Genomic DNA, 142602 nt, shown 5'->3' with positions numbered 1-142602 from the left:
TTTGATGGTGAACACTCTGCTGTAAGTGGGACTTTCCTTTTCTTATGATGCTGTGAGTCACGCTGGTGTCTTTTGCACTTAAAGGGATAGTTAATTAAAAAATTTAATTTCTCTTATTTTCTCACCCTCGTACTGTCCCAGATCATTATGACTTTCTTCAGCAGAACACAAACAAAGATTTTTAGAAAAATATAGGTCCATATAATGCAAGTGAATGGTGATCAGACCTTTTGTAGCTCCAAAAACCACATAAAGGAAACATACAAGTAAATCACATGACTCCTGTGTTTAAATCTATATCTTTAGAAGCAGTATAATAGGTGTGGGGGAGAAACAGAACAATATTTAAGTCCTTTTTATTCTAAATCTCCACTTTAACTTTCAGATGTAAAAGTGAAAGTGGAGATTTAGAGTAAAAAAAAAAAAGAGTTTCTCAACAACACCTATTATATTACTTGAAGATATGGATTTAACTGCTGGAGTCTTATGGATTACTTCTGTTTCCATTATATGATTTTCTGGAGCTACAAAGTTCTGATCACCATTCACTTGCATTTTATGGACCTACAGAGCTGAGATATTCTTATAAAATCTTTGTTTGTGTTCTGCTGAAGTAAGAAAGTCTTACACATCTGGGATGGCATAAGTAAATGATGAGTGAATTTTCATTTTTGGGTGAACTATCCCTTTAAAGCATCTTGGACTTATTTTAGTGGTCTGTAGAGTGATTTTCAAGTCTAGTGATGTCTGTAATGCATCATGTTGGAAAGTTTGGTAGATAATGTTGATGCATGACTATTGCTTCCCTCACACCTAGTGCTGGAATATGCCTCAGAGTGGATTTCCCATTCCACAACAAAGAGTGATTGCTCATATTTTATAGGGCTTTTCATACAAACTGTCTGAGCTTAGTCAGTAAAAAAGTTGGCAATATCAAATCTAGACATCAGATTATGTGGGTGGATACGGGCTTAATCTGATTAAAAGCACAAGGGAAATAATCCAGAATTATTTAAATTACTTCAAGATGTTTCAGTTTTAGTATACTGTTGGCTCTGATGGAAAGTGGGATGGATATTACCTCATTTGTTTTTCAACATAAACATCTGTTGTGAACGGATTATTTCAATGTTAGAGCAGTGCACCCGAATTAGTAGTATTGGAGTTTGATATCTCTGCAGGAGTTGAACTTTGCTTCAAAAGGAACACCTTCCGTTTTGAGTAAAACAGTGCAATAATGTGTGCAAGTCCTTCTTTCGTGTTGTTTGTTCACATGTTATCACAAATAAGCTATCCCGTGCTATGCGCACGAGTTTGTGAATTAATTTCGGGATCGCAACTTCAGTCGATGATGAATGGTCATGTAGGTCTCTGATCGGACCGAAAACAAAAGGCTGTGTGTCCTGTAGTGTCCACTTTGCTTTATTCTTTCCGAGAATTGTGCACTTAGAGGAAAGTGCTCAATCACAGTTTGTATTGTTTGTATTTGTTTTGTGGTTTATTTGAGATTGAGACTACAATAATCAACTGAAATAATGAAATAATGGCATGGCAGTCTCTGGGTATTGTTCATAAAACACAGAAAATAGCAGAAAATGTGTAGAGACTTGTACATAAGTGCAGTGCAGTATAGAAAAGAAGGGCAAACTATTTCACAGGCATTACTAAGAAACAAAAAGCAGAATGTACTGTTCTGCTTTTGTGCCTCAAACAAAACTCTTGAGTATCTTTTAAAAGATTCAGTGTCACTAACCTGAATAACTTAAATCCAGTGATCCTTTTACTCTCTGAAGTACTTGTTGTGTCAGTGCTATGCCTTAGGAGTCAATGAAGGGCATCTGATAACACGATTTTCAGACCTCAGCTTCCGTTTGATGGTGAAGAGAAGCCAACAATAATGCCGAGAGGAAGGCTTGCATGTACAGATTAGCACACACTGAAACCAAATCATGACTGCGCTTTACTGGGTGCAGATCACCCTTTGGTTTAGACACACACACACATTCAGCTTTTGTCTCTCTTTGTCTACAGCACATCATTTTGCCATGTTGTGGGCCTCAGTGGGAAACACCATCCCAGCAGCTTTCTGGTGTCTTTACCACCTCCTTTCCTGTCCAGAAGCCCTTGCTGCAGTGCAGGCAGAGATTGTGAATGTGGTTGGAGAGGAGAAAATGCAGTCAATCTGCAAAGAGGACATTATGATAACACGGAAACAGCTAGACCAAATGATTTATCTGGGTATTGCATGCATATCATGATTCACATCACAAATGTAATAATATTGAGGGGAACCCCTGGCTCAGGGGTCAATAAGGGGTTGTCAGGGGGTCTTTGCAGAAAAGTTTGGGGAATTAAATTATTTTTTTGATATATATAAAGTTAATAAAAAAGGTTCACTGCCAAATTCACTGAAATTGACATAAAAAACACTATACAAACAAATATTAATTATTTTGAAATAGTTTCTTGGATTTGTTCCAGTTTAGACTGTACATCTAACATTAGTCTTATGCTATAAACTTAATGCAAAGTAAATATTTGTCTTTACAATATTACTCTGTATAAATGGGTTTCACACAATATATTAAATATAATAATTTAAATATATATAGCTGCCTTTATTTGACCTTTTATATTGCAGCCGCTTGTAGCAGACAATACATACATTAACATACAAATGTCTAACATGCCTCTCTCTACAGAGAGTTCAGTGAATGAGAGTTTGCGTCTCTCCTCTGTATCGATGAACATCCGGGTGGTTCAGGAAAATTTTTGTTTGCGTCTGGATGCCCAGCATTCCATCGCCCTGCGAAAAGATGACATCATTGCTCTTTACCCCCAAAGCACACACCTTGATCCTGAAATATACACACAGCCTCAGGTAACACATGCCTAAAGCTCCCTGGAGATATATAGCAGACCTTTTTCTGAAGCATGCATTTTTATTATTTAATTATTGATATATTGTGTGTGTGTTTGTTCGTTTGTTTCTTTAGCAGTTCCAGTTTGACCGATTCGTGGAGGACGGGAAGGAGAAAACAGAGTTTTATAAATGTGGCCAGAAAGTCCGGTACTACCGTATGCCATTCGGCTCAGGGACCACGCAATGTCCGGGGCGCTTTTTTGCGTTGAATGAGCTGAAACAGTTTATTTGTGTTATGCTGCTCATGTGTGAAATGCAGTTGCCACAAATCCAGCAGGAGGCGATGTTGGACACCAGCCGTGCTGGTCTTGGCATCATGCCACCCGCCAATCATATTCTTTTCAAATACAGACCTAGAAAAGCACAGGACTACATTGAGAGTGAGGAATGACCAAAATGACAGGAGAGAGAGAGAGAGATAAAGTTGTCTGTTCATTACATTATCATTTCACTTTTGTTTTCCACAGTAGAGTAAGGATCTGCACTTATTCTGGGTTAATTAAAAACTTTTGAATAATGCTGGCTGGCTACAAGATGAGACTGTATTCACACGTAGCACTGGAAGGAAATATCTGTTAAATCTACATATGGAATTTTGGGCTGTCTATCAACTGTTGTGGTTGAACGCAAAAATTCCAAGTTGCTGAGGAATGTTGTTGTTTTTGTTTTTTACATAAGTTGTACTTCGGCACTGCTCTTCTGCGTGGGTGAATCTGATGGTTTGAGCTATATCCATGGTTGCCTGTGATCAATAATATATCAGATGGATCTGACTAGCTTCACCAAGAGTCGGAGTCAGAAAAAACAAATACATTATATATGAAAAATATGCCGTCTGAGTAAATAAGTAGCATATATGCTGCCGGACCTTCTTTATATAAACATGCAAGGACAAATGACAGAAGCCTTAAAGTTCCTGCCAAATCGGACCCATACAGCTCTGAATATAAATTATTATTATTATTATTATTATTATTATAGGTGTATCATAGTGAATAGAGGAAAGGAAAGATTGTGGTTTTGAACAAGGAACATTTTTATTTTGTTCATTTCTGACAATTTTATTTTACAAGAAATCATCCGTACTGTACCTTTAAGAAAACATTTTGAATTGCAGACAACAAAATGTCTATCAGTGTTTTATACAGATTCAAAGAGCTGTCTACATTACAAACTGTCTGCCATAAGTATGATCTTGTTCCTCGTTGTAAATAACATTGTAAACTCATATAGACACACGGGCAGAAGCTTATTAATCCAAACTAACTGCTGTTTTAACTGTGATTTTAGCACTAAACATTAAAAGGCAAACGTTTCTGACTTTAAACATTGATTTTCAAAGCATCAATTTCATCAGGATTAATGGACAGTTCTAAAATGCATATGGAATAAACGATGGCGATATATTTTGAATGGTGGCCAGAACTTTGATGTTAAAAAAAGCACATAAAGGCAGCATAAAAGCAGTGTTGGGGAGTAGCTAACTACATTTTTCAGTATCTTGACAGTAGCTCAGCTGCTTTTAAAGCAGAGTAGCTTTCCCAGTAACAAACTACTTTTTCCAGAAAGTAGCATGACCAAACGCTACATCATGTTGGTCAGATTGTCAACGGCAACAAAGTCAGAAAATACAATGAGCATGATCCCAGGTGAGGGGAGAAACAAGCCCGGAGTCTTTATTTATACATAATATACACACAAAATATTATGTGACAAGAACAAAAAATGCCAGGCCAAGTATAGGTTATCATACAAATTTGATCTTTAGGGAATTATGCTACACCTGGCCACAGCAGGACTGAAAAGTGTAAAGTATAAAAAATATTTTTTCATGTTATCTGAACTTTTCAGTTTTTATTCTGTTCTATTTATTTTATGGCCATTATTAACTGTATGTTACTATTCATTAAATGTATTAAATACATTTAAACACATAAAATGTATTTAATTAAAACATTAATTAATATTCTTGATTTGATTGTAACATAAAAAAATACTGCCTCATTAAATGTAGCGAACTACTTTTTCAAAAGAGTAGCTTGACTGTAGCTTAACTACTTAAAATTATGAGTAGCTTGCAGCTTGTCAACTACAGTTTCAAAGTAGCTTCCCCAACACTGTATAACAGTAATCCATACAACTCCAGTGGTTAAATCCAAGTGTTCAGAAAGCAATACGAAAGATTGGGGTGAGAAACAGATCAATATTTATTTTTTACTATTAATCTCCACATTCACATTCTTCGTGCACATCACCACCTACTGGGCATGAAGGAGAATTTATAGTAAAAAAAGGACTTAAATAATGATCTTTTTTTTTTTTTTAAGTGTGTGTTTCTTACACTTATCATATTGCTTCAGAAGACATGGATTTTACCACTGGAATCATATGGATTACTTTTATGCTGCCTTAATGTGCTGTCAAAGTTCTGTCCACCATTCACTTGCATGGACCTACAGAGCAGAGATATTCTTCTAAAAACCAATTTTGTGTTCAGCAGAAGAATGAAAGTCATACAAGTCTGGAGGATTTGATTTTTTGGGTGAACAATTTCTTAAGTGAAAACGTGACTTGCGCGTCATCCGCACTTACCTTGTACAAATTTTGCCATCATAAGTTTACGTAGGATGCCCTTTTTTACTGCACAATTCCATGTGGTGACACAAATTTGGAATAGTCCTCATATTTATTAACCTAAACAAATAAGATCAAAATCAACATGTGCAGTTTCAAAGGGAGACTGGTATCTTGAGGCAAATTGCCATTGTTGCTCATTTCAGATTTAAAAAGGCTTCCAAGATCTGTACGGTGAGTACATTCTCATTTCACCCTCATTATGCTGATGAGGGAAAATTTTATTTGGGCCCTATTCCCAACCCAATAACATGCAAGCTAATACTCTAATCGACAGGATCAAGCAGATATTAACCAAATGTGCAAAGACCAGATATCAGACAAGTGTATTGTGGGACACGTTTACTGGAATGTTACTGGGACAGCATGTGCAGAATGAACAAACACATTGCTCACTTAAGCAACTACTGTACAACACTGCATAACAATAAACAAACACTGTGTAAACAAATCAATAAAAACCCTATATTATGGCGCAAGTTTCTCTTTTATATTGAAATTGTAACAGGCAATTGTTTTAAATAAATGCTCCTCCCACTCTTAAGCCACAAATAAGAAGACAATTACTTATAAATACTGAGCTGCTGCCATCTGTTCACAGACTATGCAATATCCCGGGCATGTCAACAGATGGACACTGGATGAGTGAGGTTTAGGGTTACATATAACAGGGCAGAATTTATATGGAGACTTGAGGATATTATTGAAGGTATGACTGTACAATCATCAAGTCAGAATCCAATGTCGAGTTGTATCCTGTGTTCAAAAACAGCGATGACGAGCATGATGCCGAAGCCCAGGAGTATGCCCGCATTCTGCAGGAGGAAGAAGCCATAATGACTAAAACCTGCTTCACTTGCATCATTGTGCAACATTTCCGGTACCTACAAAAACACAAGAGTAATTTAAGATCATGGTTTCAGTGGAATAAACACTATGGGAATAATATGCATACTTGCAATATGTAAAAACACCACTATCCACACAATTTCTATTGTGCACTTGGAGAAATGTGTTGGCATCACATTATTTTTTAAGTTTTTCCATAGAAACCATTGCAGTAATTCAATAAACGGGATGTGTACTTACCATGTCTACAAGCGCGACATACATAAATAATCCAGCAGTGAGAGCAAAGACCCACATGGCAACATTCTCAGCGTAATGACCAATCAAAATACCCGTGATCATGCCCAGATATCCCATCAGGGCCGACAGCAGATTGTACAGAATGGCCTGTCGTACTGACATACCAGCCTTCAGCAAGACAGCAAAATCACCTACAGGAATGAGAAGCAAAGGGCAAGTGAATAAGAAAAAAATTATCGAAGACTTTTTGTGGTGTGCAGATGAGGCGCTGGGTTAAACAGATTTGAAAATACAAAACAGTGAAAATACACTAGGTTTACACAGAGGTACATTTCAAATGTCAAAAAGAGTTGTCATCATGATGCCAAGAGATATTACCCAGCTCATGAGGAAGCTCATGGCAGAATACAGCAACTGAGGTACTAAGGCCACTGGACAATCCTTCTGTGAATGCTGCACCTAAAAAATAAACACACACATCCCTTTTGTTTCCTCCTGAAATGCAAACACACACTCTGTAAATACTGACCCTCAGGAACAAAACTAAAGGAATGGTTTACCCAAAAATTCTGTCATAATTTGCACACCCTGAGGTCATTCTAAACATTACATACAGGGCTCTACGCTAACATTTTAGTTTAGGAATGCTCATGCACCGGTCAGGTCAGTTTTTTTAAAGAATGTTGCGTGAACAACAGAAGTTTTTCATAGGTGTCTTTTCAAGTGTTTTCTTAACCATACAGGCAAGCACCAAACAACATCAGTCCTAACTGATCACCTTTATGAGCATCTAATAAACTAAAAATATATTGATGACACTTTATCCTTCATTTGCCAGTAACAAACATTATATTGGCAATTCTTTTTTTTTCTCCCCAATTTGGAATGCCCATTGCGCTCCAAGTCCTTGTGCTGGCATAGTGACTCGCCTCAATCCGGGTGGCGGAGGCCAAATCTCAGTTGCCTCTGCATCTTATGTGGCTGGCTGTGCACGTTACCGCGGAGACATAGCACGTGTGGAGGCTTCACGCTATCCTTCATGGCATCTACGCACAACTCCCCACTGAGAGCGAGAACCACATTATAGCGACCACGAGGAGGTTACCCCATGTGACTCTACTCTCCCTAGCAACCGAGCCAATTTGGTTGCTTGGGAGACCTGGCTGGAGTCACTCAGCACACCCTGGATTCAAACTCGCAACTCCAGGGTTGGTAGTCAGAGTCAATACTTGCTGAGCTACCCAGGCCCCCTATATTGGTAATTCTTAACAAATTATTAGTTCAACACTCAAATATATAAACCAAATTTTCAAGACATTCATAACTATTTGAATGTATTTTCAGTCGTAACCATCTCTGGTAAGGGTTGTATAATGCAATAATATCGAAAGATGACAATATGTTTTCGAAGATGTGTACAAACTACCTCACAATTTTTTGAAGATGCGTTTCTGCATCCATTTATGCTGTTTTTAAATAGTTTTCCTAAGGAAACCCACGCTAGATGGAGGTCGTTGACCACTGTGCCTTATCTCGCCAGTTTTCTCAGAATCTTGAGCACGAGCACCATGTTTTTAAGATATCTGTCAATTTAAAATGCTATCAGTCTTTTTGACAAAAAACAAAAGCAAGAAACTCTGCTTAAACCATCTTGAAATGGTATATACGCCTATGCGGATTCACTCTCGCTCTGCGTGCATGCGAGAGACAGAGAAGAGCGTGCCCTGCCATCTGAGCGTGAGAAAACAGTGCTCTTAATGTGAAAATAACGTGCCACTTTTAATGGTACTTTGCATTCAAGGTTTGATGCATAAGGGAGTTTTTATTCAGATGGAAGGCTAAAGTATACGTTTATAAGTTCTGATGTTAGTTCCGCTATCACTTGCACTAATAAGTCAAATCATTTTCCATATTCACACGCAGTAATTTACACTGCAAATACGATGTGAATTTCTTGTGCGAAACACAAAAAGAGAAGTTATAATGAATAATACATTCTGTCTTTTCAATACAATGGGAGTAAATATAAATGTATTTTAAAGTGTAATAAAAGTATTCTGTGTGTCATATTCCAAGTCTTCTGAAGACACACGAACAACCCGGAAGTTAAGTCATTTTAAGGGAAAATCTTCACGTCCATTGCACGCTCATGAGTGCACGAGAGAAGCTCAATCACAGAGGCATGCGTGTTCATGTGAGAAATTGCATGGTTTTTAATTGCTTAACATCACTAGTTCTGGCATGAACATACCAGCCACTATGAACAAGCTTCTCTCATAGCGCTCCTGGACTACTTTCATGATACGTTTGTATCCTTTTTTGAAACATTAAAGTGAGCCCCTCTTAACTACCATTGTATTGACAAGACGGACCAGAATATTCATTAATAAATTCCCTATTTTATTCCACATAAGAAAGTCATACAAATTTTCATAACTCTTATATTATGAGTTAATTATGATAAAATGTGTGTCTGTTAAACTTACCAATGGCAAGTCCGTCACTGAAGTTGTGAAGTCCATCTCCCATGATGACCATCCAGGCTAGTGTGGCCACGCCAGCCTGCTGGAAGTGTTGTTGCGAGTAGGAGTGTGTGTGTCTATGAGTGTGTGTGTGAGGGTGATGGTTCTGTGAGTGATGGTGATGTAGTATGTGATGGTAGTCATGGTGATGATGATGTTGCTCATCTGACTGGCCAACGGTATCATGGAAGTGGGAGTGGCATTTGTTCTCACAGTCCAGGTCGGTGTAGAGCTCTGCCCCCAACATCACTTGCTCTTCCTCTGCCATGCCCCGCACACATGCGCTGCCTCCGTTTGTTTCAGAAGCTGATGTAATTGACAGGGGCAGTTAAACTTTGACAGAATGTACATAAGCATGCACAAACTTTGTACATTAAGTCAGACATGTTCACCTTCAAGTGTTTTGACATCATTTTCTTCCAGTGATGGCAGTTTCTCGGATTCCAAAACCTCTGCTTCTAGATCCACCATCTTTAGCACCTACACACACACAATAATACATTAATAATATTTAATTGTCGAGAACCCTTTGTCATGCAAAACCCCTTAAGGTGAACTAATTGATTTATTATTTTAAAAATTGCAGAACTTTTAAACAGAAAGAATTAGTAACAGTAGAACAGCATTTTTTTTTTTTTTTTAATGTTTTACAACATGTAGTTATATCAGTTTTAGAGCAAAAGCTACACATAGTGCTGGGCGGACATTAATAAGCATCAGCGAGTTAAAATGACCAGTCGCTTACACTTGCAGATTAAATTAATCATTGCTAACTGCAAATACTGCATTTTGACAATGACATCACTCACAGATTGCTATTTTTGAATAATGCTGCAGCTACCCCACTAGGTGTCAACGCAACACACAATTTTACTGAGCGCATCTTTAAAGATACTGTTCACCCAAAAATTTCAATTCTCTCATTATTTACCCACTTTCATGCCATCTAAGATGTGTATGACTTTCTTGCTTTCTTCAGCAGACTTTCTTTTTAGAAGAATTTCTCAGATCTGTAGGTCCATACAATGCAAGTGAATGGTGACCAAACATTTGTCGCTCCAAAAATCACAAAGGAAACAGGAGTAATCCATAAGACTCTAGTGTTTAAATCCAAATGTTCAGAAACAATATAATAGGTGTGGGTGAGAAAATCTAAATTTAAGTCCATTTTTACTCTAAATCTCCACTTTCACTTTAACACCTGAAAGTCATGTGGTGCATGTTTAGTTTCAATTTCACATCTGAAATTGAACATTAAAATGGAGATTTAAAGAACTATTGTATTGCTTCTGAAGATATGGATTTAAACACTGGAGTCTTATGGATAACTTTAATGTTTCCTTTGTGATTTTTGGAGCTACAAAAGGTCTAGTCACCATTCACTTTGAATGTATGGACCTACAGAGCTGAAATATTCTTCTAAGAACCTTTGTTTGTGTTCTACTGAAGAAAGAAAGTCATACACATCTGGGATGGTATGAGGGTGAGTAAATGAGAGAATTAAAAGTTTTAGGTGAACTATCCCTTTAAAAAATAACGCATGTAGTGTCTGCACCACTAGTGTACCAAACTGAATTGCAAAAATAATTAAAGGTTTCTCAAACACTCTGGGCGTCTTCCATTGGTCAAGCAACACAGGGAGTGCCGCTCCAAACATGCCAATGTTGCCATGTCAGGCCCCTCAAACAAAGCAATGTTGACAGAGCCACAGTGTTTACAAAACCTATGAATGGCTTATTTGCTGTATAATTTGACTCCAAATATTATGCAATGAAAACGGCCAAAAATAACAATGTGAATATGACTATATTCATGCAAGATATTAGATCTGAGCCCTGCAGCATCACTGAACAGCTTGTAGCATGTGTGTGTGTGTGTGTGTGCACGGGTGTATGCTGACCTTTTGTTTTTTGTCTTTATACATTTTGGCGAGGGTCAGGAAGTGCTCTATAAGGAACATGATGTAGACTCCGCTCAGCACAGTCAGCCCTGTCCACACAGGCCGAAGGGAGTCCTCTTCAAGGTTATGATGCTCTGAGTGGCTGTGCGGTTGATGACCCAGTGACTGAGAGCAGCCAATGAGAATAGCCGATGAGAAATGTCCAATTACATAACCTTGATTTTTGTTTTACAAAACGTACAGAAAAATCATGGCGTGTACATGTTCATTCTGCTTAATATCTACTTTTGTGTGAAGTCATACAGGATTGGAGCAACATGGGTGAATTATCCCTATAAAAACATCAGTAAAAAATTCCCAGCATTCTGTTGCATATATGTCATGTAACGTGAATGTGCCTTACATGTGGTATGAGGTGGAGGAGAGCGTCTCCGCTAAGAGTGCCCACAGCGAGGGCCACCAAGAAGCTTAGCAGGAAATTGAAGCAAACTCTGTTCATGAGGGGAATCAAAACCACGCCAACCAATGCCAGCAAACTGATTAAAGTGATGGAGAGAAAGCCTCCGATCCATGCTGTAAAACATACTTGTTGTTAGAAACCAAAGTACAAACATGACCCAAAACCAAAGGACACATTATTTTCACAATTGGAGCACGCACACATTAGTAACTTTATACTGAAGAAAAAAAAAAAGTTTTAAAGAGGTCATATATACACATTATATAGCCACATTGTTACATTAAATACGAAGTGCCAAATGTAAAAACTCATATGTAATAGAACATATGCAGAATATCATTACTTCTAAGTTCTCACATTTATTTACTAAACCCTCATGCCATCACAGATGTGTATGACTCTATTTCTCCAGCAGAACACAAATGAAGATTTTTAGAAGAATATTTTAGCTCTGTAGGTCCATAGAAAGCAAGTTAATGGTGATCAAACTTTGAAGCTCCAAAGTACATACAGGCACCATAAAAGTAATCCAGTGTTTTAATCCATGTTTTATGCAGCGATCCAATCAGTTTTGGGTGAGAACAAACTAAAATTTTACCGTTTTCAGTGAAATCTTGCCAAGCTTGATTACACTTCCAAGTGCTTGACACATGCACAAAGGGCAAGGAAGTGTAATCGAGCTTGAAATTAGGGATGCACCAATCATGATTTTTCATGGCCGTTTCCGATTTTATACAAGCAAATGGGCCGTTTTCGATTGCTGATTATTTTCTTTGTTTAAGCAACAGACAAGAATGAATGAAAGAGTTCATCAAAAGGATGTTTATTTGCTCTTTTACAGGCCAAACTGACCTTAAATGAAAAAAAAAATCTCTGTAGCTATTTGAAATTAGAGGCAACAACTGCATATTAAGCACTAGTGGTGCACAGATCAGGAAATTTGAGGCCGATAAAATTTACTATTTTTTTTTATCACCAAGACTGATACCACTTTTTCGCCCTTTGCCACACTTCTGCAAGTTATATGCTGCAGTTATGTTTTGGCCCCAAACAGTAAAGTTATGGTAACACTTTACAAAAAGGTTCAATTTGTTAATATTATTTAACATTACTGTAGTTAACATGAACAAATATTTAAATTGCGATCCTCACAGAATTGTTCTGAGAGGAGTGACTGATGGGATATTGAGAGCACTTGTATGATTGACACCGAGAATGCGTACATGATCGCTCAGTCTCTATAGCTCAACACAGTGTCTGATTGTCATGACTCGCGTCATGTATTTGCATGTTTATTTATTGTTTAAGTCGCTTTTATACCCGTTAGCAGCGTCTTTATCCTCTTCCTGCTCACTGTGCAATGAGTCCGAATTTCTACCGTAACGACACTAGATAACGGGCAGCTTAATATACATACACATGTAATTTACACATTTTTAAAAACAAAGCGGCATATTCACTTGATTTACAGTGTCTGAATGTTTACATTCGTGAATGCTTGGAATTTCCAACAACTCACCCTCCAGAGGCCATTCTGTCATGCATCAAGGGCTGAGCGAGTGCTTATTCTTTAGAGAAGCAGTATATATGTGATTCCCTGCCTGCTGCAGACAAAAGGCATGATCGACCGATTCTAGGCATGATCGACCGATCACAGATTTAAGACAAATATAGACCAATTCCCATCGATGGCAGATCGATCAGTTACTTGAAATCCCTACTTGAAATCATGATCGCCAAGGAGATTGCGGATGTCAATATTTACAGTGAAAAAGGAGTTACATTTTGGTCTGTTCTCACCCAAAACCGATTGGATTGCTAGAAACTAATGGAGCACATTATTGTTTACTGTGCTTTTTGGAGCTTCAAAGTTTTGGTCACCATTCACTTGCATTGTATGGACCTACTGAGCAGAAATATTCTTCTAAAAATCTGTGTTTGTGTTCTGGAGATTAAAGAAGGTCGTAAGCATCTGGGATGGCATGAGGGTGAGTAAATGGTGAGAGAATTTTAATATTTGGGTGAACTATCTCTTTAAATAGGAGACTAAAGCTAAATTCTTTGTGAGACCCAAACACCAGTGAGACACTGGTTTGTGAAATCAGTTTTTCTGTAAACAAGCTTTACAACACATAAAGAGCAATATCTAGCCAATTGAATATCTTTAAGCAGAGCAAAGCTAGAAAACTTTACAGTTTATTTAACATGAACATTTTTATTACAAGGAAAACACATTAAAAAATGTCCTGATATTTCCAGATTTCCCATGGGAATCCTTTATTTGCCTTATGCATAATGATATTACATTTGCACAAATGAACACCACTTATAACACATTTTAATGTTTCTTATAGCATAGTTATAATAACTATCCAACTGAGCCTTTTCATATGGAAAACTCAAGATATGTTTAAAGTTAATTTGACTGACTCACACTTACCAATGCTAAGGGAGGAAATCCTTGGACTTTTGCCATTGGTGTGATTGTGTGGATGGTGATGATGATGATGATGATGGTGGTGGTTGTGATGATGGTGATGATCTGGGAAAAATATAAAGAAGAAAATTGTTACAGAGATTCTGCTGATCAGACATTACAACTAGAGCTCAAACCACAACTGTATATGAATTATAGCCTCAAGACCTAACCTGATTGGTCATCATCGTGCAGGAGACAAGACTTGGAATCAATTTGCATGAGAAGGGCAGGGCACAGGTAACTGAAATCCTTGACAGAGAGACCCGTTTCCTTTGTCATGCCATGTGACTGCAGGACTGTGGAGCCATTTTGACACTGAAAGAAAAAAAGCAGAACTTAAGTGAGTATGTGATAGGTTGGATGTAACTGTGTGCACATTAGTGTGGTTGTGCATTAATGTACCTCTAGATTCGCATGGCCGTGTTCATGCTCATCATGGTCATCGTGAACATGGGTGGGTGTGTCCTCAGGCTGGTGGGTGTGGTTAGTGTGTGTTACATTGGGCTGGGCAGGATTAAATGGGGCGTGGTCCTGCGTTAAATCATAGTCAGCGCTACGATTAGTCCGCCGTGACTTTGTGACGTATGATGGTGTGGTCAAAGGTGTAGTCAGTTCCTGATTCATCTTCATGTAAAGATTGAGGTGTGCATCTGATTGGCTCTTCTTCCCAAGGGAGGGATCAGGGTGCACGTTCGGGACAGGGTCACTCTTTTCCACATGATGGTAAACATCAACCTTCTTGCTTGTAACAGGATGCACGTTTGTGGTGAGTTTGTCCACATGTGCATGTGTGTGAGCATGTGGGTGTGTATGTATGTGGTCATTTCCATGGTGATGCACCATCACTTTCCGGATGCGGTCCAGCCCCACCCCCTTTAGTAGGTTGTACAAGCCTTCTAATGAGATACTGCCATTCTGACCGTACTTATCAAACAGTGCCTGCAGGTGCCGCTGTTGCGCCTGTTCTGCTATGCGACTATCCGTCTCTATGGTGACAGACCTGCAGTCTGAACTGGCCTCCACTGAACCCACCCACAGCAGTGCCAGTGACATCACTGGCCAGAGGCATGACCACCTGCCAATCATGCTGGCATCCTATAATACAGAAAACCCTATTGTTGTAAGATGATGTAAAAACAAAACATCAACATTACAATTCAGAAATATATGTGCCATTCCTACAATTCAGTGACTTTTAGGCTTCAAACTTCAAATCAAATCCCTTTATTGTCACACCAACCATATACACAAGTGTTTCATTATTGTCAGTGATCAGACCTACCATTGTTGTATCATCAGCAAACTTAATGATGACATTTGTGTTGCCACACAGTCATGTGTGTACAGAGTTTATTCATTTTTGGGTGAACTCACCTTTTAACATATTTGTAAACTTGATGATTTGATTTCTGCTAACATAAATATATTGAAATTTACATACATTTTCCCTATATATATTTCCATCACGTTATGCTTGACCACATTTGACTACCATCCCAAAATAAAGGAGAACACACTTCCAATAACAGCTGATGTTACTTCCAAAGTGTGACATCATTTCATACCATAGATTTTCAATTAAAGGTCACAGTATCATTACATAATGGGGTGGACAATCAAATCAAGGGATAGGGTTAGGATAGTGGAATACTAAAAAATTAATTGTATGAGGAATTTTTTTTTACATTTGACAGCAGGGTGTAACTTATAGTATTTATTCTTCTTAACAAGACTATTCAAATTATAATATAAATATATAAGCCAAAAAAATTTAATTCTGTAATAATGACCCATATAATGAATTACTATCAGAATACAAATATATTTAAAATTATATTAAAAATTGAAGAATGAAAAGGTTTCGCTATAATGCCATATGGCTTCATAGTTTCTTCGAATTTAACCTCAAAACACACCGTGTTCGGCGTAAAACTGTTTTATATGTAGGACCAGTGGCTAAATTTCAAGAGGACATCATGTTTTATGGGCTTTTTACGGTCTTCATAATAAATAACGAGTCCATATGCTACTGGAACATCTGTCCAGGAATTCCACTATCATTTTAGATGACAAAATTTTAGACTTATCCTGTACAATAACAGTAAATGTACATCGGATGTTTTAAATGTCTTTTCAAGATTAGGTGTTTTTTCCCCCCAAATGCATTTACATAGGTGTTTCTTACTCTGCACATCAATGACACTTGTTCACACACACTGCGGCAACAGCTGCTTATGAACAGGCACGTCGTTTAGACAATGAAATCTATGAATTAATCAAAACTATCTGGTTTATCTTTTTGTTTTGGGACACTTAGTACACATTAACTGGACAGATGCACTACATGAGAATGGACAACAGGATTCACGCGGCCTATGATCGGTACATTCCACTGCACCATGTCCTAACCCAAAATGCATGCATGCTTACGGGCTTGATCAACATAACTACCAACTGCTTACCGGTCCGGGACTCCACACGCGCACCACGCTCAAAAGTAAGCGCGTTCCAGACGGCGATTCTGCACACAACACCACGCGCTCCTCAACCACACCGTGTGCAAAAAGGCGTCATCATAACACACCGGAAACCGAGAGAGATAGTCTTTTGTTTCAGAGGGGAGCACGCTTGAACTCGCGGTCTTATCTCATTCCCGACATTCCCGAATCAACGACGACATCGAGCAAAAAGAAACACAGACTTACCGATTCGGCGTGACTATAGACCTCTTGAAAACGAATGTAGACGCACTGCTGTCAATCCAAGCTGATTTTAGAGAAGTGTTGGACGCTGTTTCCTATATCTATGAAGCTGCTGCTATTGGTTTAGATGTAGTCACATGACCATGTGTTCATTCGGTAGCGTTGGCGAGGCGAGAAGTCTGATTTATTTGAGCGAATTGGTTCGTTTGGACAATTTGTTTAATGAAACCGGTTCAAACACGATTCACAACAACTGAGTAATGACCAATGATCTACATATATAACTGGATTGCTCATACAATTCTAAACTGCCAGCAGTAGGTGAAGCCACCGGAAGTGCTCTGGCAGGCAAATCTTACTATTTCCTACCGCCAGTTTGCAGTGACCTCGAACAGACGAAAGTCTCAAGATCACACCTGTGCTGCGTTTAAATGTGAAACAACGTTCACTAAAGAATATGGCAAAAGAGCCCACATGTTGTAATTTATGTACATATTAAGTACAAATGAGTCGTTATAATGAGTGGGCATAATGATCATAATCTTTAATTATCAATTGTAGCAATACAACATCAAAGTGTATATACATTACCCCTTTGCCCCTTAAAGCAAAAGTAACAATAGCGACATCTGCAGATTGTTACAGGATGCAACTTTTCTCTGCCTTAAGTGTTAAAAAAAAGAGGAATAAATCACTGAGATCAGTGATAGTTAATAAAAACGACTAGCGTTGTGTTGATGTTGTAACTAGACAGTACCTCTTTAAAATAAATCGAGAATCGACCAGAAGAGCTGTTGGTACTGCTCCGGGCTGCGGCCAACCCGCTGCAAGATAGTCTTCCTCAGATTGTCGTAGACCAGGAGACCTGCTGCCGGCAGTTGTGCCATGAGTTGGGCTTCCCCGGACAACAAGGGAATGAATCTGGCTGCCCACTGAGCATGCGGCCAGCCCCAGATCTCGGCTGTCCGCTTGAATAGATCCAGGCAGGCCTCTGGATCATCTTCTGCCCCCATCTTCATGAGAGCGGCTGGGGGCATGGGGGCTGCTGTGTCCGGGTCGTGGGACCGAGGCTTTCTTCTGGCTAAGTTGGCTCCGGATCGCTTGCCGGTCCTCTGCTAATAATAATCTATTTGTTTATTATTTTTATTTATTATTAGTTTATCTAATAGTAATCTAATTACATTGTATAATTCCTTTTTTTAGAGTAACTTACACAACACTGTAAATATATTAACTGAACAACATTCACAGTCTATCTATGTGGAATCTAAACAGTAAAAATGGGTTATTTAGCCACAATCTTAAAACAGAATTATGACCAGTGTCTCGTGGTAGGGTGTGTGGGTGGGGGATGTCCTGAAGCTTAAAAGCTTAATATGGGATGTGCTTCAAACAGTATAAGAAGACTTCAGAATATCTGTGTCTTTTTATGATGGCTCCTATTACAAAGTTACCCTGTACATCCAGAAATGTTTACCGTGTGACAAGTGCCATGGTACATTGTTGTAGGAGAGGACTTCATTTCTTACTGATGGGGATAAAGTTAATCATGGGTTGTTTTCACTCAGCCATTGTCTTCCCTAACAGGTCTGTCTGCCATGAAGTGACATACATGTATCCCTCTCATACACTCAGGATTTAAAAAGATTTATTGGCATGATAAAAAAAGGTTTTTGTAGTTAAAGGATTAGTTCACCCAAAAATTATTCTCCAGAACACAAATTAAGATTTTTAGAAGAATATTTAATCTCTGTAGGTCCATACAATGCAAGTGAATGGGTGCCAAAATCTTGAAAAAGCATATATTGCCATTTTAAAAGTAATCCATACAACTCCAGTGTTTTCTGAGGTGAAATGCTAGTTATGTGTAAGAATATAAAATTTTGCTTCCACCCTGCTCGGTCACAAGGTTTGAAAACCTGCTGCCTTTCACGTGACTTAATAGTTTTAGAAAGTTAATGCGAGAACTGACATGTGAAATACGAAAAATACGAATGCGCTTTATTGTTTACAACAGAGGAGGAATGTTACAGAAGCTGAATTGGTTTAGTTATAGATTTGTGCTTGTATCTGTATCTTTTTCAAGATGGTGCTTGCATGTGCTTATCCTGGATGCCTCAACCCACTGAAAAACATTGATTATGTCTGGGGGTATCATCGCAAGAGGAAAGAATAACTTTCCACTGATTTCCTATCAATGATCCTGAGTGACTGAAGCTATTGCTGCTCGCTGTTTACTGGGATATCAAAATACCTATTGAGTCACTCAAAATATTGAGGGTGTGCGGTGAACATTTTTGCCCTGCCGATTTCAGACCAGCTTCAGAAGACATTATTGAATCCACTGGAGTCGTATGGATTACCTTTATGTTGGCAAAATGTGCTTTTTGGAGCTTCAAGATTTTGGTACCCATTCACTTGCATTGTGAGGACCTACAGAGTTGAAATATTCTTCTAAAGATATTAATTTGTGTTCTGCAGAAGAAAGAAAGTCATACACATCTGGAATGGCATGAGGTTGAGTAAATGATCAGAGAACTTTAATTTTGTGAAGTTGAATCCTTCTTATCACTTTAATGATAAGAACAAGAGTTTACATCAGCCTAAAAACTGATATAAGGCTCTTATGACCATGTTGCCAGCTGAGTTAAGATGTTCTAACAGACAACTGCTTAATTACTTCTTGGCCTCCACGATCTGTCAAATACACAGCAGATGGCCGGTTGCTTGGACACCATGGCGTGACATCATCAAAAACCTGTGCAAGATGGATTCATAACACAAAATCCACAACATCATATTAGGTTCATTAATTTTGTAACTAAAAAGACAAAGTAAAAATGAGTGAATAAATGTGTTAATGTGTATATTATGTTGGTTTTAGCAGTATTCATCTATTGTTTGAACAGATTGTGTACAACTGAGATTAAAAAAGAATTACCGCAATGCTGTAATTATTGCACATAATGCTTTAATATACTTACACCCAGCAGCAAATCTCAAATGTACACACTCACACCAGAAGTAGAAAAGGTAAAGTTTGAGTTATTGATTCCAGGGTGCTCAGCTTACACGTAATTTAATCATATATTAATGTAATTTTGTTTTATTTATTTATTTCTTCCCTTTTTCTCCCCAATTTGGCATGCCCAATTCCCAATGCACTCTTAAGTCCTCATGGTGGCGTAGTGACTCGCCTCAATCCAGGTAGCGGAGGACGAATCTCGGTTGCCTCTGCATCTGAGACAGTCAAACCGCACATTTTATCATGTGGTTTGTTGATCACTTTACCATTTAGACCTAGTGTGTGTGGAGGCTCATGGTATTCTTCACGGCATCCACGCACAACTTACCACGTGCCCCACCGAGAACGAAAGCCACATTATAGTGACCACAAGGAGGTTATCCCAACGTGACTCTACCCAATAATATTGTAAATGGACCTAAGGGAAAACACTAAAAATATAATACAGGGCATGCTGTGTAACTCCAGTCAGGCTTCCATAGCAACCAACTAGCCCGAATGCTATGGAACCCTGACTGGAGTCACTCAGCACGCCCTGGATTATATTTTTAGAGTTTTCCCTTAGGTCCACTTACAATATAATTATTATTATTTCAGCACAAAACACAGCTGCAATTTAATTTGACTCAACCATTTTACTCCTACTCTCTGTCCTTAAGTAAACATGCTGTTTTTGCTAACATATTTTTAAGACACCACCGGTTTTATCTTCCATAATTTTATTCTTTGCCTTTTTTCATCTCTCTTATCTCATACAACCTTACTACTTATATTATTTTTGTAGGCAAGTATTCAGTATTCGGAGTGCAAAAAGTTACATTTGTCACAAAATTGAATTGAAATAGAAAAATATTGTATCTATTTCCAAGGTGATAACACAACTTGCTGAATTCAAAATGCCATATGGAATGCCAAAATTATCTTTATCTAAAGTTCCATGTGTTACTCATCACAATTAAATTTTTACTAGTAAGAATTCCAGTTAGAGAGCTGTACAACTGCAATTTTACTAGTAAGAATTCCAAGTGTTTCTCATCACAATTAAATTTTGTATTAGTAAGAATTCCAGTTAGAGAGCTGTACAACTGCAATTTTGCTAGTAAGAATTCCAAGTGTTTCTCATCACAATTAAATTTTGTATTAGTAAGAATTCCAGTTAGAGAGCTGTACAACTGCAATTTTACTAGTAAGAATTCCAAGTGTTTCTCATCACAATTAAATTTTGTATTAGTAAGAATTCCAGTTAGAGAGCTGTACAACTGCAATTTTGCTAGTAAGAATTCCAAGTGTTTCTCATCACAATTAAATTTTGTATTAGTAAGAATTCCAGTTAGAGAGCTGTACAACTGCAATTTTACTAGTAAGAATTCCAAGTGTTTCTCATCACAATTAAATTTTGTATTAGTAAGAATTCCAGTTAGAGAGCTGTACAACTGCAATTTTGCTAGTAAGAATTCCAGTTAGAGAGCTGTACAACTGCAATTTTACTAGTAAGAATTCCAAGTGTTTCTCATCACAATTAAATTTTGTATTAGTAAGAATTCCAGTTAGAGAGCTGTACAACTGCAATTTTGCTAGTAAGAATTCCAAGTGTTATTCATCACAATTAAATTTTGTATTAGTAAGAATTCCAATTAGACAGTTGTACAACTGCATTTTTACTAGTAAGAATTCCAAGTGTTATTCATCACAATTAAATGTTGTATTAGTAAGAATTCCAATTAGAGAGTTGTACAACTGCATTTTTACTAGTAAGAATTCCAAGTGTTTCTCATCACAATTAAATATTTACTAGTAAGAATTCCAATTAGAGACCTGTACAAGAGCAATTTTACTAGTGAGAATTCCATTTAGAGAGTTGTACAACTGCAATTTTACTAGTAAGAATTCCAGTTACAGAGCTCTACAATTGAGTTTGTATTAGTGAGAATTCCAATTAGAGAGTTCTGTAATTACATTTTAAGAATTCCAATAATTCTTTTAACATTTCCTTATATACTAATAATAATAAATAAAAATTCCTATAAAGGTTGATTGCATAGCAGTGATTTGGTCACGGTGATGGTCGGGGTGTTGACAGTAAGGTTTGATCTGTGTAAAATTAACTATGGTTTTAATATAGTAATATGGTAGTAACCATGCATTTTGGCAGAAGTCATAGTTTTAATGCAATTAACAATGGTGTTAATATAGTAACCAATGTTCCTTCTAAGCTGCACAAAAACTTACTAGATAGGGTAGGCGAGCGTCCAGTGAGCAGCAATAGCAAAATGAAAAGAAGAAAGTTTACCTCTACAACCTCTTAAGAAAAAGGTTAGTTTGATTTTCTAACAAGAATGCTAAATGAAATAGTTCAAACAGATACAAGTGATGGTCCTGGTAAGACTAGTGGGAACTAGTGGGGTCATGTGCAAATTTTACTCTGAAGCAAAAATCAAAGGAGAGTTTTCCATCTGGAAATCGTGGACCGAGTGGAAACTTGACTACCTAAAATGCCACTTAATGCAAAAAGGTCATATTGATGTTGTGAAAACATATAATTGAAAACATGAAATTTTACTAGTAAGAATTCCAGTTAGAGAGCTGTACAACTGCAATTTTACTAGTGAGAATTCCAGTTAGAGAGCTGTACAACTGCAATTTTACTAGTAAGAATTCCAAGTGTTTCTCATCACAATTAAATTTTGTATTAGTAAGAATTCCAGTTAGAGAGCTGTACAACTGCAATTTTACTAGTAAGAATTCCAAGTGTTATTCATCACAATTAAATGTTGTATTAGTAAGAATTCCACTTAGAGAGTTGTACAACTGCATTTTTACTAGTAAGAATTCCAAGTGTTTCTCATCACAATTAAATTTTTACTAGAAAGAATTCCAATTAGAGAGCTGTACAACTGCAATTTTACTAGTGAGAATTCCAGTTAGAGAGCTGTACAACTGCAATTTTACTAGTGAGAATTCCACTTAGAGAGTTGTACAACTGCAATTTTACTAGTGAGAATTCCAGTTAGAGAGTTGTACAACTGCAATTTTACTAGTGAGAATTCCAGTTAGAGAGCTGTACAACTGCAATTTTACTAGTGAGAATTCCAGTTAGAGAGTTGTACAACTGCAATTTTACTAGTGAGAATTCCAGTTAGAGAGCTGTACAACTGCAATTTTACTAGTGAGAATTCCAGTTAGAGAGTTGTACAACTGCAATTTTACTAGTGAGAATTCCAGTTAGAGAGTTGTACGACTGCAATTTTACTAGTGAGAATTCCAGTTAGAGAGTTGTACAACTGCAATTTTACTAGTGAGAATTCCAGTTAGAGAGTTGTACGACTGCAATTTTACTAGTGAGAATTCCAGTTAGAGAGTTGTACGACTGCAATTTTACTAGTGAGAATTCCAGTTAGAGAGCTGTACGACTGCAATTTTACTAGTGAGAATTCCAGTTAGAGAGCTGTACAACTGCAATTTTACTAGTGAGAATTCCATTTAGAGAGTTGTACAACTGCAATTTTACTAGTGAGAATTCCAGTTAGAGAGCTGTACAACTGCAATTTTACTAGTAAGAATTCCAAGTGTTATTCATCACAATTAAATTTTGTATTAGTAAGAATTCCAATTAGAGAGTTGTACAACTGCATTTTTACTAGTAAGAATTCCAAGTGTTTCTCATCACAATTAAATATTTACTAGTAAGAATTCCAATTAGAGACCTGTACAAGAGCAATTTTACTAGTGAGAATTCCATTTAGAGAGTTGTACAACTGCAATTTTACTAGTAAGAATTCCAGTTACAGAGCTCTACAATTGAGTTTGTATTAGTGAGAATTCCAATTAGAGAGTTCTGTAATTACATTTTAAGAATTCCAATAATTCTTTTAACATTTCCTTATATACTAATAATAAAAAATAAAAATTCATATAAAGGTTGATTGCATAGCAGTGATTTGGTCACGGTGATGGTCGGGGTGTTGACAGTAAGGTTTGATCTGTGTAAAATTAACTATGGTTTTAATATAGTAATATGGTAGTAACCATGCATTTTGGCAGAAGTCATAGTTTTAATGCAATTAACAATGGTGTTAATATAGTAACCAATGTTCCTTCTAAGCTGCACAAAAACTTACTAGATAGGGTAGGCGAGCTTCCCATCTGGAAGGAGAGTTTTCCATCTGGAAATTTTTTTTTCATTGGTTTATGTCCACCATGTCTAGTATTTAAGCCCTCGTGTTTTCCTTTGTCCCTTGTTAGGTATTATATGTATGTGTTTGGTAACGTGTTATGCTAGTCTAAGTCAAGTCAAGTTTATGTCAAGGTTATTGCAAGTCGTTCATGTTTATGTTTTGTTCGCGTATGGATTAAAACATTTTTTTTATATCACTTTGTAAATAAACTGCACCTGGGTTCCTACATCATCGTCTTTGTCATTGCCAGTGCCAGCAGCAACATTACAGTTAACGTGCTTCTTGCCATCAAAATGAACACTTCAATGCTGTCCGTTTAAGAAATTCATAATCTAAGTATGTTAGCCTTCCCGACAGCTGGAGAAGTAAAAACTATGCATTTGAATTTGTGGAGTCAATTAATGCAGTTGTACAAGCTGAGACTATGGAAAGTGTGAGAAATGCCCATGTTCACGATAGTCGATGAAAGCACAGACATTACAGTGCATGAAATGTTGGTTCATTACATTAAGTTTAGGAAGCAAAATTACGTCACTTACAAAACTGTGGATTTGCCAGGATCATTCAGCAGGACGGATTCAGCGCTCAGCATATTGCGGATGCAATAATAAAGTTCTACACGGATCACCGACTTGATTTACAGACAATTGTAATGCTAACCTACGACAGCACCTCTGTCATGTTAGGTAAACATAATGGAGTCACTGCAATACTGAGACGACAGATACCGCACCTTACGGAGCAACATTGTGTTGCTCATAGAGAGGATTTGGGAATTGATGATGCTTGGACAGGTGTGTCTTTGATGAAGGAAGTGGAAACACTACTTAGAACAGAATATTCACTATTTAGTTGATCTTCTGTGAAGAAAAGCTAATTCGAAGATTTAGCAAATGTTTTAGAGGTGGATTCACTGTCTTTCAGACCTTTGAATGAGGTACATTGGCTCTCGTGTTTCCAAGCTGTAAATGCGTTTTTGCACATTTACAATGTATTAACAGAGTACAGTACGGAAGAAACTGACAACGATGACCCGAATGCAAAATAGTGTCACAAAAAACTGACCAATCCATATTAAAGAGTTGGTCTCACTTTGCTTGGAGGTGTTTTGGAAGAACTAGCTCAGCTCTGTGTCTCCTTGCAGCGAAGCAATCTTACCATTATTGATGCCCATTGCCTTGCCAGAGCTAAAATGGAAAAACTTCGGTCTCAGTATCTCAGACAGCATGTTTACAGGAGCAACAGAGTGAACGAGCTGTTGGAAATAAGTGACAGTGTGGTAAATACAGCATATATTTTTCTGTTTGACCATCTTGATGCTTGATTTCCTGAAGGTGAGCTTAAAGAATGGTCTGCTTTTAACCTAGAAACACTGGATTCAACACTTGATTTTGATCATGGTACAGATGATGTAACAGACTGACCAGAAGATCCAAGCTGTTCTAAAACAAATGGACGAGACTGTCACAGAGCATATCTGTCAAAAGTACAAGGATTTCAAGTTCACTTTTAAAGAAAAACAAAAGATGGGAGTGCTGCGGATATTTGTGGAGATGTTAACCTTGACACTAAAAAGTGAGGAGTTCACTGAGTTTGACATTTTTGGAACATTCCAAGCATCTAGTGCAGACTGTGAACGCAGTTTCAGTCTGATGAATCGTATCAAAACAAAATCACGGAACCAGCTTGAGACTTGGATCAGCTAATGAGAATCCAATCTACACAAGAAGAGGGCCCTATAAATCTGGACAAGCTCTGCAACCACTGGAAAGGGGACAACGACAGACAAGAGACGTTTTAATGTAGCTACAATACTAAATTAATATATTTAGTATTAATGTGTTTGACTTGGACAATATTTTTACTGTTTACTGTTATAACAATTTGAATAATTCCTTAAGCATATCATTATAATGTATAAAGTAATAATGAATTAGTTGACTGATGCTTTACATTTCGTTTAAAGGTTAGGTTACTATTTTGGTGTATGTGTACAGACCAGCAGAAATAGCAGAAACAGGGCAGTGTATATACACCTAAACAAGGTCTATAATCACTGAAATGAAACAGACAGAGATATAAGGTACTTTTATTTGTATAGTGCCTACTAATACTTTGATCTTAATTGTTACTGTAATATGTGGTGGTGTATGTGTTGTTTTTACTATTGTGGTGCATCTGTGTTTTAGATGCTGCTCTGAGAGAGGTCTTCCACAGACCTGCATGGCTAGTCAAGGGACTGATGGAGGGACCATATACAGTATATATATATATATATATATATATATATATATATATATATATATATATATGGGTTTAATAAAATGTGGCTGTTTAAAAATATTGTACTTTCACATTAATATTAGTTGCTGTACTTGTTGTAAAACAGTTAAAAGAAGGGAGTAAGTTATCCAAAACTATATTTTGACATTTATAGACATTTTTGCACAAGTTGCTCACAGTTTTGAAGTTTTCGCTCAGAGGGATCATTGATTTTACTGCAAAATACCATGGTGAGACTATGGTGTATTCCATTTTTTTGGTAATTTTTGGAAGGGAAGGTTAGGATTAGGTTTAGGGGTTGGTGTAGGGTGTCTGTGGGACTCTAAATAAACACAATAAACATGCTGCAGTGATGCCCTTAAACTTTATGTTAGTATTTAATTGGGTGTGCAAATAGTCTTTGCTCTCCTATTTAATACTAGCATAAAGTTTAGGTGCTTCACTGCAGCATGTTAATTGTGCATATTTAGAGTCCCACAGAGGTTGTGCATCTAACAGTAGTTGCACTTAGGGTAAACAGAATCAATCGCTATTGCTGCCTTAAAGATGTGTTTAATTAATTGAAATACAGAGCTCTGCAATTACATGCTTACTACTCTAGTAAAAATCAAATTGCAGAGCCCTGTAATTGAATTTTGTACTAGAAAGAATGTAATTGTAGAGTTATTTATTTGCTATACTTACTGGTAAAAATGCAAATAGAGAACTCTGTAACTGAAATTCTTACTAGTAGACAATCTATTGTCAAGCTCTCTAATTATAATATTACTAGTAAAAATGCAATTGCAATGAGTAACATTGGGAGCATTAAAAGCTAAATCAGCTTGCCATAATAATGTATATATATATTGCTGCATGACCAATCTGATTAAAGTCAGCAAACATTTTAAAGTGATTTTAAAGCTGAAGTGTGTAATTTCTGCACCACTAGCGCCACCGAACAGATCTGCAAAAAATAAACATTGTTTTCAAACATCTTTCTATATACGCCCTGTCTGCTGTTGAAGGAACAAACAGATACACCCCTCAAAAATGGAAGTCAATGTTGTTGTGTTAGGCTGGATGGGTTGCTCAAAACAAAATCAAGAGCAATTTTCATATAGCCACAGAGACACAGTGTTTAAAGCTTTAGAGAAAATTAACCTATACATTTCTTAAAGTTGTTTCTTCATATTAAGCGGCGATAAGAGAAAGTATTATAACATCAATAAAGTTACACAATTCAGCTTTAAGGGAACTGTGTTATCTTGTGTGAAATCTTTTCGCTTTGTGGGTTTTTCTTAATCTTGTGGGATATATTTTTATGGCAAATACTCTTTAGTTCTTTAGTGACCCTTAATTTTACTTCATACAGTAAGTCAAAGTGCATCCTGGGAATCCAAGGATGTGAGATCAAAGGTCAGAACAGGTATGCAAAAGCACCTCTAGTGTCAGTTTAGAGTGTGCGTGTGTGTATTTGTGTGTCCTGCAGCTGTTGGCTTCAGTTGAATAGACATAGTGTCACAGGGGCGTAGATTTATAAAAGTAAATTCACCACACACGCACACATTTTTACTCTAGATCAATTGAGAAGCAATGCCACTTTCATTTGAGATATTTTAGAGATGAGAAAGCAACAAATGTTTCGAGCCACCCTAACACATTCAGTCCGGGAATGTATGAATTAATGGGTCTTTCCATTGCTTATGTGATGCAGCTTCCAAAAATGTCTTCATATCCCCTTACAGTTGTATTTATATCTATGCATATGTGTGTGTGTGTGTGTGTGTGTACGCAGGGGTGGAGTTTGTCAGATTCCAGTGGGGTCTCTCTCTGGAGTGTAGATTTCTCGCTGTACTTTTTCTGTGTATGATTCTGTCTGGCCCCTCAACAATCTCTGGCCCTGTAGTAGTACTTTTGAGGACAAAAGAGAGAGTCAGAGATGGAAAAGAGAGGAGATGTCATGCTTGGGGTGGAGGATGAGTCCGGGCAGCCCGTCTCGGCCCTGTCAATTCTGTCTCTGCTGGAACGTGTGTCCACGATTATCGATGGGGTCCAGGCGAGCCAGCAGCGCATGGAGGAACGACAGCAACAGCTTGAGAGCTCAGTCAGCACCGTCCAAACCGAGCTTCTCAAACTGGCTCGTGACCATGGCTCCACAGCAACCACTGTTGACAAACTGCTGCAGAAAGCCCGTCGTGTGAGTGCACATGTTAAAGAAGTGCGTTCACGGGTAGAAAAACAGAATGTTCGTGTGAAGAAGGTGGAAACTACGCAGGATGAGCTGCTCACACGCAACAAGTTCAGAGTTGTTATCTACCAGGTATATGCCCTCTCGTATATACACCTTCCCCAAGTGACTTACTTCATGTGTGTGATGAATGATGGTATATTCGTGTGGCCTTATGGTTTTTGATGTAACAGTAAATTGGCTCTGTAATCTCACACTGACACCTGCTGCACTAGCAATAGGGGGCACACTTGAGAGTTTTTATTTCTTGAGCTGATTGACTGCCTATTCCTGTTTGTCTTACAGATATGCAGGGTTGGGGAGTAACGGAATACATGTAACGGGATTACGTATTTAAAATACTAAATATTAGTTACTGTATCCCACTACAGTTACAATTTAAATCATTGGCAATTAGAATACAGTTACATTCAAAATGTATTTTGATTACTGAAGAGATTACATTGCATTTTATTGTTATTTGATTCATTTAATATTTAGTCCTTTCAGATGGAAAACATTTATACATATAAATGATGCAATCCAAAGTGCATTTTTGAACAGCGGTGAAACACTTTCTTATGATGTGTTACATTCATACGAGCAGACAGAGAAGTTTGAAGTTTGAAGCAGAAGAAGTTTTAGAAACAACACTGCATAAGCTATTTAGGTTTTTCAGAGAATGTAATTTTAACATGTGTATTTTGTCTCACTGTACTGGCAGATTATTTATAGTCAAAGCAAGTGTAATCCAAAGTCTTGAGAATACGTTACTGACCTTGAGTAATCTAACGGAATATGTTACAAATGACACTTTAGAGCATATATTCTGTAATCTGTTGTGGAATACATTTCAAAAGTAGCCCTCCCAACCCTGCAGATATGTGACAACGATATTTTTATTTTGTCTATTCAAGAGATTTCTAGAAAGAGACTGAAGTTGAGTGTGAAACAGTCAAAATGAGTCTGAGAATGTGTGTGTGTGTGTGTGTGTGTGTGTGTGTGTGTGTGTGTGTGTGAGTATGATAGTATGTATTTGGGTATGTATTCTGATCTTTCCAAATATAGAGCTGCTCACACAGCTGTAAGAGTCTTTAAGTGTGTATTTCCTGAATAGTGAGCTGTATATATATATATATGTATATATATATATATATATATATATATATATATATATATATATATATATATATGATAGTATGTATGTGTGTATGTATTCTGATCTATCTATCTATATAGCTATATATATATATATATATATATATATATATATATATATATATATATATATATATATATGATAGATAGATAGTATAGTATATGTACATACACACACACATATATATATATATATATATATATATATATATATATATATATATATATATATATATATATATATACAATTTACATACATGTGTATACATCTACGTAAAGCCATTCTTTCTTACAGACCTAATGATCTCTGCAGTCAAGGGAAGGGTATAGTCACACGTAGCCGGTAATGTCTGGTCCACTTTGCAGCGTACCTCCCACTTAAAAAAAGAAATTGTTTGACGAACTTGTAAAGTGACTTCTAAAATAATATTGTGAATGTGGAATACATTTTAAACATGAATTATGTTCATATGTATGTCTGTTTGCAATTCTGTGACAGCTGTAGGGCGTGTGCTCCCTAGCGAGTCATCGTAAGGGACAAACGAGTGGTGCTGATTGTGTGACTCTCATGAGACAACAAACAAAGAGGAAATATAGATATAATTTTAAACTGGTTGCACTGAAAAACAAAACCTTTTCTGTGAAAAGTGTTTTAGAAAGTAACTTTAAAAAGTAGTGTGATTACTTTTTGATAGTTAGTAAAGCAGTCTGATTACAAATGTTTTTTTTAAATTAGAAGTCATTAGTAATTTATTGTGGATTACTTTTTTCAAGTAACTTACCCAACACTGCTTATCTAATGGGCAATGTCAATTCAACCAGCACAAAATTTTGTTTTTGACATTTTTTCTTTTCTGCTTATGAAAGATAAACATAAATGATGATGAAAGCCAAAATATGAAATGCCATGGATCAATATTTGCTTGGTAATCCATTATTTTGTAGAGGGGGCAGAGTGAGCCCAACATTTTTTTTGAATAAAACACTTTGTGTTGTTTTACCAAAGTTGGAGTGCCAATAACTCCAGAAGTATTAAGGGGTTATCTTATAGGGGTGTAAATCGAACATTTCATCACAATGCAATCTTGAATCGATTCTCTTGACCTGCGATCCGATATTTGCAGATACTTCAAAGTCTGCCACGATACAATTCGAAAAATTCCAAAATATTATTTGATTATATTATTGAGCTCTCTGTATACACATTGGGACATCCACAACAAAATAAGATACTTCAGATTCAGTTTAGTCCAATGCAAAATACTTGCATACCCATGTTTTGTTTCCAACTATCCGCGATATCCGTGGTTTTCTTGGTTACAACTTCCACAGTTAACTGGGATAAATGTTAGTAAGGGTATTGATGTGTAGATGTGTAAAGTCTTATAACAGATGCTGGAACTGAGCAGGTGTTTCCCTTTCCCTCGTTAGTGCCAAGATGTTTCACATGGTTGAATTTCTCCATGGTACTTTAAAATAGCAAATTCTCAAGTAAAATTCAAATGGATCACATTCGCAACGATACTGATGGAAGCCTGAATTAATCGCGCATGTGAGTAGTTCTGCATTTGTCATGAAAATCACATTTGAAGGCATGCCCGGTTGACGTGTTCGCACCGATCCTGTCAATGGAGCTTGTGTTTCGTAGAATCCTGGTTGATGTGTGCACATGCCATACGGATAGCAGAGCACAATTTGGCTTTAAAGACACCACGCACATCCTTGTCCCACATCAAAAGCATACTTAATGCTCATCAAGTCAAATTTATGTAATAATGTTGCTTCATTGCCTGATGGAAATGCGTACGGATGTGGCTGACGTGAGAGTATTATAATAAAGGTACATCTAATAAATGTGCCTATATCAATATTTACGCGTTGTGTCGATGACATTGGATCATTGGTCATTGGATCAGTGCATCGTTACACCCCTATTATCTTAATCTCCTTTTAGATTCTGGTTCTGAACAAACTTTTCTGTAATTGCTGATAAGTGCCACAATTAATACTTTGAATATAAAAGAGTTGATGCAACAAACTTCCGGCAGACGACCCAGGCAGCAGTGCACCCTAACTCCTGGAAGTTTTGTAAAGCTAATCAGATTGGAACTGCCATTTTAAGTCAGTTCTTGCCATTTTTGTGTGCAGTATGCACCAGACAGTCAGTGAAAAGACTGGGGTGTGCCATCTGAGGCTTTACCTGAGCTTGAAGGCTTGTGTGACACCTGTAACATATGAAAACCTGAAATGTGCGTAATGCTCTGTCTGTGTTTTCCCATCTTTTCTGTCTGCCGTGGCAGGGTGAAACTGAAGTTCCCTCTGTTGCTGTCACCAAGACTCCCAAAGGAGCAGGTCTCGCTAACCTGGAGGTGGAGCCAGATGAGTATGACATCCCTGCTGACCTATCATCTGATGAAGAATACATGGTGGTAGAGGAGGCGGAGTCATCCCGAGGCGCACGTCTGAAACAGTCAGGGTTAAAGGGCATCGAGAACATCAAAGCTGCGTTCTCCAAAGAGAACATGAGCAAGACTCGTGAGAAGACAAGGGAGAACCTCAGCAAGACCAAGGAGAGCCTGAGTAAGACAAGCCAAACGCTTGGAACCAAAATCAACACCTTCGGTGAAAAGATCGTGCCCCCTGAGCAGCGAGAGAAGATACGTCAGAGTGGGGAACGGCTGAGGGACAACATTGCTAAGAAAGCACCCAATAAAGAATCACTCCGCATCAAATTGAAGAAGGAACGCACTGTTGCTGAGGGCCAGGAGGGCGCAGAGGCGGAACCTGCTGTCACTCCACCCAAAGGGAGGAAGTCCAGCCCAGATGTGACGTACACAGAGGTGGTTACTGAGATCAAGAGGGAGGGGCCAGTATCAGAAGAGGGAGCAACACGTATCCAAGAGGACTGAGAAAGTAAATTCACCACAGAAACTGTGGAGATGTGAATTGAAAAAGCAAGAGAAAAGTGATTAAACAGAAAGCAAGAAAGTAGTTATTAAGGAGTAAGAAGAATTTTGTAACATGTGCTCCAAAATGTGAGTGTGTCAGTATGTGTGTAATGGGTAGTCAAATGAATTAACTTTGCAAGCACTAAATGTGTTTGTATCTTTTATGCAACCATAAGCCACATGTGAAATGTATAAAAAAAAAACGGAAAATGTCTCAATACAAAAATTGCTCTGCATTGTGTCTTTATTTCCAAACTTTAAATTTTTAAATTAAAGACACACATGAGTTCAGCATCCAGCTGTCTGCATCTACAGAAAGAGCTGGCATCTCTGAACCCTTAGAGGACATAAAAGAATGAAAGAGAGATTGACCCATCAGCCAAAAAAAGATCTCTTGGAATTAATCTCAACAGCTGAGCAGCTCTGCCTTCCACATACATAGTCTGCGCACTCCATGGCAACCTAACATATTGCATACATTTTGGCACACAATTGCAGAACACAATAGTATCTATTCACAGTTTAAATTAATGATAATTTATATGGACACAAGTAGTTGAATTCAGTCTTAAAAGATAAGTTTAAATAATTTTTAAGAATTAAAATTCTCATCATTTACTCACCCTCATGCCATCTCAGATATGTATAACTTTCTTTCTTCTGCAGACCACAAATTAAGATTTATAGAAGAATATCTCCGCTCTTTAGATCCATACAATGAAAGTGAATGGTGGCCAGGCATTTGAAGCTCAAAAATGCAGATAAAGGGAGCATTAAAGTAATCCATAATACTCTAGTGGTTAAATAAATGTCATCTAAAGCAATCCAATTGGTTTTGGGTGAGAACAAACTAAAGTATAACTCCTTTTTCACTATAAATATGGTTTCCTTGGGAATTATGATTTCAGCTTAATACAGCTTCATACTGTGCGTGCCTTTGAAGAGACTGTATGTCTATCCCACAGCCTCGTTTTCATTGCCATTCAGAATTAAAGATGGTGCTTCTGTGAATACAGTCTATTAGAAGGGTTCTGGCTCTGTGCATGTGTCAAGCTCTAGGAAGTGTAAGTGATCTTGAAATCATGATTTGACAGAGGAATATTCATCTAAAAATCTTTATTTTTTCTACAGGAAAAAGAAAGTCATACACATCTGGGATGGCATGAGGGTCAGTAAATGATAAGACAATTTTCATTTTTGGTTGAACTATCCTTTTTAATGTTTACAGACATATGCTGAGTACCAGACAAAAGCCAAATATGGCAACTAAATAAGGAGAAATCTTATCTTAAAGCAAAGGAGTAATTATTAGCCTTGTGTATCAAGCAGAGATGTGGACAAATAAGAACACAGACAGATGGCAGGATAATATCTGGACAGGAATGGCAGGAGTTTGAGGCTGACACAAGAAAGTCATGGACGTTTTTTCTGGAACCAGCAGGTGGCAGCACACTAAGATTCTCATTGATCAAAGTGCAAAACCAGCCCAAGTTTCGACTCGCCAATGCCGCTGATCCATCATCATCACACTAACATTTCACATTCAGCACTGTTGTATTTCATTAAAAAAAAAAAAAATTCCATTATTGCTCTGTAACAAGGAGCTGTTTAAATTCAATAAACATCAGCTTTATATATAAATATATATATATATATATATATATATATATATATATATATATATACATATATATATACATATGCATATTGTATAATTACAAATATTAAACTTAAAACAGCAAGATATGTATAAAACACACACACACACACACACACACACACACACACACACACACACACACACACACACACACAGATAAATCAATACAAAGAAAATAATAATAATAAACAGAATAAAACTGAAAAGTGCTAGGGGAGGTGATAATATATAACTCTAAATAACTACACGAAAAAAAGAATCATTCAAATATACTTTATAAAGCTCGCAAATATGAATAAGTAATATTCTGCAAGTCTGAATCACATTCTTATTCAGATTCTCTACTATCAATACTCAATAAAAGCATAAAGTTGTTTTGTTTTTGTTTTATTAGTAAATTTGCATTTATGAATATGCAATGCGGTCAGAATTATAATACGATAATTAAATAATCTTAAAAAAAATGTAATTTTCATCTTCTTTTGGATGATTGGTGAAGTAAGTCTTGAAGGTGAATAAATTAATTAATACATTTCTGTATATTGCACCAGAGGGTTTCAAACTGGGGTCCGGGCGCAAAGAGGTTCTAGGGGATTCGCAAAAAAAAAAAAAAAAAAAAAAAAAAAAAATTGTAAAAAAAAAATATATATATATCGATATATATATAATTTGACATTATTACTGGTTCATTAAGAAATTATGACATTAATAGCGATTATTTTATTCTACTGACAGCCATAGTCTAACTATATAATTTCATAGATTATATAAAATAAAAATTATTATTGCTAAGAAATAAGGGTTATAATTCACTATTCACTTTAAAGCTGCTTTAAAAAAATATGTATTGTAAAAAATAGGTTCTTACATATTTCTATTATTATTGAAAATGTTTCTCTTCGGGTTAAAACATTACTATAACAGAAAAAGGGCACAACGGCACCTGTAATTATTATATGTGATTATATACACTTAATTTAGCAAATAACATGTATTCTCACACAGAGGGTCCCTCGCAAGTGGGTCATCATTTTTGGGTTTCCTTGGCATAAACATTTTGAAGACCACTACATTACACCACAATGTAACCGAATAAAAGCAATGCTCAAATAAATGCAGTGGTTCAATGAAACAGCATTTACCAACGAGCCGTTCAAAACTGTTATTTTGTTTCAGTTCACGTTAACCACCGGGTGTGACGTCATTCCCGGCGACAGTAACCACAACATCACGAAGCCTTTTGTCCTGCCTGCAGAAAACGAGCGATAAACACACACACACACACACACATACACACATATATATTTATAATTTATTAATACTTTCGCAGTATAACCCATTTTAATTTTTTAATAAATCTCATTGAATGTAAATCTGATGAAGATAGAGGGATGGCGGAGGAGGAAGAGCGCGGTCCCGGTTCGGTCTATCAGATGTTCGTGTTGATGGAGGATTTGCTGGATAAACTGAAAGTTCTGGATTATGAGCAGCAGGTTCTGGAAAAACACAACATTAAACCTCTGTCCAGGTGAGAGCAACACACAAACGCTTCATTTGTGTATTTTGGGGAATTTGCATTAATGCTCAAAGTGATTTCTCTAACATTAATATTTATGATAACTATATATATATATATATATATATATATATATATATATATATATATATATGTATGTATGTATAGGGCTGAACGTGGGAGGGCTACTTTTGAAATGTATTCCACTACAGATTACAGAATAGGCCTACACACTGTAAAATATTCCGTTAGATTACTCAAAGTCAGTAACGTATTGTAAATACTTTGGATTACTTCTTCAGCACTGGTAGATTTCTTTCACTTGTTTTGACTTTAAATAATCTGCCAGTACAAGAAGACAAAATACACATGTTAAAAATACATTCTCTGAAAAACCTAAATATCTTATGCAGTGTTGTTTCTAAAATAAGATCAATCAAATTGATCTTGTTTTAAGGATTTTTAAAATATTTTTTTCTGGAAAACAATGCAAAATGATCAAGAATACGATTTTACACTAATTTTACCCTAATATCAAATGTCTTATTATAAAAAAAGAAATTATGATTTAATGTGAATTTTCTTGATAAGAAAATATGATCTTGCCTGGTAACATGTGCATGTAAAATGGCTAGAAATAGCATTTTAGCTTAGCATAAAGCTGACACAAGGTTTATTTCTAGTTCATTTGCTTCAAACTTACTTCAAACTTACTTTTTTGTCTGCTCGTATGAATGTAACACATCATAAGAAAGTGTTTCACCGCTGTTCAAATGCACTTTGGATCGCATCATTTATATGTATCAATGTTTTCCATCTGAAAGGACTAAATATTAAATGAATCAAACGACAATAAAATGCAATGTAATCTCTTCAGTTATCAAAATACTTTTTGAATGTAACTGTATTATAATTACCAGTGATTTAAATTGTAACTGTTGTGAAATACAGTAACTAATATTTTTTATTTTAAAATACTAATATTTTGTATTTTAAATACGTAATCCAGTTACATGTATTCTGTTACTCCCCAACCCTGTGTGTGTATATATATATATATATATATATAACCTATAATGAAGTGTACACATAACATGAGATGAGATGCTAGACTCTACTAAACATGCCATGCTTGCAGGATGCTAGGGAGCTGATAGATTTGGACCAATGAAGAACAAGAATTGAGATGTTTATTGGTAGATAGGGTTAGTTTTAGAGTTAAAATTTTTATGTTTATTATTTTATGTTTATTATTAATTCATATAACATCTTGAAAGGAATCCATTGTATTCTGGAGCAATGTTTACTCAAACAATAGAGGTATTCTTTTTCAGGCATTATTTTGTTTCAAGCCCTCATGTGCTGTCAAATCCCGGAGAGCAGTTCTTTATGTTCAGTGTAATTGCTGCTTGGTTGATTTCTCTATGTGGACGGCCATTTGACACACCGCAAGAGTACGACGACCCTAACGCCACCGTCTCCAACATCCTGTCAGAACTGCGTGCACTGGTGAGACATAACCACAGTAATGATGACACATCACAGATGTGTGTAGATGTATTTGGTTTTATAATGATAATCACTCTGTGTATGTATGTGTGATTGTTTATGTAGGGTGGGCAGGTGGATTTCTCTCCATCTAAGCTAAAATCTGGATCTGGTGAGCATGTCTGTTATGTTCTGGACCAGCTGGTTGAAAAGGCACTAAAGAGCAAAGGATTTACCTGGAAAAGGTACAAATACACTCAATGAAATGCATCTCATGAGAGAAAACTACAATATTTCCATCACATTACATACAGTATGTTAAGTTTGTGCCTGCAGTCCTTTAGAAATCTACACTCAATGACACTGCAGTATTCTCCCTCACAGGCCACTATACCCATCTGTGGAGGTGGAAGATGAGTGTGTGCAGGAAGATGATGCTGAACTCACACTCAGTAAAGTGGAAGAAGAGATGACGGTAAGTCACACACACTCAAACACTCATACACATGCATTTACACTCAGAAGGACGATATGACAGTGAATCAGAATTGCACAGAATTGCACAAAGGTGAATGACAGTGTCACACTTACATGTCCAATAAGGGAATAGAAAATAAAAGTTTGTTCAGTAAATACTCACCCTCGTGTCATTCAAAACCCATATGTTTTGAGACTAGTGATACACCGATATATTGGCCAATATTTGGCCATTATGCAATAATGTGTTCAGTTAGCCGATTTACAGAAGTGTTATCTTTCCCTTGTCAGTTCCAAAATCTACCAGTAGATTGTCAACACTTCCTGTTTTCAAGGTTTTCAAGTTTTCAAATAGTCAGGGCAGGAATGTTTTTCTGAAGTAAAACGTATTTCTCGCAATAGTTTGTGTTCCCCCGTGATTGTAGTAACCATGTTTTTTGTTTTTGTGGCTGAAACAAATAACAATGGTTTTACTATATTAATATTGTAGTAACTTTGAAAAGAAACCATGATTTTAATGTGCTGTACTGTATTCATAAAATAACCATGATTTATATATTAACCATGGTTAATTTTGAGGTTACTATGTTTTTACTCCAAATGCAATGGTTCAACTATGGTAGTTGTAGTAAAACCATAGTAACCACAAAATTATGATTTTTATTACCATTGTTTATGTTTTCCTGTATTATTACAATGGTTTATCACTGTTAAAATTCAGTAGTAATTTTTAGTTTAAAAAAAAACATAGTAAATGTATTGTGAGGTAACACAAACTACTGTATTTCAGAAAACAAAATACCTCCTTGTCCTCTAAGGGGCTCTGTAGTTTCACTTCAATATTGTGTTCATTTGATTTGCTTTTGTTAAATTGTATAACATTTCTGCCATCCTGCTCTCTAGATATCGGTATCGGCATCAGCCATTGAAAAACCCACATTGACCTCGAATTAAGCCTCACTTTTACATTTAATAAAGCACCCAAACATTTCATAAAACTAGTTAGTATGACTCGTGCATTATAAACCAAGTCTTCTGAAGACATACAATCACTTTTTATGATGAATGCACCATCATTTAAGTAGTTATTTAAGTTGGTATAGAAATGGCAGAAATAGTATATGAGTTGTAGTGTGGTTCTTCAGCAGGAGGATGAGGAGTATGAGGAAGAGGATGGACTTGATTTAGACATGCTGAAGACCAGAACCACTCAAAGTGTGAGTTTGGGTAAATTTGAAATATCAGCAAGTGCATCTTTTAGTGTAATGTACTGTATCATAATGTAACAGATTACAATAACACTCTCCCCATGTCTCTCTACAGGTGGTGAGTTGTTCCATCTGTGATGTGTATTCTGTGCATGTTTATGTACTTCAGAACATGAGTACTCCACGGTCTCTTTTGTACTGAGTTTGGAGGGATGTAAAAAGCAAATTTAATGTGTAATAATATTTTTTTATTTCAATGGATTCTGATCTGTATGTGAAATAAAAGAAAACTGGTAGACATGTCTGTATGTGTGTTTAGGAGCTCAGGGGTTTGAGACCCACTGTGGTTCTAGAGTCAGATGTTGATGCTGCAGAGTGGAATCTAGAGGTGGAGCGTGTTCTTCCACAACTGAAAGTCACCATCCGCACTGACAACAAGGTCTGACCTTTAATATTTCAAATCAGATTGAATTTGTCAATAGACTTGTTTGTAGCTTAAAGCCACCCTCCTCAAATGTTCGACTCAAAGTGCTAAGTATCTAAGATGTCTTTTTTAGATAATATGTATTTCGTAGTACAGTGATATATACATTTACCTTCAAAATATCTACTCTTAACTTTGAGCCATTGAGTGAAGTAATCATAAGCTTAAAGGAATAGTTCACCTAAAAATGAAAATTCTCTCATCTTTTACTCACCCTCATGCCATCCCAGATGTGTATGTCTTTGATTATTCTGCTGAACATAAACAAAGATTTTTAGAAGAATATCTCATCTCTGTAGGTCTATATAATTCAAGTGAACAGGGTTTAATACTTTAAAAAGTAATCCATATGACTCCAGTGGTTAAATCCATGATTCAGAAGTGATATGATAGATGTGGGTGAGAAACAGATTCATATTTAAGTCTCCAAATAAATCTCCACATTCAATCAGCTATCCTAAGCACTCTGCTCTCTTGAGTTTTCTCCTTTTTTTGTTTTTGGTGATTCACATACTAAGTGCATATTGCTATCTACTAAGGGAAGGAGAATTTATAGTAAAAAAAAAATAAAACAAATATTAACAGTGAAAAAGAGCATAAATATTGATCTGTTTCTCACCCACACCTATCATATCGCTTGTGAAGGCATGAGCTTAACCACTGGAGTCTTCAAACCCTGTTCACATGCATTATATGGACCTACAGAGCTGAGATGTTCTTCTAAAAATATTTGTTTGTGTTCAGCAGAAGAAAGTCATTCAAGTGTGGGTATGGCATGAGGGTGAGTAAATGATGAAAATATTGTAATTTTGCATGAACAATTCCGTTAATAATGGTGTCTCACCTGTATTGTAGTTATGGAGCCTCCGATTGGCTGAGATACTGACAAGTTACTGTATTTCAGGATTGGAGGATTCATCTTGATCAAATGCATCAACATCAGGATGGCATCAACACATCGCTGCAGGACGCCAAGGTCATCCATCAAGAATAATAAAATATATTTATTTTAAATATAATTTGATATATTAAATGTAACTGTCTGTGGTGTGTTCAGGGTTGTCTGTTTAAGCTGAGAGAGGACATCACTAAAACTCTGGAGAAAGTGAGCAGTCGTGAGAAATATCTCAACACTCAGCTTGAGCATCTGATTTCAGAATACCGTCAAGCACAAACACAACTCAACAAGGTGAACATCTCAACCATTTCAAAACCCAATATGTTATTACTTAGAGAGGCAAACCCCTCAACCTGAAAAGTACATTTTTGTGTTTCTTGGTTCAGGTCAAAGAGCTGTATCAGCAGGCCAGTGGAGGTGTGACCGAGAGAACCAGAATTCTGGCTGAGGTGAGTCTTCAACAACAATAATATGAGAGTCACAGAATATTAATATTGTTTCATTAAGTGTAATTTAATAGGTTTCATAGTGGCATCAGTGTTGGGTATTCCAGAAATTAATGTGTCTAATATTTCAATGCAACATTCAGACAGCACTCCTGCAATTTTATGTTTGTATTCCAGATCAGTGAGGAGCTGGAGAAGGTCAAACAGGAAATGGAAGAGAAAGGCAGCAGCATGTCTGACGGAGGTAGTACGCACTCAATTTGTTTAACTGACCTACTGTCTGTGGTGTAGGATATTTGTTTGTGTTTTTCAAATGATGTTTGTTTATGTTCGTTAATGCATGCTGTAGTTTATTTATGGTGAAGTTTATGTGTGTAGTAGTTTGTGTATTATTTGCATTGATTATGTATGCTACAGCTTTTTTTATTGTTTGTAGACAGTGCTGTTTGTTTATGTGCTTATGAATATGCTAACATAGTGTTATAGAATGAACGTTAATATAGCTACATTTTTGCAAGTTGTGTTTTACGTTCTACGTTTCACCGCAGTTTCCTGGTGAACTTAAAAGAATTGTTCAGCCAAAAATAAGACAGAAGTGTCATAAGTGACATGAAATGATGTGTTAGGAAGTGATGTGTACTGTTCAGTTCCCATTTGCTTTTAGGACACTATCAGTTTTAGGTGTTAATTAAGGGTATGAATGTCTGTTTTGTGTAACTCCCATTTTATATTATGGCCCTATTGGTTAGGTTTAGGTTCAAGTTTTAGTTTAGCGGAGGTACTTTTTACTAATTAAAACCTCTAACTAACACCTTAATAATCTCGTCTGATTACAACACCATTTCACTCGCTTTTGCCTTTGTTTTATAAATGCTTGTTCTTGAATTTGTGTTGCAGCTCCAGTGGTGAAGATCCGTCAGAGTTTGACTAAGCTGAAGCAGGAGATTGAGCAGATGGATGTTCGTATGGGAGTGGTGGAACACACATTACTACAAGCCAAACTCAAAGAGAAAAACAACATGACCAGAGACATGCATGCTACACACCTCTTAGAGTCCAACACATAGACTTACTGACACATACTAAATATATAACTAGTAATGTTGTATGTGGTGGTGGTTATATTTATATACATATTTTATAAGCGTTTATATGTGTTTTTAAGTGTAAATGACAAAATATCTGGTTTTGAACAATTCAATAAATATTCTCTTTATAACCCACACTCTCCTGAATATTTGTAATTTTAATTTTTGTTTGAATTATTCCTTTAAGACTTTTGAAGTTCAACTTGCATAACATTTCCCAGATGAAGAAAGAAGGGTGTAGGTAGTTGTTACCCAACAGTCCTAAAGCGGAACACAGAGGCCCCAGAATTCCACATTACATACACATGTAAACTGTTCCATGATGTCATCCTCAGATTGCAGAGAAACACTTGAGATAATTCAGGTCTGCTTTACTCAAGTTATCAGTCCACACCACAGCCCTGAGCAAACACTCATGTAAGGTCTGTTTAAGAACATTTCAGTTGAAGAACAATGCACTTTTCGTCTTATGCATTTGATGATTTTATCCAAAGCAATTTACAGTGCATTCAATCAGTGCATTTCGTCAGTAGGCCTACACACATTCCCTGGGAGCTGAACCTGTGGTTGTTCCCATGCCCTGCCGCTACAGGAACAATTTAGTTCTCTACTAAAATGGAAATATACACAAAACCAGTCTAAAATGAAGTAAAACGAGTGTTGGTGAAGCTTTCAGAACTACTTCTAAAATTAAAACCTGCAGCACCAGTAAATGCTGTACTGCTTAATTTGAGTAAATCTAAATTAGGAATAATTCAAGCCCAACAACTGTTCACAAATCTCTGTAACTTGACCAAAGTCACACAAAGCCAGGATCGATTTGCTGGTGTACACTGCCAGGTTTGTATCAGTATCGGTCATTTAGAGGTACTGCCCGAGTCCGAGTATCAGATTCACTTTGGTGGTACAAAGTGGCTCTGGACCAGTTCAAAACAACAGTTTACATCAGGCATGTAACAGACCAGATAGTGTGCCTTGTGAAAGTAGCTATAGTTTTCATTAATCAAAAATAGTAATATATTTATATGCTATATTATACAGTATCTGTATGACTGGTAAGTTACGATTTGAACAGAGCTCTCTCTCTCTCTCTCTCTCTCTCTCTCTCTCTCTCTCTCTCTCTCTCTCTCTCTCTCTCTCAGTAGGCGCGGCTCTTCTTCATGCCTGTCAGTGTTTGTAACTGTACCAGCGGACAGCCTTGATCCGCTGGGGAATCGCATTCTCATAAATTTAGGTGAGTCTTATAAGTCTTAATTCTCTCTCGTTTCTAAATCTCGGCTGTTTTGTTTGTTTTGCACAATAGATGCGGGACAGATAAAGCGGTAAGGAATAATGAAAGTGTCAGAAGGAACCGGATGTTTGTTTTACATTACGCTTCGGAAAGTCTTTTCAATTACATGCTTTTTAGGTTTGGTATTAAAAAGAGATAATAAACTTGCATCTTTCGCGCATCGCGTTTTTATCGCAGGCCGCGAGCCAAAGACCGGAGAAGCGTCCAGACTGCTCATCTGCAGAACATAAAAACAATCGTAATGCTGAATTTTGCGGAAATATCACACAAACCTGACTTATTTTTTATTGCAAAAACATGGTATTTATTCTTATATTATGATTTAAATAGTCAATAATTAGATATTAGTATTAGCTGATTATTGTTCTTATACACAACAATAACAAACATCATCATAATAAAGCTGAAAACAATTTTAGCACTCTACACACACACACACATAACCACAGACAGAGAGAGAGAGAGAGAGAGAGAGAGACAATTGAAGTCAGACGTTTACACCTTAGCCAAATACATTTAAACTCAGTTTTTCAGAATTCCTCACATTTAATCACAGAAAACTTTCCCTGTCTTAGGTCAGTTAAGATTACTACTTTATTTTAAGAATGTGAAATATCAGAACAATAGAGAGACTGATTTATTTATTAGCTTTTATTTATTTCATCATATTCCCAGTGGGTCAGATGTTTACACTTTCTTAGTATTTGTTAGAATTACCTATACATTGTTTAACGTGGATCAAATGTTTTGGGTAGTCCTCCACAAGCTTCTCACAATAAATTTCTGGAATTTTGGCCCATTCCTCCAGACAGAACTGGTGTAACTGAGTCAGGTTTGTAGGCCTCCTTGCTTTCACATGCTATTTCAGTTCTGTCCACAAATATTCTATTGGATTTAGGTCAGGGCTTTGTGATGGCCACTCTAATTCTTTCCATGACTTTGTTTTGCCACAACTTTGGAGGTATGCTCGGGGTTATTGTCCATTTGGAAGACCCATTTGCGACCAAGCTTTAACTTCCAGATGTTGCTTCAATATATCCACATAATTTTCCTTCAATATATCCACATAATTTTCCTTCCTCATGATGCCATCTATATTGTGAAGTGCACCAGTCCCTCCTGCAGCAAAGCACCCCGACAACATGATGCTGCCATCCACATGCTTCTTGGTTGGGATGGTGTTATTTGGCTTGCAATCCTCACCCTTTTTCCTCCAAACATAACAATTGTCATTATGGCCAAACAGTAAAATTTTTGTTTCATCAGACCAGAGGACATATCTCAAAAAAGTAAGATATTTATCCTCATGCACTTGCAAATTGCAGTCTTGCTTTATTTTTATGGTGGTTTTGGAGCAGTGGCTTCTTCCTTGCTGAGCAGTCTTTCAGGTTATGTTGATATAGGACTAGTTTTACTGTGGATATAGATACTTGTCTACCCGTTTCATCCAGCATCTTCACAAGGTCCTTTGCTGTTGTTCTGGGATTGATTTGCAGTTTTGGCTCCAATCTACATTCATCACAAGGAGACAGAATGCATCTCCTTCCTGAGCGGTATGATGGCTGCATGGTCCCATGGTGTTTATACTTGCATACTATTGTTTGTACAGATGAACATGGTACCTTCAGGCATTTGGAAATTGCTCCCAAGGAAAAACTAGATTTGTTTGAAGGTTGGCCTTAAAATACATCCACAGGTACACCTCCAATTGACTCCAAATAGCCTATCAGAAGCTAATTGCCTAAAGGCTTGACAATCTGTCTGTAAACAATTGTTGGAGAAATTACTCATGTCATGCACAAAGTAGATGTCCTAGAATACTTGCCAAAACTATAGTTTGCTAATATGAAATCTGTGGAGTGGTTAAAAATTTGTTTGAATGACTTCAAGTGTATGTAAACTTCTGACTTCAAATATATATATATATATTTAAGGCTGTTTTCGTGGTTATTGCATATTTGTTTGACTATGTGTGTGGTTTTGTGGTAAAATTAGTGACATTTTTCATTGCAGATGCTTACAGATCATTTCACTATCACTGTTGAAATCTCAACATTATTTTGGACTGTATTTACATCGATAAATGATGTAATGTTGATGACGTTGTGTAATTTTTCCACAGTTATTTCTCTTGTGGTCATTTCTTGTTTCTAACCTTCTTTAGAGACTACATGAAATATGTGTGTCTGTGAGAGAGATACACAGAGTTGTGGGGACTATCTGTTCAAACAAAAACAGAAGTTGTGTCATGTGATTAATCTGGGAACAGACTTCTGAGCAAAAATAAATGGGCTGCTGTGTGTGAGCATTTGCTTTTGTACTCCCACATTCTCTGCCATTGGAATCCTCAGCTTCTCTTTCTAGGCTGTCTGATAGCAGCTGCACAGCGCACTCATACACACAAATGACACTAACTGATATCCACCCACTTTGCCAGCATCATCCCTATCTAGATCATGATGGCTTCCTGATCCTCCATCACCATCACCATCCCAATCCCACTTCCCATTTATCCTCTACTTTTTTCTCCCCAATTTGGAATGCCCAATTCCTAATGTGCTCTAGGTCCTCATGGTGGCATAGTTACTCACCCTTACATTGGCCCCATTCACTTCCAATTGCTTCACTGTAACCTTGATTTATTATTTTTTTAAGAAAATTAGGGAAGAGTCAACATTACTTTTTGTGGTAACTATAGTATGCCACAAATGCTGACAGCATTGTGCTTGTGAGGGGATTTTTAAGAAATGTTTCATTTTCAACGCCAGTCACTGCTTGTATTTTTGATTAGCTGTTCTTGTTTTAAGCTGTTTCTGGAAAGTAAATTATATCAAGGATTATTTAATAAATGGTTTATTAAACCGCCCTTGTGTGTCTAAGCTGAAGGTTGATTGTGGATCTGGGTCATGCCAAGAAAGCAGAGACACTGAGAGCAAATGTACAGTTGTGTTTATTTTTCATGTATTGTTGTCTTTCTTGATCATGCCTTCATGACATCATTATTATGTAACAATTTACATTTATGTTGTCTTTATTGATTTCCTGTTTGTTTTGCTGTGAGGGAGCATTTCTCTCTGCCTGCTTTAAGTCTTTATATAATATTTAAAAGTTAGCTGATTAGGAGTTTATTTGATATTTTTGTGGACTATAAAGTGAGTGTGCTTTGGAAAATCTCTGACAGACCTTCAATTGACTGTTAGATTTCATCTTTAGGAACTCTCAACATAATTAAAGCTTTGCATCATTACTCTCGGTTTTGGAAATTTGACTTAAATAAAGGGGGAATGTTAGCTGGACGTTTAGTTGAATGTTATATGGGATTCACTAGCTATTAAACCAAAATGTTATTGTGTTACAGGTTTGGCAACGGTGCAAGCCATGGCTTTGTTCTTCAGAGGAGCTGTTACGAGTAAGTATGCCCTTATATCACACATCTCTCTTATTCTCTTTTTTCTTGCACACACATTCCTTGAAAGGAATTTGTAATGAGGACTTGATGTTTTTCATAGGTTCTCCAATTAAGACCAGGAGCTTGGCATCTGAACACATTTGTCACAGGTATGCAGTCATGCAGCTGCAACATAAATTCATAACATCTTCCATTATTTTCATTGCTCATTATTTTCATTAAATATATGAGCACTGCATGATTGTGCATCTGAAACAATGTTTGTTCCTGTACATGTGCATGCAAGTTATTGTTGTTTGTTTCTTTCAGTCTTGACACCTCCCACATCTCTGACTCTTCCTTTGAGTGTTTCTCTACCAATCCGCTGACCGGCTCGGTGTGTGCTTGTCGGCGAAGTCCGCGCCTACTAGCCAATGGTTATTATGTACTGACAGAGGACAGTTTTAGTACAGACGAGGAGGGTAATGTCACCCTGACTCCCTCACAAACTAGCATCTCATACAAAGAGAATCACGTCCGGTGAGTTTTAGGGCTATGTTTGTGTGAATATGTGTTTTAATTTATTTAGGAAACTCCTGAAGTGTGATTCAATACATAATATGTTTTATGTTCATTTTGTATTCAGTGGCCTTTTAAAATTGTAAATGTTAATGCCACTTTTTTCTTCATGTTTGGTTGCAGTTATTCTGCAAGATCTAAAAGAAATGTTTCACCCCAAAATGAAATCTCTCATCATTTACTCACCTTCATGCCATCCCAGATGTGTGTGAGGTTCTTTCTTCTGCAGAACACAAACAATGACTTTTAGAAAGATATCTCAGCTTTGTAGGTCCATACATTTTGGTCTGTTCTCATCCAAAATTGATTAGATTGCTTCAGAAGTCAGAGTTGCATGGATTACTTTTATGCTGCCTTTATGTGCTTTCTGGAGCTTCAAAGATCTGGCCACCATTCACTTGCATTGTATGGACCTACAAAGCTGAAATTTTCTTCTTACGATCTGTGTTTGTGTTCTGTAAATCAAAGAAAGTCATACACATCTGGGATGGCATGAGGGTGAGTAAATGATGAGAGAATTAAATTTTTTAGGTAAACTATCCCTTTAAATGTTACAACGTCCATGTTATATAATAAATTACAATTGTAATAACAATACAAAGTGTTATTAAAGGCAGTGCTACAAAAGAACTACACATAAAGTACATGTTGGTCATCAGTGGCGTGTTATTCAGTACTTACCTACCCACTGTACACAACTACACAAAAACATTAACTCAAATTGCAAGTATGTTTGTGTGTGTGTGTGTGTGTGTGCATGCAGAATATTCAGGCGACGACGCAGGGCAAAAAGGTCATTGGCCAGTCTTCTGAGTGATATGAGCCAATCATGCCAGTCCTGGCTGGAAGGAAGTGTTTTTAGAAGGTCTGACCCCATCACTCCCCTCCAGTCATCATCATCATGGGAGGTGGAAGAGCTGGATCACAACTATGAGAAAGCTACACCTATGAGCTTTACTTACGGTTAGGCGGCTTCTAGTTTTAGAGTGCAGCTAAATCTTTGAAACTGCCAGTTTGTTAGTGTGTGCAAATGTGTTTTTATGAACATGCATATATATATGCAGATCCCACAGATTCTGTTTCCTCACCTGAGAAACTGGCTCCTCAAACTCAGCTAGAAGAGGAGGAGCCTCAGTCTGATGCATGCCCCGCCCACGAACATTTCAGCCAATCAGTTAGCGGTCTTCTAGATGTTCCTCCTCCATCCATCTGTCACCTCAACAGTTATAGTCCATCCAGCAAGACATCGTCAGGTGAGAGATATAGTATGAAGGCTTCACTGTCCCAGCCAATGGCAGCTCAGATCCTCAATTAATGACACTTCTCGATGAATGTGAAATGTGCTGAAAGTGATTTCAGAAACTTTTCTATTTTTAATCACATGCCCTCTCTCCAAAACCCTGCCCTCTAAAAATATGTCCACCAACCTGATGTTAGCAATTGTGCAAAATGACAAACATGCAATATTCTAAATGAAACTGGCAGAGAGTGTTTTTTGATTGGTCACAAAAACAGGACACATATTTTTTTTAGTAAAGACATTTATGCATGATATTTCCCCTAAAAAAAAAAACAGAACACTTACGGCATCTTTAAACACAGCTGTTAAATGCATTGGTCAGTTGAAGATTTTAATTATTTTTGCTTATTTCAGACACTGTGCTGCTGAGAGTACTCCTGCTGACCCTCACTCTGTGCCTCTGCATTGCCTTATCCTCCAGGTAATAAAAGTTTGTTTGTGTGTGTGTGTGTGTGTGTGTGTGTGTGTGTGTGTGTAAGAGAGAGAAAGAGAGAGAGAGAGAGAGAGATTTCTATCTCCTCTGGCTCATTTTTTATTAAAATGGGCGGAGCTCTTCTCCCAGACTTATGATGTCTAATCTTTACAGGTGGCTGCTGGGAGGAGTTTCTGTAGCAGTGGCATTCTTTGTTCTGCTTTATTCCCTATGTGAGTAAACAAAACAAACGTAAACAAAAAACAAAATAAACAGTTAGTTGTACTGCAAGTTTAAAATCCACATGAAACCAATGCAACCCATTTTATTTCTGTAATCTGACACATTTTCAAATGAAACAGAATATTCAATGAGTAAAAAATGTACGATGGAAACAATTGGATAATCTGTAAAACAGGTGGAATTTTAGGGCTTTTTGATGAAAGATTACTGTATAATGACAAACATTCTTATAAATAACATGCATTGATGAATGATGCACAATAAGACCAGTAGCATGTATTAAAGGGATAGTTCACCCAAAAATGAAAATTCTCACCCTCAACCTCATGCCATCCCCAATGTGTATGACTTTCTTTCTTCTGCAGAACACAAACAAAGATTTTTAGAAGAATGTTTAAGCTCTGTTAGCCCTCACAATGCAAGTTAAACACTCATCATATCGCTTCTGAAGATATCGATTTAAAGGTATAGTTCACCCAAAAATGAAAATTTGGTGTATGACTCCAGTCGACAAATACATTTCTTCTGAACTCAAATGATTGATTATTTTTAGAAACAAAACAATACTTATATACTTTTAAACTACACATGTTCACTTCCATTCATCTCTGTGACGTGCGCTCATGAGAGCGGGATGGCGTAAGCTCGTTGGTAAGGTCACTCTGGGAGGAGGAGGCAGGAAACGTGTCATTGTTTACAAGAGGAGCAATGTACAAAAGTTTTATTGTCTTTGCTGTAGGTATATATGTAATTGTTCAAAATGGTCATTTGGTGTTTGTATCCTGGATGCTTCAACCTTCAGAAACTCCAAAGAAAATGCACACCGGGAAAAATATTAACTTTTCATCGACTGCTTATACATGATTATGAGTGATTGAAGCTTTGGCTTATCGTGCTGAACCTGGATATCAGTACATCCATACACAGGGATGGGAGGGCTACTTTTTAAATGTATTCCACTACAGATTACAGAATACATGGTGTAATTTGTAACGTATTCTATTAGATTACTCAAGGTCAGTAACGTATTCTCAATACTTTGGATTACTTCTTCAGCACTAGTAGATTTTTTCACTTGTTTTGACTTTAAATAATCTGCCAGTACAAGAGAGACAAAATACATATGTTAAAAATACATTCTCTGAAAAACCTAAATATCTTATGCAGTGTTGTAAAGATAAATCAAATTGATATTTTTACAGGAAAACAATACAAAAATTACTATCAAGAATACGATTTTTACCGTAATATCAAAGGTCTTACTAGAAAAAAAGAAATTATGATCTAACTTGAATTTTCTTGCCTGGTAACATGTACATGTAAAATGGCTTGAAATAGCATTTTAACTTAGCGTAAAGCTGACAATTTACACAAGGTTTATTTCTATTTCTTCTGCTCCAAACTTACTTCAAACTTACTTCTCTTTCTGCTCGTATGAATGTAACACATCATGAGAAAGTGTTTCACCGCTGTTCAAATGCACTTTGGATTGCAAGGACTAAATATTTAATTATTGACAACTAGAAACAAATGACAATAAAATGCAAAGTAATCTCATCAATAATCTCTTCAGTAACAATACTTTTGAAATGTAACTGTATTCTAAATACCAATTATTAAAATTGTAACTATAGTGGAATACAGTTATTTATGTTTTGTATTTTAAATTCGTATTCCCGTTACATGTATTTCGTTATTCCCTGTGTAAACCCTGTAAATCCTGTGAATCTCAGTAAATGCTCTCACACTTGGTTTCACTAACTACAACTGGTGTGGCTTGAATTCCTGACAGTCATATAATCTATATATTTCTGCTAAAGAAAAAGCACAGTTGATAACGCAACGGCATTGCTCTGAAATAAAGTATGGTTATATACTGCAGTAATGTTTTTTTATTATCATTTAGAAATAATTTTTGATTTTATAAAAAGCGCTTGGTCTGTGCAAGTTTCTCTTGTAAACAATGATGTGCTTCCTGCCTTCCTTCTATTTTTCCCAGCGTGCATTTACTTTGGGGTTTCTGAAGGTTAAAGCATCCAGGATACAAAAACCAAATTACCATTTTGAACTATACACTTATACAAATCTACAGCAAAGACAATTGAACTTTTGTACATCGCTCCTCTTGTAAACAATGATGAGCTTCCTGCCTCTTCCTCCCCATGTGACCTTACCAATGAGCTTACATCATCCCTCTCATGAGCGCGCATCACAGAGATGTGCAGAAGTGAACATTTGTAGTATATAAGTTTTGTTTCTAAAAATAATCAATCGTTTGGGTTTTGAGTCATGTCGATTATTTTGATGCACCCTAAATATACATTTTGGACCATCAAAATAATGTACATTCACTTGCATTGTTTAAAGGAGGAGGCCTGAAATGAAATCCTAAAAATCTTAAATTCTGTTTTGATGAAGAAAGTAACTGAGATACATCTTGGATGGCCTGAGGGTGAGTAAATTATAAGCACATTTTCATTCTCCTTTAACAATAAGAGTCTTATAGATTAATTTTATATTGCCTTTTGGGCCTTCAAAGTTCTGGTCACTATTCACTTGCACTGTGAGGACCAACAGATCTTAAATTTTAATCTAAAAATCTTCATTTGTATTCTGCAGAAGAAAGTCATACACATCTGGGATGGCATGAGGGTGAGTAAATGATGAGATAATTTTCCTTTTTGGGTGTACTATCACTTTAAGAAAGTAAATATGGTCTGTTTTGATCTCATGGTGACTTTAGTATGATTTAACAATTTCAGTTGGTTTTCCCATGTTCCTGGATGAACATGCTTGTTGAACAACATTCCTATAAAGCAATCAGAGGGATAGGTTTAGGGATAGGTTTAGGCTCATAGGCATTACTAGACCCTTTTTAGGAGGGCATCAGCCCCCCCTAAAATTCAGCACGTAAGTGTTTTAAACAACAGCAGCCTTAACACTGCACTTGTTTGCACCCCTAGGCACTTTGGTGGTTTTTCCCACTTGTAAAGACTGACTGTAGGGTGAGCCAATAGCATTGGAGTGTGGGCTGTGAAGGAGCATATAATTTCTTTGACCCACTGAACAATTCAACATTTTCCTCATTCACTTCATGAACGATCGATGTCAGCGCCTTCTTCTGACCAATTGAAGGAGAGGTGGCATGTCACTCATTTAGGTCAGTAATCATGTTTAACAAGGAGAGAAAGGGGCTGGAGTAATCAAGAATAAAATTGACTAATGACATCAGGATGCATATAAACTAGGGCTTCAACTAACAATAATTTTGATAATTGATTAATCTTCTATTATTTCTTTTTATCCGATTAATCGGATAAAAACCTAAATTTAATTTCCTTTATTTTATTAAAACATGATAAAAAAAAAAAGGAATGATAAAAGGGCGTACGGATTTGGTTCAATTTACAGTTCTGAATTCATGATTCTATACTCTCACACAACTTTGAACAAAGCCTGAATCATAAAAAGTTAAGTTTGAATTTATTATTGTTATTATTATTACTTTCAGGACATATGCAAAACAGTTCCTTTCCTTTACTTCTAATACTTAAAAAGTACTGTTCATTGTTCATATGACGAACCATTCAGGATGGAGTGGGATAAAAAAAAATCAGCCCAGCAGAGGGCAATGGTGACACCAGAATAAAAAATATCAATAATTCTGCCCAGCTGAAAAATACATAATTATGCTAGATACATATGCTTGAACACAGTCACTGATTACATACATTTTAAGTATTTTAAATTAATTTTGTACGTATTTAAATAGTATTGTCACTGATTACGTGTTTCTGAACTATTCTAACTTTTAACTTTTCAACATCTTAACATCTAACATCAAAAGATCAAAATTACAAACATTGTAAATGATAAATGTCTAAAAAACATCTGCTCAATGTCTTATTGACATCCTAGAAAAAATGTCTAATAGATGTCTTGCAGATGAGACATACATCTTCCAGATGCAAACACACACATCAAATAGAAGTCTGGATGATTTATGTGTGCTATCAAGGATGTTTGTCATGGTATAAATATACTGGTGAAATCAGACATTACATATGGCATTATCAGGAAGACTATCAAATATCAGGACCGTTAGCATATTATAAATAATATTCAGACAGGGTCAGGGACAGGATCATCGACAGGAAGCACGGCAAGGCCTCGAGGTTGAGCAGGATGAATTTGAGGTGGACCTCGTACTGGCACACGCCTCCTTCAATCTGTCATCAACAAAGTCCGAGTGGACAATGAAACATTCCTGTTAATTGTGCTGAAATAGCCCTGGTTTCTAGAGATGATAGAAATACTAGACGGTCCTCCATGTGAAACCGCTGAAGAACGAACTTCTCTTTCAAACACAAGGCACAGTTTGGCATCCCCAGTCAGGGCTGCGAAGACTACACATGTGGCCTTTGAACGGAGCACAGTGGACAAGCCAGAATTTTTGGCTTTTAAAAAGTCTATTATGAACACGGTCTATTCTGAACACCATATTACAGGCTAGAGCGACATCAATGAGACGCCTTTACGCACTGAAATGGAATGTGTTCACCAATTGGTGCTTTTCACACAGCAAAGACCCAGTGAACTTCCCCATACCTGAAATTCGTACATTTCTTAAGAGCGTCCTGGTTTCTAGAGATGATAGAAATACTAGACGGTCCTCCATGGGAAACCGGGAAATCTGTAATTTAATTAAATTTAGACTCTTGGTGCCTCTGTCTGGCCCTCCCAACAAAGGAGGAAAATACTTTTAATATTGGGTAACAATTTTAAAAACTATTGGCAGAATAATTGCCTTTCTTTCAACACATTGTCGTATCAGCAAAATCAATATCGGTTGACCTCTAATTTTAATGTGATATACTGTACCAAGACTCAGATTTCTTTGAGGTGCGAGCGATGCGCTCTTTGTCCCTCAAAAACATATTACAAAAATAATATAAAGTTATTTGGAATAAAAAAATATTACATCTGTGTATATAGGAGCATAATCATCACTTGTTAAGTCTGGTGGTAGTTTCTGATGCTATTTAGTGCTTTGGGATAAAATAAAATAAAATGAGGCAACACCGCTTATCTGCATCCTGGGTGCAGAATATTGTGCTTCAATGTAACTGGAGGGCTTGGAGTCGTTGGAATTAAGTACATTTTAGGTGAACAGAGGTGCACAAAATGTAGACCTACTTTATGGCATCACACTGGTTTTTCTTCTGCATTAAAGAAAGAAATTATTAAAGAATTATTAAAGAAATTTGATTTATTTTGTTGTCTGTATTACATCCGATCATCTTCAGTCAGTTTTTCAAATGCTCCCAAACATGATTTAAGTCCCTTTTTTATGATTATGCAACTTGTAGATCAAATTCCTTGCTTATATTTTGGACTTTGTGTGTTTAAGTCGCAGTTTAACGTGATTTGAAAGTTCACGTTCTGTCCGCGACATGCAGCCTCCGTCCATAACCATAACAACAGCCAGTAACCAGCCTGGCACAAGCACAAGAGATCTTTTTGCAGGGGTGTAGATTCCAGGGGGGATGAAGGGAGGTAGCCAATAACCCTCCAATAATCAAAACAAGCATGTACAACCCCCAGTGCAAATTCACTCTCGTCCCAGTGTCATTATATTACATGCGCTTGCATGAGGATAAGAAATCATCTAAAAGACTTACCACCACACCTTGACATTGAAGACATCAGTGTAATACCTATGAGCTACCCAAATGATTACATTAAAGCTGAAATCATGGTATGAAGTTGCATGACTTAAATCAAGATGATTGCACTCCACCGGTCACATTTTCCATTGTGATCTGTTTAACTGGTGCGGATGTGGATGCTCGCTTGCTCAGTGAAGTTTAATGGAGACTCGCATGGGGTGAAAACAAACAGTTTTGCTAAATGCATTGAAATACCCACCTGATTTGAATTCATAACATGTATACAAGTGTAAACATAAAAAATAGCAGTAAAATGTAAATTATGCGCTGGAGAGAAACAACTCTTAAGCGCATCAAACAGCACAATCAATCTTGTTCATCAATGGTTTAATGACACAAAACACATAAAAGCTGTTCATTTGTTGCCATCTAGTGTGATTTACAAAAATGGATATCTGAACTAATCTTTTATATACATTGGCGGCCAAAAGTTTAGAATAATGTACAGATTTTGCTGTTTCGGAAGGAAATTTGGTACTTTAATTCACCAAAGTGGCATTCAACTGATCACAAAGTAGAGTCAGGACATTACTGATGTAAAAAAAAAAAAACATTTGAAAAAAGTAATTTTGATCAAATCTAGACCGGCCCCATTTCCAGCAGCCATCACTCCAAAACCTTACCCTTGAGTAATCATGCTAAATTGCTAATTTGGTACTAGAAAATTACTTGCCATTATATCAAACACAGTTGAAAGATATTTGGTTCATTAAATGAAGCTTAACATTGTCTTTGTGTTTGTTTTTGAGTTGCCACAGTATGCAATAGACTGGCATGTCTTAAGGTCAATATTAGGTCCAAAAATGCAAAAAAGAAACAGCTTTCTCTAGAAACTCATCAGTCAATCATTTTTTTTTGAGGAATGAAGGCTATACAGTGCTTGAAATGACCAAAAACTGAAGATGTCATACAAAGATTTACACTACTGTCTTTGAAGACAAAGGACAACTGGCTCTACCAAGGACAGAAAGAGATGTGGAAGGTCAGATGTACAACTAAACAAGAGGATAAGTACATCAGAGTGTCTAGTTTGAGAAATAGACGCCTCACATGTCCTCCGCTGACAGCTTCATTGAATTCTACTCGCTCAACACCAGTTTCATGTACAATAGTAAAGAGAAGACTCAGGGGTGCCGGCTTTATGGGAAGAATTGCAAAGAGAAAAACACTTTTGAAACAGAAAAACAAAAATAAAATTTAGAGTTTAGTGTTATGGATCTTAACTCCATTGAGCTTTTGTGGGATCAGCTAGACTTTAAGGTGTGTGTGAGAAGTGCTACAGGAAGTGTGGAGTGAAATGTCACATGAGTATCTTGACAAACTGACAGCTGGAATGCCAAGGATCTGCAAAACTGTCATTGCTGCACATGGAGGATTTTTTTCATGAGAACACTTTGAAGTAGTTTAAGAAGTTCTGAAATTCTGTTTAAAATTGTAATAGTAATTTTTCCACTTTATTAATGTCCTGATTATACATTGTGATCAGTTGAATGCCACTTTGGTGAATAAAAGTACCAATTCCTTTCCAGAGCAAAATATTTACATTATTCCAAACTTTTGGCCGCCAGTGTTTGTGTGTGTGTATGTGTATATATGTATATATATATATATATATATATATATATATATATATATATATAATACACACACACACACACACACACACACACACACACACCTTTTTTACTAGGGTTATTCTATTGAAATAAAATAAAAACATTCAGAGTGATTTTCTCTTTTGAACAAACTCAAAAGACTTGAATCACAAGTTAATGACATACAGAGAAACGTCATCTGGTGTTTATACACTCCACTAAATATTGACCAAGCTGAATGAATGGTCCTTTAAAAAGTTTCCGTTTTTTAAAATAATTTATAAATGTGTTCATTACAGAAAATGACAATATTCTGAATGAATATTAGCCGTCTATCTTGAATAAATAAAAAACACAATCTATGCTAAAGAGTGGAATACATTAATTGTGCACATTTAATAGTGTCATTGAGCGCTGAGCCCCCCAAAGATTGCAATTGTAGAATCGCCCCGGTTAGGCTTAGAGCTATTATTTTAAGGTGTAGGTTATGATTAGGCTACAACAACATCATCAATCTAATTTCCTGTTCTCTATATTAGGTATGTCTAAATCTGGGAGAGTCTGCTGGAGGAGAGCAAAGACTGAGGTGAGAATCTTGGTACACATTAAAAATTGGCTTCATAGTGTATTGTGTTTCTGCACTTAGAGACAAATGTAGCACTAACACATGACAATTTATACTTTAAAGAATCTTAAATCAGCCATGTGTCTCTATAACAGGATATCACATCTAGAAACGAGTGAAGAAGAGACATACAGACACATATACACCTGTGTGAAGTCTAAGAACAGCGGAAGTGAGAGAGTATGTGAATGCACATCCTGCATAGGCATTATAATTTAATTGTAGACCAGTATATTGTGTTGGTGTTTTCACTGATCAGCAGCAGAATTCTAAATATTAATCATTAAATAAAGTTCAAACAGGTATACATGCTAAGAAAAGCATGCATTTTATTCAAATGCATTTTGAACGCATCAATGCAGGATTTTCATTTAGGAATGAATTTGTTATTTGACTAAGTTTCCTTAATGAAAGACTGGATTGCAGTATTATAAATTCTCTAAGAGTCAGTGAAGGTGCACTGCATGGTAGAACATAAAATGAAATGTGCAAGTTGTGTTTGTGAACAAATTAGCTTGGCTTGGTTGGGCTCTTTAACCTCTTATGGTTACTGGGGCATCATGTGCATATTACCTTGTTTGGTCAGAAGATTAAATGCCTGTATAATAGAAATGTTTTGCTGCCATACCCAGGGTGTTTTAATAGTGTTGCTGAAATGTTGTTAAACTTGTTGATAGTTAATCATTAATAGCAAATTATGTATCTTAAAAAGTGCCAGTTTTGCTTTGCAGAGATGCCTCATATTTGTCAAGTGCCTTCATGTACTGAAGTGTTTTGTTGTTGCCACATGCCAGGGTTATACACACACATGTTGTGTGAGCGCAATAATTAGTATTGTACTGTTGTATTGCACAGTAAAGTGTTATTGACACTTACATAGACAATTGTTTGCAGGGGATTAGTGCTGCCAAAGGAACCATGTTCTAGATTTACTGTATATAATGTGTATCATTCTGTCAAATTCATACAAGGCAGCTTCTCTAACAGAAAGATCCTTATGAGAAGTTAAGAAGTTTCAGCGTTGTCTGTAAAATATTAAATATTTAACCAACAATAATTAAGATAAAGAGAAGGGACCAAGTCCTCCGAGTTCTATTTCATAGACCTACTGGTCCAATAGAACTTGAGTCGTCTGGAGGAACTGACAAGGATGATTAGAAAGATAATAATTTTCTTATAAAGCCCAGAGAAATTATAGGAGAAGGTTTTTAAAGGCAGCTCATGAGGGAAAAAGAGCAAAACAAAAGTGTTTAAAGTGGATGTGAAATTTTAAGAAGTCAATCATCCAAATGTATTTAGCTTGTAGCCAATATATATCTATTGTGTTTATATTCACTGTATCATGCCTTTAATGTTTAGTGTAAATCTTTTTGTAGTGCACATGAGCAATGAAACATTCTGGTGCATTGAATATTACTTGATAAAATAGTCAATATTCAATGTAATGTGTGTTCTATAGAAAATGTATAATCACTATTATGACATTTATTATTAAAACAATCAGTAAGATGAGGGCGAAAAGCAATTAATTAATTAAAAAAAAATGTAAGACATAAAATGTTGGAAAAATGCCAAAAGTAAAGGTTTGTGCATTTTTGTGTTAGTTTGTTTATTTATTTCAAATAGTAATTTGTAGCATTAAGAAGGAAGATTGACCAAATATGATTATTTCATACCAAAGTATGTACGGTAGTAAAATTAAAGTGAAAGCGCAAGAAATATAATTTGTGTGGAACATAAGGGTTATAGTAAACAGTGCTCATAATAATTTGTCCATTCAGCTCCAGTGACTGCAGTGAAACTGTAACTCCACCTAGACAACAATCTGTGTCACAAGATTACTGTAAATACTAAAACGTTTTAGTTAGTCCATATTCCATTGCATGTGATAGTGAAAATATATACACTGTAAAGTGTAATCTTAAAATGAAATGTATTTAGCTAAGTAATTTGCACAGCCACAATTTGCAGTTAGCCATCTTAAAAAGTAAAGGATTAAAATGCCTTAAAAAGATAAGAAGTGTTATTTTTTAAAGATTTATATTTTTATGGTGTATTTTGGAAAGAACACTTTTTATTAATAATACAGTTTTGAATTTCAACAATAAAGCTTTTTTTATATGTAAATTTGTGTTGTTTTTGTAATTAAACATTGATATATTGCTTACAAATAGGGGAGACTGGGGTAAGATGTGCCTTACAATAAGATTTCTTTATTTAGTTTATCATAAGTTTGTAAACATGCAATATTATTTCTGAATAATTTGAATATTTTTTTACACAACAAAATTCACAACACAAAGAAATCAAGCTATAACATAAAGAAATTAAGCTACAAAACAATTAAGCTACAACATAAAATGTCTTGCCAAAAAGTATGAATTAAATGAAAATCATAACATAATCAAAACATATATCTACTTTACTCACATTGGGAATGTCTTATCATGTCCTGTCTTTCCCATGTAAGCATGTAATTCTACCAATAAAGTTCTAAAAATTTTAAACTTTATTCACCAGGTTGACGTTGCACCCTGGTGGCTGGAAGTATTTAATTTATTTGCATTGTGGCTTAATTTCTTTGTGTTGTGACTATTTATTTGTGTTGTGACTTAATTTCTTTGTGTTGTGAACTTGTGTTTGCTTTGTAAATTTCATTGAGTTTTGCACCTCTGGGCCACCATAGTAATTTATGGAAGAAGAAAAAACCACAACAGAATAAATTTGGTACACAACATAGCAGAGTATGGTCAAATATTTGTGAGGTTTGCTGCAACAGATGATTTGAAACATTTCCTGACATGTTTCCGTTCCACTTTACTGCAAGCCATAGGGCACAGAATGGTTTGTCTCTCTAATTATGTGCACATACAGTAAAGTGGCAGAAGCCAATGTTTTTCTGTCTCAAGACCAGTTCAACATTTCAATCTGTTTGGATCTTCTGAAGGATCCAGTGACCATTCCTTGTGTACACCGTTACTGTATGAGCTGTATTACAGGCTGCTGGGATCAGGATGATCATAAGGGAGTCTACAATTGCCCTCAGTGCAGATAGACCTTCACTCCGAGACCTGTTATTGTAAGTTGCTTTGGATAAAAGTGTCTGCCAAATGAATAAATGTAAATGTAAAAACAACATGCTGCCTGAAGTGGTAGAGAAACAGAAGATGAAACTCCATGCCGCTAGTCCTTATAATTATGCTGGACCTGAATGTGTGGAGTTTGATGTCTTGTTTGTCTGAACTCTTACTGTGAAAATCTCCTTGAATAACATAAAACGTCCTCAAAGGAAATAGACACAACTTGATGGATGCCACAACACGAATGCAGGAGATGATCTGCCCTCAACATGACAAATTGAATTGAGTTTATTGTCAGACTAATGAAAAGTGTATTTGTATGCTGTGTATGGTGGATGAGCACAAAAACCATTATACTGAATCAGCTGCAGCAGAGAGGACCAAGAAACAGGTATGAAATTATAGCAGAGACTGATGATCTAATGCTAACAGTTGCGCTAAACAGTTGTGTATTATTATAAACACTCTGTACTTTTGGGTGTTTTGCACAACTGTGGTAATTGTTTGGAACCAAACTGTAGGTTAACATGTTACATAATCATTAATTTATCATCATGATAGTTGCAGTCACTATTAATCCATAATCATAATTATTAATACCAATAATCAAAGTTTTGGTTTTCACCTGTATTTTATTGAAATATTGATTCTGTTTGTTAAAAGCAGTCTCACCTGGGATAATATATAAATTCCAAACATGTAATTAAGACAGTCATTGCATCCAAAAGCAGAACTAGAAACAGTGAATTATTATGTACTTGACTGTTCTATTTTAGATCTGGACTTTGAAGATCTCTGCAGCTGCTGGTGACCTATGGGAGTGAGAAATTTTATCATAACCATGCAATGTCACATGTCAGTGGCAACAGACTTTAGAACTTTAGTTTCAACCTACCTCTGTATTTAGATCAGGATCAACAGTGTCCTCATTTACAATAACCTAAAAAAAAAAAAAATTATAGATTAACTTTTCATAAACCTGGTCTGACTTTGCTAGTTCATTTTAATGAAATATTGCAAGTTGACACAAAGTTTGGCCAACCATTTTTCTTGGGAGACTTGACCAAATCTTCCATAAGAACACACTCCATTTTTGATTTAAATTCCTGCAGTACTTCATCTGGTGTGGTTTCTTTACGATCTGCAATGGAAGACCAGCATAACTCTTGGCAAAATGTTGCAAAAACATATTAAATACATTCTTTTAAAAATATTAAATGCAAATCAAAATTGTATAAAATACCTCATGCTTTGTAGGAAACCTAATGTTATCAACAAAATGTATGTGGACACTTTTAGACATTGAAGTCACATGTAAAATGAATATCATTGCATTAGATGAGCAAATATCAAAAACATTTTGCATAAAAAGTGCTTGTGCCATCTTCCTTTAAAATAAATGCCACTTGGCAGGGATGGATTATGCCAATTATCTTTGGGGGTCACCAGATAAGATCACGCAGCCTTAAAGCCCAGGGCACCCCCTGGTAGTCTAGGGCCCCTGGGCACTGGCCCCATTGGCCCGGACGGTAATCCGTACCTGCCACTTGGTAAATATTTTGTTTCATATTTTATATGTCCAAATATTTGAAGGGGCTACTGTAAATACACAAGTATAATTCGGTGATGGGATACAATGTTAATTAAAGGTGCACTCAGTAATTTTTTTGGATGTAATTTTTGTCTTACAGTGACACCTAGTGACATGGATGCAGCGTCATTTCAAATCAATAGTATTCAGTTACAGATGCCATTGTGGAAATTCACGATTCTCAGTCAATCATGATTAATTGAATCTAAGAGTCAAAGTGTCCAATTACAGGGTGGTTACTGAGATTAAGCAAGTAGTATTCAGCTGGTCATGTGGTCTCAACATGGTAGCCCCCATAAGGGGACCCTCTCCATGTAGAATAAAACAGCTAATGCTAATGATATGACTAGGGTCCTCATCTCATGTGAGTGGTCATGATTTCATGACTATGATTCCAATAAGGAAAAAAAGTATTGAGTGCGTTTGTGTATGGGGGTTTTTCCACTGCTGTTAGCGTGTGCTCTCAAAACAGATGGAAAGATATGACGATCAAGGATGATACTGACTGTATAGCAAAGTGTACATTTCATCATTTTCATCCATCATCAATATTAAGATGCATGAGGGGCAGTTTATCCACTTGCCATCCCAAATCACTGCAGCGGCCTCGAAATCTGCTCAGACAACAGTGACAAAGTGTTAAAGTATGTTAAAGGCATAATTCACCCTAAACTGAAAATTGCAGTCATTTACCCACCCTCATGTTGTTTTAAAGCCACATTATTTTCTTCCAAGGAGCACAAAAAGAGAATGTTATTCTCAGTCACCATTCACTTTCGTTGTATGAAAAATGTGCAATAAAAGTGAAAGGGGACTGACTCTGCCTAACATTTCCTTTTGTGTGCCATGGAACAAAGAAAGTCATATGGGTTTGAAACAACATGAGGATGTGATTAAATGATGCCAGAATTGTAATTTTTTTTGCTGAAATATCCCTTTAAAAACATGAATGAAGAATAGTATCAGAACAGAACAGCAGAAAATCAGAACTATGGTAGTTCTCATTCAATTATTGGTTTTGTGTTTTGGGGGTGGGGGTGGGGGGGGTTCAGTTGAACATCACCTACCTTTTCTAAACAGGAATGGGTCTGTCATAGAGTGAACAAAGTAGTCCCAAGATTTTGTTTGACACTCCTCCCCACTGTGATGTCATTAACAAAAATTGTTCACATGAACTTGAATCACACAGAAAATGATAGAACAGCTTCTACGCCATGTCAACATACATGTGTGCATGTCTCTTTCCACTCACCGTGTTTTTTCAGTCACTTTCAGGGTGGAGTTGGCGCCTTTCTGGATGTGAAGGTAAGAACTGTCAGTGCTCCTAAAAGGCTTAATATCATCTTCATCCCATGCAGCTGCTGCCACAAAATACCAATTGCCCATATACTGCAAAAGAGTGAATACAAAGATTTAAATAAATACTGGAATATTAACTAATTTTGGAATATCTAAAAAGCTGAAAATGTGGCAATTACGCCACTTTAAACCATAAAAAATGAATACCACAAATGTCTCTTTAATATTTTTATTGTTTAACATAGGCATCAGTGGGATTAAAATGAGAGCAAATGCTTCCAAGAAACTTCTCAAACTTCACTGTGCTCTCAGCAATTTCAATATGTACTCATATTGAATATAATCATTCATTTTATAGCTCATGTTAACAATTGTCTCAATTGTTTCTCTAAGGAATTTTAGGAGAAACATCTATAAAAACAAGTTGATACTTAAAGGAAATATGAAAATCTTCATTAAGTCTCCTGAGCTATGAAAGGGCAACCTCTGAGAAATCTGCATAGAGCAGTATATTTATCAGATTTCTTCAGCTCTATTCAATACATATTTTGTATATGCTCAGTTTTAACGCAGACATTTAGATATCACTTAAGAAATATGGGATTTAAAGTGCCTGAAGTCTGTTCTTGTACCTGGATTACCTGAAATCAAAAAGTAGGAGAAGCATTATGTGTAGGGCTAAAAGCTTTTACTTTAAAAGGCTCTTACCTGATCAGTATTTATAACAGAAGTGGGTAGAGGAGCTGGAGGAAGACATGGTACCATGCCCTGCATCCCTGCATATATCAAACTCACTACTGAGCCGAAAATACCCCATAATGTGGTAAGCATATCTGCATTAATAAGGTCACCTGTGTTACACGACGAATGCTGATTTCTTTTAATTGACTGATGCTATGACAAAGATGTTTTAATACAGTGCTCAAAGAGGACTGTCACCCACCTGCAGGTTGTTACCCCTAATTCTGTTTGTTGAACATCTAGCAATGATTGATGGTGTGTTTGTCAGAGCAATGTGCATGTCAGTAATCCTTCAATATGCCCAATTTTGCCCGGAACAGCCCCCGTATGCTCCAGAAAAAAACAAAAATCTATTAACAAGCAAATACATTCAGATGGAGGATGATGTGAACAAGAGCTTCTTTCTTAAATGGTTTTGCTGATGTTCTCAGATTTCCCAAAAAAGACTGAGGTTCCTCACATTAATCTTCTTGGATGGATTGATCACTGTTTTCCTTTTTTCTTTCTTCTTTTTTCCCAGTTACACCCAAAAGGGTCTCTATATAATTATTTATTACAATCATATATTATTTACATAATTTTTTGACTCCAGGGGCATCATGCACCATTTTTTTAGGGGGCACCAGTGTCAAGTCCCTTGCTTATTCCGATCCATTTTAATCATACACTATACAGTGCATCCGGAAAATATTCACAGCTTTTTCCACATTTTGGCATGTTACAGCCTTATTCCAAAATGGATTAAATTCATTTTTTTCTTCAAAATTCTACAAACAATACCCCATAATGACAACGTGAAAGAAGTTAGTTTGAAATCTTTCCACATTTATTAAAAATAAAAAACAAAACAAAAATCACATGTTCATAAGTATTCACAGCCTTTGCCATGACACTCAAAATTGAGCTCAGGTGCTTCCTGTTTCCACTGATCATCCTTGAGATGTTTCTATAACTTGATTGGAGTCCACCTGTGATCAAATCCGTTGCTTGGACATGATTTGGAAAGGCGCACACACCTGTCTATATAAGGTCCCACAGTTAACAGTGCATCTCAGAGCACAAACCAAGCCATGAAGTCCAAGGAATTGTCTGTAGACCTCCGAGACAGGATTGTATTGAGGCACAGATCTGGGGAAGGGTACAGAAAAATGTCTGCAGCATTGAATGTTCCAATGAGCACAGTGGCCTCCATCGTCCGTAAATGGAAGAAGTTTGGAACCACCAGGATACTTCCTAGAGCTGGCCGCCCGGCCAAACTGAGCCATTGGGGGAGAAGGGCCTTAGCCAGGGAGGTGACCAAGATCCCGATGGTCACTCTGACAGAGCTCCAGCATTTCTCTTTGGAGAGAGGAGAACCTTCCAGAAAACCAACCATCTCTGCTGCACTCCACCAATCAGGTCTGTATGGTAGAGTGGCCAGACGGAAGCCACTCCTCAGTAAAAGGCACACGACAGCCTACCTGGAGTTTGCCAAAAGGCACTTGAAGGACTCTCAGACCATGAGAACTAAAAGATTGAACTCTTTGGCCTGAATGGCAAGCGTCATGTCTGGAGGAAACCAGGCACCACTCATCACCTGGCCAATACCATCCCTACAGTGAAGCATGGTGGTGGCAGCATCATGCTGTGGGGATGTTTTTCAGCCGCAGGAACTGGGAGACTAGTCCGGATTGAGGGAAAGATGAATGCAGCAATATACAGAGACATCCTTGATGAAAACCTTCTTCAGAGCACTCTGGATCTCAGACTGGGGTGAAGGTTCATCTTCCAACAGGACAATGACCCTAAGCAGACAGCCAAGATAACAAAGGAGTGGCTACGGAACAACTCTGTGAATGTCCTTGAGTGTCCCAGCCAGAGCCCAGACTTGAACCCGATTGAACATTTCTGGAAAGATCTGAAAATGGCTGTGCACCGACTCTCCCCATCCAACCTGATGGAGCTTGAGAGGTCCTGCAAAGAAGAATGGGAGAAACTGCCCAAAAATAGGTGTGCCAAGCTTGTAGCATCATACACAAAAAGACTTGAGGCTGTAATTGCTGCCAAAGGTGCTTCAACAAAGTATTGAGCAAAGGCTGTGAATACTTATGTACATGTGATTTTTTTATTTTTTATTTTTTATACATTTGCAAAGATTTCAAACGAATTTCTTTCACGTTGACATTATGGGGTATTTTTTTGAGGAAAATGAATTTAATAATGAATTTAATCCATTTTGGAATAAGGCTGTAACATAACAAAATGTGGAAAAATTGAAGCGCTGTGAATACTTTCCGGATGCACAGTATGCCACAACAAACTGAAATTAGTTAAATATACATAACTTTCAGTCTCTGTATGTTTATTGTAACCTTTGGAGCAACCGTCATCCTCAGTGTGTAATCTTGGCAAATGCATTCACTCTCTCTTTTGTAATCAAACGTGGGGTGCTGCATCTACTTTTAGCAATGTCAGACATTGTGGTTTTACACCAGACTTTAAGGAATAGTTCACCCAATGAAGTTTTTTTATCTGCTGAACACCAACAAAGATTTTTAAAGGGGCATTTCTCTGTTGGTCCATACAATGCAATTGAACAGGGTACATCATTTGCAGATCATAAAAGCACTTAAAGCCAGCATAAAAGTAATCCACAAGGTTAAATCCATGTCTTCAGAAGCATTGTGATAGGTGTGGGTGAGAAACATAAACATTTGGCTTTTTACAAGTACTTTTTCCATTATAAATCTACTTTGCATTCTTCGTGCATATCACCACATACTGGACTGCTGTGTAAATATGATTTATTTATTATTTTATTTTTATTTTATCCCTCTTCCCTGTCCAGTAGGTGGCGATATGTACGAAGAATGCAAAGTGCCAATAAAAGAGAATTCTCATGAACACATATAGGAGGGCTGTTTTAAAATACTGTAGAGTTACAGTAAAAAAAAAAAAAAGGACTTAAATATTATTCTGTTTCTCACCCACACCTATTATCTTGCATCTAAAGATATAGATTTAAACACTGGAGCCATATGGATTACTTTTATGTTTCCTTTATGCAATTTTTAGCAGCTACAAATATCTGATCACCATTCACTTGCATTTTATGGACAAAACAGAGCTGAGATATCCTTCTTACAATCTTTGTTTGTTTTCTGCTGAAGAATGAATTCATACACATCTGGGATGGCATGAGGGTGAGTAAATGATAAGATCATTTTTATTTATGGGTGAACTATTCCTTTAAGACACACCCGTGTTGCGCACCCATGTTATCTCGTACCTCAAACAAAGAATGATGAAATTTGAACCTTCCAAATCAGGGAAATGAAACCAACTTGCGATTAATCTCTATTTGTGTGTGCATGCAGAAAAATGACAGAGGCCAGTATTGCAATGGCCCAGGACCAGTTCAGCTGTCCAGTTTGTCTGGATACACTAAAAAAAATCCACTGACCATTCCCTGGACACAGTTACTGTATGAGCTGTATTACAGGCTGATGGGATCAGGAGGATCAGAAGAGAGTCTACAGCTGCCCTCAGTGCAGACAGACCTTCACTCCAAGACCTGTTTTAGGTAAAAAAAAAAAAAAAAAAACACCATGCTGGCTGAAGTGGTGGAGAAACTGAAGAGAAAACTTCAAGCTTCTCGTCATAATCACTGTTATGGTGGATCTAGGGAGGAGTATGATGTCTGTACTGAGGAGGGAAAAAATAGCCATAAAGTCCTGTCTGGTGTGTCTAGAATAGGGTGACCATATTCTAGTTTTCCAAAAAAGAGGACACTATATTAGCATAACATAAGTAGGCCTATAAATAAATAAATACAAATGTCCAACATTCTTTTGAATGTCCATAAGTGCCAGCTATACATGTCACACATTCTGCTTCCCACGGATCTCGACCTGGACGAATGCATGGACATTTTTTTGTTGAAATCTTCTGTAAATTTGCACTTTAGTTTGGGCATTGTTTCCACAAAGCTGTCATTTGGTGCTACTGTCAAGCAACTGTTTGATGCCGATCAAACAGTGCTTCGTGCGTTGGCGGAAAGATTGACAGGCAGGAAATTGGCCAATGGTTGCAAGCCTCTTATATTCGACCAATTGGTGTGCGAGAAGGCGGGACTTACAAAGAGGGGTTAAAGCAATCCAAATATGCGCGTGCACACAATTAAGTATTATCATAATGCAACTAAAGCCGAATCACGGACACTATATTGAAATCCCGGCCGGACGCTTTTTTAAGGTCCGAAAAAGAGGACGTATGGTCACCCTAGTCTGGACTTTTACTGTCTAACTCATTTTGAACGTCATGAAGAATTTCACTTAAGAAAGCGTCACAAAATGACTGATATCTGGGCAACTCCAGGAAATGATCTGCCTTAAACATGATAGACTGCTGGAAATGTACTGTCGTACTAATAAGCAGTGTATTTGTATGCTGTGTGTGGCGGATGAGCCCAAAACCCACAAATCTGTTTCAGCTGCAGCAGAAAGGACTGAGAATCAGGTATGTGAGACCAGAGACTGGGATGCTGATGCTTCAAATTTATTGTTCAACAAAAAGGATATAAATAATAACATAAAAGAATATATATATATATATATATATATATATATATATATATATATATATATACATTTGCATTTACACTTTGAAGATTTAATTTGCAATTGTCATGACACTCTGTCTTGTTTTCTGTCAGCAGTGCATAAGAATCAACACATCAAATCAAATCAAATCAAATCAAATCACTTTATTGTCACACTACCATGTACACAAGTGCAACAGTAGGTGAAATTCTTGTGTGCAGTTCCGAGCAACATAGCAGTCATGACAGTGACGAGACATATACAGATTACAATAAACAACAAACTTACACAACACAATTTACAAATCAAATGTACACATACTTACACAACACAATAATTATATACAATGTACAGTAAACAATAAACACAATATACAATACACAATATACAATACAATAAGGAGTAAATGTAATATATATATATATATATATATATGAAGTAGTATATTGAGGAGAATATGTTGACAGTCCAGTGTGAGATTATAGATGAATAAAGTGCAGTGCTAATTATTGATCGTGATAGATCAAGTGTTCAACAGTCTGACTGCTTGGGGGAAGAAGCGGTCATGTAGTCGGCTGGTGCGGGTCCTGATGCTGCGATACCGCCTGCCTGATGGTAGCAGTGAGAGCAGCCCATGACTCGGGTGGCTGGAGTCTCTGATGATCCTCCGAGCTTTTTTCACACACCGCCTAGTGTATATGTCCTGGAGGGAGGGAAGCTCACCTCCGATGATGTTTCTGGCAGTTCGCACCACCCTTTGCAGGGCTTTGCAGTTGTTAGCGGTGCTATTGCCGTACCAGGCGGTGATGCAGCCAGTCAGGATGCTCTCTACAGTACTGGTGTAGAACCGTGTGAGGATGTGGTGGTTCATTCCAAACTTCCTCAGCCGTCTCAGGAAGAAGAGGCGCTGGTGAGCCTTCTTCACAACGGCCTCAGTGTGGACGGACCATGTGAGTTCCTCAGTAATGTGGACACCGAGGAACTTGAAACTGCTGACTCTCTCCACTGGTGCTCCATTAATGGTGAAGGGGCTGTGTTTTCTGTCTTTTCTCCTGAAGTCCACTACAAGCTCCTTGGTTTTACTGACGTTGAGGGAGAGGTTGTGCTCCTGACACCAGCGTGTCAGAGTGTGCACCTCCTCTCTGTAGGCTCTTTCATCATTGTCAGTGATCAGACCTACCACCGTCGTATCGTCAGCAAACTTAATGATGGCATTGGAGCTATGTGTTGCCACACAGTCATGCGTGTATAGGGAATACAGGAGAGGGCTAAGAACACAGCCCTGCGGGGCTACAGTGTTGAGGGTCAGCGATGAGGAGATGTTGCTGCCCATTCTAACCACCTGACGTCTGCCTGACAGGAAATCCAGGATCCAGCTGCACAGCGAGCCGTTTAAGCCCAGAGCCCGGAGTTTCATATCAAGCTTGGAGGGCACTATGGTGTTGAATGCTGAGCTGTAGCATATAACACAGCTTCTGTGCCACTTTGCAGTGCAAATCTATATATTGATTAATAGATGCAAGAAAGACAAGGACAGTGGTACATACAATTAGATGTGGGCTGGGTCATCAAAATGAGGAGGAACGCCCCAGCCCAGAGGTTCACAACAATGATAAAAGGAATGAGAGACACAATGGTAGAGTGAGAAATGCAGATCTATATTCGTAGTCAATTTAAAAAAAAAAAAAAACATATTCACCACCCTGTCGTGTTTCTGATAACTGAATTCATAATATCTTTGATCAAAGGAATGACACTCTTTGAGAGGATGCAACGATATCTATATTCATATAATCATGGCCATAATTATTTTGTGGCATTCCATTTCATACAATACTACTGTTATTGGTTTGTCCCTTGGAGACACTTGGGGGAAACCAAGTCAAAGTTTGATCAGATAATCCAGGAGAGAGAGGAGGATCTCCATGAACTGAGAGAGACTGTGGAGTCTCACAAGGTGAGTTTTGAGCAGAAGAACAACTGCTGGCTGCTGGAAGAGCTGTTTCACACTCAGTTAGGACTCTCCTCCAATCAGTCAGTTAGGAGCCCAGTGCTGGAGCACTTCCCAGTCCCACTGAACCTGTGGGTAACAGGCTGTGTGAGGTACCAGTAAGAACTGATGGTCCTCTCTCTGTGTGTCCTAACAGCGATCTGCACAGGCAGCAGTGGAGGACAGTGAGAGGATCTTTACTAAACTGATCCTCTCCATTGAGGTGACACAGCTGATCAGAGATCAGGAAAAGGCTGCAGTGAGTCGAGCTGAAGGACTCTTGGAGTATCACATCCATTTCCTCCAGGTGACCGAGATCAGGGGAAATAACTGGAATAATGCCAGTAAACAGATAGACACCAATACTCAAGACTGTCACCTCTGTGATATTTGTTTTCAAGTAAAATTTTTGTGTCTTTAGTATTACTCTTTCCTTTTTCTGTATGTGTAGAATGTCCAGTCTTACTGTGTCCCTCCTGGATCTTCAGACTCACCCAGCGTTACTGTCATTTCTCACATCTCTTTTGATTATGTAATAAATTATGTCTCTCAATTGCGAGATAAAATGGAGCATGTCTGTAAAGAAGAGCAGAAAAAATATTTTGTAGAGGTAAAGTTTTGAACATTCATTTAATCTCAGAAATGAGTCATGCATCTAACAAAATGATGTCACAACACAGTGTATTGAAGGGTTAGTTACCCCCCCCCCCCCAATTTTCTTTTTAAATAATTTACTCACCCTTATGACATCCCAGATGTGTATGACTTTCTTTCTTCCTTTTTTCTTCACTTTCACTTTTCCTTCTATTTTTGGTAATTCACATTCATCATGCATATCGCCCTCTTCTGGGCAGGGAGGAGAATTGTCACAGTAGGTGTACAACAATCTCATCTTTAGTCCATCAAATGTAAAATATGTGTGGTTATTTGAAGTTGAAAGACCTATTCAATATGTAAAATATGTTTTGGTCTCAACTGCAGTGTGTGTAATAGACCTGCAAATACATTTAGAAAAATACAACAAAATAAAACTCCAGAAATATATGAAAACTAGTAAACCTTTAGTGTACCTCCGTAACACTGCATGTTTACAGATGATAAAAGTGTAGAATATTGACATTTTCTTATTATATTTGCATCTTGTGGTATTCTTTTCTTGTATTGATTTAAAACATCCATCACAATCTATTGATCCAGCTTATTTGCTTTATGAATGATTGACATTTCCTGAGTGAGAGAGATTAATATGCTATGCGTTACATCTTCAGATTTCCATCAGTTCACTCTGGATTCTGAAACAGCACATCAATGCCTTTGTCTGTCTGAGGGGAACAGTGTTTATGAGGTATCATGATCATCCAAACATATTTGATCAGTGATATAAGGTGATGTGTAAAGCGAGTGTGTGTGGACGCTGTTACTGGGAGATTGAGTACAGTGGATTTCTGGATATATCAGTTGCATACAAGAGCATTGGCAGGAAGTGACGGCATGATAAGTTTGGATGTAATAATCAGTCCTGGAGTTTGTCCTGCTCTTCCTACTCTTACTCATTCAGGCACAGTAAGAAAGAGCGTACTCTCTCCAAGGTCTCCAGCTCCTCTAGAATAGGAGTGTATGTGGATCACAGTGCAGGAACACCGTCCTTCTACAGCATCTCTGACACAATGACCCTCATCCACGGAGTCCACACCACACTCACTCAGCCTTGGGTTTATTATGATTCAAAAGGGAAACTATGTAACACAGAATCATAGATCACACAGATATTCTACACCTCTTTTAATTTAGATTTTTCATAGCTCCACAATATGTCAGTAACCGTGAGATGTTCTATAAAGTCTTTTATTTTTAAATCATACTTGCTACAGCTGAACTTCTGTAACTTAACTAACATGCATCAGTTATGTAAAATCTTCTCACCAGGTAAATCTATTAATGGTCATGGTGTAGGGAGAACAATGCATATGGAAGTCGCCATTGACCAATATGTAAAACAATTTGTTTCAGACATAGCATCTTGCCATCTGTGTTCTCACGATTGTTGTATGCTGAAGATATGTCTTCGTTATTTGACACTCATATTATGAGGATCATTATTGAAGCTTACCATTTCTTGTATGTAAATATTTGAATATAATTCAGCTTCAGCATTGCGACACCAGTTTTTACATTTTGAATGGCCTTTGCTTTCTCTAAATGGTTATTCTAAACCATTATATACATCAAAAATTTCTATATTTGAGATTCATTTGTGTAATTTCAAATTAATGTATTAAACATAAAATGGTATTGATATGCAAATGAATGTTTAGATAAAACATGTTAATCAGTGATGTTGAAACAGTGTAACAGGCTTTACCCACACTGTAACCTTGCAGTGTTTTGATTATGATTTTTGTATAATATTGCATGGATTTAACTGTATTAGGGTAGCTGAAAAATAACTTTTTTCTTTTCTCCAACCTCAAGATTTTAGGTTAAAATGTATATGAATGTGCATATATATGGGAAACGTCTGTAGTTTTTACAGTTAAATAATCTTATAAATAAATTTTAAAACATTACAAATATTACATCAATATGAGGCCATAAACCTGCATATAGGATAATTATACACAAATTGGTAAAATGTTTGTAGATATAGCAAATCACACTGCAGGACACTGCTTGACATGTCATTATTTATTTATTTTTGCTATTCAGGGCTGGCAGTGGCAAAGGCGATGTAGGTGGTTGCCTAGGGCCCAAAGTGACAAGGTGGGCACCGCACGAGAGGATGTCAGAAGTTCGCCATCTCATGATGCCCCTCTATCACCTCAGTGCCACTAACATCCAGCTAAAAATGCCCGGGATTTCATATTAATCTGCTCTCTCTACAGTTAGGAATATCATACCTTCAGTATATTTCATCAGTTTTAAGTGTCCTTATGTGATTATTCTGGCTGAGAGGGGCTGCGGCGGCAAAGTGCGCACTCTTTCAAAGTAGCCTTCGTTTTTTTAAACATTCTCCATCTCACACTAGCCTGCCCGCTTTGCGTGCGCGCTGTACGTCTGTGCACGAAAAAGACAGACAAAAAGAAAAATCAATAAAGTACACTTTCCCCAACTCTGCAAATTATGGACTAGAACATGTTTCATTACACTCACGCTTGCCACACATTGTCAATTTTATCTGAAAATTAAAATATACTATGTATCAGTGAAATTTAAACTAATATGACTATAAAATTGACCATAAGGGAAATTTACTACTGGGTCAGTCAGATAATTGTAGTGAAACCTCTGTATTGGACCTGTAAAGCAGGCACTTTTGTGTTAACATAAAATAAAATAATCAGAAATTACTCCTACTAAATGTAACAAGCACAAAATGCCAAAAAAGCATTTGTTATTCACAGTTGATCTTCAGGGAAGTTCCTGGGCACTGCAGGAGGATTGAAAAGTGTAAGGTGTAGTATAAAAATGATTAACAACATCTGATCCTTTTATTTTATGGCCATTATTAAACATCTTAAAGTTACTATTCCTTAAATGTATTAAATAAATGTCATTGATGACTTTGCCATGAAGAAGTCCTGGAATGTACAGCTTTTAAAGCACAGGTCATTGGCGACAACAGAGTCTGAGTGCGCCCTGCTTCAATTAACTCCCTGTTAGCGCTAAGAACTAGATGCATGGAGACACACTCTTCCTTGAATTTGTTTATTCACATTAAATAAACAGATAAATACAGTTAGCATTTCTCCTGTGACTAGCAGCAAATATAAATGTAGAATCTATAATTCTAATAAAAAAAAAAAAACTGAAACAACCACACATTATCCTGTACATCTACTCTATGTGCAATTGTGTATTCATGTTGAACATGTTAGTAGGCATTTCACTATATGTGTACAAGCTCGTAAGAGACTTGATGTTCCTTCTCACACTGATGTTCTAGTGCATTTGTTTGCTTCCATATGGTCTCCTTGCAGGGTGTATAATTTACCATTTTAGTTTTTGTATGACATGTTTTAGAATACAGGTCTGACTGCTGCAAAATTACTCTCAGGATTGGCATATTGATTCTGCCATAGAGCACATTTTTAATTAATTAGCGACAGTGATTTCTATCTGCTTGCATGTCTGTCAGTAAAACGTTTCTGTATGATGGAAGTTGCAGGACACCTCCACTCGACAACTTTACAGCTGGATAAATAAGAGAAAAAAATCTTGAACAACAAAACTGGCATCCTGCTTTCTCTGTATTGTCAGCACTCTAGGGTTGTGTATTATTTCACTCAGGGTGGTGTTTCCTGTGGTGTGTGTGTCGCTATACGCGAGAGCGTGTGTAAGTCAGGGTGGTGTTTCTTGGTGTGTATGCGTAGGTACTGTTTCCCTGCAAATCGTTTTCCACAGCGAGTGCACTCGTATGGTCTCTCTCCAGTGTGGACAGTCTGGTGAGCCGTAAGGTGGCCAGACTGCGTGAAACGTTTCCCGCACTGCTCACAGCGATACGGCCGTTCACCAGTGTGTATGCGCATGTGTGTGTCCAAACTCTGCGACGTGGTGAAACTCTTCCCACAGATTGAGCAGATGAAGTGTCTTTTGCCAGCTCCGACTCCCCGTAGAGCGCCCAACTGCCCATAGAGACTCAACCCTGAGACGTTACCCAGTGCAACCAGACGCTGTGCAGAAAACAAAGGGGAATTATGGGATACAAGGGGATCTGAGCCACCAACTGTCTGTGGAGAGGTTTGTGAATGCGTGAGTGTGTTACGGACAGAATGTGTGGCCCAGTCAGGGACTGTGTCCAGATCACCTGTCACACAAAAGTCTTCCTGAAACACTCGATGGAGATGGGAGGGACGAGTCTCTGCCGCAGTGTGCACAAGAGAAAAGGAAGCATCATCGGAAACAGTCAAATCGATACTGGAGTGTTGGGACTCATCAGCACCAGAGTGTGAGTCTGCAAAAGCAAGTGTGTGAGAGTGTGTGTCATGGTCAGGGGAGTGTGGGTGTGTATAAGAGTGTGTGTCATGCACAGGGGAATGTGCAAGTGTGTGAGAGTCCTGCCCCGAGAGCTCAACAACATCTGGTTTGGGGGAGTCATGAGTTACCACAGAGACACTTTCGCAGTCATCATCATCGTCATCATCTGTTGAGAAACACACCAACATAGTATGTTTTACATCACACTTATCTGGATATTCAAGGTCAGGTAGGATATTCCTACTATGCAGTATATATTCATGTCCTTATCATACATAAGGAAGAGGTTTTCAAACTTTTTGATGGACCCCCAAACATGATTATTGAAACCTTACTTTTCTTCTCAACATTTTTAACCCAAAATCTTTAACCCATTATGACCACAGTTGTGTTAATTATGGGGAAAACAAAAAACGTTATCTCACAATTTAAAAAAAATTGAAATCATCAGTAATCAATCAACAGTTTGTTTTCAGAGATGTAACAAAACGAAGGCATGTAAACACAAAATACAGTTTTCAAATATATATACATTATATATAAACTCGGCAAAAAAAGAAACAACATCTCACTTTCAACCGTTTTTATTTTCAGCAAACTTAACATGTGTAAATATTTGTAAGAATATAAAAAGATTCAACAACTGAATACGTTTCACAGACATGTGACTAACAGAAATGGAATAATGTGTCCCTGATCAAAAGGGGGTCAAAATCAAAAGTAACAGTCAGTATCTGGTGTGGCCACCAGCTGCATTAAGTACTGCAGTGCACCTCCTCCTCATGGACTGCACCAGATTCGCTGTGAGATGTTACCCCACTCATATATATATATATATATATATATATATATATATATATATATATATATATATTATTGAAGCAAAAAAGTTATTCAACACCTATATTACCCATGAGAAACTTAAACTTAATAGCTGGTTGTGCCACATTTAGCAGCAACAACTGCAACCAAACACTTCCGATAACTGGAGATCAATCTTTTACAATGCTGTGGTGGAATTTTGGCCCACTCGTCTTTGCAGAACCGTTTTAGTTCAGCCACACTGGAGGATTTTCTAGCATGAACTTCCAGTTTAAGGTCCTGCCACAGCATCTCAATTGGGTTCAAGTCAGTACTTTGACTAGGCCACTCCAAATCTTTAATTTAGCTTATTTTGAGCCATTCAGAGGTGAACTTACTCCTATGCTTTGGATGGAGTAAGTTTCACAGACATCTTCCATATTCCACTCTGAGAGCGCTTGGAGTGCTCAAACGAACTAGGTGTGAAAATTACATTAGTTACCAAGGGGGCAAATACTTTTTCAAACATGCCCAGTTTGTATTGAAAACTTTTTTGCTTCAAAAAACATTATCATTTAATAACTGTATTTTGTGTTTACTCAGATTGCCTTTGTTTTATGTTGTTTGTGTTTTATGATTTTGTTAGAATTGTTAAACATTTTAGTATGATACACACACAAACAGAAGAAATCAGAATGGGGCAAATATTTTATCACAAAACAGTACACATCTGGGATAGCAAATTGGTGAGTAAATGATGAGAGAATTAAAATTTTTGGTTGAAGTTGAATGACTGATTTCCATCCCCCTATTTGTCTTTCCATTGCGTAAATAAAATAATGTTACAATGACATTTTCAGTGCCTGACCAGACAATGCTTCTGAAAGTCTGGTATACCATTTTAAAGAAATGCTTCCTTAAATTACAAAACATGGATATTACAATTATTAAATATATATATATATATATATATATATTATATAGTAATAACAGCATATAACAGGAATAACAGTAAGTTGTTATCTTTACCAAGTAAATATTTGAATTATATATAATTTTTTACCTCCCCTGGGACTATTCTTTTTATTTATTCTTTTTATTAAGTTTCATACATACAGTTGAAGTCAGAAGTTTACATACACTTAGGTTGAAGTCATTAAAACTAGGGATGCACCGAAATTAAAATTCTGGGCCGAAACCGAAAATCCAGGATGCACTTGGCCGAAAACCGAAACCGAAACGTACTTTTTTTTTTTTTTACCTATTTAAGAAAAAAAAAAGATTTTTTTTTGTGTATTGTATTAATATTATACTTTTTCATTAATTTCATGAATTTAATGAATCTGAATTGAAAAACTACAAACCAATAAAATAAATCACACTTTTATTGAAAGTAACACCAATATTGGACAAAAAATATATTAAAACATTATTAAATATTATTCTTCATTCAGTTGTGTAAAAATCTAATTTTACAGATTTTATTAACAATTATCCAAATAATGTAAAGTTTTAGAAAACTATTATATGCAAAACAACAGTCAAGTAATGAACTTAGCTAGCATCTTTGAAAAACTTTAAATATGCAAATGTAATTTTAATTGAAACAAAAAGGCAGAACACAGAACGGCAGAGGGCCTCTATTCCACTGATCTATATATAAATATAATATATAATTATATATATAGATCAGTGCTCTATTCTGTTTATGTAAACGTATGTACACTTTAAGTGAACATTATTGTGCAAAACAGCAGTAATTGAACTAAATCCAACCTCAACTGTAAACGACAGATGTATCCTCAAGTGAAGAACAAGTGTAATGTAATTGCTATACACATCAAATTGGACCGCTTTCTATTTACCTACAAGTGACCGGTTTCTCTTCAAGAACAAAAGTTGTTAAACTTTCTGACAGTCTCTCCTCTCAGAAAGCTCATCAAGAACATGAGATGCTGCACTGAACAGTCTCTCGCTCTCTGTGCTGGTGCTTGGGCAGATAAATACCTGTGCGCAATCCGCGCAAGCAGAGGAAAGCGGTCTTTGTTTATGCGACCGTAGTCAAGGGGACTGTCGCTTCTGGCAATGGGTAGATCAGCTAGATACGTCTCAAGTTGTGGTGTAGCTGCGCTAGTTGTTGCACTGCTGTGGATCGGGGCGCTTTCCTGTAGAATCTCTTGCTGTACTCTGTATATATATATCTTGAAAGTTCTGCTGAACAAACACTGCAGATCGCAAATTTGATGTCCTTATCAGACACTTTGAAGAATTTCCACACCGCTGACATGATCGGCCTTTGTTTGGTAGCGCCGTGATAAGGGCTAGATCGACCCAGAGTGAAATCAGAGCACTGAGGGGCGGGGCGAGGAGGTATATATTTTCTGCTCATATTTTCGGCCTTTTTTCTCTTTCAGCCGAAAACCGAAAGTGCCATTTTCGGCCGAAAATTTTCGGCGGCCGAAATTTCGGTGCATCCCTAATTAAAACTCATTTTTTAAACACTCCACAGATTTTATATGAGCAAACTTTAGTTTTGGCAAGTCGTTTAGGACATCTACTTTGTGCATGACAAGTCATTTTTCAAATTTTTACTTATAATTTACTATATCACAATTCCAGTGGGTCAATAGTTTACATACTGTCGGCACAGTTAAGCAGCTTGGTGAATTCCAGAAAATGATGTCAAGCCTTTAGGCAATTAGCTTCTGATAGGTGTAATGAATTGGAGGTGTACCTGTGGATGCATTTTAAGACCTATCTTCAAACTCAGTGCCTCTATGCTTGACATCATGGGAAAATCAATAGAAATTAGCCAAGACCTCAGAAAAAGAATTGTGTACCGCCACACATCTGGTTCATCCTTGGGAGCAATTTCAAAATGCCTGAAGGTACCACGTTCATCTGTACAAACAATAGCATGCAACACCATGGGACCACGCAGCCATCATACCACTCAGGAAGGAGACAGAATAGAGATGAAGGTAGCTTGGTGCGAAAAGTGTACATCAATCCCAGAACAACAGCAAAGGACCTTGTTTTACTGTGGATATAGATACTTGTCTACTGGTTTCCTCCAGCGTCTACACAAGTCCTATATCGACATAACATGAAAGGCTGGTTAGCAAGGAAGAAGCCACTGCTCCAAAACCACCATAAAAAAAGCAAGACTTCAATTTGCAAGTGCACATTGGGACAAATATCTTACTTTTTAGAGAAATGTCCTCTGGTCTAATGAAACAAATTTAACTGTTTGGCCAAAATGCCATCATTATGTTTGGAGGAAAAACTGTGGGACTTGCAAGCCAAAGAACACCATCACAACCCGTGAAGCATGGGGGTGGCATCGTCATGTTGTGTGGGGGGCGCTTTGCTGCAGGCGGTACTGGTGCAGTTCACAAAATAGATGGCATCATGAGGAAGGAAAATAATGTGGATATATTGAAGCATCTCAAGACATCAGTTAGGAAGTTAAAGCTTGGTCACAAATGGGTCCCCGAGCATACCTCCAAAGTTGTGGCAGAATGGCTTAAGGACAACAAAGTCAAAGTATTGGAGTGGCCATCACAAAATCTCAATCCGCTAGAAAATTTGTGGGCAGAACTGAAAAAGCGTGTGCGAGCAAGGAGGCCTACAAATCTGTATCAGAAAGACCAGTTCTGTCTGGAGGAATGGGCCAAAATTCCTGCAACTTATTGTGAAAAGCTTGTGGAGGCTACCAAAATGTTTGACCCAAGTTAAACAATTTAAAGGCGATGCTACCAAATACTAAGAAAGTGTATATAAACTTCTGACCCACTGGGAATGTGATGAAAGAAATCAAATCTGAAATAATTATTTCTACTATTATTCTGACATTTCACATTCTTAAAAAAAAGTAGTGATCCTAACTGACCTAATACAGGGAATGTTTTCTACTTTTAGATGTCAGGAATTGTGAAAAACAGAGTTTAAATGTTTTTCAACCGTATGTTACGTATGTTTATAAAAAAAACAACTATGTATCATTGGTTATTGAATTTAATAAAAACACAAAACAAATCAGGAATGACAGGCGACTCACCAGCCAGAGGCGGCTGCTCGAGACCTTCCTCTTTGATCTGCATATGGATCAGATCTACATCCTCACGGGACTGTAAACCAACCAAAAGAAACGTGAGCTCCAAAGATTTTTGACACGCATAATTTTACCCCCATCAAAACAAAGCAACTGATCCCACCTCGGCACTCCGGCTCGTGGATTCTCCGCCTCCGGACGTTTTTCTGCTCGCGGGCGCATCGCGACCATTTCCGTCACAACGACCATCTCGCGGTGCCGTTTTATCGTCCCCGTAGCCCCGCGCCGCAATTATGGACTCTATGAGCTGAAGTTTCCGTCTTAGCTCCTCGTTCTCCTTCTGATGGCGCGAGATCTCGATGTGTAAAACGGCGTAACCGTCGTCCACGAGCTCGCAGATCTCCGCCACCGCCGCGCGCGTCAGCGTCTCCATTATGGTCGCGAGCTGGGTGTGAAACGTCCGGTAATTCGCCATCCTTTCTTCTGCGTTTGGGCCGCCGGCAGGTCCCTTGGGCAAGTGTGTTTCAGTGCCAATTAAGATTACTGAACCCGTTTTAGTCGTTGCTCGTGACGTGATAGTTTCTTGTTTAGATTTTCGGTTCGAAACGGTCCAACGTTTTAAGAATGTTGCTAGTAGATGATGCTGATGTCGGTTCCGGGGGGCTTTGCTCAGAAAGTCAAAATAAAAGTCCTCGTGGGCATTAAAGTCCCAGACAGATTCTGAGAAAATGCCTCTGAAATGACTGGCTTTCTTTCAGATGACCGACTAAATTTACACTTAACTATGCCAGACAGACATTCCCAAATATTACACTAAACATTAATATATTTAAATTAAAATAAAACCTTTTTTTTTTTTTACTGCTAAAACAGTTTTTCACCCAAATAAAAACAAGTCCTTTAACTCTTATAAAATTATGCTGATTGTAAAATTACTGTCAACATTCTTGAATGGGCCAGTTACCGGAACTGGATGCTTGCGATCAGTACACTAATCAGTCTTTTATTATGGTCACCTGCAGCATAGGTTTCACCAGAATTGAGCTTTAAGTGTCTGAAATGTCAGTAACTCGGCATCAACTTCTTAATAGAACAGTTGTATATAGGCATTCATATGCACAATTGTGTCATTGTACAATATAAAAGCACTTTTGCTCAAGCGATAATGCTTAAATGAATTAAGAGATGTTCAAAAATAAAATCTAGCCAAATTCTGGACAAACATTCCAAGAGATTGAATTGAAATTAAGGAGACTCTGGTTCAAATCTTTGGGTGGTGGTTTATTGGACTTCCACTGCACATATCAGCCTCATTTGCAAAACAACTCTACTTCCCCATAAATCTTTCTGCTCTCAGATCAGTTTTAAAAAACAATGTAGCGTCAACATCATGATCCTGCACATGGATCTATATGGCACATTCTGCATGATATCAGACACTTATAAGGTATAATTAGATGACAAACATTTAATATCTGTAAGAATGAGTACAGAATATAGCATTTATTAATCATAGCATAAAGACAGGCATGAGTAAATTAGACAGAACAAGTCTTCATTTATCTGCGGCTGTTGGTACCAGATTTCCTCTTTCCAGAAAAGAGATGTTTAGGTTTGAGATCAAACACATGGCGATCAGATTCACCCTTACAGCCCTGTCTGTTCATATCCTTCTGTGAGCTCTTCATCATGGTCTTCACCTTCTTCAACATCTGATGGAAAAATAAGGAGAAGGACGGTCTGATTAACATGTTTCTTTGGAGACCATGTGAAAGATCTCTCTCTATAACCTGCTATATGACTAAACATCTTAATTTAATATATGTCTTCAACGTTAATGTGGGTGATTTCAGAACTGCCATGAGTGTTTTTGATTAGTTAAAGCAGACAATGCCAAAGGTGACATGGGCGGTACCTTAGCATCTCTAACTCCTGATTGGTCCCGTGCTGGCCTCGAGGCACTTTGACTGCGAGTGCGTGATGTCGGTGGTGCTGACACTTCCCTCTTTCTCTTTCGCACCAGAGAGCGAGATCTCTGTGCATAATGACTCTACAGGGACAAAATGTGAACACAAACATGCTTAGAGAAGACAAGTCCTCAGTATGAACAAATAGCTTACAAAACCAACCAACCAGAGAATGGGAAAGAATGAAGTTTGTGAAATGATCTTACGTCATCTTTATCGGTCATGTCCAAACCTAGAACACCCATCTCCTTCTCAAGATTTGCTCGCTCCATCTGCATACACACATGAGACGCAGTTTGCACTCAGTACTTTAAACAACTTTATAATGGCATACTTACTATTCTTCAAAGCTATTTTTGACCATGTAATTTGTTCTATATGGAGCTGGTGCACCATTAAGTATGTGATTAATAATAAAACGGCTGTTAGTTGAACAAAAAATCTTCCTTATTTGAATACATATTATTACACATCATATCTAAGATATGTGAGTGATGGCAGGATTAACAATAAATATAAACCTATTCGCTGTAATTTCATTTAATCGTAATAAAATAACATTGTGGAAAAAGAGGCAGACCTTCTTGGCTGTGCGGGGCATCCTGGGTCCCTGAGTGTCTTTCTCTTTGGACTCGAGAATCTTTAGTTTTCTTTTTTCTCGAATCTGACTTGCCAGCTGGCGGATTTCCTTCATCTCCTCATCCTCACTTTCTTCCTCTGAGTCATACTCTCCGGCCTTCTCACGCAGATCCTCTTCATGTTCCAAATCCACCAGCCTCTGATAGTGAGAAAAAGACAGAGAAATTCAGAACACATCCTCTGAACTAAATTAGAGGTATATAAGGCCAAAGTCTGACATCATGATGTCTGATTGGGTTTCAAACCTTCATGATATCTGGGTCGATATAGTCAGCAATATTGTGTCCCTCCCAAACCTCAGGAATCTTATCCTGCTTTTCATCTGGATTCATCAAATCCCAGTATTCTAAGCACACACATAGAAAGACATTCTTTTAGCCATGCCTGCAGCATGCATATGTACGTATGTACATATATGTGTAAGAGCATTTCATACTCTGCAGGTCCAGTATGTAATCATCTCCCAGCTCCATCTCCAGGTCTCTCTCCAGTTTGCGTTTGGGAGCATCTGTCTCCATTGCCTTCTTACGGAGCACTGCACCCTCAGGAATAAAGGGAGGCCTTTCCTACACAAAAGATAACCAGCGTGTTTATTATGAAACATGCCAAGACTTGTCTTTCTAAGTCATAGTGGGTAGGGATGGGACGATATATATCACAAACCAAAATGACAAATCATGAGACACAGCTTGATGTTTTGAAATTGGTAACACTATTTTCGGTCCATGTGATCATAACTGAAATGACCCGCCAAACATCGCAATCTCTCTAAATCACTTGATTTTACCCCTACAGCACTTTTTTAAATATATTGTTTAGAGTTCACACAAGGTCCCTGAAGTGCTTAAAGTGCTTGAATTTAGCATTTAGAAATGTACGTACTGGAATGTGGAAAATTGCTTGTTTTGTTGAAAAGTGCTTATAATTAAAACAGAACATTTCGCCCGTGTAATGTGTGTCCATCAAAGATAAGATCCTACACTCCACTTTCATTGAATGTGTAAATTTTCTTTGTTTTTTACTAAGAGGTGAAAAAGTATACAAAAAATATAGCACATAAAGCACGAATGCGCTAAAAACAGAAACTTACCAATAAACCAGTGCAAGTCTGTGAGATGCACGTTGAACTCTTAAAGCAACAGTACCATTTTAGCGATTGTTATACACATGAATATGAACTCAATGTTATAACTTGTAATTTGTACACATTATTTTATACATTGACAGCTTATATCATTATTATATATAACATTATGATAATAATAATATTAACTGATATAATGTAGAATTTCTATATTTTAAGGTGAGGTGTGTAATTTCTGCACTACTAGTGGTACCAAACGGAATTACAAAAATAAAGTATCTTTTCAAACAACCTTTGCCAACATCCCTCAGACTCATCACACCCTTTCGCACTCCGATTCCCTATGAACAAATAGGCCATACTAAACAAAATGTGATAAATGTTTAACATTATATTGAACAAGAACACTATAACAAATACACCGGTCAGAAAGCGCGACAGAGGAATCGGGTCGCCCGATAACCGCTGGTGTGTGGGGGATCTAGCACAAGGATAGTTCTTGGTAACCAGTAAGCAAGTATCTTATGAATTTATCTGCAGCTCGACAGAAATGAGCCAACTTGTGTGGCAATACTAGAGTGTAGCTTACCTGTCGAGAAGCAACACGGCAAGAATCTTACCCCAAAAATTCCCTCAAAGTCCTCCACCGTGTAAATGTTCACTCAGGTTTTACTTCATTCTCTACTGTATCTTTTAGCAAGTCTCCGAATTTTGCCGAAGCCAAGTTTTATTTCCTCTGTAACACGTCTGCCATGGATGTTCAAATTCTCCAGGGATGAACAGTTTACTACAAGTAGCCACGCCCCAAACTCATGCTATAGGTTTTGATAAAAAGGAATGGGTGGAGCTGAGTGGGCTGCTCAAAATATAAACATCAACGTTTTGGTAGTGTCTGGGAGGCTCAGTGTTTACAATTTTGGGAGTAATAATACTTTTGCATAATTTTTCAGGACAGGTTTTCTTCAGTTCTATTGCTTGTCCTGCACCTGATCAGCCTGAATGTAGCCCACTATTTTTTGAAGTCTTATTTGTTTGTGATCTTTTCTTATAGAGAACGGTAAATGAGAAACTCTTATTTAAACGTTCAGAATTTATATTTCGTATTAAACTTTTTACTTTTGATGCCAAATTATGTGGATTTTGCGCAAATATTTGTTTTATTTTTTAAAAACTTTTTCTATCATACTTTGTCATTTAAGTGTTACTGAATTGTGAATCTCATATCGTATATCGAACCAAATTGTGAGAGAATATTATTGTCCCATCCCTAATAGTGGGTATGGCAAAGTAGGTAATGAGTGTTTATACCTTTTGGTCTCTCTTGTTGGGCACTGCCAAGTGGAGTCTGTTCAAAACATCATGAACCTTTTTGCCTTTCATCTTTGTGTCCACACGGTGAGCCAACAGCCGATCGCAAGCCTTTAAATAAACCAAAAAAACAAACAAAAAAAATAAATAAATAAAAATCACACTCTTACTCTATACACATGACGTACTCACACACATGAAGATGATTGGCTGGTTAGAGTGAGCGTGTGAGAGGTTGAAGGTGATTGGCTGGTCTTACCTCCATCTTCACCTGCATCACTCCCTCTTCTGTCAGAGAGCTAGTTTCAATCACGGTAATTCCTTCAGCAGAAATATCTGCAAATATTTTCTGTACACACAAAGATCTGATTCAGCATCACTCCAGAATAGCTTTACCAGTTGCAGCTACAAAACTCTTACATGATTTTAGCAGATGTTGAAATACTGAAGTATCCCAGATGTGCAGGACTTTCTTCCGTCTGAACACAAAGAAAAATATTACGAAGAATATCTCAGCTCCGTAGGTCCATTCAATGCAAGTGAATGGTGGCCAGAACTTTGAAGCTCCAAAAAACACAAGGGTATCATAACAGTAGTCTATTCAACTTCAGTGGTTTAATCAATGTCTTCTGAAGCAATATGTTAAGTATGGGTGAGAAAAAAAAATCAATATTTAAGTCCTTTTTCACTATAAATTCTCCTGTCTGCCAAGTAGGTGGCGATATGCATGAGGTAAGCAATTTGCCAAAAGCAAAAGAATGTGAAAGTAGATATTTATAGTAAAAAAGGACTTAAATATTGTTCTGTTTCATCCACACTTATCATATTGCTTCTGAAGAGATGGATTTAACCACTGGAGTCATATCACTTACCTTAATGTTGCCTTTGTGCTTTTTTTTTAGCTTCAAAGTTTAAGTCACCATTCACTTGCATTGTATGGACCTACAGGGCTGAAATATTCTTCTAAAAATCTTTAAATCCCTTTAAAGGAATGGTTCACACAAAAATGAAAATTCTGTCATTATTTTAATCACATTGTGGTCCGTCTTTTCAATACAATGGCAGTGATTAGTGCTTCACTTTATTATTTAAAGAAGGATCAAAATGTATCATAAAATTAGTCTATGCTACTTGTATGTCATATTCCAAGTCTTCTAAAAGGCATAAAATGTTTTGGTGACAAACAACCCACAATTATTCAGAGAAAATCTTGACATCCATTGGGCACTTGGACAGACATATTCGTTACAACCAATCTCCATCACATAAGCGAGTCGTACAGATTGGGAAGGCCATGAAGAGGAAATTATGTCTGAATTTTCCTTTATAGGAACTATTCCTTTAACTATAAAAGTAATCAAATATCATTTGGAGCAAAAAAGAATTACTGTTGGTGATAAAAAAAATAAAAAAATAAAATCAAAACCCACCAGCCTAAAAAAAACCAATTTCTTTCTGCTGCAGGAATTCCAGATCCTGTCTTTAACAAAATGATGAAGAATCTAATTTGTTACCTGATTCTCCTCTGAGAGTTCACTGAGCTTCCTCACGTCACACTTATTGGCCATCACAATCAGAGGCTGCACAACACATAATCATTATTGCTGTATGAAGGCTTTGCATGTTGTTCTTACATTCATTTTGACAATATATTTACATACCTTGTTGGCAAACAGTGGTCGTATATTGTTAAACAGCTCCAACTGTTGGGAGAGTGAGTGTCCGCACTGCTCAGATAGATCCATGATGTAAAGCACAGCGGCACGCAGGTGAGCCAGAGCTGTGATGGCCTGCATTTCAATGGTATTCCTTTCCTCAAGAGGGTGATCCAGAATACCGGGAGTATCGACAACCTACAAAGACAAGCACACACAGATCAGTACTACGCTCTGTTACGTACATATCAGATTAATTATAAATGTTGATGTTCGTTCATAGAGATCATATATTTATCAAACACTCACTTGCCAGCGCAGGTATTTGTAATCCATGTGACCAACAAACAAAGATTTGGTGGTGAAGGCATATGGCTGGACCTCAACATCAGCACGGGTCACCTGTACACACATAAATCCTATTAAAACCACACACACCCACACTTAACAATAAACCTTTATACAAATGAAAAAACAAACCTTGTTGATAAAGCTGGACTTGCCGACATTGGGGTAGCCACACAGCAGGAGGGTTCTGGTGTTCGGGTCGATGGTGGGTAAACGGGACAGATGCTGCCGCACTGAGAAAGACAAAAACACCCACTAACTGTATGTAAAGGTGTACTAAAGGTTTGTGTTTGGTATGTGATACTTCCCATGCAACCACATGCACACTTATGCTTTTGTAGGGGAAAAAATGGTTTTGCACATTTGTGTTTATATGTTTGTGTATGCGCACCTTGTTCCAAATACTCCAAGCTCTGTTTCTGTCTCTTTAAGATGGTGCACATGCGACCCAGTGCGGCACGCTTCAGCTGCTTGCAGCGATACAACGAGTCTCCATATTTCATCAGACGGACATAATCTTTAGCAACACTACACAAAAAGACATACATTTTTACTCTGTGAAATAAAACTTATGCAAACACAGATATGAGCAGTACTGCAAGATTGGCCATCTCAGAACTATTTTCAACACAAATCATAAACAACTGTAAAATTATAAGCCAATACTTGTAAATTTAAATAAAGAACAAAGTACAATTGAAGTATTCATTGATGATGTGTTTACAAAAGTTATTGGTGTACACAGAAAAACTTGTAAAACAGAGACTCACTTGTCAATCAGGTTCTTTGCAATATTGATCTGTCCCAGAGCCAATTTATAATGATCTTTATCATACAACACATTCATCAAATCAGCATAGAAGGGGTGGATGTCCTGGGAAATGCATTGAAAGAACGTTGCTCAATTTAACATGTAAATATTGAAAAGCATCAGTGTGTGACTTTTGTCCCATCAGTGTTGTAAAGTGTGAGACTTACATCCAGTTTGGGGAAGTCGGTGAGGATCTGAGAGAGCCGGTCATGATAGTTCTGCTGGGTGAATTTAACTTTGCGCATGTAGAAATGTCTTATTCTGTGGATCTGATAGTGCTTGTGTACGACAGTGGGAGTTTTCCTTTGGGTTTTGGATAAAGTCACATCTATGAATTCCTGAATGAAGAGTATAAAACCAACAAATATCATCAATTAATGCTTAATATATGGAATAAAACAAAATTATATATATATATATATATATATATATATATATATATATATATATATATATATATATATATAACTGAGACACACGTTTAAGGTTAAAGGATTGTCAAAATATCTGACAAACAAAAACACAAAGTCAAGCGATTCCAGGCATAAATAAGCTCTGACGTCCAGTCCCTTATTAGACATGGCAAGTTGATTTAATTAGCACATTTCATACACAGTGGTTAAAGTGCTTTACATTATAATAATAATCAAAGCTTATTTCTACATTTATATTGAATATTTCCAAATTCATAAAACCCGTTTCACCTCAGTCAGTCACTTTTAACGTTAGTAAATACATAATCGTTTAATGTTGTTAGTGACGGGATGAATGTCTACAGTCAAAGTTAAAAGGCCCAGCACCGCGCGCACGTTTGTACTGCACGAGCCACATACTGTCAGACTTCGTTAATAACGGGATATGTCTAGCATCGTATTCAACATTCAACCATGCACATATGAATCATAATACGCCATAAATGTCGTACCTTAGCGGTGGGAACCACCATAATCTTTTTGAAGTTATAGAGAGCCATGATTGCGGCACTCTCGACTCCAACAGAGCACGCGGAAAGACCGGAACACGTAGCGGACTCGTGTCACGATGAGAAAAACACGTGGTACGACATTAACGGGATGATAGCGCCAACTACCGGGGGGGAAGAACACTGGACTGGTGTGACGAGGACTACAGGACGAGAGAGAAAAAAATCTCTCTTCAAAAAAATTTTTTCTCTCTTCAATATTTTTTTTTTTCTCTGTTCAAATATTTTTTCTCTCTTCAAAAAAATGCATGCGGTAATCACCAGGTGCCACTATCAGTAAACATGTAATCTTATGCTTTTAATATAGAAAAGAAGAATATGTTTAAAACAAAACACCACTGTTTAGTATGATCTCAGTATGTAATAATGATAATAAAATGATTCCTTACTATTTCACCGATGAATGGATGATCATTGAAAGAGCGCACACAGCCCTTACTGTGACGTAACTTCTGTGCGTGATCATAGGCGCCAGGTAAAATACACGTATAAATAACGTATGGTCCAATTTTAAATTTTGTGATTTTAATTATTAGTAATTTAGCAACTTGACCTCAATACATTCCTTCGCTTCCACCACGTAACACTGACAAAACGGCATAGATGGTTTAGATAGACCAACAATTTCAAGCAAAACATTAACTCCAGTTGTTACACGACAACGAATGCCAACATTTTTTGATGAGAGAATTTTTTTTGGAAAAGAGATTAAAAAAAAAAATGAAGAGAGAGAGAAAAGAAAATTCTCTCTTCAAAAACTGTGGGCAAAAAAAAAAAAAAGATTTTTAGAAGAATATCTCAGCTCTGTAGGTCCATACAATGCAACTGAATGGTGGCTTCAAAAAGCATATAAAGGCAGCATAAAAGTAATCCAGACTACAGTGGTTAAATACATGTCTTCTGAAGATAGATGATAGGTGTTGTGTGACACAGTCCTTGCACGATAAATTCTCCTTCCTGCCCTGTAGGTGCCGATATGCACAAAGACCTGAGTATTGACAAAAACAAAAGTGGAAGAATGTGAAAGAGATTTATAGCAACAAAAAGAAAAGGACTTAAATATTGATCTGTTTCTCACCCACACCTATCATAGAAAATCTGGATTACTTTTATGCTGCCTTTAAATGCTTTTTGGAACCACCATTCAGTTGCATTATATGGACCTACAGAGCTGCTGAGATATTCTTCTAAAAATCTTTTGTTTGTCTTCAGCAAAAAGAAAGAAAGTCTTACAGATCTGGGATGGCATTAGGGTGATTAAATGATGGGGGGAATTTTCATTTTTGGGTGAACTAACCCTTTTAATAAAAGGAATAATTGGGACTCTTTAAAGTGGCCCAAATAACTATATTTGGGCATCTATGTCATAAAAATTGTAGGAATGTCATTGTATAGATAACAAAATATAAAACCCAAGTGGCATTCATTTAAAAAAAAAAAAATAGATGACAAGCACACTTTTCAAGCAAACATTTGACAAAAAAAAGGCATTTGTTCTCTTTTAAATGATATAACAATACATGTAGGCTAGTGTATAAAAAGTATTTGAAAATTGTCTGGTTATTAACTTATTGGAACATCAGTGTGATAAACTCATTAGCACCCACCTTTCACCTAAATAAAGATTCACTACATAAATTACATATTCATTCCCTCCCCTGGAGAGCACTGGAGACACTGCCAAGTGCTCAAGGGAACAATTGTGATTTTGCAATCTTTGTGTTAGTAGCCCACCTGAGCTGGGTCCAAATCAGCATTGTCTTCTACCAAAATTAATTCAAATTACCGAACCTCTGTCGTGTTTCAGCATAAAAACACTCCAAACCAAATCTGTTTTGTTTAGGCATTTTATTGACACAAATCAATTATTTGTACATGTAAACCAAACCAGTTAATAAAGTTACTCCATGTTTGCCTCTGATTAGACAAACCTTCAAGTACTTCAAAGTAACTTTGAATAAATCATTGTAATAAATATGTCTTCTGTTTGCAAACAGAGCACGATAACAGAGGAAGGGTCGGGAAAGAGGGAGGGGAAAATGCAGCATACATACTTTTTCATCAGTGGTTACTCAGTACTTGTGTCAATTCTGCTCTGTTTTTACTGAAGTCCAACAGTGATCAGGAGTGAAGTTGATTTCTGCTGACAGTAATTGTGTTTTCATCAACACCACTAATACTGGCTCAATTTCAGTGCTAGCAGGACACCATCTAGAGAGATGTGAGATAATGTTTTTAAGAGTATATGTGATGTTGGTGTACTGTACATGAGATGATGTCTCATATTAGTATTGTGTGTGTGTGCATATCATTTACAGAGATGACTGCTGACCTCCAAAATCAGATGCAATCAAGATAAAGAAAAACATTAGAATACTGATATGATGCACAAGTCAAATATTAGGATGAAAAGACACAAATAAAGCTTATTTGAATAGATGTGTTGCATCAACTATTGTAAACTCACCATCACTGTCAAACTAATTTAAGAGTTTAAAGCACAGCAAATGAAAACAGATTAAAAATTAGGGAGTTTCACGCTGCACAGAGTTGGAATATGGGAATTTAAAATAGGAATTTCTATAGTTTACACGTGGTTTGGGATGGAGTCAGTACTGTGGGAAGGGCTTATATGGGTTAGGGTAGGTCAGTGCTGTGGGAGGGGTTTACGGTTTGGGAGAGGCTAATATGGTTTAGTTAAGAGTCAGTAATGTGTGAGGGGCTAATATGGTTTGGGGGAGGTCAGTGCTGTGGCAGCGGTTTATGGTTTGGGAGGAGCTAATTTGGTTTGGGGTAGATCAATGTTGTGGGAAGTGTTTACGGTTTGGTAGAGGCTAATATAGTTTGGGAGAGGTCAGTGCTGTGGGAGGTGCTTTTTTGGGAGGGGCTAATGTGATTTAGGTAGAGTCAGTAATGTGGGAGGGGCTAATATGGCTTGGGAGAAGTCAGTGCTGTGGGAGGGTCTAATTTGGTTTGGGGGAGGTCAGTGGTGTGGTAGGGGTTTACAGTTTGGGAGAGTCTAATTTGGTTTGGGGGAGGTCAGTGCTGAAGGAAGGGTTTACATTTGGGAGGGGCTAATATGGTTTGGGGGATGCAAGTACTGTGGCAGGGATTTTTGATTTGGGAGGGGCTAATATGGTTTTGGTGGAGGAAATGCTGTGGGAGGAGGTAATACGAGTTTGGGGAAGACAGTAGGTGTGTTTGACGTGAACTGCATCTTGATTTACCGATCTTCGAATTTGACGGTTTCAGTCAGGGAAGCAGTTGAAATTAATAGTTGCCACTTTGCAAGCCTGGCCAATCGCAAATAAGCTGTGTCATCATTCAGAGATTGTGCAGCTCCTCTGGAGCAACTGCAGCAGCTGAGCCAGAAGGCTGCTCTCGAATCACTCTCGCTGTACTTTGATGGCATACGTTACGGTAATGCGGCAGTGGCGCTGCCTAAAGTTGGACACATTTTCTAACCAACATGCACTGCTTCAAATCCTGCACCAATTGGTCCGCATAGGGCTGCATGAAGTCAGACACACCTAGTGCTGTGAAAGGGGTTAACGGTTTGGGAGGGGCTAATATGGTTTGGGTGGAACTGCTGTGAGAGGGGTTACGATTCAGGAGGGGCTAATATGGTTTGGGTGGAGGCAGTGCTGTGGGAGGGGTTTACGGTTTGGGAGAGGCGTATATGGTTTGGTTGGAGTCAGTGTTATGGGAGGGGCTAATATGTTTTGGGTGGTGCAAGTACTATGGGAGGGGATTACAGCTTGGGAGGGGCATGTATGGTTTGGGTGGTACCAGTACTGTGGGAGGAGTTTATGATTCAGAATGGTGATTATAATTTTTGTGTGGAGCCATTGCTGTGGGAGGAGTTTACCATTTGGGAGGGACTAGTATGGAAGGAGTTTGCATAGTAAAGCTTGCAAAACTGAACGGTTGAATCAAGAAGGTAAACAAGTAAATGTATCAATCTTCAGTACAGGAAAAGATTACAGCAGAAGAGTAGGAGCACGAACAACACTTATAGGTAACAGGATGGGGAGATGAGATGAATATGGTAAGTGTGTGTATGTATTTGTACATGACGAAGATTAGATGTATATGTCCTGCTTAGGTACTGTGTCCAAAAAGTATTTCAACTAATCAGTGCTTTACGAGCTTACTGTGTTAATGTGTGTAGTAATTGTGTGCGTTTTAAAAAAAGCTACCAGCAATGGCTATAAGCAACGTGGTTTACATTTATACCTGGCCCTCACAATTGTATGATGTATGAGTTTGCATGCTTGTGTACGAGAACGTTTAAGGCCAGATTCACATATATTCTGTGAGCGAGGTGTGAGAAGCGCATTTTTGGTTTGGCGCCCATATTAACAGATTACAGTCTTCACATTGCAAGTGGGACCCACGAGGTGTAGCATCCCAGAAGTGTCAGTGAACGGATAGTTTCGGTATTGAGCCTTTTTTGCTGCGTGGATTACGCTGAACTTAGTGGCTCTGGGTGTTGTAGAAACCTAAAATAATCAGGAGATTATAGAAAAGACCAAAAGCAAATGAAAAATATTTCAACCGAACCAACAAAAAGCAGAAGAGATGCGGCCAATGTGAAAAGCCCAACACGTCCGGCTTGCTCAAGCCCCTCTCACAGAGTATTTGTGAATCAGGTGTTAAATGAAAAGTTCACCCAAAAATGAAAATTCTCTCATCATTTACCCATGCCTAACACGTTGTCCTAACCAGACACGACGTGATAACATTCCAGAGACAAACATTCCATCTGTCCACATCAGGCGCGACATTAACCCACAGCCAGGTGTGCAGTTTATACTGTATTGCGACATTACCGCAATATTAATAGACTAATATTAATATAATTGATAATAAAATATAAAAAAGAGAGCAATCACAGACAGAACAGTCTGTTTATTGAACGCAACTCATGTTCTCACATAAGCTCCATAACGCTTTCTACGGCATGCCCCAAGGGGATAAATACACAATCACACACATACACAGGGAAAAGTTACTTTATGAATTACATCCTTATTCAGTCTGTCATGATTGTTTATGCTCACGCGGCACTCCTGTTTTTATTTCGCCAATATCCACGTAACAGGGAAGCGCGGATGAGACAGCATGTCTCCCCACTGCCATTCTGAACCGGTGCGTGTGTGACAGAGCTCTTGCTGAAGAGAACGAGACCTTAAGCACAACATTTGGTAGGTGTGTGACACTTTCGCCAAAATCAAGTTGGCTAGTGAGATGCTGGCTTTAATATACTGTAAAAATAATAATTTTAGACCAATTTGTTGGCTGCGCTGTCTGGCGTGACATTGCAGAAATAGAAACCATTTCAAAAATAGAAAGCCCTGTCATTGTCGCTCGTCATGCGTCACGGCTGGTTAGGACAAAAACTCTGATTAATGAAGAAAAGATACCTTTTATCGTGTATCGCTGCACATCTGGTTAGGACATGGTGTAATGCCATCCCAGATGTGTATGACTTTCTTCTGCAGAACTCAAAAGAAGAGTTTCAGAAGAATATTTCAGCTCTGAAGGTCCATTCAATGCAAGTGAATGGTGGCCAGAACTCAGAAGGTTCAAGCAGCATAAAAATAATCCATAATACTCCATTGGGTTATTCAATGTCATCTGAAGCGATCCAGTCAGTTTTGGGTGAGAACAACCAAAATATAACTCCTTTTTCACTATAAATCTTGACAGTAGTCTCCTTGGTGATCATGATATCAAGCTTTATTACACCTCCTATAGCGCCATCAAGTGCTCTGCGCATTTGTCAAGCACTAAGAAGTGTAATCAAGCTTGAAATCATGATCGTACCTAGAGATTGCAATGGCAAGATGTACAGTGAAAAAGGTATATATATTTTTTCTCACCCAAAACCAACTGGATCACTTTAAAAGACTACTACTGGAGTAGTTTGGTCTGAGGGGAGGTCAATACTGGAGCTAAATGGATTACTTAAATGTTGTCTTTATATGCTTTTTGTAGCTTTAAAGGTCTGGCCATCATTAGCTGATATATATTCTTCAAAATATCTTAGTTTGTGTTCTTCAGAAGAAAGAAAGTCATACACATCAAGGATGGCATGAGGGTAAGTAAATGATGAAAGAATTTTCATTTTTGGGTGAACTAACCCTTTAAGTTTAAGTGTGTATGCAAGTGTTTGGGTGTGTGCATGATTCCACTTCTCACACTACCACTTTCTCAAGAGACCGTATGGGTGGAGTTACTGCTTTCAGGCCATTTCCAGGGCAACTGTTTCCACGGCTAAGGGCATGTCCCGATGGAATGGCAGCGTGGGAGTGTTCAGGTAGGCGTGGCAGGAAAACAGGACAGGAGCGTGTACGGGCGTGGCCTTTGTGACCTCCAGCATGGCAGATGAGGTGGCTCACTGTGTCCAGCGAAGAAATTGTGTGTGTGTGCGTGTGTGCATGTGTCTGCTCCTCATGCCGCTTCAGAGAATACCAGGTGAGAAATATGAAGAGGAAGCCCAGGAACTTCAGACTTGCTGCCAACCCAAAGTAAACAAACCGAAGGGAAGTGACATCATACTCCCAGCACGACCCATGGAAATCACAATCTTGCTGCCACAACATACAGGTGGTGTCGATCACAGCTCCAAAGTAGATAGGAGTGGGGATGTAGGCTAAAGAGACATAAAAAAATAATTTTTAATTTCCACTTATTGCAGTTAATTTATTACAGTTTTTAGTAGTCAAGAATGTGCAGAGGAGAGCAACAGTCTGTCAACAGTTACACTAAATAATACATTAGATTTCGTTTTGTTTCAAACAACCCTTATCATAAGCTTTCACAATAATCATGAGTCTCATGGAATAATTTATTAGACTTATGAATGATACTTTTGCATCCTTTTGAAGCTTGAAGAGGTAGTCACCATAAACTTCCATTGTATGACATCACACACAAATGTTTTTCACAATTTCTCCTTTTGTGTTCAGAAAAAGAAAGAAAGTCATATGGGTTTATAACAACACAGAGTTGAGTAAACAATGACTGATTTTTCATTTTGGGGTGAACTATCCCTTTAACATCAAAAATTGCTTGTTCAGCCAACTGAGAGTTCCCATGTATGTTAATTTGTGGAGTGGTGGTGGTGTAGTGGTCTAAACCACATAACTGGTAAACTGTTAATCAGAAGGTCGCTGGTTCGATCCCCACAGCCACCACCATTGGGTCCTTGAGCAAGGACTTAACTCCAGGTTGCTCCGGGGGGATTGTCCCTGTAATAAGGGCTCTGTAAGTCGCTTTGGATAAAAGCGTCTGCCAAATGCATAAATGTAAATGTAAATGTTATTTGCACAAAGATCGCAAGGTGTATGCACCTTTTTGGGGTGTACTGTATATACGCAGACTTGGTCTTTATATACAGCCAGGTGTGCAGTTTATACTGTATGCAGTAGGTTATATATTGCACACCACATGGTGCTTCTGTATCTAAAATGTTTTGTTCTGCATATGCTTCATCAATAAACAGAATTATTAATAATGAATTTAAAATAGCGATTCTACATTTTTGTGCATCAATGCAGAATCATTTTAGAGAGAATAGAGTTGCATCTGTGAATCAATTTCCTTCCCAGCCCAACCTACCAAGAGTCCTGAGAAGAACAAACTGCATTCCCAGAGCAAATGGTCGGTCTTCCTCCTCCACTGACCTGCACAGAGCAAAATCAAGAGGGGTGAGGATATGACAAGAGCAAAATAGAAATGATTGCTATGAGCGAGGAGAGAGGCAGACCTGAGCGTAACGATAATGACAGACGGCTGACCACAGGCGGTTATGAGAGTGACGATGAAGAGAAAGATGAGGAAGGTGATGAGTGTTCCACAGGTGCGTTCACACTTTCCTGCCAGTGCGTAACCATTCTCGTTCAGGTACGTCTTCACAATCACCACCTGCAGCTCATGGTTCCCTCCTGATGGTGTGATCACCTGTCTGCTCTGAACACATGCGCAGTCTGAATAGTTTCTGATCTGAGAGGGAGAAAGACATATGTGTTATTATAAATTTAAATTACTGATTAGGGCTGTCAGTCAATTTAAATTGTAATAACATTAAATCACAAATGATCACACCATTATTTTTAGGGAAAAGCCCCCAAATAATGATATTTCAAATACATTACATTACTGTGAGAGACGAGTATTAGAGGAAACCAAAAAAGTGGCATTGGAAGTCAATTTGTTTTATTTTCATATCTTTGAACACAAGCCCATCACTGTCCATTGCAATCCATTTTGCAATGGAGTCTGCCAATATGTCCGACATAGACCATCCAGCTCCTTAATTATTCTTTGCTTTCTGCTCTCCTTAAGTGAGTTCAGGTGAGGCACGTTGCAGCTGGGGCTGGGCTGGCTGCAAACTTGCAAATACGTGCTTTTGCTTTGATGGTAGGAATTTACATACAGGAATTATACAACAACTTAGGACTTTGAAGGAACAGCAGGGCATCTGTGGACAGATATGTAAAATGACTTACTCCTGAGGTGTGGTTGGCGATGTTGCTGCAGCCAGCCAGACATGGGTTAAAGTAGGTTATGCCATCAGAGCCACAGACAGGTGCATACTCGTGGATCTTGCAGCCACAGTTGACATTACAGCTTCCCGTTAGGTTACGATGAGACAGAGTCAACGTGGGCCTGCAAAATACAAATCGAACATTATTCAGTGCAGCTCAAGTTTGCTGGAGAGCAATTACTGCAGGTGAAATGTGATATGTTTGAGTGTATGGGGGTTTTCTCCATTACCCCGTGGTGTAAGGGATATTGATTCCACCAAGGTTAATGCTCTCACAGCCGACGATGAAAAGCGTGGAAAAGCAGAGAAGGGAAACTCCGCTGCAGATCATGGCGAGCTTCGCTGCTTCTCTTACGCCAAGTTTCAGCTTCTTGATGATGTACCCGCCCAAAACTATACCCACACCTGCACTGGGTACGATGATCAGACCTACACACACAAAGATGCATTTAATAAACACAGACGTAAATATCCACACCCACATTGTGTGCTGTGATCAGATCGACAGCAGTTTTTGCATCATGGTGTGTGTGTGTATGCGTGTACCTGTGTATATACTGGCACTAGACGCTGGAACGGCAAATTGAGACTCAATAAATTTGGGAATGAAAGTGATGAAGGCCGTTACGATGGCACATTCCGCCGTATACGACAAACTCACAAACAAAAACGTCACATTACTCAAAATACGCACTGCTGCTTTTGGCAAATCTGGAGAAAGAAAGATAGAGGCAAAAAAAGAGATTCATAATTAATTTGGGAATGACAAATTCAAGATTTCTGCACTTAATAAACAAATAATAATTTAATAATTAAACAACTTAAATTGCATTTAGGATTCAGAAATATGTTTGGTATTTTTGGTATTTTTTTAGCACTTTTATTCATATAGGATCAGGACATGAAATGTGGCATGCCGGATTCAAACTCACGTTGCCTGTTTGAGCACCACAGCTCATTGCGTTTACAGCTAGGCCATGGCTCTGACATGGATTTATTTCAGGGATATCCCGATACCATTTTATTGAGAATGAGTACGAGTACTGATACTTCCTCTACTTCCGATATTGATACCTGTTTTTTGTTTTTTTTCTGAATTCCAAATGAATGGTTTATTTTAATTTTATCATCAAAATGGTGTCTTACTAAATGAATTAATTAAAATTTTAATCAAATGAAAATAGAAAAATTTATGGTCAACAGAATGTTGTATAATCTTTATCAAGTGAAGTGCTTTTATACAGAACCTCACAGCACAAAATAAACAATGGAGATATTTTTGTCAAATAATATCCTGCACAACAGAGTAACACAGATGTGAGATATTGCTTAAATATAATACAATTACTATTGATTTATTATTATTAGAAGTAGTATTACAGTGAATATTATATTACTATACAGTGATATTTTCCTGTCATACTTTATTTAATTTTTTCCATTTAAACTGAGCCTTTATTTTGGCAGAAGCTTTCATTTTGGAGTGAAGCCCTTTCGGATTCTGAGCGTTTTTGACGGTAGCTTCTCAGTTCCAGAAAAGCAGGTTGCTTCATGACCCAATAATGTGATTATTAAACCGCAAAAGGCTGCTATTTAATTAATTAAATATTTAATCTGCATGTTCTGCAACCTTCAAAGTGAATTAGCACTCTGATCACTGTTATCTGCTACAAACATTGTGCACAACGCTCATGATGGTGTTTTCAGTGTATGAGCCAAGAAGCTCTAAACGGTTTGAGACACATTCACAAGCACACACATTTGAAACGTGCAGCACACGCAAACTATATCTCATGCCTTTGGAGTTTTATAATCACACTAAAACACAATGTGGTTTTAATTTGTTTACTGGATGTTTAGAAAATGACATTCTTACGTCAGATGTATCGGTTTTTGGTATCAGAGCATTTTTCGAGTATATGAGTGCGGTATCAGACACATCATCCATAAATTTTTGTTTTATGCCACGACAAAAGGCCTAAATTATTGTCAAAAAATATTTAATTTATGTTGTACCCTTGATGTTTTTGCCAAAACCTATGGAGGATGAGACAGCCTGGCTCTTTTCTTTCATCATTTCATCATCACTGGAGACATCGCCTGGACTCTTTTTCACATGCCTCTTACTTTTCTTGTGGCGCTGTGGTAGTTTTTTAGGAAAGGAGAACATGGGGAAGATCACCAACAACATTGCCACAGCACACAAGAGAAACCCACTCCACCTGGGAAAAAGAGAGAAAGAGAGTGTTACTGTGCTGTTAACTAAGATAAAGTGATGGTGGTAATTGAGAATTCTTTTTTTACCAGTTTCCTACAAAACGCGGGTCGCTCTGGTCAATATTGACAATGGTACCAAGGTCAACATAGAATCCAATCAAAATCCCTCCCAGCAAATATCCAGCAGCTGGTCCAAGAGCTCCCATCACATACATGATAGCTGCATAAACACAAAGAAAATAATGGAATTCCTTCAGCTGTCACGCTACTTATCAGCATCTTGACAAAGTGCAAAAAATAACTTAACCAGTAACAACAAAACCAACAGATTAACAGCTGATGTTATAGTCCAACTCAGATTCATACACCCATACAGACACTTACGGTCAACTGATAAAAATCAGTCAGTATTTTCCTTCATTGCCAACTCAGCCGATAAATAGAAGTTTTAGCTACGCCTTGTGTGTCCGTTACAAATGTGAATTGTACATTTTCAAATATATTTTGTGTAACAATTGGCCATGCACACAATGCAATGTTTTGGGTGAGACAATGGCATTTAAATGCAATGTGAATCTCCTAAATTATTTTGTGTGTGCATGTAATGCAATTGTTATGGTTACTCAATAGTTCTATTTAATAGCATTATAAAGATCCATAGTGGCATTATATCGCCATCAGCCATTTAAATATCTGCATCAAACTCGATTTGGTCAGCAACTAACACACTAATACACAGATTACACTCAGATGAAGCACCACTATGTTTTACCCAGGTATAGTGATGCATTCTCTTTCTTCACATTGTCATCCAGGTAAGTTGGTCCCAGTGTGTAAATGGGAGTCGATCCCATTCCAACCAGGATCTGAGCGCAGATCAACAGCGCCACATACAGGGCATGCTCACTCTCTTCTCTGTCCCGCTGGCACCTAGACAGCACTTGCTTCTCTTGTCCACTGCTGTTTCCACTGGCACAGAGCCCCTCACTCCCTACCATGCTGTTCAGCTCCTCCAGTTGATAGGGCGGAGATATAAAGTGAGGTAGGGAGAAGAGGGCGGCACCCACTGCAATGAACACGCCCCCTACAGCCAGCCATCTTGGTCTCTCGCCCCGCCCTCCAAAGTAGCTGATGAAGACCACAACGAGGAGACTTCCAATGTCAAAACAGCTGACCAGCAAACCTGACTCTGAGCTCCGAAGACTGTAGCGTTTTTCTGGAAAACAAAGGGCACATTTAGTTAAGAGTCACCACAGACTCTCCATATTGAAATACAACAGGGCTGAAATGTTATTGAGAAGAACGTAATAGAGAGATTAGATCAGATCGAGAGTAGAGAAAAAAAAAAAGAGAAGTTACTGGCAGGAGAGTGGATGAAACGAGATTATATTAAATGGAGAAATTTGAGATTATAATGAGATGAGACTAAGTGTGAAGACATGAATTGTGATTGAAATGTTACAGAAAGGAGAGGATATTTGAGCAATTGGAGATTGAGATGTGGAGAAATTAGAGATTGGGATGAGACGAGATTAGGAGAGAGATGAGATTAAAATGTTATTGAGTGTAAAGGGGATGAGACTGACAGTAGAGGAGACTGAAATGAAATTGAGAAGAGATAAAATGAGATGGAGAAATTGGGGCTTGACATTAACACCCACCAAATGCAGGTAGAAATCAGCAGTGGTGGGTAACTCCATCACTCTAACTAGCCACTTTGGTAGGTGGCAGCAGCCAAAGCAAATTGAACAGTATTGATCTCGCGTTCAGTGACTTATAAGCTTCTAAATATGCCTCTTACAAATGCAGAAGTGCGGGCATGCTTTCACACATCAGCGTGCTACAGAGATGTGATCACCAGAGCTTTGGGACAGCACAGACCGAAACTTCATTCACTTGGGCTTCACTTGACATTACTCGGGTTGGCAGAGACCACAAAACCTATGTGACCCATTTGAATTCTACTGAGAATCTTCTACATTAAAGTGCTATATGGAGGAAGTTAAACGTCTCAATCTGTCAAACAGCACTGACATTAATCAGCACTGATGACATAATGAGACAATTTTTTTTTTTTAAATACACAACACCATCCAAACTAAAATGTATTTACTGCAGTAACACTAACTGATAACTGGTTTAGATGCATATTAAATTGATAAAAGGCGAATCTATAACATTTTATTTTTATTATTAATATAATTCTGTCATCATTCACTCACCTTTATCCCTATCCAAACCCTTAGGAATCTCTTTCTAAAAAATTATGAAAATGTATAGAAAAAGGTGAAATGAAAGTGAATGGTGACAGAGTTTAATCTACATAACACATTTTGCACCACATGGAATTGTTAATTCTGAAATCTGTAGTTAAAGGTTTCTAAATGTTTTTAGGCCCTTAGTTTTTCATAACAAAGTTTATTTTTTATGAAAGACAAACTACACTGGCCTAGCCAAAGTATTGTGGAGCCATGCATGGTCTGACCTGTGGTTGTGGCCTTATTATGGCCAATGGCACAGTAAAAAAAAAAAAAAAAAAATAAATAAATAAATACATAAATGGAAGAACTACGATAAACTTTTGTAAAGACAAGAATTATTTAGAATGGTTAAAGGGGGTTAAATCTGGATTTCCATGGACAAATAATTGACAAAGTTTTACTCCTGTTCTGTCCTACTCCTGTTCTAACTGGTCATGTTTGCCTTCAGATATTCTAAAGATGTCTTGTATCTTTAGGACTGTGTCCTGCTAAACTCTAGTGCTGACTAGTGAAAATGCTGAGTGGCTAGTGAATTGTAAAACCACTCGCCACAGTGTCTGTGAGCTAAAAGTTAATATCAAGCCTTGGTGAGTTGAGATTGAGAAACTGGAAATTGAGACAAAGAGAAGAGATCAAACAAGAAATTGGAATGAAATGAGACTAGGTGTGAACCCATGAAATGATTTTGCAATGTAATTGAAAGGAGATGAGATTCAAATAAAATTGACTGGAGAGGGGATGATATTTTCTGTAAAGTGACTTAAATGAAATTGAGAAATTGTAAATTGAGAAGATGGGACAGTATGATCTCATCTCAGGTGTTGTGAGTGTGGGTCAGTTGTCGGTTATGTTACCTATGGTGGTGATGACGCTACTGAGATATCCGGACACCATCAGAGACTGAATGAATGTGAGGTAACACATGCAGAACAGGAAACAGCGAGAGTCCGACAGGATCCTGTCCACATAGCGCCTCACCGGCATCCGCGGCAGCCGGAACGCCAAGAGCGCAGCAGCGCCGCGACCCTCCGAATCACGACCCTCCGTCCGAACTGGGGATCCGCACCGAGGCGAGCTGTGCGGGGCTGAGAGTAGTGTCTGATCTGCCTCCTGTTCCGGAGCCTGTCCACCGCTGAGGGCAGGGAGGCTCTTAGATTTCAAACCCTGAGTAGATTCCTCACACAGGCACGGGAACGGCTTAACGTCCCCACCAGCACCGGATGCCATCCTGACGGACAGCGCGAGCTCCTATGTTTTAACAGTCGCGTGACTAGCACAAAGGCGCCGACTGACACACCAACATAACAGACTTTTAGATAAACCAGCAGTAGCTTATCTATGTCACTGTAAAACTCATTTCCTTTCTATAGATAATGACAAGAAAAACAACCGTCCCTCTGCCCTGACCCCGTTTATCGATGTAGACGCAGTTTTCCTGCGCTGGCTCCGTGATTTTATCGAAACGAAAACACATTAATAGATACTTAAAACAGATATGCTTTATAACACATATGTAAAAGCGCCCTGTTTGTTTACCGCACCATTTTCGTTACCATTTGACACATATACAACACTGCCGAGAGCTCACGCGCCTCTGCGCGGATACTGCAGCGTGCGCGCTCGCCCGCATCACACACGCGCATTCTGTCCCGTTATCTGTGGGAGATAAAGAACACCGAATAATTCCATATTGCGCCTTTAAACGTTAATCGATCTCCTCCCTCTGCATGCAGCTCTCCGTGTGACAATCAGACACACCACTTGGGTAGATCCTCGTCGTGTGATCCAAATACCATTGTCCTTGGACGGTAGCTCTGTCATTTGTTCACAGTATCGCCTCCAAGCACATTTGGTCTGCACTAGTGATGGGTCGTTCGCGAATGAGTCGACTCTAAGATCCGGTTCTTGTAGGTGAACGTTGGGAGCCGGCACGCATATCAGAAGAGCCGAATCTATTTATAAAAATATTTAAATAATAAAGATATGAATAATCAAAATATTTAAATGAATAGAATTAACTAATTCAAAGAACGGGGAAAAAAAAAAGAAATTAAATAATGATATGCTCAAGCGCACACACATTCATTCTTGACTGTCTGCTCAGACTGACAACCTCCCCTGTTGTTCCTGTCAATGAACCAAAGATGCATGAGGGAGGGGGAGCCAATTTATTATGTTGTTCAGATTGTTTTCGTTTTGAATTGTTACACTTATATGCACGTTGTTTATATACATTAAAACAAGTTGTACTTTAAATGCACATGTGTAATAGCATCCTTCTTTTTTACAGTTATTTCAATTTGTGGGATGCTGCAGTTTTGCAAATTGTTATTTATTTTTCTTTGATATGGTGCAATAGCTATTATATTATCAGTACATCCGCTCCCTACACGCATACAACGCAATCTGCGTAGGGCACGATCTTACCCTAGGAGGGCACTACCCTTACTCGCACGTTATACGTTATTCAAGGACCCGAAAGCAATTGGGGAACACAGACGATCGCTTCACGCTCATATCACGCGAAACCGAAAAATATATTATATATAAGGGTATTAAAGTATATAAAGTTATATCTTAAATGCAAATGTTTAATAGCATTCTTTCGGCTCTTTTTGGTGAGCTCATCCGAACGAGCCGGAATGCCCATCACTAGTCTGCACGGCAGCAAGAGCAAGTAAATAAACGTTAACTTCCGGACCATTTTCACACTTCCGGTTTGTGAAACGCGGAAGGATTTCTTGGTAAACTTAGAGTTCAGTATAAATTTGGAGATAAAATGGATACAAAATTATCTAAAGAAACAAGATACTATGTGGAAAATTTCCCCCAATGTAATCTTTCACTAGAGTTTTTACGGAAATGCAATTTTTTTAATCGATACATGTAACGGGATTACGTATTTAAAATAGAAAATATAAGTATATGTATTCCACTTGTTACAATTTCAATAATTGGTATTTAGAATACAGTTACATTCAAAAAATATTTTGATTACTGAAGAGATTACTTTTTATTTACATTTTATTGTCATTTGTTTAATTTAATATTTCTTTCAGATGGAAAACGTTTATACATATAAATGATGCAATCCAAAGTGCATTTGAACAACGGTGAAACACTTTCTTATGATGTGTTAAAAGCATATGAGCAGACAGAGAAGTAAGTTTGAAATAAGTTTGGAACTGAAGAAAAATAAACCTTGTGTAAATTGTCAGCTTGATCATTTTTGTAATGTTTTCCTGTAAAAATATCTAAAAATGCTTAAATATCAATTTGATTTATCTTGTTTTAGAAACAACACTGCATAAGATATTTGATTTTTCAGAGAAAGTATTTTTAACATGTGCATTTTGTCTCACTGTACTGGCAGAGTTTATGTAGTCAAAACAAGTGAAAGAAATCTACCAGTGCTGAAGAAGTAATCCAAAGTATTTAGAATACATTACTGACCCTGAGTAATGAGGGTCTTTATGCAACACTTAACAGTGTTTAAAGGTGCACTTAAGTAAATACTAAATACTAAAGGGAAATCATTAGGGATGTGAAGTTTTACCCATAAAAACAAGTAACACTTAAAGGATATTTCGTGCAACACCCTTAAATTTAAGGGAAGCATTAGGGTGATCTCAAAGGAAAATTACACTTAAGGTGCTTTATGCAACCAGGCACTGAGCCTTCTCCCATCTTTGCCCCCTTTCCTCTCCTGACTTATCTGGGCTCAGGCTTCAGCTGCGTGTTCTCCTCCAGCATACACACCATGCCCCTCACAGTCCAGAGAGAAAGAATAGAACACATACTATACTATACACAATACGTTACTGTTACATATTTCATCAAACTCCTCCTCTCTCTACACTACATTCTTTCAATTAAATGTGTGCTTTTCAAAAACAGTATCAATAGAGATAATATATTTGTATTACTGGATTTAAAAGATTCCTAAAGACCACTGCAATGTTCATATTTTGACCAAATATACTTTACATACCTTACCATGACTGATTCTTGTTCATTTTGACCCATCTCTTGCCTTACCTCCAACAGTGATAAGTCTATTCTAGATTAAGGCAGAAACCACTATTGGTGTACACTTGCATTCACTTAAGCCCATTTTTTGACTGCATTACCAACCAAAGTGGTCATTTTGGGTTCACTTCATTTCCCACATACTTCTAGCATGCATTTAAAACATTTTTGATAGGATGAAATTCACTCTGACCTATTAAATTGACCCAATATGACACTAGCAGCTGTTGTCTTATATTCCCTCTACATGTACCTATCCTACCTCCATCTCATCCTCCGAGCTTGATTATTCGATATCTTGTCATCTTGAATGAATCTAAATTGAGATAGACTATCGACACTTCTCAGATATCACTCCTCGAGATGACAAATTTAGTGTCACTCTTTCGGCAACTGTATTAGAAACCTCATCACAGATATGGTAACTAATTTTTTTTTTGACTCATTTCAGGGAAATATATTACCAAGTACAATATTATAAATATGCATTAAATAGTAAAAAAAAATGCAAATATAACAAAGTTTGCTAGATTTACACAGCTAAATAATGTGGAAATGCGTCACCATTCCGTATTTTAACTCGTTTAGACTATTCGAAACGTGCAAATACAGTATCCCCCCAAAATTGTGTGGCAACTTTATTAATCTGTTTCTTAAAATATTAGATTTCGCAATAGATTACAATAATGAATGCGTGCAACATGAAACATTGTTCTCTAGTGGCAACTCATATATAATCCAAAATTTCAGACGACAACAACTATGACTTAAAGGGATAGTTCACCCAAAACTGAAAATTCTCTTGTCATTTACTCATCCTCATGCCAGCCGAGATGTGCATGTCTTTCTTTCTTCTGCTGAACACAAACAAAGATTTCTAGATCCATTTTTATTCCATACAGGTTTATAAATTCTCCTCCCTGCCCAGTAGGTGGTGATATGCACGAAGAATGTGAATCGGTAAATACAAAAGAAGAAGAATGTGAAAGTGAAAATATATTGTAAAAAAAAAAAAAAAAGGACATAAATATTGATCTGTTTCTCACCAACACTTTTCCAATCACTTCAGAAGATATGGATTTAACCACTTGAGGCGTATGGATTACTTTTATGCTTTTTAGAGCTTTGGAACCCATTTACTTGCATCGTGAGGATCTACAGAGCCGAGATATTCTTCTAAAAATCTTCAAAAGAAAGAAAGTTATACACATTTGGGATGGCATGAGGGTGAAGAAATTTGTTCATCCAGTTTTTATGATTGCTGCACCTATATGTACAATAAATAATGAACAACTGTTTCCACAAAAAAGAAACATCTGCAAAACCAATTAAACACCATCTAAGTCCACTGTGAACCTTTTTTTAAGACACAGATGGTGAGGTGTGCTCTAGGTAAAAATCACATATTACTCTTCCACTTTTTATCCACTCGAGTCTTCAGCTGCAAGCAAAAAATATAAAAAATAATGTTAATTCACAGAGAATTTGTGCTCTGAACTGTTGGCCTCTTTAAATAAACAGAAGAGCATACATACAAATGCACAGCTGTGCATAGACACACATAAACACCTGCATGCACATATACCAATGCAGATCTTTCCTTCCTCGTGAAGTTTCTTTAAATGGTGCAGCAAGTTAACCTCTGCTGCTCTGTGCAGGTGTTCAGGAGTCTCCTGAAATGGCAAAAAATAAGAACACTTTTGGGAGTAAACACTTTAGAAAATAACATAAAAATAATGTGCAACCAAATCATGCACATTATAGGAATATAGTTCACTCAAAAATGAAAATTCCCTCATCATTTACTCCCCCTCATGCCATCCCAGATATGCAAGACTTTCTTGCTTCTGCTGAAAACAAACAAAGATTTTTAGAATATCTCAGCTGTGTAGTTCCTTACAATGCAAGTGAAAGGTGGCCAACATTTTATTTCCAAAAGCAAATAAAGCAGCATTAAAGCAAGCTATATGACTCCAGTGGTTAAAACTATATCTCCAGAAGCTATATGATAATTTTTCCCCCACATATGACATTAAACAATTTGTAAAAGAACACAGCCAGCATTACATGGAAAGTCCAAGTCAGTTAGATATTGCATTGCCTCAGGAGTTGCTTCATGTAGCGCCTAAAGACCACCAAAAAAGCATCTTATTGGGCACTCATTTACAAAATAACAGTAAAACAGGACTTATATATTGATCTGTTTCTCATCCACACATATCATATCACTTCTGAATATATGGATTAAACCACTGGAGGCGTATGGATTACTTTTATGTTGCCTTTACGTGCTTTTGGAGCTTCAAAGTTCTGGCCACCATTCACTTGCATTGTGAGGACCTACAGAGGTGAAATGTTCTTCTAAAAATCTTTGTTTGTGTTCAGCAGAAGAAAGAAAGTAATAACTGGGATGGTGTGAGTAAATGATGAGAGATTTTTAAAACCAATTAGGGGGAACCAATTTAACTTCTGCTTTTCTTTCATCTTGTGCCACCATTGGTTATACAGTCTTTATCCCTTGCTCTTTGACACACAAGATTCTTTGCACAACCACAATAAGGAGAGATTTCGGTCAAGAGGTGTTTTTTTTTTTTTTTTAGATGTCTAACCAATAGTACTACAAAATGAACCTAAAACATAGACCTGACTGGTGTCCCTGAAAATCCACCACCTTTCTAGAGAATTAACTTTATTTTATTCATCGATAACAAAGACCTGTGTGTGCTAATCATTGTAAAATAAATTTGAACATGTATTTTCAGTTTTCTTTATTTTTTATCTAATGATTGCAAGTTTAACACCGATAACAACACAATTTTAGTTTTAACACTAAGAAGTCTTTGGGTTCAGTCTAATTACAAAGGTATCATGAATAAGCTTAACTGAAATCATTAAGAAGAGTGCTCGACCTTGTAAACCACTTTAAGCAGTTGGCTGGATATGAAGGCAGTTCTGCTGTTCTCCTGTAGAACCTGTAGGATTTGCTGTTCTCTTGCGTTCGGGTGAGTTATGTATTCACAGATCTTAGAACCTGCATTCTGCGCAACTGGCCCATGACCTGACAAATACATATACTCACATCTTTAAGCATCACTGAAAATGTACTGCAAAACAGTATATAAAAAATAATAGCAACATGCACTCACCTGGATATATGAGACTGGCCTTCACGCGGAGCAGCTTCTGCAGTGATTTCATGTAATCACAGATGTCCTCAAACACAGCAGTGCCCTCTCCCAGAATACAGTCACCTGAAAATATGGCTTGCTCATCTTCCAAAAGTAATGCCATGTGATCATCTGCATGACCGGGAGTAAACAACACCCTAAACATTCAAATATACACAGAATAAAAAAAAAAAAACTTTCAGCCAGTAATTTTTTGTTTGTTTTTATATTTAGACATATACACATTAATATGTCTGATGTATAAAGGCCTTAAACAGTCTTTTAAAAATAATATTCCAGATTCAACATAAGTTAAGATCAGTCGACAGCATTTTTGTCATAATGTTGATTACCAAAGAAAATAATATCGACTCATCGAAAGAGCATTAATCTGAGTTACAGTGAGGCACTTGCAATGGAAGTGACTAGGGGCCAATCCATAAACTGTAAAATACACACACTGTATCAAAATTATAGCCACAAGAGTAAACAATATGCACGTTAACATGATTTTAGAGTGATAAAATTGCTCACTAACCTTTTCTGTGTAACGTTAGTCAGTTTTACAACTTTTTATGCTATGACGATGTAACACCGCAAACTTTAAAAGGACCATTAAAATGACCAATTACACAAATTTACAGCCCAAATACTATTTTATATATATATGTATACACACACACACACACACACACACAATACACACACAATACACCAATCAGCCACACCATTAAAACCACCTGCCTAATTGATATAGCGACTTCAATAAAAACAAACAATTTCTGTGAATCGTCAACAAGATAGTCCAAAATGTCTGCATCTTCATTCTTTATTTAATGGTTATCCAACATGCAAAGATTTGTTGCAATTAAAAGCATGAATTCAGATGATTGCCGTTATTAAAATATATTTGTGATACCTTGAAACATTTGTACGTTCAACAAAAAATACGTGCTCCCAGCTCACCCCCTTACTCCTCCGTACACATACAACCACAGGTGTTTTTAAACCTGGCTAATCAATGATACACCCTGATCCCAGTCACATGACATTTAGAATTTAAATGGACATCACACCGATTACATTGCCAAAACAGCACCAACCTGCATCTCAGAATAGCATTCAGACATGTTATTCTTCTCATCACATTTGTACAGAGCGGTAATCTGAGTTACTGTAGACTTTGTCAGTTCGAACCAGTCTGGCCATTCTCTGTTGACCGCTCTCATCAACAAGGCATTTCCATCCGCAGAACTACAGCTCACCGTTTTTTTGGCATCATTTGGAGTAAATTCAAGAGACTGTTGTTTGTGAAAATCCCAGGAGATCAGCAATTACAGAAATACTCAAAACCAGCCCATCTGGCACCAACAATCATGCCACAGTCCAACTCACTAAGATCTAATTTTTTATAAATTTTTATAAGGCTGTAACATAACAAAATGTGGAAAAAGTGAAACGCTGTGTATATTTTACGGATGCACTGTATATAAAGCCAGGAATTTAAAGCTTGGTCTCAAATGGGTCTTCCAAATGGACAATGACCCCAAGTATACCTTGTGACAAAATGGCTTAAGGACAACAAAGTCAAGATATTGGAGTTGCCATCACAATCCATTAGAAAATGTGTGGGTAGAACTGAAAACGCTTGTGCGAGCAAGGAGGCCTACAATCCTGACACAGTTACACCAGTTCTGTCTGGAGGAATGGGCCAAAATTCCAGAAATTTATGTGAGAAGCTTGTGGAGGGCTACCCAAAACGTTTGACCAAGTTAAACAATTTAAATGCAATGCTACCAAATACCAACATAGTGGATGTAAACTTCTGACCCACTCGGAATGTGATAAAAATAAATAAAAGGTGAAAAGATTCTCTCTATTTTAAGAATGTGAAATGTCGGAATAATAGTAAAGTAGCGATCCTAACTGACCTAAGACAGGGAATGTTTTCTACAATTAAATGTCAGGTATTGTGAAAAACTGAGTTTAAATGTTTTTGGCTAATGTGTATGTTAATTCTGCCACACATGGAATTTTTGGTTATAATTCTATACATATAAGCATTTAACATTAACAAACACCATAATGTATAAAATATGTTTCGGGTCTGCATTTGTGTACATCAACCACACCATGACTCACCTGCGTGAAAGTTTGCCAGTACTCCTCCACTGTGGTCATGATACCAGTGTGTTATCAGAATGTGCTGTATGGATGTCTCGTGCTGCTTCAGCGCCTCAAGCAGATTGGCAATGTACTCTGGTATCGCGGGCTGCGTCAATTGACAGACAGATACATACATGCACATATCTCTCTCACACTTGCGACGTTCAATAATGCTGTGACGTATCAAAAAGTTAAATACGTTCATGCATAAGAGCACGATTGTCTTGAGTGTTGTACCACCTTCTGCCAGTCCCGACCAGGTACTGTATGTGTTGATGCCCTGCAGTGTCATGGGTGCCGGGTCCTAGAACACGCGCCACTCTCGATGACAGCTGCTCGATAGGTGGAATCACCGTGGACATTTTCTCCAAGACCAACCTGACCCAGCACGTACTTTTAATGACATGTAAAAATGTAATTTCAAAATGGCGCTTTTTCACACTTCCTGTTTATAAGTCACACTTTAAAAAAAAATAAAAGCCTCGTTGTTTATCTGCATCTCTGATATAGGCTATTTTATGATTAATATTAATAACAAATAATTTAGTTTATGGGATATTCTGGGTTCAATTCAAGTTAAGCTCAGTTGACAGTATTTGTGGCGTAATATTGATTGCCTCAAATTATTTGGAATCCTCCCTTCTTTTCTCAAAAAATATAAATAAAAGAAAAAGTTTCAGAAATATAGCGACAAGACATAAACAATATGCGAGTAAACATGATTTTAGTGATTGCTTACTTACCTTTTCTATGTAAAATTATAGCCAAATTAACAACTTTTTTGCCATGACAATGTAATGTCTACATACCCTAAAATGACTGTAAAAATTAAAATTTAAACAACTTTATAACTTAAATGAGTTTTACCAGAAGAATTCATGTGTTTTTATAAAATTATAAGCATCAAATTTCTGCCTGAGAGATTTACATTTATTTACATTTGTGTAAATTGTGAAAATTGTATTAGTTTTATATGATTCTTTCAAATTGTGTGTATATGTAAATGTGTATGTTTGTATATACAGTATACTGTTACTGATTCTTTGGTTATGTAAAAAGTAAAGATTTGTTAAAGGGAGTTAGTTCCCCCAAAGATTTATATACATATACTCACCCTCATGCCATCTCAGATGTGTATAGCTTTCTTCCGTCAGCAGTACACAAATTAAGATTTTTAGAAGAATATCTCAGCTCTGTAGGTCCTTACAATGCAAGTGAATGGTGACCAACTCTTTGAAGCTCTAAAAAACACATAAAGGCTGCATCAAAGTAATCCATAAAACTCCAGAGGTTAAATCAAGGTCCCCTGAAACGATCCAATCGATTTTGGGTGAAAACAGACCAAGCGTAATTCCGTTATCACTGTACATCTTGCCATCATAGTGTATAGGCACAATCATGAATTCAAGCTTCATTACACTTCCTATTGCTTGACGCATGCGCAGAACGTGACCATATTTGAAATCAGGATCATACCTAGAGATGGCAATGCCTAGATGTACAGTGAAAAAGTTACAGTTTGTTCTGCTCCCACCCAAACCTATTTAGATCACTTCAGAAGACATGGATTAAACCACTGGATCCATATGCATTACTTGTATGATGCTTTAAAGGGTTAGTTAATCCAAAAATTAAAATGATCCCATACTTTACTCACCCTCAAGCTTTCCTAGGTGTATATGACTTTCTTCTTTTGGAGTTATATTAATAAATATCCTGGCTCTTCCAAGCTTTATAATGGGAGTGAATGGTACCTTAGATTTTGAAGCCCAAAAAAGCACATCCATCCATCAAAAAAGTAATCCATGTGGCTTCAGGGGGTTAATAAAGGCCTTCTGAAGCGAAGCGATTTGATTTTGTAAGAAAAATATCCATATTTATAACTTTATATACAGTAATCACTGTCTTCCGGCAACGGCCGTCCACCCGTTCACAAGAAAGTCGAGTTCCAGCGTATGATGTAGGCATAGCGTAAGCTCCGGTGAGAAGTGACGAACGTGGAAGCGCAGAGGATAGGAAGCCACTGATTTTTGGGTGCTACAGCACATTAATCTGAATCTGAGAGTGATGAGCATAAATTGATTACACCTATTTACTCTTACACTATTTTTTTTAACTACCTTTTTATTGTGTATTGATGCTTTGACAATATTGTGTGTAAACAAACAAAACAAAAAATAATGATGAAATATCTTAATAGAATTTGTATCAGGAGTATAGGCTATATAGAGATGTCATAAAGATGTTAGATGCAATATTTACATTCAATTCAAATGTAAGAATTTTGAGACCTATAAATGTCTGCTTGATAAATACATAATATCATCCAGTGGTTACTTACTGAAAATCGTTTTATCATAAATTCATTATTCCAGTCATACATAGACAAAAAAACACAGGATATGTGGTTAAAGTGAGATTTCCAGAATAGTGGGATCATCTAAGAAATAACTGCTAAAAATACAAATAACGTTTGCTGTAACTGACATGTCCAAAGACTGCTTAGTGTCCAAAGCTATGCTACTAAGAAACATCCTAGTTTGTTATAGAAGATAAAATGTTTGTATTGTATATTTATTAATATTTTACATTCAAATGTCCAAATTCAGTGATATTCTAAGACCATCACTTGACCATAATTCTATGGAAAGCCTACTTATCTATAAGTCAAAATAGCATTTGCAATTACAATTTTCATTTATACTCAGCGCAGCTCCATTGTCCTCCAAATATGTATAATTTATAAATCAATTTAGGTTAGTTATCACTTGATGGTTCTTTGAAATCTGATGGTTCTTTAAACCAGGTAAATTGTTGGTTACATGTTTATGTGCATTGTTACATTGTGTGTTCAATAAATGTGCATGTGTGTGTGAGTGTATATATATATCACAGAACACTCGGGACGTCATGTTTTACTTCACCGACACATTGCACTTTATTATGGAGTTACACAGGATAAAACAGCTTCCGTTATACTGTAGTACTATGTACTGATAGTCTGTTAATTATGAAGAAAGAGATAAATCTAAATATCCACAGACTGAACTTAGTCAAACAAATGAGCTTGTTAGTAATGATCAACTGGGGTTATAACTAAAATTTGAACAACATTTATTTATTTTCTCATTACATCATATGAGTAGACCCCTAATGAAACTTTAGGTACAAAGCAGCCTGCTATTGGTTTAAATGTTGATGTCTGAGCTGCTATTGGGTCAAGAGATAACTGCATGCCCACAAAGCATTAGGCCAAAAGCTTTAAGTTCTGTTAGTAAAATGATTGAATGTTTATTTCCCTATTAATCTAGTCTCTATTTGCACTCATTAAAATTCTCAGTAATAGCAGGTATCTCAATCGATATCTGACATTGGGTCTGTGATTTAGACAACAACCTTTATGTGTACACTTTTTTCTGTAAGATCGTAAAGCACAACTGCAAGAATCTTGCATGCATTTCTACTTGCTATAAACAAGTATTTCTTGTAATCCATGCACAGTTTGTGTGCATTACATTTTAAAACCATCTGTAGGTGGGACTTGTCAATATTTTGGTTTAATGGTAAATGTAAATGATACATTGAACTTCATGACTTAATGAACATTTCCTTGGCTTGGAAAGGCAGAAATGTTCTCGTGTTCTTGGCATGAATCATGGTTTATGCGCTTGTATGTAATGTCATATCTCATGCAAGATGTTTCTACTTTTATTAATCTCTGATGATCATATAAACTGTTGTAGTTGGCACACATAACCCAGAGAACAAAGTTCTAAATCTTAAATAACAAAGCACATTAACAGACAGGTTAGTTCTATAAATTCATGTCCAATTAACTATATATTTAAAACCGATCTTGCCATTTATGTTATATGCAGTTGCCTGCATCATTTCATAATTATACATCAATAAATGACAGCAGAAACAGCAAAGACTAGAGAGTAATTAAAATCTGAAACAATCTGGCATGCGGTAGAATGAAATATGCTTTCATATTCACACAGAACTAAAACAACACACAGTTCCTAATTACAAATATAGTTCAATTATTTTACTGACAAAATAGTTTCTATAGGACATATATGTTCAGGACCAGAGTTTATATACAACAGAGAGAGAGAGAAAAAGATAGAGGGAAACATTTTTAGAGAAAGAGGAGTATCACTGTGGCAGGACTTTGAGAATAGCATTCACTTCCTCTGCTACAGCTGTCAATGCAAACTCAAACTGCTCCTGTGGAAGACACACCATGTGTCATTATGAAAATATGTTTTTGTGTTTCAGTGTGCATGTCCCTTCATGTGTTTAAGACCACGTACCTTGGTCTGGACCATGCCAGGTCTCTGGTCTCTGAGGTGTTCCAGCGTAGCAGCAATGTCAATCTCTTTTGCACCTGTAAAACACAAGCACAGCTCACACTGAGAGGGAGGTTCTATATCTGAATTATCGGATTGTAAATAATATGTGAGACTTCACTGAACTCCCACTGATCAAGCCCGGCTCCAGATCCTGAAGCTCAGGTCTGTATCTGATATAACTCATGCTTATAACTCATAAATATAACAGTGTCTGTCTTTGAATTTACCTTTAGACATTTTATTCAACACCATGTCAATAAGAATATACGTCCCAGTCCGCCCAGCACCATCACTGATTGAAAAAGAACAAAAACAGCAAGATTAAAAAAAAAAACTAAGCACGACAGCATTTGTGGCATAATATTAATTACCACAAAATATATTTTCAACACATCCTTTGCTTATTTAAAAAAAAAAAGCAATGGAAGTGAATGGGGCCAGTAATAAATTTATAAACACGGTTTCCAAAGTATAGCCACAAGATATAAACATAATATTCATCAACATGATTTTAGTGTAAAAAAATCACTTCCAACCATATCAGTGTTAAGATGTATTTAATATTACAACTTATTGCCATGACAACGTAACATTGGAAAAACCTATTAGCGATTTCATCACCCTAAAATCCAGTAGAACAGAGATTTTTTTCATGCTAATGTCATGTTAACATGTATAATGTTTACATCATGTGGCCATATTTTTGAAAGTGTACATTGTAATATTTATTGACTGGCCCAATTGTCTTCCACAGTACTGTAAGTGCCAAGAGTAACAGTGAATTTTAAATAAACAAGGGACAGGTTGAATGTTTTTTTCATGGTAATCAACATTATGCTTCAAATGCTATCAACTGAGCTTAACTTGTATTGAACCCAGAATATTCCTTTAAAAACACAGCAAAAGACATATTACAGATTATTTTACAGTAACTGAAAAATCTAAAAATATTAAATTATTAAAAATATTATATTAATATGCTTATATTTAACCTGCCTTACAAGTTTCATCAATGTGTGCTTATGTTTTGCACTGGTGAGTGTTAAAGTGTGTATTTTAGTCCTTGCCTGCAGTGAACAATGACAGGACAGGACCTTCCACGGTAGCATTTGTTTACTTTTCTATTGGAGAGAAGACAGACAATCATAGACACACATACACAAACACAAACACACACATACAGATACAGATACACATATGTAAATTCACTTCAAATGTAGCTTGACAAATATTTTCAGACAGTTTAGTATATGGCTCTTTGGAATACTCGATTTGGATTGGTCAATGGCACCATCTAGTAGTCTGATATTTATCAGTAACAACCGCATATCCTCATATCACACCACTCAAATCAATATTATACGTCCATGTATTTATTTGGTTAGTAGCCGTGTAATAAGCTGGATAATGGATAATAAAGTCAGCCAGTCATATAAACCCAATATTGTTGATGTTAAAATGTTACTCTGCGATAACAACCGGTTGACTGTGATGAATATTATCCCTTACATATCAACTTGACACAAATTTATTTTATAAAAGTCAGAAAAAAACATCAGTTTAAGTTTTTATATAATAACTACAAAAACACTCAAATTTGAAGATCTGTAGGTTACAGAAGATTAATTATGTACAAATCAATGAACACACTCTCTCTCTTTCTTTCTCTCTTTCTCTCTCTCTTACACACACACACACACACACACACACACACGCACACACACACACACACACACACGTGTTGTGTTTCCATGTTTTATGGGGACTTTCCATAGACATAATGGTTTTTATACTGTACAAACTTTATATTCTATCCCCTAAACCTAACCCTACCCCTAAACCTAACCCTCACAGAAAACTTTCTGCATTTTTACATTTTCAAAAAACATAATTTAGTATGATTTATAAGATGTTTTCCTCATGGGGACCAACAAAATGTCCCCACAAGGTCAAAAATTTCGGGTTTTACTATCCTTATGGGGACATTTGGTCCCCACAAAGTGATAAATACACGCTCACACACACGCTCACACACACACACACACACACACACACACACACACACACAGTTGTGTTTCCATGTTTTATGGGGACTTTCCATAGACATAATGGTTTTTATACTGTACAAACTTTATATTCTATCCCCGAAACCTAACCCTACCCCTAAACCTAACCCTCACAGAAAACTTTCTGCATTTTTACATTTTCAATAAAACATAATTTAGTATGATTTATAAGCTGTTTTCCTCATGGGGACCGACAAAATGTCCCCACAAGGTCAAACATTTCGGGTTTTACTATTCTTATGGGGACATTTGGTCCCCACAAAGTGATAAATACACGCTCACACACACACACACACACACACACACACACACACACACACACACACACACACACACACACACACACGTTGTGTTTCCATGTTTTATGGGGACTTTCCATAGACATAATGGTTTTTATACTGTACAAACTATATATTCTAACCCCTAACCCTAAACCTCACAGAAAACGTTCTGCATTTTTACATTTTCAAAAAACATCTTTTAGTATGATTTTAAGCTGTTTTCCTCATGGGGACCGACAAAATGTCCACACAAAGTAAAAAATTCCAGGTTTTACTATCCTTATTGGGGACATTTGGTCCCCCACAAAGTGATAAATACACGCTCACGCTCACACTCACGCTCACACACACACACACACACACACACACACACACACACACACACACACACACACACACACACACACACACACACGTTAAGTTAGCTTCAGCCTTGTTGCTGATTTACACTCATAAACACTGCTGCTGGTTTTATGCAGATCAGAATTAAAGGGAGAGTTCACCTAAAATTCTCTCATCATTTACTCACCCTCATGATATCCCAGGTGTGTGACATTCTTTCTTACCAGAACACATTTGAAGAAACTTTGAAAAATATCTTAGCTAGTAGGTCCTTAAAAAGCAAGTGGATGGTGATTCTTTTGAAGCTGAAGTGGTACTTTTCAAGCTCCAAAAAGAACAGTCAGTCAGCATAAACATCATCTATATGACTCCAGTGGTTACATTAATGTCTACTAATGTGACACAATAGCCTTTGGTGTGAAAAAGTACTTTTTTAAGTATAATTTCTGGTCAGCAGCGGTATGCGTATGTGACACAAGAACTGACACATATACGACACACCAGGAAGAACAGCACTATTTACAGCTGAGTAGTAGGAACACTGTACTGAAGCTTTTTTTTTCTCCCCAATTTGGAATGCCCAATTCCCAATGCACTAAGTCCTCGTGCTGGCGTAGTGGCTCGCCTCAATCTCAGTTGCCTCCGCGTCCTAGACCGTCAATCTGCGCATTTTATCACGTGGCTTGTTGAGCGCCTTACTGCGTCATCCACGCACAACTCACCACGTGCCCCACCAAGAGTGAAGCGTATTATAGTGACCACGAGGAGGTTACCCCATGTGACTCTACCCTCCCTAGCAGCCAGGCCAATTTGGTTGCTTAGGAGGCCTGGCTGGAGTCATTCAGCACGCCCTGGGATTCGAACTCGCGAACTCCAGGGATGGTAGTCAGCATCTTTACTCGCTGAGTTACCCAAGCCCTCTGTCCAGAAGCTTTTTTGGTTTTGGTTTAGATATATATATATATATGTTTCTTTACTCACAATGGTGCATTTGTTTGCTTATCCTGGATGTCTCAACTGAGAGATAAACGTGAGATTATGTTGATAACACGCCATGGCAAATACGTCACACGAGAGACCATGTGAACTCTGCACTCTCATGACTCTTACCATAAGCGATGGTTTATAGTTAAAATGTACTTAATTATTGATCTTTTTCATAGTAAAGTGATCGTATCACTTTAGACTACATTCATTTAAACGCTGGAGTTGTATGGATGACATTTATGCTGACTGACCATTCACTTGCATTTTAAGGGCCTACTGAGAGAAGATATTCCTCTATTTTTCTTCAAATGTGTTCTGCTGAAGAAAGAAAGTCATATACACCTAGGATATAATGAGAGTGAGTAAATGATATGAGAAATTGAATTTTTGGGTGAACTATCACTTTAAAAGTGGGCATGTTCAAGAACAATAACATTCTATTCTGTTTGGAGAAAAACTGAATACATGAGAGAGAAAGAGAGAGCAGTGGTTGGCAAGAGGGGAGGAGAGAGAGGAAATCATAGATTAGAGGTTAGAATTCAGCAGGTAGAAGTTTGGACAATGTCTTAGGGAAAAGGACGGAGGGGTTGGTATCCGAGCGGGCACTTGGATGCAGAGTCACAGTTGTCAGTGATCACTTTTATGACTATGCAACTGGAGCCAGTGAACTAGCTGCACGACCACAAAAATGACACTGGCAACTGCTCAGGAGTTGACACACACACGGGCAACACATACACACACACATGTGCTGGCACACACTCTCTGGGGTAGGTGTACCTGCGGAAGTCAAGCAGTGTCTGACTGGTCTCAGGTGTCTGGTCATTCAGCCAGGTGTGGTAGTGGAACTGCGTGACCGTACGAGTTTCGTTTGTCTGCATGTTCTTCAGGTAAAAGCTCCGAACCAGGAAGTCCTCACACCACACATGCTCTGAAACAAGATTAACCTATGCAAACATATGTAGGACAAAGAGTTAATACATCAATCATAAGATTTCAAAATAAAAAATTAAACCAGTCTAAGATGACGCTGGTCCCCCAACCAGGGATGTTTGCTGGTTTTAAAGGGATTTTGTGTGTTTGTGTGTTGTACCTCGTAAATGTTGTAGAGATTGGATCCTTCATCAGGCCAGTAGTGGTAACACTGCTTCACACCATTCTCAGAAAGAGGTGTCAACATTACGATCACCACACACCCACTTTCCCACACCATCTGCAAAAGAACACACATACTGAGTGATACACACATATACACATACACACTCCCTGACCACCTGCAAGTGAACGCATACACTCGCATTATACTAAAAAAGACATATACACACATTACGCACGCTACACACACACACACACAATTTTCCAGAACATCTATAAGAGAACACATTCAACATTACACACACCTTCCCTGACCATCTGCAAGATAACACAGATTACACACACACTTTTTCAGACCATCTGCTAGAGAACGAAAAACTATCAATGTGTGATTATTATATGCATTCCACACGTATCTGTTTACCTGCCAGAAGTCGGCAACAGTGGAGGGCAGTGGACCCTGAGTGGCGATGTATGCTGGGTTACGAGGATCATGATCCATCTGAGAGAGGGAGAACCACATAATCATACACACAAGAAGCAGAGTAGAGTCTCTCATGAGCCCTGTGTGGGTCAGAACTGTATGTTACATTTTGTTTGTGATTTACTCTATTATACATACAAACCTCAATTACAAAAAAGTTGGGATATGAAAATGTACAAAAACAAACAAACAAAAGAAAAAAATAACAGACATCAATGATTTGCTAATCCTTCTTGATTTGTATTCAACTGAAAAGTTAATTTATGTTTTATTAACTAATCAACTCTGTGACATATTCCACATTCAGTACAAGTTAAGCTCAATCATCAACATTTGTGGCATTAAGTTGTGGCATAACACAAACATTATTTCGACTCATCCCTCCTTTTCTTTAAAAACAAAAGTAAATATCAAGGTTACAGCGAGGCCCTTACAATGGAAGTGAATGGGGCCGATTTTTGGAGGGTTTAAAGGCAGATATGTGAGGCTTATCATTTTATAAAAGCACTTACATTAATTCTTCTGGTAAAACTCATGTATTATTTGAGCTGTAAAGTGGTTTAAATTGCCATTTTTACATTTTAGGGCTTATGGTTTGTTGACATTACATAGTTATGGCAACGAAGTTGTAAAATTGGATATAACTTTACACAGAAAAGGTTAGTAAGTTATTTTATCACACTGAAATCATGTTTACATGTATATTGTTTCAGTCTTGTGGCTATAGGTTAGAAAAAATGAGTATTTATATTTTGTTTAGTAAAACAAATTATTTTGTCCTTGTTCTTTTTAAATTGAATATAGGTCAAAAAGGAGTTGTAAGTCACTTATGTCTGTGTTTTTTAATACTATATTTTGATGAAATTACTGTTTACAAACAAACGCTAGGTTGTGGCACTTCTGGGTTCTTTTTGCAGCCGAGAATAGAACTGCATTCAATAGGCTCTTCGCTCAAAATGTGCTAATAGTGCCCTAAAAGTGCTATTTGCGAGATTGAAATAGGCTATTGGAGATTTGGGATTCTTTACATTTCTGTCAGAATTGTTAGACCAGGACAAGCTCAGGATTTGACATAATGTATGATATTTCACAGATCACATTCATTGTTATTGTGTGTACTCTAAGAGACTCAACTGAGCCGAATGGCTGTTTTGAATTTCTAAAGTGCAGTCGCTGTGAAGGATACAAGGTCAAATATGATCTAATGATGATCTTGTATAAACAAAACCTGTAGAAAGTCTAGTGGGGAGAACGACCCCGTCTTTGCCACGCGCACTGGCTACTGTCTGTCAAAGGATAAGTGAACAAAAATAATGTAATTGTCACAACCTCGGCCTGACAGGCCTCTCGTTGTCTGTTAATGTGTTAACGTCTGCCTTGTGTTTTGAGCGCATGGCTCTCTTTTGTTTTCTGTCTGCCATGCGCTCTCCTAACCCTAACACGCCTCCTAATTTAATCCTCGTCATGTTGCTTGTCTGCACCTGTTCCTTGTGTTTTTGGTTCTATATAGTGTGCCCTCTTTCCTCTTGTATTTGAATTGTTTTGTCAGTGTGTTTTCTGTTCCAGTCATGTTTCTGGTATGTCCTAGTTATTGTATATTATACTGGTTTATGTTTTGTTTGTTTCCTCTCCCTCGTGAGTTCTGTGTTCTCTGTTTAATAAATGTAATATTTTATTTCCACTCATTCTTGCACTTGGGTCCTCCTTCCTGCTTCTGTACCATGACATACTGCTTGAATTTATTTTGAATGCGAAACCGCTGTTATGTATGAATATGATGACATTAAAGTCAAATATTATTTGCTGTATGTGGACAGTACAACATGTTGCATGTCTAATGGTAATTTTTCCTTTTTATGACACATTTCTCAGGATTAAGTGTGTCAAATGTGTGAGGATGTACATTTATCAAACTGTCATATCTGCAACATAAGTTATATCTTGTTTTTCTGACAGTTCAGAAAGAACCTACATATATTTCTTCACTGTAAACCATAGACATCCCTTCATAATGTTTACAGTTAACTTTTACAAACATTATTACTTTATACAATGCTTAAAAGATTATTAAAACTGCAGCGCTGCCTTTATCCACCACTGAAATCTGCTCAGCACCCGGAAGTGCGGTGGACTGCTGTGTGACAAGTAATTCAATCTATACTGTCTCAACTTCTTGAGAATTAATGTTTTTTTTTTTTTTTTTTTTTTTTTTTATCTCTGCAAGGATTTAAACCTACATCTACAATGTGGAGCGGAGAGGGCGGGGCGGGTCGGAATATCGCGCCCGGTCCCCAATCGGCCTGATGAGGCACGCGATATTCCGACCTGGCCCCGCCCCCCTCCGCTCCACATACACATAAAGTGTGGTTTGTGTAGTGTGTAGTTTGTATTGAATTTTATTGTGTGCTGTAGTTTGGGCTCACAATTGGGCTGGCGTTGATGTAGTCAGAGTTTCCTTGATTGGTCTCCCCTTTTAGAGTTATTCTGCAATGATCATCTGAATAAATACATACACACAGAGATGTTGTTTTAAAATCTGAAAAACTATAAGCTCAATCATACAGAAATGAATTGTTACACAATTTAACCCTTAAATGCATACCTCGGGTCTGTAATGACCCGGGACCTCATTCCACCCCCTGTACCTCATCCATTAGTTTTTTTAGAGTTGTGCCCACACCTCTTTAGTATCCATCAAACTTTCTTTTATAAATAGTGTAACAGAAAAAAATGCCAAAATTGCACACAAAAAAAGTACCAAAGTGTATCGGGTCATTACAGACACTAGGTATGTAATAGTGTCCTTTTTTCACTTCCATAAATTATATTTTTATGATAATTTAATATCTATATTAGTTTGCCATCACAGGATATCTATTTCAAGACAAAAGAGTATTTCATACAATTTTTCACATCTACTTGGGTTCAATAATGCCTGAGAAAATACTTTCTCAGGCATATTGTAACTTATATATACCATATGAGTTATGTGTATCTCAATATGTGTTTGACAGCCAGTTGAATCTATGAAATTAGTTGTGAAATTAATGAATCCTACTCAGGTATATTTTATGGCAGATGGTATTTACACAAAGTGTAAAAAGCAACAAAAAGCATGTTCTTTGCACTAAGTGCAAAGATTGGCAGATACTATTATACCATGTTTAAATACTAACATACAGTATGGAGGCATCACTGCAGCATTATTTTTTGTATTTTTTAGAGTCCCTCAGACACCCTACACCAACCCCTACCCCTAAACCTCACCATACCTTATGAAAATAAAACATAGTTTTACTAAAGTAACTATAGGTTCACCATAGTATTTTGAAGTAAAATCATTGTAACTACAAAATTAAACATGGTTACTATATTAACAACATATTACTGTTGTAACACCATGATTCATTGCATCAAAACTAGTTTCCACCAAAAACATGGTAACTACTTATTATTACTACTGTAAAACCATGGTTTGTTTTATCCATATCACATACTTCTCTCAACTCCGCGACCTTTACTGTGATCAAATCACTGTGAGTACTATGGGAAATATTAAGAGAAGGGACATGGGAAAAATTTTGACAAGGCGGGATTTGAACCCAGATCGCCAACATTAATATATATCCACACACCATCTTAACACTATGAGCTATGACATCAACATGCAGGGTCACACTTTGTCATAAACTTGTATGTTGCTACAAGACCATTGGAGTACAAACAATCACTCCGTTCTCTGTTCTCTTAACCCACTAAACATTTAACACGTTAACCTGTTCAACATCTCTACCCCATCGCGAAAAATTTAAATATGCCCACCTTCATTTGACAAGCAGTTTACCCCTAAGAAATTGTCATGGCTGTCTTCATGTTGGTCTCAGCAAAGGTGGGCGGAGTTAGTGTAAATAGCCTTTGCCAACAAGATGGGCTATTTTCACTAGAAAATTTACACTATCTGGGCATTTTGTAGATCCATTTGTGATAGATATTCGTGCCGGGTCTCTAAAGACCCGAATATGTAAGAGTGTTCCCATGCATTTAAGGGTTAAAGGAATAGTTTACCCAACATTAAAAATCCTGTCATACTTTACTCACCCTAATGTTGTTCCATACCCGTAAAACACACTTTCTTCTGTGAAAGAAATATATAGTAGTCGCATGGACTACTTTTATGATACTTTCGGGTGCTATTTTAAGCTTTAAAATGTCACTATGAACTGCCATTGTTTTGAAAAGGACCGGATATTCATAACATTTACTCCTTTTCAGTTCTTCATAAGAAAGTCACACAGGTTTGAAATGACATGAGGGTGAGAAAGTAATGAAAGAATTTTACCTTCCATAAATATCCCAAACGGATGTGTGTACATCTGTGAATGTGGTCTACTCACAGGCTATGACTCTGCTTGTGCGATTTTTCTTGGTGTTGCCGTCTCTCTGGCCGATGGAGGTGGAATTGGGCTCAGCCTGGTACGCACAGAGAGCCTCCCACTCTGACTCCAAACGATTCTTATTTTTTAGATGGTCCTCCATATATGCCTACATGTGTAAACAGAGAAACATTTATGTGATTGTGTGACTTGTACTGCTCCTATTTACACATCATGCCATAATTGCTGTTAAACTGTTCCGAACAAAACTGTTAATATCGTAACAAAGTTTTACAATATTTTTTTATTTCCTTACACAGTGAATATGTATGTGCCTATTAACTTTAATAAAATGTCAATGTATGGTCACCAAGTGCTTACCAATAGAAGAATACTCAGACCACCTTCACAAAGACTTTATATTGTTAAATTCCATTTTACTAAAACATGTTACTGCATATTCTGATTTCTACAGGAGAGAGGGAATTTTGAATTATTAAAAACCCCAAAACAAGTCAATTCTATGGGGTCTATTTTCATGAGCGTGTGCACTACGTGAAAGAGCTAAATTCTAAGCACAATTTTCGTGCCAGAGCAAAGTGCAAGTGAGAGTGGGTGGGAGTGTCTGTGTTATCTGTGGGTGTATGCACGCAAAGTGTGGATTTATTGTATGGTAATGAAGTGCCGCAAAACTCAATTTGCTATTTTCCTGAGAAATAGATCATTGCGCTAAGAGCTCTTTAAGGAGCACGTCTGTTTTCTAAACTCCACCAGCAGGTGGCAATAAAGTTAATGTACAAATAATGAAAATATAGTGGAACATCAATTTATGTCCTTGACAATCGCCATTTTATGAAACAAAAATTTTAGATTTCTGTTAAACAATTTATAGGTCATAGTTTATTTTTTTAATTATTATTATTATTATTATGTTTATATTTACAATAGCATTTATTATCTAATTTGTATTGGTATTTTTCCACCTATATTCATAGAGTGATTCTTAAAGGTATAGTTCACCCAAAAATGAAAATTCTCTCATCATTTAATCACCCTCAAGCCATCCCAGATGTGAATTGCTTTCTTTCTTCTGCAGAATACAAATGAAGATTTTTAGAAGAATATTTCAGCTCTGTAGGTCCATACAATGCTGTAAATGGTGGCCAGAATTGTTATGCTCCAAAAAGCACATCACGGCATGATAAAAGTAATCCATGCAACTCCAGATGTTAAATCCATATTTTCAGAAGTGATGTGATAGGTGTGGGCGAGAAACAGATAAACATTTATGTACTTTTTTGCTAGGAATTCTCCTCCTTGCCTAGTAGGGGGTGGTATTCATGAAGAATTTGAATCATCAAAAACACGAGAAGAAGAATGTAAAAGTGATCTGTTTCTCAACCACACCTATCATCTTGCTTCTGAAGACATTGATTTAACCACTGGAGTTTTATGAATTACTTTTATGCTGTCTATTGTGATTTTTTTTACCTTCAAAACTTTGGCAACCATTGACTTGCATGGTATGGACCAAAAGAGCCCAGAAATTGCTTTAAAAATCTTCATTTGAGTTCAGTGGATGAAAGAAATGGGATGGCATAAGAGTGAGAAAATGATGAGAGAATTTTTATATTTGGGTGTACTATACCTTTAAGTCACTAAAAAGGGGCCATGTTTCAGTAAATTAATACAAATTTTTAAAATCAAAATCGACCGTCAGAAGTGAAGTGCGTGCCGTTACAATTACTGTCACTACTAGCCTTGATTGTGTCAGTAGATGAAAATGATTAATAATACTTAAATCAATGGAGCCTACATCTAAATCCTGATGTCACTGGAAATATGCCTGAGATTCAACAAGGACGCAGTTAATTCACAAAAGAAGGTAAATACAAATGTGGCAGGGTGGAGGGTGGGGCCAGGTCGTGATTATACACACCCGGTCCCGTATTAGGCTAATCAAGCCTCCCGAGAAGGATAAAGGTCGACTGCAGAGGGTCGTGCGGGAGAGAGAGATCGTTTATGGACATGTCCGTCATGTGTGTGTTTGTCCTTTGTTTCAGTTTATTATTAAAATATTATTTATGTTGAAAAGCCGGTTCTTGCCTCCTACTTTCCATTAAATACTTTACAACATATTTCTATTCTTCTATTTTATGTCATATGTCATTTTTTATGTCATCTGTCATTTTGTCATTTACACTACCAACTTCTTATGAATATATTATCTTTATATCGCTAATGCATGACTGGAAATGAACTGAAAGGAATCTCAGAATTAAACCGCTCTTGCCCCAGCTTATTAGAACTTTGCATTCGAACCCACTTGCACCTAGACTTAGAGCATGCTTGCACAAAAGTACCAAAACTTCATGGCCATTGCCCACTGACTTAGCACATATGAAACTTATGAAACTTGTGAAATAGCAATATGCTTAATGCTAGTGCTCATAAAATTTGGCCCCTTGATACAAAATACCAACATTTTGTGACAAAATTTGTAACAAATTTTATTTTTCCTAACGAAATTTGGCTGATTTTGTGTGTTAGTAAGATACCAGCTTTGCCATGGCACTAGTTGCCCATATTAATCCATCTGCAATGTATTTGCAAACTGATCTAATAATATGTGTTTATATGTCTATTTGTATGTACCAGTATCATGTGGCCAGTCGATATGTCCATGTTGGAGTGGGCGGGCTCCTCGCTCCAGGAGGAAGTGCTAGTACGTGCAGAGGGGCTGGGCATTGGCCCGTCACTCAACTGAGATGACACGCTGTTTATACGAGAAGAGTGAATAGGATCCGACTTCTCTACTGGAGGCTTCACTGCCATTCGCTGCCTACACAGCTCCTATAGAGAGAGAGCGAGAGAGCGAGAGTGAGAGAGAGAGATGTTTGTCTCAGAGCTTTAGATGACACTTACATCTCATATATGCACTACAGGAAAAACCTCACATGAACAGCTTTATACACACACTGTTATACCTGATACGTAGCAGTGGCATCAGTGGGAGGGTCGGAGCCCAGGTTAGTGAGCTTCTCTTTGAGTTTGTGATGAGAACGGTGACGCAGGCAGTACACCACACTGGACGCCAGAAGCACTCCAGTAATACACACAATGGAAATCACAGTCAGAATGAGAAACTTGAGTGACTCGGAGCGACTGTACTTAGTGGGAATCTGGTTTAGTTTACTCCTCTAGAGACAAGACAGAGAGAGAGAGAGAGAGAGAGAGAAAGAAATGCAAAATGAAATATTTTTTATGCAACAGAAATGTGAAAATGTGTAATTTTCTCAAGCGTTATGTATTGCAATAGTACCAGTTGGCCTTTGAAGAAAAACAATAAGATGAACAAATGGAAAGTGAGGCAGAGACAGGTAGAGAAAAAGAGAGATTCTTACATCAGTAACTCCAGCCTCCACAATCTTGACTTTCGCTTCTTTCTCCAGTTCATCCTTTTGACGGACTGATAAAAGAGAAGAATCCGAAAAGATGGGATGAGAACACACGTCACTCTGAACTCAACATGGATAAATGAAAGAGGACATGCATGTATATCTTTGGGGATTGATGTAATGTATATTTGTTGTAATGATTCTTCGGGGTGGCTGTGGCTCAGGTGGTAGTGTGGGTTGTCCACTAATCGCATGGTTGGTGGTTTGATTCCCGGCCCACACGACTCCACATGCTGAAGTGTCCTCGGGTAAGACACTGAATCTCAAGTTGCTCCCAATGGCAGGCTAGCACCTTGCGTGGCAGCTCTGCTGTCATTGGAGTGTGAATGTGTGTGTGAATGGGTGAATGAGATGCAGTGTAAAGCGCTTTGAATACCGCTAAGGTTAAAACGGTGCTATATAAGTGCAGAACCATTTACCATTTATTGATTAAACTCTTACCTGCCACATTAGCCACATCAGCTGTAGTGATGTTCTGAGTATTCGGATGGACTTGAAACGTCACAGCTGGACTAACAACACTGCACGCACACACACAACAGACACATACACACAGCAAATTAATTTCAGGCATTGTCACTGTAACCAAACATAAAATTTACTCACAATTTGTTCTTTAATTCTAAGTTAATATATCAAAATCCAATTTCACACTCCAACCAACAGCCATCCATTAAACTTTATTCTTACTTTATAGAATTAAATTTTTATAACTTCATTGTAAAATGATCCTGATCCCAATTCACTGTCAAAACACTAACATTCCATGCAGTGTTCATTTTTACACAGTTTTTTGTTTGTCTTTTGAAGAAAAATTCCATTACATTTTGTCAACATTTCTTAATTCGTCATGTCATATTCAATAATGTCAGTCAGTTTTATTTTATATATTTTATTTGATTTATTTTATATATGTAATATTCTGTAACATATATGTTCTAGTGAATATAGTGATTAAACTCATACTGTAATTAACCTGTTTATAAAGCGGTTAATTTAGCCGTTGGTTAGCTCGTTCTGTTCACACAGTTCAAGCGGGGAAATGCCCAACATACTAGATTTTGGATTATACCTATTAATTATTTATAGATGCTTCTTTAATTAATTAGCATTATGATGCATCTTTATTGCATCGTTATTGTTGACTAAATAAAAAAACCTTTATCAATTTACATTTTAGTGAGTTATTTTAATGACGAGATTTACACTGATTTCATAATTCTAAAATATGAATATTTTATTACATTACTATGTTATCTGCATCAACTATATATCCTAAACTTGCCAATATATTAAACCCATTGTAAGTTAGTTTGTAAGTTAGTGTGTCCCCTGCTTTGAGACACACAAGTACACGCAGACATGCACACACACGCAATAAAGACTCACGAGAGCTCTGAGAAATCTGTCATTTGAATCTTCGCTTTATGAGCCACTAACTCCATCAGATACACACCCTTATCAGTGGGAAGAGACCTGATCCACAGAAAGAGAGAGAGGGAGAGAAAGAGAAGTAAAAAAAAAGCTCTTGATTTAATAATAACAAACATGCATATATTTAAGGCCACAGAAAAAGATTGAAGTTTGGATTCAAGAAGTTTGTTCAATATAAGCATCAATGAGCAATATCAATATGCATAGCTTACAATAAGCAATATATTATATAAAGCATGTTACCTTAATACTGCCATAACCATTACAGACAGTGAATAAAACAATACACTTTAGACCTGAGAAATTACACATACTGTACATGCAAAAGTATTGAACTTAATTAATTTGTTCACTAATGTCTATGTTTTCTATTATCTCTATTAACCGTTTTGCTTCTGAATTTATTGAATACTTTGGTAATCTTGTATACTGTAGAAAAGTGTGCACTAAAGAACACTGAACTGAAAACTGAACTGAATACTTTAAAAGAGAGAGGGTCACTTTGCTGTGTGTTTGTTTGTGGTGTATGTGTCTGTCTTATGTGCAGTTAACAACTTACTCTGTATCAGTGATAATGTATCCATAGACATCATTCTTAGCATTGGTCTGGACATCCAGCTGAAGATCATGTACTTTCATGTTCTTGCGGTGTGGTGCAGAATTGTCCACCAGATCAGATGAGGGCGCAATAGCAGCTGCCTGTACCCAGCTCTCCAGCTCCTCCACTTGCTCGATTGCCTTTTTCTGCATACCCACCTCTCGGTGTGTCGTTCGGCTGCGCACCGTCTCCACAGACACATCCTTCCCCTTATCAACAGGCTCAGGCTCTGTTTTATCCAGGTACTGCAGGAGCTTCCCTAAAAAGACACCATCCTGCTTAAACAGGACATATACACATTAAAGCTGGGAAGTGGGGATGACAATCCTGTCCTCTAAGGGAAAACTAAATGCATGATATTTTAATTGTAATCAGACTTTTATATACTTATAATTTATTTTATTTTAATGACCATCATTTCAATGTTCAGTCTCCTGCTGGAAGAACCAGTAATGGCAGTAGAAGAAGTACCTTGTTGTCCATGGTTCTTTTCTCCTCCCCAAAAGTTTGTCCCTCTGAAAGAGGAACATAAGGATCTTTATATGCATTTGTCTATGTATGAATAAAGTCATCATGGCTACTTTGCTTCAGTTGTGTTACCTGTCACAGGCGGGATGGTTTGGACAGTCATTTGAGTGACTGATAAACTTTCCTCTGCCACTTCTTTCTGTTTCTGAGCACTGTCTTCTGGTGTCTTATCTATCAAATCACTCTCAGGAAGCTGGTCCTCTGTTTGGTCCTCGTATTGCAGATGTTCTGTCTGGTCTTCACGCTGCTGCTGGGTCTCCAGGTCTCTAGGCATTTCTCCCTGTCCTGCCTGCTTTTCCACAACCTGCAGAGCATCTGCAATCAAGACAGAAAGCTTATCCAGATCTGCTGCCTTCAGACTCTTCACATCCACACTGTGCCTGCCTATGTTCTGTAGAACTTTCCTGATGAATGTTTCTGTGAACAGAAACCATGACATTAGTTTTTCACATTTCACACACATTCACAAGTTGGGGCATTACAATCAATCACGAGAAACACAAGAACCATTTAATTTTGTTCAAACCTGCATTATGAATGCTACTGGTAACCGTTTACTTTTGTTGTGTGGAAAAAATAAACTAAAATATTCAACAAAACACCTCCTTTTGCATTTCACAGAAGAAAGAAAATCATACAGGCTTTGACGAAAAAGTGGTGAGTATATAATGACTGAATTACAAATTTTGGGGGAACTATCATCAAACAGGTGAAACATGGAAGAGAAGAAAATGTCTCATACCATCTACAGGTGTTAGGGAGTCTCTGGCAGAGGGCTTTGTGAATCCATCTTTTAGGAAGAGATGGTCCGCTTTTGCTCTGTCCCCCACATCAGGCTGAGGTGGTTTGTTCTTGTAAAGGTACTTCTGAAGAGTGGCCATGAGCAGGTCTGAGCCATCTTCCTGTGGAGGAGTTTGTGCCACATAGCTCTGGTATTGGCTAAGATCAGGGTAAGACTGTGATTGATAGGGCAACTCTGAAATTAACTCAGGAGGGGTGGAGTCAGTTTCAGGGCGTGGTTCTCCAGAGCGATAATACTGAAGCTCCTGCGCAGGAAGAATTAATATACATATTTAAAGCCTATTATTAACTAAGTAATATTTTAATTGCTTTAGAAATATTTTAGTCCAGGAGTTACAGGACTGAACTCTGTCAGTGCGACACATCATAAAGCTATATGTCCTAAATAGATCCATAAAACAAAATTGTACATTCAAAAGCATAGAACCTTGGAATAGTAACTTATCGTTGCCCAGATCTTAAGCTTTTTTTAGTGAATTTTCAGTTTGTATCCATGCATGCTTCTTTAGAAATTTCTTACTACACACTCAAAAGTGTGAACTTTCCCATCATCACCAAGTAAAAACTTTTAGCGCATTGTATAAGTGTAGGAATTGGGACTGTTGCCGTTGTCTTTTTTTATTGGACACAGGACAAGATCATTGCTATCTCACACACTAAACACAAATCATACATGTTTACTGTATATGTTACATCATTTTATTTTAGGAGATGCTTTTATGTAAAGCAACTTACAATACATTCAAGGAACACATTTTATCATTATTTGTGCTCTGAGGATACACACACACACAAATCTACACACACACACACACACACACACACACACACACACACACACACACACACACACACACACACACACACACACACTTTTCACCTTTTGCGATGTTTTTGGTAGCAGACCCAGGTGCTGCAGGTATTTCAGAGTCTTCCTAAGCTCCGCCTCCGATGATTTCATTTTTCTGTCTCTGACAGCAGCACTATAAGGTCTAATAGAAATTAATGTAAAGATATTAGCCATGATGTCAGCAATTTTATGACATCAAGGAGGGACTCATCACGAGTTAATACCCACAGAAATGGTTGCTCTTTTATATCCCAAGAGAATAATTCACTCAAAAATGAAAAATATCTCATCATTTACTCACCCCCATGCAATCCCAGATGTATATAACTTTCTTTCTTCTGATGAACACAAATGAAGATTTTAATTAAATGAAGATCTTTTGGTCCACACAATGCAAGTGAATGGTGGCCAGAAATTTGAAGCTCCAAAAAGCATATAAAGGCAGAATTAAAGAGATCCATACATCTTCAGTGGTTAAATCCACCTTCTGAAGGGATTTGATAGGTGTGGGTACATATCAACATACCAATATTTAAGTAATTTCTTACTATAAATCTCCACTTTCACATTCTTCTCTTATTTTTGATGATTCTACTAGGCAGGGAGGATAATTTATGGTAAAAAAAGACTTAAATATTGATCTGTGTTTCACCTATAATATTACTTCAGAAGACAAGGGTGTTACCAACTGAGTCGTATGGATACTTTTTATGCTGCCTTTATGTCCTTTTTGGAGCTTCAAATTTCTCTCCAAAATTCACTTGCTGTCACGAACGCTGAGTTAGTCCTCAACCGGCCATCGGAGATCTGAGTCACCCGAGTACTGAGGTTACACCACAATTCCCATAGACCCACACACCCGGACTAATTATCCCACAGCTGTTCCCCATTACTGACTCACTATTTAACCCTGCTCGTGGCTTCGCTCATTGCGAAGTCTTGTCTGCCCCGGCTACATCTCTGAGCGTTATTTACCATGTATCCGAGTTACTGTGTACCAACCTTGCCTTGTTACCTCGACCACGTTTGTTTGCTACCTGCCTTGATTACTCTCTTGCCTGGATTCTAACTATCACTGTTTGCTGCCTGCCCGACCTTCTGCCTGCTCTGACTTTGACTCTGCCTGCCTACGTTTACTCTGTCTGCCTGTTTCTCGACCATTGCCTGTACGACCTGTTAACACTTCATTTAACTGCTTATGGATCCCAACTTACCTGAGTCTTCATTACACTTGCATTGTATGGACATACAGAGCTGAAATATTCTTCTAAAAATCTTTGTGTTCAGCAGAAGAAAGAAAGTCATACACATCTTGGATGGCATGAGAGTGAGTAAATGTTGAGAGAATTTCATTTTTGGGTGAACACTCCCTTTAATAGACTTTCAGTACATCAGTTGTGTTTCATTTATCCATTGTCTCAGATGTTTCTTCTAAAATGCCTTAGATGAAATAACAAAAGACAATTCAATTAATGTGGCGAGTATGGCTTAGATAATTTTGTCTTGGTTTTATATTAAATTATTCTAAATTTTGATAGCAGAGTTTGGTATCTTGGCAAATGTTATCACAGTGTGTAATGCAGTGTGTAATCTGAAAGTCTCAAGAAGACACCTGAAACTACTATGGTCTTTTTCTGAGGACAAATATCTGAGAAGTAGGGGACTTCAGCAAAAGTCTCCATTTGCTCTCCATTTAATCTAATTTGTGTCTAGGAGAAACAATTGAGATTTTCTCATTGATCTGTGAACTAATTAGCAAAAGTGTCAGTGTGTGTTTGCTACCTGTGCTCAGGTAATGGAAGGGAAATCTTGCGTAGTTTGGAGAACTCATTTGATAAAACTTGTTGTGTGACATCATCCTCCCAAGCAAACCCTATTGGATTAAAATGCAAAATATATATATTTTTTCAAGATAATAACTGTATGGCATTCATTAAATTAAACACACAACATTATGAGGTCTTGTGACAACACTGTAGCATATTACTGTTTGAAATGTTTATTGTGGAATATTGTCACCTATTTCACTTACTTTTTCTAAACATTAGTATACAGTATATACTGTGCAGTAGTAAGCTAGGATTTCATTCTGTATATACTGTACATAGCCTAAGCTTTTAATTTGATCCTCGAATGCTGATGAGCTCTAGGAGTAGGCCTCATAACCATGGTGACAGTGATGTGTGCAGTTGCTATGGCGACACTAATGCACCTACCTCTGTGAGCCAGTCTCTGAAGCAGCACACGGAATCTCTGCACTGTTGCTGGTGTGATGTCATATGTGTAGACGTCTGTTAATGGAGCAGACTCACAGCGGCCGAACATGCCATCTACAGAGAAAAGCAACTCAACAACCTGCATCACACCAGACTGACAATTACGTACACAAGAATACATCAGTGTGTGTGTGTGTGTGTGTGTGTGGGGGTGGTTTACGAGGACATTGTTTTAGATTACAAACTGGTAATTACAAGGGTATTGTGGTTTATGAGGACATTTCTAGTGTCCTCATATTTCAAATCGCTTGCTTGTCAAATCTAATGTGGGGGTTTTTTATGTAATACTGAAGAAAGAAACTTTTTTGAGAGCGGCAAGGTTTAGGGCTAGGGACTGAGTTAGTATAAAAATCACTATGTCTATGGAGAGTCCTCATATGGATAGCCTCACCAACGTGTGTGTGAGTGTGTGTGTGTGTGTGTGTGTGTGTGTGTGTGTGTGTGTGTGTGTGTCTGTGTGTGTGTTCTTAGAATCCATTGTGATCTGCCTTTTAGAGACAATATGTTATGCAATGTTATCGGGCCCTAAACAGAACATATAATCTGGCAGAATATCTGCACACTGTAAGAGATGCAAAACAGAAACGGATCCTCACCAAATACAGACTAAGTGATCACAGATAGAAAAAGGCCGACACAGACAAACATGGCTTCCAAAGGAAGAACGAGTCTGTGCTCACTGTGACACGGGTGAGGTCGAGACAGAGACACACTTTCTCCTTCACTGTGAGAAATTTACAGAGTTGAGAGAGAGATACCTCCACAAACTCTCAAACCTCATGCCACAGTTTTACAGTTCAGCAGATACAGATCAGATGCTGGTGTTACTGGGGGAGGACCATCATGCATCAGTTGCAGCTAAATTCATTTTTGAGCTGCACACCATCAGAAACCAATTACTGCCTTAATGTACTTCAGCCACAGTACTTTTATTTTCTTATGTTCATAATGTCCTGTTATTACTTCCCATTATTATTTGTCTTGTCATTATCTGTTTTGTGTATTAATGCGTTGGCAATATTGTATGTAATCACAATCATGCCAATAAAGTACTTTTAAATTGAAATTGAAATTGAAAATTGACAATAGTGTTGCTAGCAACAACTGAGACAGGACCACCTGGAGTCACCAACACCTTCCTGATAGTGAGGACAAAATTGTGTGAGTGTTTATAAGTACACAATATCAATTACTGTACATTTGTTCTTCCTCTATTTCACACCCACACAGGAGGGAAAAAAAGCATTGGCTATGGTGTGACTTGATTATTCAGTATGTAACTGAAGTGAGGTCAATGATTTGTCATGTTCTAACACAGTCCAGACAGTCAATGATTTGTACAGTAAGCAGAGCTCAGATTAATGAATAGAAAATAGAGCATGACAAACCCTCATATAATATGCAATCAAATTCAGAGGTTAAAATTCATATTAAAACATATTTTATTTATGAACAATTGATTCTTTGAATATAATATTTTGATTAAATCCATAGAATTTATCCTTTATCAAGATACGGAACTATATTCGACATCAGCAAAACCACAGCATATAAGAGAATTTACAGAAAAGTCTCAATGGTACAGCAGCATAAACAGCCTGTTTTATTGTATGGGCATTTTTTGTGCATGGTACCTTGACTAAAATTATTAGGACGTAAGGATAAAATTATAATAATAAAAATATTACCCATTTAGATTTTACTAATACAAATCAGGCTTCCAAAATATTATTTTGTCTTGCAATAATTAAAAAAAATCATGTCATAAATTCAGTCATATATCCTTTGTCAACCTACACACTCTATTCTGTTTACACACTAGAGCTGAATTAAATTAAATTAAATATAACTCACACAGGATATCAGTAGGAAAGTAAGTTACATTTGATTGACTGATATCAACAGATGAACATCTGAATATTAATGAATTCACTCATATTACCTTGCCTCTGAGTGCACGGAGTGTGAAAATATCACAGCAACAAAAATAGTTTTACCCTTGACCTTCAGGAGTTCTGAAAGGCTATAGTGCTACACAAAAAAGGACATTGAACAATGTATGTGTATGCATGTGTTTGTTAGTGTGATTGTCAGTGTTTGTTGTATGAGGGCCAAAGAAATGTTTTTTTTTTTTTTTTATCATGTTACCCACTGCTAGTGGCTGAATCCAGATATAACCATCAATCTGGATCAAACTGCATGATGTATGATATATACAAAAAGAGACTGCAGGTCTCAAGTGTGTGTGTGTGGATGTGTGCGTGTGACTCACCATTAAGACAGACTTCATAGTTCATACACAGACCCTCCTCAAACAGGCAGCCTGAGAGAGAGAGAGAGAGAAAGAAAGAAAGAAAGAAAGATTTAATATTAAAATATTTAATTCTATGTAATTCTAAGTAAATGTGAAACTCCGCTCTCAACCCATTTTAGTTCAGTAATGTGATGCATTAGTGAAACAGGATATTCAACAAGAAAAATGTAGGATGGGACTTGATTTTATACATCTGGAATTGTTTGGATTGTGAAAAGTGGGCGTTACATATCAGAATAGAATGCACATTTGCATAAACAATGTATTAATATTTTTTGGCAATTCATTTACCTTATCCAAAAGCATGAAAAAGTAAAGTTGTTTACGATGAAGAGCAAGTTATTACATTTTGATTAAAGATAGATAACAAAGACTATATGACCTCATCTACACAAGTATGATTAACAAGCTGTGTTATCACTTTATCTGGTCTGATTTAAGCAATCCTTCATCACTTCATCTGTTCTAATCTCACTGTGATTTGTCATTTCTTCATACATACTCAATTCAGCATTATACTAATACATTCACATGACACAAATAGAGCAGCCAGGATGCACCAACACAGCACACTAAACAACGTCACAATGCACACTTGGCTTTTCATAGTGCTATTGATGTCTATTAGAGGCTCTCTGTTACTATGGAGAGTGATTTGAAAGTCTGTTTTGGGGGAGGCAGTGTGAAGTCACAGTCAAAGAGTATAGAAATAATGTGGACAGACTGTCTTCTCACTGACATCCTCTCAAGAAAACCTAATGGCTTCATATATGCCTTTCAGTTCAAATGATGACTGCACACTACTTGGTGGTTTGGTTTAAATCAAAGCTTTGCATCTACAAAATGACCAGATAGTGTCATATTTCCAACACATTTTCTAGACACTTAGAAAGTAATAGAATAGTATATATTCTGATATTCCAGGTGATGCAATAAATCAGGACTAATATAGAACAGGATTCATTACTTTCAGTTTATGGCATATTTTGGGGTTGTTTTGCAGTGAAAATTCACAAATCATCATTATATACCTCTTTAACTGTGTTAATTACATTGTAAATGCAATAACATGTAAATATTTTAGTGCACAATAACTGAATATTATTATATAAAATTATTAAAATTACAAACAAAAATTTAAAACCTGTGGGTATCAGAAGCTCCTTAATTATTTTTGTCTCAGAAAATGCAAGAACAGTTCTCGTTTAAAATAGACATGCAATAAATCTGTAAACTACATTGTCTAAATTGGCCATATACAAACAAATACAATTACAGTTCATACTGAATAAATGCACATTTATGTACAAATTTAAATTCCTGTAATATTTTGAAATATATGTTGCATATTTGATTTGATTTTCTCCCTAAACACAGAATAGCATAAAAAACTACCACAGTACTTTCCCAAACACAGTTTGACACTATACACTACTATAAATTTTCATCTTCCATGAGATCATTGCTTGTTATGTCTAAAGTTTGATTTTGAGCCAATCAGATCTAATATTTAATACATAATTTTTAATGTTGTACATTTATGTAGCTAATGAATATCCTGTAAATTATCACATTTATTTTGAAACAAAATACTTATTTGTCATTTTCAATTTTGTTCAAGGTGATTGATTTTGTTCAAGATATATATATATATATATATATATATATATATATATATATATATTAAATAACTGTCCAATAAGTGAAAGATCAGTATTTGGGTTAAAATGCCCCCTTGTTCCAGGGGCTAAAGGCCCCAATTAAACACTTTGTTTTTCTTAAGTGTGAGGAATAGATTTGTTATGAATGTACAAAATGTTCAAAGTGGGCTCGCATTGACTGATCCAATCACAGTGAAGATTCATTTGTGTATATAACACTTAAGATGCAATAAAATGTAAAATGTGATTGAAATAAACAAGAAAGTATGCACTCTTTTCTGAAATAGTTATTTTAAATAAGCATTATCTTAATTTGTTACTAAAAAAAGCATCTTGTCTGTCAAAATTATTTACATAAGTTGACAAATTGTGCCCTATAACTATTGCCCCCTGTGAGACCTTTTACCCCAAGTGAGACACTTTGAGACCAAAAAACAAAAACAAATTTGCCATTGTACCCTATTTTATGTATGTGTACAGGCATATGTAATAATTCACCATTGTTGCACAGAACATCAACATGATATAGTAGTAATTTGTATGAATATAGTACTCATTTGTCTTGAAATAAACAAATAAATATATATCCTTTTATAGTTAACTTACATACAGTACACATGAAATTATAATAAAAACGTGATTTATGGAAGTGAAAAAAAAGTGACACTATTACTATAGGATCTCTAATGATCCTTTACACTTTTGGATACGAAGAAATACATATTTTATGCAATTTGTAAAAAAAAACAAAAAATTATAATAATAAATGTGTTACACATTTTATAAAAGAAAGGTTGATGAATACTAAAGATGTGTGTGCATAACTCCAAAAAATGGGTGAGATACAGTGGGTGGAATGAGGTCCCTGGTCACTGAAGACTAGAGGTATATGCTTAAGGTTTAAAGAAGTGTCTTGTGAGGGGGCCTGGGTAGCTCAGCAAGCACTGACGCTGACTACCACCCCTCGAGTCGCGTTCAAATCCAGTGTGTACTGAGTGACTCCAGCCAGGTCTCCTAAGCAACCAAATTGGCCCGTTTGCTAGGGAGGTTAGTCACATGAGGTAACCTCCTTGTAGTCACGATTAGGGGTTCTCGCTCTCAATGGGGCATGTGGTAAGTTGTGCATAGATCTCGGAGAGTAGCATGAGTCTCCACATGCTGTGAGTCTCTGCAGTGTCATGTACAGCGAGCCACGTGATAAGATGCGTGGACTGATGGTCTCAGAAGTGGAGGCAACTGAGACTTGTCCTCTGCCACCCGGATTGAGGTGAGAAACCACGCCACCATTAGGACCTACTAAATAGTGAGAATTGGGCATTCAAAATTGGGGATAAAAGAAAAAAAGAAGTGTTTTGTGTTTTCAACTAGTGTGAAGTGTTAAGTTCTGATAATTGGGCATTAAATCTGCCAATAGGCCTATATTTAATTGTTTTATTTAAAACATTTAAAACATCATTAAAGTGATTTGCGTTGGCTGGCTCTTTTTAAACCGATAAACTGTTCATTTAACGTGCTACAATAAGTGCTATTCAGCTCATTTAAAGGGCATTACACTGCAGAAGTATCTTTTCTTATTTGTTTAGCTCACCTGTTTGTCTTGTTGAACTGTTGTTATAACAGTTTATATTGCAATTTTATCAAAAAGCGTGTGTCTCCCTGTGTGTGTGTGTGTGTGTGTGTGTGTGTGTGTGTGCTTGTATTTGTGCCATGCAAGGTGTCTAGAGCAATAAAATCATTATGAATGCAACATGCTGCAAGCTGTTGCCATGGTTACAGTTGCTAATGATTGACAGGATTACTTTTTTCTGGGTTGGGTTTATGAATCACACAGGCACACACGCAGACCCCCATCTAAACTCTATTATATATCTCATGCTGAGCACAGAGGCGAGCTGTAATCTGTGATGCTTCATTTCCTGTGCTGATGCACTAAGACTGCAGACAGAGGCCCAACTGAAGACACAAACAATTATCTGGTGTTCAAATAATATAATTAAAGGAGATCATATTCCTTTAATTATATATAATATAATCATATTCTGATCATATTCTAGATTCATCTACATGTTAACTGTGGCATCCAGGCCATGGGTGTGTTATATGAATGAATACAGACTGACAGTACAGGAAACAATCCGGATGTTTTATTGGCTGAAGCCACTGTTTGTTTAGCTCGTGTCGTCTCTCTGTGGGAAGAAACATTAAGCTTATTATGCTAGTCTTTCTTGGCTTCATGAGCGCAGGTAAACCCATGTATCTGCTTAAAAAAATAATAATTATCAGCGCGCGCTCTCTTAATGTGGACTATTTACTGACACGATGGCGCGCGCTTCTCGTCCTTTCCCCACAGAAACGCGGACGTACACAAACACAATAACGTTAAAAACACTTACCGAATTTACGGTCCACCGCGAAGGCGAGACTGGCCCAGAGAGCGAGGAGGGCGAGAAACAGTTGAAGCAGTTCCATCCTTCCGATCACTCATCCATCTCAAAAGCTAATTTTAATCCATTCCAGCGGTGTGTGTGGTCTATGGTATATTTCCTTTTTTCTGCTGAGGTCTGAGGTGACGGAGGAACGGTGGAGACGGGATGAGGAGAGAGAGAAAAAATTGAAAAATTGAAAGAGACCGAGAGAGAGAGAGAGAGAGAGAGAGAGAGAGAGAGAGAGAGAAAGGAGGAGACGTCACGCGTACGCAAAAGCTGTTAGCGCGCGCCACTCAAATCAGCACTGAACAGCGACCAGCCTCTGACGTCACGGGCACATATACATATCCCATTGGACTCTACATACATACTCGTATTTTTACTCTTAAACATAGAACAATAATCTTTTAATAAATTCTACTCCTTTTCTTAAAAAACAAAACAAAACAAAAAAACAGACAATGTGGTTCTTGCAATCTGTAAATGTTAAAATACTCACAATTTGAAAGGTATAGCCACAAGACGTAAACATTTTCACTGTTAACATAATTGTAGTGTGGTAAAACCACTTATTAACCTTTTTCTGTATAAAACTAAATCAACTTTTACAACATAATGCCATAAAAACTCACAAGCCCTAAAACGGCTGATGAAAAACAACGATTTCAACAACTTTTCAGCTCAAATAATACATAAGTTTTAACAGAAATAAATGATGTAGGTCCTTTTCTAAAATTCTAAAATTCTTGTAAGTGCCTCTCTGTAACCTCGATATTTTTTTATTCTTTTTATTTTAATTTTTTTGAGAAAAGGAGGGACAAGATGAAATGTATTTGTGTGGTTACCAACATTATGCAGAACATGAATATCCCTTTAAGTGCAAATACATTGTATTGCAAGCTGTTTGTTTTCGGTGATGAATTGGCAACCCACAATAGGTCACAGTGCAGATTGGCTGGCAATATAGCTGGCCTTAGTTAGATGGAGTACACTAATACACGTCATTTAAAAAAATGTATGCCCTTATTCATGCATTTG

At 37.2% G+C, this 142602-nt stretch overlaps 11 protein-coding genes across 20 annotated transcripts in view; 4 read left to right on the top strand and 7 right to left on the bottom strand.

The window, feature by feature from the left end:
- LOC127645276 (cytochrome P450 7B1-like) overlaps positions 1 to 3315 on the top strand; it is a 14284-nt gene extending 10969 nt beyond the window's left edge. For both annotated transcript variants that reach the window (XM_052128841.1, XM_052128842.1), the window contains 3 exons: positions 2032 to 2238; positions 2703 to 2881; positions 2997 to 3315. In XM_052128841.1, the coding sequence (XP_051984801.1) occupies positions 2032 to 2238; positions 2703 to 2881; positions 2997 to 3314 (704 nt within the window). In that variant the 3' untranslated portion in view covers position 3315. The remainder of the gene's footprint in view (positions 1 to 2031; positions 2239 to 2702; positions 2882 to 2996) is intronic.
- A 29-nt stretch (positions 3316 to 3344) lies between these two features.
- Positions 3345 to 17054, bottom strand: slc39a6 (solute carrier family 39 member 6). 2 transcript variants are annotated; one of them, XM_052128834.1, is made up of 11 exons: positions 16713 to 17054; positions 14410 to 15102; positions 14178 to 14322; positions 13969 to 14070; positions 11472 to 11641; positions 11069 to 11233; positions 9561 to 9648; positions 9133 to 9474; positions 7025 to 7105; positions 6647 to 6837; positions 3345 to 6441 (listed from the first exon to the last, which is right to left on the bottom strand). In XM_052128834.1, exons 2-11 carry the CDS (start codon positions 15091 to 15093, stop codon positions 6289 to 6291), a joined length of 2121 nt encoding a protein of 706 aa, XP_051984794.1. In that variant the 5' UTR covers positions 15094 to 15102; positions 16713 to 17054; the 3' UTR covers positions 3345 to 6288. The 2 variants fall into 2 exon arrangements, with proteins under 2 accessions (XP_051984794.1, XP_051984795.1); XM_052128835.1 differs by lacking the exon at positions 16713 to 17054 and adding an exon at positions 16470 to 16585.
- A 10935-nt stretch (positions 17055 to 27989) lies between these two features.
- cavin4a (caveolae associated protein 4a) lies at positions 27990 to 32738 on the top strand. The gene is made up of 2 exons (XM_052128851.1): positions 27990 to 28494; positions 31860 to 32738. The coding sequence occupies exons 1-2, from the start codon at positions 28114 to 28116 to the stop codon at positions 32466 to 32468; spliced, it is 990 nt and encodes a 329-aa protein (XP_051984811.1). The 5' UTR covers positions 27990 to 28113; the 3' UTR covers positions 32469 to 32738.
- A 2632-nt stretch (positions 32739 to 35370) lies between these two features.
- Positions 35371 to 41901, top strand: ift57 (intraflagellar transport 57 homolog (Chlamydomonas)). The gene is made up of 11 exons (XM_052128846.1): positions 35371 to 35695; positions 37018 to 37192; positions 37298 to 37416; positions 37556 to 37646; positions 38794 to 38868; positions 39176 to 39295; positions 40245 to 40316; positions 40398 to 40529; positions 40625 to 40687; positions 40862 to 40928; positions 41582 to 41901. The coding sequence occupies exons 1-11, from the start codon at positions 35559 to 35561 to the stop codon at positions 41749 to 41751; spliced, it is 1221 nt and encodes a 406-aa protein (XP_051984806.1). The 5' UTR covers positions 35371 to 35558; the 3' UTR covers positions 41752 to 41901.
- A 1021-nt stretch (positions 41902 to 42922) lies between these two features.
- Positions 42923 to 59355, top strand: tmem71 (transmembrane protein 71). 3 transcript variants are annotated; one of them, XR_007970768.1, is made up of 11 exons: positions 42923 to 43006; positions 46422 to 46472; positions 46573 to 46621; positions 46782 to 46991; positions 47794 to 47993; positions 48095 to 48283; positions 48685 to 48751; positions 48917 to 48975; positions 51949 to 52145; positions 56849 to 56895; positions 57030 to 59355. XR_007970768.1 is itself a non-coding variant. In XM_052128854.1 (10 exons), the coding sequence occupies exons 2-10, from the start codon at positions 46442 to 46444 to the stop codon at positions 57051 to 57053; spliced, it is 876 nt and encodes a 291-aa protein (XP_051984814.1). In that variant the 5' UTR covers positions 42923 to 43006; positions 46422 to 46441; the 3' UTR covers positions 57054 to 59353. The 3 variants fall into 3 exon arrangements, 1 of the variants encoding a protein (XP_051984814.1); XR_007970769.1 differs by lacking the exon at positions 51949 to 52145 and adding an exon at positions 51605 to 51637 and having other exon boundaries at positions 57030 to 59354; XM_052128854.1 differs by lacking the exon at positions 51949 to 52145 and having other exon boundaries at positions 57030 to 59353.
- Positions 59356 to 60610: 1255 nt separating this feature from the next.
- Positions 60611 to 63841, bottom strand: apom (apolipoprotein M). Its single transcript, XM_052128856.1, has 7 exons — positions 63613 to 63841; positions 62858 to 62994; positions 62673 to 62746; positions 62112 to 62219; positions 61057 to 61155; positions 60910 to 60954; positions 60611 to 60826 (listed from the first exon to the last, which is right to left on the bottom strand). The coding sequence occupies exons 1-6, from the start codon at positions 63733 to 63735 to the stop codon at positions 60941 to 60943; spliced, it is 555 nt and encodes a 184-aa protein (XP_051984816.1). The 5' UTR covers positions 63736 to 63841; the 3' UTR covers positions 60611 to 60826; positions 60910 to 60940.
- Positions 63842 to 73816: 9975 nt separating this feature from the next.
- Positions 73817 to 80690, bottom strand: si:dkey-7l6.3 (zinc finger protein 235). Of its 2 annotated transcripts, XM_052129065.1 has the most exons (4): positions 80208 to 80690; positions 80051 to 80120; positions 75020 to 75355; positions 74718 to 74885 (listed from the first exon to the last, which is right to left on the bottom strand). In XM_052129065.1, exons 1-4 carry the CDS (start codon positions 80517 to 80519, stop codon positions 74866 to 74868), a joined length of 738 nt encoding a protein of 245 aa, XP_051985025.1. In that variant the 5' UTR covers positions 80520 to 80690; the 3' UTR covers positions 74718 to 74865. The 2 variants fall into 2 exon arrangements, with proteins under 2 accessions (XP_051985024.1, XP_051985025.1); XM_052129064.1 differs by having other exon boundaries at positions 73817 to 75355.
- Positions 80691 to 81304: 614 nt separating this feature from the next.
- gtpbp4 (GTP binding protein 4) lies at positions 81305 to 88886 on the bottom strand. Its single transcript, XM_052128590.1, has 16 exons — positions 88782 to 88886; positions 88024 to 88194; positions 87816 to 87919; positions 87437 to 87573; positions 87178 to 87278; positions 87007 to 87099; positions 86704 to 86895; positions 86557 to 86622; positions 85302 to 85391; positions 85043 to 85153; positions 83087 to 83216; positions 82896 to 82996; positions 82592 to 82789; positions 82218 to 82283; positions 81960 to 82094; positions 81305 to 81756 (listed from the first exon to the last, which is right to left on the bottom strand). The coding sequence occupies exons 1-16, from the start codon at positions 88827 to 88829 to the stop codon at positions 81604 to 81606; spliced, it is 1896 nt and encodes a 631-aa protein (XP_051984550.1). The 5' UTR covers positions 88830 to 88886; the 3' UTR covers positions 81305 to 81603.
- A 1795-nt stretch (positions 88887 to 90681) lies between these two features.
- On the bottom strand, positions 90682 to 104045 carry LOC127644508 (solute carrier organic anion transporter family member 5A1-like). Its single transcript, XM_052127696.1, has 10 exons — positions 102725 to 104045; positions 100382 to 100825; positions 99697 to 99829; positions 99409 to 99614; positions 97939 to 98103; positions 97623 to 97821; positions 97355 to 97514; positions 96613 to 96848; positions 96465 to 96529; positions 90682 to 95496 (listed from the first exon to the last, which is right to left on the bottom strand). The coding sequence occupies exons 1-10, from the start codon at positions 103095 to 103097 to the stop codon at positions 95039 to 95041; spliced, it is 2439 nt and encodes an 812-aa protein (XP_051983656.1). The 5' UTR covers positions 103098 to 104045; the 3' UTR covers positions 90682 to 95038.
- Positions 104046 to 105011: 966 nt separating this feature from the next.
- LOC127645433 (endoribonuclease LACTB2-like) lies at positions 105012 to 111615 on the bottom strand. 3 transcript variants are annotated; one of them, XM_052129050.1, is made up of 4 exons: positions 111209 to 111615; positions 109046 to 109224; positions 108809 to 108957; positions 105012 to 107572 (listed from the first exon to the last, which is right to left on the bottom strand). In XM_052129050.1, exons 2-4 carry the CDS (start codon positions 109188 to 109190, stop codon positions 107369 to 107371), a joined length of 498 nt encoding a protein of 165 aa, XP_051985010.1. In that variant the 5' UTR covers positions 109191 to 109224; positions 111209 to 111615; the 3' UTR covers positions 105012 to 107368. The 3 variants fall into 3 exon arrangements, with proteins under 3 accessions (XP_051985010.1, XP_051985011.1, XP_051985009.1); XM_052129051.1 differs by lacking the exon at positions 111209 to 111615 and having other exon boundaries at positions 105012 to 107340; positions 107469 to 107572; positions 109046 to 109314; XM_052129049.1 differs by lacking the exon at positions 111209 to 111615 and having other exon boundaries at positions 109046 to 109314.
- Positions 111616 to 114157: 2542 nt separating this feature from the next.
- On the bottom strand, positions 114158 to 141782 carry slco5a1b (solute carrier organic anion transporter family member 5A1b). Of its 3 annotated transcripts, none has more exons than XM_052129522.1 (23): positions 141532 to 141782; positions 137436 to 137486; positions 135104 to 135217; positions 134670 to 134760; positions 132918 to 133029; positions 131979 to 132282; positions 131309 to 131653; positions 131180 to 131223; positions 130670 to 130986; positions 130066 to 130152; positions 129118 to 129197; positions 128623 to 128687; positions 128206 to 128418; positions 127874 to 128071; positions 125240 to 125387; positions 123269 to 123342; positions 120786 to 120863; positions 120360 to 120479; positions 120047 to 120213; positions 116658 to 116711; positions 115818 to 115882; positions 115552 to 115625; positions 114158 to 115465 (listed from the first exon to the last, which is right to left on the bottom strand). In XM_052129522.1, the coding sequence occupies exons 1-23, from the start codon at positions 141605 to 141607 to the stop codon at positions 115394 to 115396; spliced, it is 2949 nt and encodes a 982-aa protein (XP_051985482.1). In that variant the 5' UTR covers positions 141608 to 141782; the 3' UTR covers positions 114158 to 115393. The 3 variants fall into 3 exon arrangements, with proteins under 3 accessions (XP_051985482.1, XP_051985483.1, XP_051985485.1); XM_052129523.1 differs by having other exon boundaries at positions 130670 to 130983; XM_052129525.1 differs by having other exon boundaries at positions 131309 to 131551.
- Positions 141783 to 142602: the final 820 nt, after the last annotated feature.

This window comes from Xyrauchen texanus, chromosome 6 (genome assembly GCF_025860055.1).
Source record: "Xyrauchen texanus isolate HMW12.3.18 chromosome 6, RBS_HiC_50CHRs, whole genome shotgun sequence".
NCBI lineage: Eukaryota > Metazoa > Chordata > Actinopteri > Cypriniformes > Catostomidae > Xyrauchen > Xyrauchen texanus.
Note: the sequence above shows the minus strand (reverse complement) of the source record. Positions and strands in the feature narration are given on the sequence as shown.

What these genes read in the sequence shown, in the direction of transcription:
- slc39a6 (XM_052128834.1), bottom strand. Translation starts at nt 15,093, where the DNA reads ATGATTGGCAGGTGGTCATGCCTCTGGCCAGTGATGTCACTGGCACTG. An exon ending in TGATGTCAAAACACTTGAAG is followed by an intron (nt 9,475 to 9,560) that starts GTGAACATGTCT and finishes CAATTACATCAG; the next exon opens with CTTCTGAAACAAACGGAGGC. An exon ending in CAGTGACGGACTTGCCATTG is followed by an intron (nt 7,106 to 9,132) that starts GTAAGTTTAACA and finishes TTTATTTTTTAG; the next exon opens with GTGCAGCATTCACAGAAGGA.
- cavin4a (XM_052128851.1), top strand. Translation starts at nt 28,114, where the DNA reads ATGGAAAAGAGAGGAGATGTCATGCTTGGGGTGGAGGATGAGTCCGGG. An exon ending in TCAGAGTTGTTATCTACCAG is followed by an intron (nt 28,495 to 31,859) that starts GTATATGCCCTC and finishes CTGCCGTGGCAG; the next exon opens with GGTGAAACTGAAGTTCCCTC.
- ift57 (XM_052128846.1), top strand. Translation starts at nt 35,559, where the DNA reads ATGGCGGAGGAGGAAGAGCGCGGTCCCGGTTCGGTCTATCAGATGTTC. An exon ending in AAGTGGAAGAAGAGATGACG is followed by an intron (nt 37,647 to 38,793) that starts GTAAGTCACACA and finishes GTGGTTCTTCAG; the next exon opens with CAGGAGGATGAGGAGTATGA. An exon ending in CCAGAACCACTCAAAGTGTG is followed by an intron (nt 38,869 to 39,175) that starts AGTTTGGGTAAA and finishes ATGTGTGTTTAG; the next exon opens with GAGCTCAGGGGTTTGAGACC.
- tmem71 (XM_052128854.1), top strand. Translation starts at nt 46,442, where the DNA reads ATGGCTTTGTTCTTCAGAGGAGCTGTTACGA. An exon ending in TCTGAACACATTTGTCACAG is followed by an intron (nt 46,622 to 46,781) that starts GTATGCAGTCAT and finishes TGTTTCTTTCAG; the next exon opens with TCTTGACACCTCCCACATCT. An exon ending in TGTTCTGCTTTATTCCCTAT is followed by an intron (nt 48,976 to 56,848) that starts GTGAGTAAACAA and finishes TCTCTATATTAG; the next exon opens with GTATGTCTAAATCTGGGAGA.
- apom (XM_052128856.1), bottom strand. Translation starts at nt 63,735, where the DNA reads ATGCTTACCACATTATGGGGTATTTTCGGCTCAGTAGTGAGTTTGATA. An exon ending in AAAGTGACTGAAAAAACACG is followed by an intron (nt 62,747 to 62,857) that starts GTGAGTGGAAAG and finishes ATGACATCACAG; the next exon opens with TGGGGAGGAGTGTCAAACAA. An exon ending in AATGTACACTTTGCTATACA is followed by an intron (nt 61,156 to 62,111) that starts GTCAGTATCATC and finishes CTTCCATTGCAG; the next exon opens with ATCGTAAAGAAACCACACCA.
- si:dkey-7l6.3 (XM_052129064.1), bottom strand. Translation starts at nt 80,519, where the DNA reads ATGGCGAATTACCGGACGTTTCACACCCAGCTCGCGACCATAATGGAG. An exon ending in CCACGAGCCGGAGTGCCGAG is followed by an intron (nt 80,121 to 80,207) that starts GTGGGATCAGTT and finishes GTTGGTTTACAG; the next exon opens with TCCCGTGAGGATGTAGATCT. An exon ending in CGAGCAGCCGCCTCTGGCTG is followed by an intron (nt 75,356 to 80,050) that starts GTGAGTCGCCTG and finishes GTTTCTCAACAG; the next exon opens with ATGATGACGATGATGATGAC.
- gtpbp4 (XM_052128590.1), bottom strand. Translation starts at nt 88,829, where the DNA reads ATGGCTCTCTATAACTTCAAAAAGATTATGGTGGTTCCCACCGCTAAG. An exon ending in TGATGCAGGTGAAGATGGAG is followed by an intron (nt 85,154 to 85,301) that starts GTAAGACCAGCC and finishes GTTTATTTAAAG; the next exon opens with GCTTGCGATCGGCTGTTGGC. An exon ending in TTACATACTGGACCTGCAGA is followed by an intron (nt 82,997 to 83,086) that starts GTATGAAATGCT and finishes GTGTGTGCTTAG; the next exon opens with AATACTGGGATTTGATGAAT.
- LOC127644508 (XM_052127696.1), bottom strand. Translation starts at nt 103,097, where the DNA reads ATGGCATCCGGTGCTGGTGGGGACGTTAAGCCGTTCCCGTGCCTGTGT. An exon ending in GTCATTATCGTTACGCTCAG is followed by an intron (nt 96,530 to 96,612) that starts GTCTGCCTCTCT and finishes TGCTCTGTGCAG; the next exon opens with GTCAGTGGAGGAGGAAGACC. An exon ending in TGTTCTTCTCAGGACTCTTG is followed by an intron (nt 95,497 to 96,464) that starts GTAGGTTGGGCT and finishes ATGTCTCTTTAG; the next exon opens with CCTACATCCCCACTCCTATC.
- LOC127645433 (XM_052129049.1), bottom strand. Translation starts at nt 109,232, where the DNA reads ATGTTTAGGGTGTTGTTTACTCCCGGTCATGCAGATGATCACATGGCA. An exon ending in GGCCAGTCTCATATATCCAG is followed by an intron (nt 108,958 to 109,045) that starts GTGAGTGCATGT and finishes TGTATTTGTCAG; the next exon opens with GTCATGGGCCAGTTGCGCAG. An exon ending in TGCTTAAAGTGGTTTACAAG is followed by an intron (nt 107,573 to 108,808) that starts GTCGAGCACTCT and finishes TTGCCATTTCAG; the next exon opens with GAGACTCCTGAACACCTGCA.
- slco5a1b (XM_052129522.1), bottom strand. Translation starts at nt 141,607, where the DNA reads ATGGAACTGCTTCAACTGTTTCTCGCCCTCCTCGCTCTCTGGGCCAGT. An exon ending in TACCAAAAACATCGCAAAAG is followed by an intron (nt 132,283 to 132,917) that starts GTGAAAAGTGTG and finishes CTTCCTGCGCAG; the next exon opens with GAGCTTCAGTATTATCGCTC. An exon ending in CACAAGCAGAGTCATAGCCT is followed by an intron (nt 123,343 to 125,239) that starts GTGAGTAGACCA and finishes GTATTTATTCAG; the next exon opens with ATGATCATTGCAGAATAACT.